We start from the raw sequence: 115,320 nt of genomic DNA, 5'->3' as shown, positions 1-115,320 counted from the left end.
TTGGATAACGGCTTTATTGGGACAGAAAGACATCGTAAATCGAAGCTGGAATGGATATTTTTTGTTTTTACATGTGTGTAATACTTCCGTGGTTGTCTTTTATACCTACATGTGCATAACACTTATTCCCAAATAATGGGTTTCCGAGTATGCAGGAATACATTCCCAAAGTGTATACGTGTTCCCTAAGTATATACGTGTCCCCAGAGTATATATTTGTTCCCAGAATATATATATGTTCCCAGAGTATATACATGTCCCAGATTATATACGTGTTTCCTGATAAACTTCAGTTTATGGCTATCAAACTTCGGTCTCTTGCACAAATTTTGAATTAATCTAAAACACCTGCACCTTTAACTTCATATTCTAAAGGCCATAGGAACACAATTCCACATTTATGTTTGTATTTTAGGTATATTTATGGAATGTATGCCGATTTCCAGAATGTTGAATTCAGTATTTTAAAAGTATATTCGTGTGTAAACACCATAGTGTTGCTCATTTCACTATCATTTTAGGGGTTGCCTTAATTATCCTTTCGTATTCCATGTAGCCAAGTTTGCTTCAGTTAGGAAAAACTGTTAACATACATTTTTCTGTAGCTCCTGCATGTACACATGTAGGTTCTGGGGAATGTGGTAGCCGTCTCTACTGCATCTGCATGTTGTTTTCTAACTGTGATGACAGTTAAAATAAAAAAATACGATTGACATAAATGCATTTGTTTTACCTAATTCTGATGCCATGGTGCAGGGGATCGTATCAGTTGCTGCTATTTAAACATTTACTGATGAACACGTAGCAACGGTTACATGTACGACCATTACATGTAAGACCATTTGTCAACCGTAACAAACAACCATAACATAAATCTGGTTGTATTCCTCACTTCGTATGTCCTAAAGGATTAGACTTCCGTGTGTTCTAACGGATGAGACTTCCGTGTGTTCTAACGGATGAGACTTCCGTATGTACTAACGGATAAGGCTTCCGTATGCTTTAACGGATAAAACTTTCGCATGGTCAAACAGATGACACTCCCGTATGTTAAAACTGATAAGGCTTTCGTATTTTAATGGATTAGACTTCCTTGTGTTCTAACGGATGAGACTTCCGTGTGTTCTAACGGATGAGACTTCCGTGTGTTCTAATGGATGAGACTTCCGTGTGTTCTAACGGATTAGACTTCCGTGTGTTCTAACGGATGAGACTTCCGTGTGTTCTAACGGATTAGACTTCCGTGTGTTCTAACGCATGAGACTTCCGTGTGTTCTAATGGATGAGACTTCCGTGTGTTCTAACGGATGAGACTTCCGTGTGTTCTAATGGATGAGATTTCCATTTGTTCTAACGCATGAGACTTCCGTGTGTTCTAATGGATGAGACTTCCGTGTGTTCTAACGGATTAGACTTCCGTGTGTTCTAACGCATGAGACTTCCGTGTGTTCTAATGGATAAGACTTCCGTGTGTTCTAACGGATTAGACTTCCGTGTGTTCTAACGCATGAGACTTCCGTGTGTTCTAATGGATGAGACTTCCATTTGTTCTAACGCATGAGACTTCCGTGTGTTCTAACGGATGAGACTTCCGTGTGTTCTAACGGATGAGACTTCCGTGTGTTCTAGCGGATGAGACTTCCGTATGCTCTAACGGATAAGGCTTCCGTATGCTTTAACGGATAAGTCTTTCGCATGGTCAAACAGATGACACTCCCGTATGTTCCAACTGCTTAGGCTTTCGTATTTTAATGGATTAGACTTCCTTATGTTCTAGCGGATTAGATTTTCGTATGTTGAAACGGATGAGACTCCCGTATATTCAAATATTGACTAATCTGGATGACACTTAATACCTTATATTTAAAATTTGCCTATTAACTGGTCAGCTCCTCGTGCTGCGGTACCTGAGCCAAATTCCTCGTATAACTTTTATCGTAAATGACTTTGGCGAGGATTTAGCCCCATAAATCAACATGATTTCTCAGGAAACTTTCTTAAAACGGTTTGTGAAAATGCAGCATGATAATGAGTTGGCTGGGTTTCCAGACAGTCCAGCACTTTATGAGTTTTAACACCTGCTCTTTGTCCACACCTTTTCCAAATATTCCCCTACCACGTGTTTGCTTTACCTAATAGTACGGCCAATAATAAGCCAGTCCATGGTCTTCCTGATAAGACTGATGTCCATATCACAACATCCTTGTTGTTTACAGCTGTCACGTTTATACATATGCTGTAGTTTTAAATATATCTCTTCATTCACACATCACATATATGAGAAATTTACATAATTTGGGGAAATACTGTGCTTTATGTTCTATGTTTATGTAGAGTTATATGTAAAACGTTGCATACGCATGGCCACCATGAATTGCTGATGACGAATTGCACCGGACAGTGGACAGGGCACCACAGTTGTATCTGGATGACACTGGACAGGACATCACAGCTGTATCTGGATGACACCGGACAGGACACCACAGTTGTATCTGGATGACATCGGACAGGACATCACAGCTGTATCTGGATGACACTGGAGGGGACACCACAGCTGTTTCTGGATGAAAGGTTTATTAACAGAACAAACCGCCCACGTGTGATCTCGGACACATGTGTTTTGGTTACAGTCAAAACAGTCACTCACTTTAGCTACTGGAGTACATCATAGTTACTCAAAAATATATATATACTTCATCTCATGATATTAGTTCGGAAGTTATATATAGATGAAAAACATCTGGAACTTTTGTAATTACATGTATAAATACTGCCAGAAGTTACGGATCTTAAATACAAAGATCCTAGTGCATTCGATGTCACTAAACAGTGAAGAGTATGTATATCACAAACAACACGCTGTGATGGCAGTGGGTTTGGAAACACGGACTGACCATTAGACAAAAAGACCTTGACTTGCAGTAGTAAGATCTTACATGCCTATGTGGATTTTTGTTACCTGCCTGTACATGTAAGTGGACTCTAACAAACAAGCCATTCCTATTTGGCTTGATAGCTCAGATGTGAGCCCCGAAATCTACCTTTTCCTTCCTCAGTCCCATGAAGCGGGTGTGACGTTTGTCAAATGTTAAAACGTTCACTGCATATGTGACAGCCGATTACAGGTTCTCACGTCATAGCATAGGAAGGTACAGAGACACCATGAAGTTTCCTGATCCAGCTCTGTATTATGGCAGACATACAGTTAAAGTATATGCAAGGTTTCTCACATCTATGTGCATCCAGCTAACCCCAAGTCTCCCGCTGGACTGACTACTTCATGTCACTGCGCAAGTCTCTTACTATTGTACGAGTGAATACGCGGACACATATAGTTCCGTATTTAATACATGGAACAAGATGGATCACGCTTATCACAGTATACAACATTCTCTGTGCGTAATTTCAAAATGCCTTAGCCATTTGACTTTGCTCCTGTGTCAAATGTATGGTGATCTGGAGGATATCTCAAGCGTAGGCCTATATGCAGTTGTTATCGAGAAGGAGACTTGTACGTGTTGTCTTCGCCCAGCTATAATAAAAAAATGGAAACATGTGTTAATTCAGAACTAAAAGTACGGCGCCACAGTGACCTAATGTGTCGGGTGGCCAACATGGGGAAGTGTGGCGGGCAACCAACATGGGGAAGTGTGGCGGGTGACCAACATGGAGAAGTGTGGCGGGTGACCAACATGGAGGAGTGTGGCGGGTGACCAACATGGGGAAGTGTGGCGGGTGCCCAACATTGAGAAGCGTGGCGGGTGATCAACATGGAGAAGTGTGGCGGGTGACCAACATGGAGAAGTGTGGCGGGCAACCAACATGGGGAAGTGTGGCGGGTGACCAACATGGGGAAGTGTGGCGGGTGACCAACATGGAGAAGTGTGGCGGGTGACCTACATGGAGAAGCGTGGTGGGTGACCTACATGGAGAAGTGTGGCGGGTGACCAGCATGAGGAAGTGTGGTGGGTGACCTACATGGAGAAGTGTGGCGGGTGACCAGCATGGAAAAGTGTTGCGGGTGACCAACATGGGGACGTGTGGCGGGTGATCAACAAGGCCTTGCATGCTTATAGCAAACATAATAATCCCAGAGGTTGATCGCCGTCGTTTACTCTTGATCATGACTCAAACACCTAAACAAATAAATAGACAAATAAATATAAACACTTTTTTAGAATATGTTGCAACCATACATAAACAACACATTACATATATTTTCTAATAATACATGCATCAGGGTCATGTATGCTCAGATAAAATACAAATCTGTCTGCATCGATTCATTCATTTTTTTATACATTCCCTTGACAAACAAATATAGCATATTTTACTCCTGTCTAACCATATTATACATCGCAATTATTTAGTGAGTATTTTAAGACACACGAGCGTCAAATTCTGCGTCTTGATATAATAGTTGTCAAGAAAACAAATAAATGACATCAGGGGAGATCACTCTCCACCGTAAGAATAGTTGTATTGCCTGGCAAAGAATCGTACTCGTAACGTTTAAGACAGGCATATGCCCATGCCAATATGACAGCACAATATTCACTTCTGCGACCAGTTGCTTGCAACCTACGTTCTGTCTATATCTCCTCGTTATATAAGCTTAATACTTCTATTTCTCGGTCCCCTGTTTTACAATTTGCTGTAAGTACGACGAGAGTTCAGTTAGTAATTTTCGTTCCACGTCTTTCGCTGCATTCATTTCCTTACTACTTTCACTGACAGTCAAATGGACTGGATTGAGTCCTTTTTCTTTTTTACACATACCGTTTTCATCCTTAAGCTTTCCTGAGCCTGTATAGTTAGATATCACCCATTTCCCGTACCGCAGTACATCGACCTTGTGATGGGAATGCTTCCTCGATTTTCTTACCTCCTTCATTTCTCCATTCGTCTTTTTCTTAAGAAATCTCATTTTAATCGGGTGTTGATGAACGCCATCTTCTCTTCTTTTGACCGAGCTTTCCTTAAAAGCCGTTACTGACTCCATTCTCTGCCTGCAGGTAACTAGGCCGGATAACACAGTAGGAACTTTAACGGGGAACTCGGTGTAGGCCTGTTACCCCTACAACCTGAAGCCCAAATAAGCTATACCGGTACTCACTTATAGTCACAGATCGCGGCTCAGTTATTTGTCCATAAATTCCGCAATAACAAAATCAGCGGCCGGCACACGAGTGGGGCGACTTCAGGTAACCGATACTGAATGAAAACTGACGAGAGATCTAGGTCTGTTATATAGGCTAGGTCTCTGTGGTCATCGACAGAACGTAGGCCAGGCATGAAGGCGTACCACGTACGTTATTCTACGCAAGGCCTACATATTTCACGTGCAGGCTACAGACTGAGGACGTGGGAGTCACGTACAGCCCACGTTAGTCTATGTGATAAGGTGGCTATATACTGTGCACCAGAAATATATCATAGGCTATAGACAACAGTTGGATTATTAATTAGGTCTACAGTTGTTGACGTGAATAGGCGCCCGTCAAAGAACCTTTGGAAAATATTATATATGTAGCCCTTTGGTCATCAAAAATGTATTTCTCTTTATTCACTAGCATGAAACTATCTTTAATTTCGATCTTAATGCGTAAACAACTCCTCCCGTTTATTTGTATATTATCCTGCACTTCCACACGCCCTTCGCGTTTTCTTTGGTGTTTACACGTACACCTGTATTTAGGCCTATATAGAACAGACGGACATTTTCTAATTTAACGACATGCAGCTAAAGTTCTCTTTTAAATAATATTTGTATAAATTCGAAACATGTTTGTATCATCCACATAAAATACCCAAAACACACCGAAGCTCTGTGTGGAGATATCATGACATTCACCTTATGAAGCTCTTAGCTTGATCTAAACTTACCGGCACTGACCGCGCAGTATATACATGTATGTAGGTTCGTGCATGTAGGTTGATGCATTTTTAAGCCTTATATGGCGGAGGGGTGGGGAATCTTCTTATATTTGGCTCACTTTCGCATACATGGATGTTTTTTTAAATATCTAGATTGTCAAAAAGGTAAGATCATTTGATGATGAAATTCTCGAGGGCGATATTCTAGCTCTGGTGTACAGGTAGCCTATGGTTAGTACAACGGCATTGAGTGTCTGATGGTATGCGAGTTATTTGCCCTTGAATTAGATACCGTCATCCGTACGTTTATAGTACGTACATACATGAAGGTCCACCGTATACACAGAATGAGTGGTCAACAATAGTCACGTGAAAATTGTGTAAATTATCCCGTTTATATTGTCAGCAGAGGTGCAACGACTCTTGTACGTTTTATTTCTGCCTATATATAACGAGGAAAACATGCACAGCCTATCTTGGAGCCCTAACATAATGTTACAGGATCGGGGTAGGCCTATATGACCTACACATAGTAGTACGTGCGTAATCTTCCGCTTTCAGGAACTTGTGCACCTAGCATTACACGTTAGGCTCTAGAGAGATGGGATTTACACCAAATGATGAAGACAATAACGCTGACCAAACATACAGGTGTTATTCTAAAAGTCCTCTTAAATTGAAAACGAGCGTAAAGACGAGAAAGCGCGATGGTCATCGGAAGAAATGTAAAGGGATACCAGATGAGGCCTTACACTGGATTCTTCCCGTGGAGATGCCACGAAGTCTCGTGTAATGACAAAAGCCGAGAGTGATTTTGAACAAATGAGAAGCCAGAGAGAGCTGGTCAGGGCTATGAGCGTTGCTAAAGTTGGGTACAATCAGAGAATACGGAATTTCAACAAATTAATGGCCACGATGACGGAGCATCATGACATGCCTAAAAGCAGCTCTCGATGAATAAATAAGAAGAGCCGCAGATCTGTCCCATATGTTACAAGACAGTATGTGATCCACCGTGGAATGATAACTTACCAGTAACTCTATACTACAGTGCCTCGAGTCATTCATTGCTTAACACTGTGTAACTCCTATACGGTTACTCAAGTTGTGAGAGACTATTTACTCCAGTCAATACTTGTAACTTACACGTGTATATCTTAAAATGAAATTCGGACATACAAACAGTTCTGCCAAAATATTTGACGTCCCACGAACAATATGGCTAGGGTAGATGCTGTTTGTAGGCTGTGAACGTTCTTCACACGCTGAAATCCTCGACACATAGGTGCATGCCAATGCTGGCGGATGTTATAAGATACCCAAATGAGCGTAAGCTGACAATCATTTCAAAGATTGACTAGGATATGCATGCTCTTTATTTAAAACACATGTGCTTTAAATATTTGATGTAGCATTACAGTTTTTTAAAATTTGTTCATCTTCTGTTAAAATAAATTGTCTCATCTTTTCTGATCTTTTTGTGTATTTTATATGGTCGGATGTATTAACGTCATCATGCTAATCCATTTACTTGGTTTCAGTACGCACACGTTAGAATTTGTAAAAACATTTACATATATGTATGTTGTGCAATAAACCTAATTTGTTTATTTTTTTATCAAGTGTTTTTTTATTTTGTAGTGTTTTAATATATTCAGTCCGGTTTCCATATGTTTTGTGTATGGATGGGTTCACCTGTTCATGCGCGATGCTGTTATATTATTTAACTATAAAGCAATACAATTACTTTCGGTTAATGTTGGGATACATGTATAAACGATAGCAAATGACATAAGAAGTAGCGTCTCTGTTACAAGCATGTTCTTGCATAGATCTCTATCCGAAGAGGTTCAGAGCATGGATGTTCACAAGCTCTGTCCAAACCCTTGTCCGCTGTTATTATTTATTGCGGAGTGAAAAACAAACAGAATATTCAGTTATAAACCAGTCTTGGTGGTCGGTAACGACTGTCAAGTATTGATAGAGGGAGTTTCTCCAGTTAGACTGAGCAAACGGCCACACGAGCGTCGCCGACAGTCACACGAGCGTCGTCGACCGCCACAAGAGCGTCGCCGACACCCACACAAGCGTCGCCGATAACCACACGAGCGTCTCCGACCGCTTACTGCAGCCAAGACCCAGACATAATTATTTCGGGAAAATCTACTATTGGTACAAATATGTTTTAAAGTCAGAGTGTCTCAACCTATTCCGAAGTAGGCCTACAACGCAGGTTTACGCAGTCAATATTCTTATCCATCCAAGAGATTGAAATATTTGCTACGGTCACATGCTATCCATACACCATAATATCTCATTAATTTAAATTCTCTGACCACCGTAGCCTAGAGGTGCATAACATGTGTGGAGCTCAACATAGCGGCAAGCACGGATGATACAGTACATATACTTCCTACTCTAGGTAGTCCAAAATATGCACGTTGTGACGATTGTAACGATTTTCATGAGAGTTACTGCGGAGAAGTGACGTGATCATCGCGCCCACAAAAGTGAATGAATGGCTGTGGCTTAAAACCACCTCGGCACTACCACAGCCGTATCCTGGCGATAGCCCAACAGAGGTATATGAACGACAAGTTTAAACAAAATTATGCCGAGTTTAATCCTGTGTATATGTTATATAGTGTCTATAATTTACATATTCAACTAGCTTTACGAAAAGTTTTGAAAGTAGCTAAAATCTGTGGAGGGCGGATGATCTCATCATCGTACCATCGTTGCATCTCCCGGCGATGACACGAAGTGATGGCACCATGTCACGAAGCGATGACACGGTGGCACGAAGCGATGAACCGATGTCACGATGACACGATGTTTGCATAGTGCCATCACTTCGTGACATCGTGTCATCGCTTCATGCCATCGTACCATCGCTTCATGCCATCATGTCGTCACTTCGTGACATGGTGCCATCACTTCGTGCCATCGTGTCATCGCTTCATGCCATCGTACCATCGCTTCATGCCATCATGTCGTCACTTCCTGACATGGTGCCATCACTTCGTGCCATCGTGTCATCGCTTCGTGACACTTCGTGCCCTCTCCCTCTCAAGAGTACTCACGCGACCAGAGTTGTGCATTGTGGTCTTTATTTTCCGCTACTGATACTTGGCCAAAATGTTTTATCATTTGCTCAGCGTCGGGCGTTCATCCTTAAGCGTGTACACACAAAAGCGGAACTAATTATGACGTCACGCGAGGAAATGAGTTCTTGGTGTTGAAATCAAGCTTAAGGAGTTTAACATAATGAATAATAAAAAATATTCTCACAGCATTTTCCTTAGAATATTATTAAGGTTCAACATATTGCGCAGAGCTTGTGGTGTTACGTGTCACTAACGACAGGCAATTTTGGTGGAGAGTATGACTGATTTTACAAATTAAGTCCGATGTCACGATGATGTGAAGCGATGGCACGATGGCACCAAGTGATATACTTGTCAGTCAAGAATAGCTGTTGTTACCAGCATTACGGGACTGCATATAGTATACGGTGGCTTTTCAGTGCCAGGCAAAATCATTTAAATTATTTTTACCTATATACTGTACAGTTTATGGGCAAAGTTAGTTTATGAAAATGTATTTTCACACAATATATTTTTTGACAAAGAAAATGATTTTCAGTCTCAGAGAAAATTTCCTCTTGGTGAAATATTTTTCCAGTAAAAAGTAATTCCTTAAGTAGGAAAAAAATTCTTTATAGATGAGTTATTTTCTGTCATACACAGCATTTTCTTTCGTAAACCTCATGACTAATTTTGCTGACAAAACCATTTGAGAAGTGACCATATTAGCACGTATATTAACATATTAATATACAGCTCATATTGGCTTCCTCTCCGGCTGTACGTGGGAAGGTCTGCAGCAACTTGAGGATGGTCGTGCATTTCTCCCGGGCTCTGCGCGGTCGCCTCTCGCCGTAATGCTGGCCGCTGTCACATTTATGTGAAATATTCTTGAGTACAGTGTAAAATACCAATCAAATAAATAAACAGATTAGTGTATAGGCTTATGGAGAAAACACAAGAAGTTCAAATGAAGTTTAGTATAAGGTCTACACATGTAGGAGTGCCTATTTATACTTTTAATCCGAAGTTATATATCACTGTTTTTCGTTTGTTTTTTTTGTTTTTTGGGGGGGGGCGGGGGGGGGGGCGGGTCTGTAGGCCTGAGTCGTTATGAAAAGTCGGGTGAGCAGTCACATACCACGAACAGGAGGTTCAGGGATCACGAAATGATCTTAGACTTAAGTAAAAAATCCAATCATTGAACTTGGTATGTTCCTTACCGTTGTTTCAGCTGAAATTTGTCTTACTCTAACTTACCCAGGATTAATGTTGCCAAGCAATACTTTAACCTCCTTACGTAAGAAATAAAAATTTTAAAGTGACTAGAAATTTTGACTTACGTCTTAAGAACGCTTCGTGATCCCTGGGCCTGATCATGATATGGCTCAATCTCCTCACGCGATTGCTCTTAAATGGGAATTCCCCTACGCTCACAGGCCGGGGGAATCCCTGTGGCTATGTACTTGGTTTACCGAGGTCGGTCGCCTGAGCGATAAATAGCATGGCACCACTCGCCTGAGGTTATCGCTTTCCACCAATCAGGAAATGGCTTGACGTCTAACCCTTGAAGTTAATTCCACATGAATCATGGCGGCAGACAGTAGCTCTTCGTCTGAGGTCTTCCAACCTCCTCGAAACATCCAAGATGTGGCGCATGTTTCCAGCATGGAGCAGTACCGGAAGATGTACAAACAATCGGTGGAGGACCCATCTTCATTTTGGGGAGAAATCGCCAAGCAGTTTTACTGGAAAACACCGCCGGCATCGGACGGGCGAAAGTTCTTCGACTTCAACTTCGACCACACAAAAGGTCCAATTTTCGTCAAATGGATGGAAGGGGCCACAACCAACATCTGTTACAACGCTTTAGATCGGCACATTGAAAATGGTTTAGGCGATAAAATAGCATTCTATTGGTGAGTGTTTAGTTTGAAATGCGACTGGCCATGTCATGTATTAACCAGTGAATGCATAATCCATTAAGCACTGGCGCGCTACTTAGTGAGGAGGTGTGCAACAACAACACCAGGTAACATGTCATTAGTCCATAGCACCATGAGATTAGCCCACCGTATTAAGTTTACCTCAGTTTAGTAAGTATCTTAAGTCCATACAGTGTTTAGCTATACCCCCCCCCCTCCCCCTTCCTCACCTCCCTGGTATTAACAGGTGAGCTGTGATACATAGCATTGTTTTTGCAATAAGAGGTCATAATGACATTGTAGAGTAAACCAGAGTAGAGTGATCAATAGCTGACCGGTACCTCCGTCAGTAGAGGTGTAGTCTACATAAAGCCAGGCCACACCTGTTCCCTGAATGCTAAAAAGCTGTTTTAATTTACTCCCTCTGTACTTTGATACAGCACTGCAGCTCTCCTTTTGTATATACACTATGCTTTCTGATTAGTAGAGAGCTACTGAGTAAATGTTAAACTCAGTAACATGGCTGTTTAGACATGGATAAATGGCTAAACATAAGGGCCGAGGTGGTTAGGGTGCCAGCAAGTGTAGTGACCCAGCAGCCTCGCACTAATGCTGTCACTGGGTTTCTCTCCAGGCATAGGTGGGAAGGTCTGTTAGAAACCTGCGGATGGTTGTTGGTTTCCCTCAGGCTGTGCAAGGTTTCATCCCACCATAATGATTGTGTAAATAAAATACACTTGAGTACGGCGTAAAACAAAAATGAAATAACGTTAAATAAATTGGCTTATCTTTACAGATACAAGGTAACTAAGGGCCTTCTAATCAATAAAATCACCTGTTTTCAATAAAGCTATATCTTTCACCACCTTTCAGGGTCTAGCTATCATACACTACTAATATTTATGCTCCGTGCATAAATGCTGTCTTAGACTGAATCACGCCATATCGTCTTGTTCTAGATTGTACTTGATCTGCCCAATGTCTGCTCAATTTCATCAGCGTATAAAATAGCAGAACAGCTGCTCTGCTATTTCTTGTATGTACTTAGTCTTTACCTTTTACCTTTACCTTTGTTCAGTTTTTCTTTGATGTCTACTGTTTTGTTTGTCATAAAATTCTGAGGTAGGAATATATATTTACTCGTCCTATCCACCTGGAAAAGTAAGACCATAGCTTATAAACCTGTAAGATCTCCTCAACCTCAGTCACTCAGTGTTTATAGACATCTCCTGCAGAGTACCTGACTGTCCAATTGTTTTAACTGTACTTGAGCAGAGTACTGTTTTTGTGGTGCCGAATAATGTGCCATAGTATAGTCAGAATACATATATATGTACCCAGTAAATCAAGACATTTGATGGAGCTCAGTGACCTGTGAATTAAGCCACATCCAGACTATCCAACATCACCCTACTTTTGTTGACTCAACAAGAATCAGCTGGAAGTTGACTCAACAAATTGTGCCATGTTGAGTAGTCTGGACGAGTTCAACTTTGTTCAACAACACTCAACACCATCCAACATTGCTGAATCAGAAATGTGCATGTGTATGTTTTGTCAGCAAATTGAGTGAAAGTAGCCAATCAGCAGGTGTATAGAAAGACTGTCTCAAAGAACATGACATGGGCAAAAAGGTGGCACCAAAGAAGAAAGAGAGAAACTGGTCACACAATGAGACAGTTTTGTTGACAAAGGAGTATGAAAAATACACTTGCCTTTACAACACTGTCTCTAAAGATTACAAAGACAGGGACAAAAGAAAATCATTGTGTCTCATGCAATGGAGAGAAACATGACACTATCTGAAATAATGGGATCTGTATTTAGGTAAGTGCTTCTTTTTCACTATGAGTGATGAAAAACATAGTAAAACAGGAAGTGAAAAATAAACAAACTTGTGTTAAATTCCAACTAAAGCTTTAGTAGGGCCCTAGATTTGAGTGTTGGTTGGGTTTCATTCAACGAACGTATATTTAATGATGGCCTGGGATAAGTTTGACTGAGAGATAACAGTGTAGTGTACATGTAGTCTAATCATGTCACTCAGATTATGCCATTGATACCTACATGTATAGTCTGTGTCATGAGAAATAACAGTGTAGTGTACATGTAGTCTAATCATGTCACTCAGATTATGCCATTGATACCTACATGTATAGTCTGTGTCATGAGAAATAACAGTGTAGTGTACATGTAGTCTAATCATGTCACTCAGATTATGCCATTGATACCTACATGTATAGTCTGTGTCATGAGACATAACAGTGTAGTGTACATGTAGTCTAATCATGTCACTCAGATTATGCCATTGATACCTACATGTATAGTCTGTGTCATGAGAAATAACAATGTAGTGTACATGTAGTCTAATCATGTCACTCAGATTATGCCATTGATACCTACATGTATAGTCTGTGTCATGAGAAATAACAGTGTAGTGTACATGTAGTCTAATCATGTCACTCAGATTATGCCATTGATACCTACATATATAGTCTGTGTCATGAGACATAACAGTGTAGTGTACATGTAGTCTAATCATGTCACTCAGATTATGCCATTGATACCTACATGTATAGTCTGTGTCATGAGAAATAACAGTGTAGTGTACATGTAGTCTAATCATGTCACTCAGATTATGCCATTGGTACCTACATGTATAGTCTGTGTCATGAGAAATAACAGTGTAGTGTACATGTAGTCTAATCATGTCACTCAGATTATGCCATTGATACCTACATGTATAGTCTGTGTCATGAGAAATAACAGTGTAGTGTACATGTAGTCTAATCATGTCACTCAGATTATACCATTGATACCTACATGTATAGTCTGTGTCATGAGAAATAACAGTGTAGTGTACATGTAGTCTAATCATGTCACTCAGATTATGCCATTGATACCTACATGTATAGTCTGTGTCATGAGAAATAACAGTGTAGTGTACGTGTAGTCTAATCATGTCACTCAGATTATGCCATTGATACCTACATGTATAGTCTGTCACAATGACCTGTGTTGTACAGAGTAAGTCAACCGTGGAGGTACACTGCTGGTAGTTTGGTACTTAAACTGTACTTTTACAGGATTAAATCTACATAGATATGTATTGATACAGACTGTTGTACTGAGCCACAACTGTACAGGGCTATACACAGAAACATGTTACACTCAGCAGTAATCCTGTTGCACTCAGCAACAATCATGTTACACTCAGCAACAATTCTGTTACACACAGCAACAAACATGTTACACTCAGTGACAAACGTGTACATACAATTTGTAGATTAGATAATTATTGGCTTAACGTCTGTTGCCTAAGTTTAAATTTAAAAGAGAACAAAAAAATGGAATAAAGGACAGCCCAAAACAGACAGTTCTTTCTGGAGAATTTGAAAACTTGACTGGAAATGTGATGGATTGCATAGAGTTAGCTTGACATAGCACGTTGTCTTATTCTCCACGTATGAAGGAACATATAGTTAATTACCCTGACATAGCTAAGTGTTTGGGGTGTGTACACAGAGAGGGCACTACCCAGAGTAGAGATGTGAGGCACTGGCTCCAGCTGACACCTGTTGTTTGCTCAACAAATATCCACAAATATTTCCAATTTGCTGGGCAAGCGTTTGTGGCGACTTGTAACATGAGAAACATAGATCATACTGACTCCTGTAATGCATAAACGTTTGCACAGTCTGCCATGGGCGTAATGTTGTATAGTTGCATAGCTATTTTGTTCTTCATGTTCTGACAAATGCCAGCATTCATCTTAACCCCATGCCAGCTGGTCAGTTTATGTGCAGTCAGCTGGTCAGTTTACGTGCGGCCAGCTGGTCAGTTTACGTGCGGCCAGCTGGTCAGTTTACGTGCGGCCAGCTGGTCAGTTTATGTGTGGCCAGCTGGTCAGTTTACGTGCGGCCAGCAGGCCAGTTTACGTGCGGCCAGCTGGTCAGTTTACGTGCGACCAGCTGGTCAGTTTACGTGCGACCAGCTGGTCAGTTTACGGGCGGCCAGCTGGTCAGTTTACGTGCGACCAGGGTACGTGGCGGGATTGGGATTACACTGCGACATCTCGCAGTCAGTCGTCATCAAGCCATGCTCACATAATCTTTCTATTTATGTATTATCAGGTCATGCAGACTCCCCTAAAGGCAGTTGGCTGGTTAATACATTATATATGATTGACAGCTTTTGCCTTAACCGTCATTTCTCCTGGAGCATAGTTCAGAAAACAAGTACATTAAAGATAAACCTCTGAAGTGCTTAGGCTTTGTTGGGCAAATGACCATGTAACTAAATGATATTTAACATGTAACAAAGATCTTCTATATATTTGATCAAGACATTCCACAAGAAATAAGCGTTTTGAGACTATGAAAAATAAATGGTGCATAGTGTTTCTGAAAAAAAACAACTCTTAGAATTTGGAACTATAACTTTGCAGACCTTCCTCATATATGCTAAGGTATCAAATGCTGGCTGGAATGACGTGGAATGACCAAGCTGTTTTAGACACGATAAGTGTCTGAGCTGCAAAGGGACTGGCGGTATTCTAGGAAAAGTACATTGTAAATGACAGGTTGTATGACTCATCCAAGAAGATTATGAAGTATGGAAGCGTAGGTGGATCCATACGGGACGAGGTGTACACAAGTTTGGTATTTCAAGCTTTTAAGAGTGATGACCTCGTCAAATTTCATTTTAGGCCGTATAAAACAACATGGAAGTGGATAACAAACATCAAGCATCCGTTCATGTGTGTGTGTGCTGTATGCAACGTCATCTCTGTGATGACCTGGCTTCAGTGGAAATGATCTTTTTACAGTATTAGGAGCCTAAAAACAAGTGAATTCACCTAACATTTTGACCCCTGCGTGTATGTCTGTGTGTTTTATAGTCATTGAAATGTTGAAATAATTGATGGTATGTGTTCATGGTGTGTTTGCAGGGAAGGCAATGACCCCGAGGATGTTGGGAAGATCACCTACAGCCAGCTGAGGGAGGAAGTCTGCAAGTTTGCCAATGTTCTCAAGGGCTTGGGTCAGTGTGGCTCTATACAATTGTCTAAATCTCTGATACAAAATGTCTAATCAAGTTGTTAGTCTGAATGTAAATGTAGTGTTAATCTGGTCTGTATACCTGTTAGCAGGTGATCATGCAGCGGCATAAATAAATTCAGTGCTAATCCTTTGAACTTTGTCTTTAGTGGTTGAGAAGTATGAGTGAAAACTTTTTGAGTACAACTGTATGACTCCAAGCATGCCGTAGTGGTTGGCATAGAAGGTTGAGTAAATTCCTCACAAAGTTTTTAGCTCCCCTGTATAAAGTAGGTGTGTAGCTTATGTTGTACCCTCAGTGTTGGCGTCGGCATCCAGTAATGTAAAGGGCAACTTAAACCGAATGTTAGGGAGGGTATGTTAGAAAGTGCTGCGGGTATTGAGCTCAGGGTTTGCACATATGCAGAGCACATTAGCACGAGGGCGATATTCCATTGTTGATTGGGTGTGTGCATATTAAATACCATAAATTACTGAATTCCTACTTAGTGTATCGTGTATAAGAATTAATGTTAAACAAAATGTTAGGGGTGGTATCTGAAAAGTACTGCATTTACTGAGCTCAGAGTTTGCACACATAAAGAGCAGATAGCATGAGGGGTATTTTCCTTCTTTGATTGGGTGTGTGCATATTAAATACCATAAATTACTGAATTCCTACTTAGTGTATCGTGTATAAGAATTAATGTTAAACAAAATGTTAGGGGTGGTATCTGAAAAGTACTGCATTTACTGAGCTCAAAGTTTGCACACATGAAGAGCAGATAGCATGAGGGGCATATTCCATCGTCGATTTGGTGTGTACATAGTGAGGACCGTATAGTACTGAATTCCTGACGATCGCTTGCTGATTGTGGGGCCTGGAGTTTAAATCTCCCTTAGACTCTTACCGAGCACACACTTTACTGCAGGCATCTGCGTCATCACCTGGAGTTTTAGTATCCCTTGGTCTCACACTGAGCACAGACCATTGATGTCTACGTCATCACCTGGAGTTTTAGTTTCCCATGATCTGTGACTGAGAATGCATTTTTGCTTTCTGCTTCATCACATGGAGGTTTAGTCTCTCTTGGTTTCTGACTCAGCACACACTTTCGGCTTCATCACTTGGAACTCTGATCTGTCCTGTCTGACTCCCTGGGTCTCTGACTGAGAACGCACTTTTGGCTTCCATCACATGGAGCTCTGATGTCTCTTGATGTCTGACTCATAACACACTTTTGTCTTCATCATCTCTGATCTCTCTTGGTGTCTGACTCAGCACACACTTTTGTCTTTATCACTCGGAGGCCAAATGTCTCTTGGTGTCTGACTCCGCACACACTTTTGGCTTCATCATCTCTGATCTCTCTTGGTGTCTGACTCGGCACACACTTGTTGGCTTCATCATCTCTGATCTCTCTTGGTGTCTGACTCGGCACACGCTGTTGGCTTCATTGCCTGGAGTTTTAATCTCTCTTGGTCTCAGCACTACCTTTGATTAGTCATCATTCACCCATAAAGCACATTAGCATGAGGTAAATGTAAATAAAATGGTGTTCCCTTTTTGTTTTCAGGTCTCAAGAAGGGGGATAGAGTGGCCATTTACATGCCCATGATCATAGAATTGACGGTGGCCATGCTAGCATGTGCTCGCATTGGGATTATCCACTCCATTGTGGTAAGAAATTATCTAGCATGTGCTTACATAGGGATTATCCACTCCATTGTGGTAAGAGATTATCTGGCATGTGCTCACATAGGGATTATCCACTCCATTGTGGTAAGAGATTATCTAGCATGTGCTTACATAGGGATTATCCACTCCATTGTGGTAAGAGATAATCTGGCATGTGCTTACATAGGGATTATCCACTCCATTGTGATAAAAAAGAATCTGTTTAAATAATGAAGTGATATGAATAGTTTTGTTGTTGCTGTGTATATGTCTGTTTTCTTGTTATATCCATATCCTTACAGATATATATGAACATGTATGCGTGTTGACACATAGACTTGCACTTGCTCCTCTTATCTGTAATTTATGTCTAGTTATTTAGATAAATTCATATCACCGGACATGTACGTGTGTATTTAGGTATATATTTATCTGCCTTTTGCATGGTTATATGATGTACTTTATCCATGTGTTAAGTTCCTCCGTGTTGAGCTTCAGCAGAATAACTGAGGTATTTCACATAGAGTTTAGCCAATTATTCTGCATAGCCTATGCCATGATTTGTGTCTGGTTGTGATTCATGGTGATTGGGAACAGCCGCGTGGCACTGGGGTAGGGGGAGTTTGTTCACAGGGTTGTGCATATAAGTGACAAAACAAATAAACACGTTCACGCTTCACTGAGCAATGAGTAACATCTCTACATCTACTACAAGAATGGGTAGTTCAAGTATGGTCTGCAAGAGCAAGTTGTACCAAAACACACGGACTGAGCTTTGATGACGGAGGGGTAACAAACAGTCCTACCTTGACAACCATGCAGGTTTATCTTTTAGTCTAAAGTAACGAAATTCCTCATATGCGTTTTAGAAGCTAATTTACAATTATAAATACAACACTTCCCTGCAACATCCAACCTTTCGCACAGTTCTGGGTATACTGTTTGAAGTTTCAACATAGCTGAGGAGACCCACCAATCACATCAGCTGCTCGATCTGCCCACCTGATGTTTGGCAAGCGTTTCTAATTCTTCCCATTGAAATGGATTACATGTGTTTTGTAAACCACTGAAATACCTGACTTCATGACTTTACTATGGCAGTACTGAAATGATTTAGTAGCAACGTCAAAAGCAGTCTCAGGAAAATGTACGTGCATTTCACTGTGTGTAAATGCATGGACCTCGGTCTGCTAGTCTACATTTGGCAGATTTCACCTTCGTGACGACTATTCCAAGGGGCAGGTCAATGAAAATAAATTCACCTAATTGGTCAGTGTTGAAATCAGTAAGCTGTCAGTTTCCTGTAGATACTGTCAATCTGGTCCAGTGCATGGCAATCTGCCGTCACCAGAATAGGAGAATGATGTTTGAACACATGGAAACTTTGCCGTAGTGTGTTTTACTGAAGGTACCCAATTTGATAAGGCAGGAAAATAGAATTTTTCTGAAATGGATGGAGAGTTTTAATAGTAACAAAATAACACGTGCATGAGACGCTGCAGACTCCACTGCTGTTTTACGAGAGCTTGATGACTGATGCTTACCAATCAGACCTGTATTGCTGAAATACAGTTGTATGCTGATTTATTAAATTTATTCATGGAGTAACACTGTTCCCAGGATAACGCTATCTTTGGGCAACCTCCACATAACCTGAACAATTATGCATTCACCTATTTAATGGAGGCTGGCAAGTGTAGCCCGCAAATTCAGACTTTCAACCTGACAAATACTATTTTGGTTTGCCAGTTAACATGGACATGCTTTGAAACATTTTTGGAATTTACAGGTTTGTTGCCATTTTCGCCTGATACTTTCTTCATTTTAAGTGATGAGTAAAAATAAAGGTGTGACTGATGGGCAAGTCTTCAGGTCTCTCTGTCAAGCAGTTGACCTTATGTGATGCAGATCAGCAACCTAAGCCTTTAATGAAGTTTAAATGGGGGTGGGTGTTGGCTAATCATCTCATATGCCATGCTGCCCCAACTCAGAATGTGCAAAACTGATGTGACTGATGGGAAACATCTTAAATCTTAAATGGGTTCTTACAGGCAACAAACTCTATAAACACCCTTCTCTCAGTCCATGCCTGGGGTGTTCACCCTTGAGGCAAGGGCCAGCAGCCAGACCGTCACTGAGGATTACTGTACAGCTGGGGCCTGATCACTCTCCCCTGTCATCTCCACCGGCAACTCAAGTCAGCTAAACTTTGCAGCTAGAAATTTTCAGCTAAACTCTATGTGAAAGAGAGTACATGTAATAAGCATCTTGTTTCACGATACTTGTACTAGTTTGTCTTGGAACTTTGACATCACACAGGACTGACAGGTGCTCAACCGTTGGACTGATACACTACCAGTACTTGTACATGTCATTTATAGGGGATCCCACATATAATGTCTGTTTTATAAACTAGGCCCAGTTCATTTTCATCAGGCACCTGTGTCATTTATGGATGCCACACATACATGTATTGTTTATCACCCTGATCATTTGAACAGCTAGTCATGCTTTAAGTCCATTACTTATTTAGAAACATGCAAGCCACCAGCTCGTGTTTTCCCGTGATTGTGTCAGCCACAGGCTTTAATACTCATACCAGCACCTTGCATGAATTCAACTACTACTCGCAGATTTCCCACTAAGTCCTTGATATGGTAGATGTTGAGTCTAGTTGGGGCAGGAGGGGGGGGGGGGGGGGCGTCGGGGGTGGCAGATCGAGTCTTCTAATGACTTATGAGATGATTAAGTCTCATGTTCTGATGGAGTTCCTGCGCTCTCTGCTGTGGCATTTTGTCAGGACACTGTTCAGGCGGCTGGTCAGGTGTGTGGGACTTTCTCTGCACTCGACCAGGTGTTCTGTGGGTACATACATGTATATATGACCATGAAGTAACATCATATGAGTCAGAGTAAAATATTCCAGATTACATCACGAAAACATCAATCAAACAAATAAATAACAAGAAAATCCAGTGTGTTACCTGTCGCAGTGCCACTCATTGATCAGGTTGACACATTCTGCCACTGGCTCAGGCGTATGTAATACTGGCTTAGTCAGGAGGTTTTGTCTAACGGACGGTCAGTCAGATCGATGACACCTTGTCCTTTAACATGGGCCAGTGACATAACAAGAAGCCTGAGCAATAGATAAAAAGTGCTGTAAACTGCTATAACTAAGTTACACTTATGATATCTGCAGGCTTATCTCTTCATACTTTATTGTCCCGGCATACCTGCTGATTGTTGGTTTCTCTCTGCCCGATTTCCTCCCACCATAATGTTGGCGGGCGCCTTGTAAGTGAAATATTCTTGAGTACGGCGTAAAAGACCAATTAAATAAATAAATAAATACTTTATTGTCAATGTGTTTTCAAGTGCTCATGATATTGACTCAAACTCAAGACAGCAACAAGAATTGCAGATGAGCGAGTTTGTGTACTGTCCAAGTAAACACCCTCTTCCCAACAGCCGGTGTGTAGCTGCGTTTCATTGGTTGATGCAGCTTGTAAATAGTTTTGGTGTAGGGATTCCCCAAGTAGGCCTGTGACTGAACACTGCGTACATGTATATCGGCAGGCAAACTGAATAAATATGACGATGTACATGTACATGTACATGTATACCCACTGATGTGATGATGTATTTGCACATGTGCATGTATACCCACTGATGTGATGATATACATGTACATGTATATGTATAGCCGCTGATATGATGATGTATGTGTACATGTACATGTATACCCACTGATGTGATGATATACGTGTACATGTACATCAGCTGATGTGATGATATATGTGTACATGTACATGTATACCCACTGATATGATGATATATGTGTACATGTATACCCACTGATATGATGATATACGTGTACATGTACATGTATACCCACTGATATGACGATATACGTGTACATGTATACCCACTGATATGATGATATACATGTACATGTATACCCACTGATATGATGATATACGTGTACATGTATACCCACTGATATGATGATATACGTGTACATGTACATGTATACCCACTGATATTATGAGGACATAACAAATATATTGCCTTTCATTTGTGTGTGAACACTTTAATACATGTAGCATATGTGCTGATCCCTGAAGTGGATTGTTTGTTCTTAATTTATGCTTTACTTCATTCTTCTTAGTAGTTGCTGTGTTTATGATCGTGTCCCATTTCTGATGTTTTTTCCACCCAGGCTTACATCTCTTTGATAGTGGACATCTTCTAATCAGATATCGGACTGTGTACCGTGTGATCATGTGTTGCCCTGACTAACCCTATATTCTTCCCTCCGTAGTTTGGTGGCTACTCTCAGAGTTCTCTGGCAGACTGTGTACTGTGTGGTGGTGTGTTGCCCTGACTAACCCTGTCCTCTTCCCACCCTGGTTTGGTGGTTTGGTGGTTACCTTCAGAGTTCTCTGACAGACTGTGTACTGTGTGGTGATATGTTGCCCTGTACTCTTCCTCCCTAGTTTGGTGACTACTCCCAGAGTTCTCTGGCAGACCATGTACTGTGTAGTGATATGTTGCCCTGACTAACCCTGTACTCTTCCTCCCTAGTTTGGGGCAACACGCAGAGTTCTCTGACAGACTGTGTACTGTATGATAATGTGTTGCCCTGACTAACCCTGTACTCTTCCTCCCTAGTTTGGTGGCTACTCCCAGAGTTCTCTGGCAGACCATGTACTGTGTGGTGATATGTTGCCCTGACTAACCCTGTACTCTTCCTCCCTAGTTTGTGGCTACTCTCAGAGTTCTCTGACAGACTGTGTACTGTATGATGTGTTGCCCTGACTAACCATGTACTCTTCCTCCCTAGTTTGGTGGCTACTCCCAGAGTTCTCTGGCAGACCGTGTACTGTGTGGTGATATGTTGCCCTGACTAACCCTGTACTCTTCCTCCCTAGTTTGTGGCTACTCTCAGAGTTCTCTGACAGACTGTGTACTGTATGATGTGTTGCCCTGACTAACCCTGTACTCTTCCTCCCTAGTTTGGTGGCTACTCCCAGAGTTCTCTGGCAGACCGTGTACTGGGGGCTGAGGCCCTGTGCCTGGTGCTGGCAGGTTAGGCTCAATCTACTATTATTTCTCATTGCAACTTTCACTTTCATTTCAGTCGTGCGGATAGTTAGCTCTGTTTGCCTTGGCTCTGTACAAAGTTAAAGTATAAGTAGTTTTTGTCCTAGCCTTTTCAGTGGCTATTCCTCAGTGTCACAGTGTTGGACATCATTTAGGACGTGTGCTTGTACAAGTAGACTAGTACATGTACGTGCTTGTTTACATTGAGCATGTACAAGTAGACTAGTACGTGTACATCCATGAAAAACCTATATTAGTAAATTATTAGTAGTACACATAGATTTAGCTTTCAATACTTTTTGTTTCCCAGGCAGACTTTATATATGCATGTGGTTTCTAATCCATCCCCTGTTTGTGACGGTGGTGTGTGTTCCCTTAGGGTGCTGTCAATGGTGTGTGAAACGCGCATATAAATGAACTCACATATTTTCATACAACCTGTAAATGATTGAACAGATCGCATAAACCAGGTACATACGTATGTATGTGTAGATATGTCCATGTAATCTCACAGGGCAGATAAACAGGCACCTAAGCTGGGAGGCTGCAGGGACTGCATGTGAGAAGCATGTTTTGTGCATGTGTACAGTGTATGTACAGGTGTACAGCATGACTTTGATAAGATTTATTCTGATATTAACTAGCATTAATCCTCTGTACAGGGCATTGTGCCTGTAGTCATTACTTGTTTATTTTGGTTTATGTGATTAGTTTTGTAGGCAAAAGGATTTTACCAAGATTCCTGCAGAAATTGTCCGATGTGAATGGCAGTTTGTTGTTCTTAAGAGTTTTGTTGACTTTGACACCTGGTCAGATGTTTCACTTACTTTGATCTGAAAGTTGGTCAACAGAATGGTATGTTGTACATGTACATAGTAAATCATCTGTGAGTGAAGTGACATGAAGTGGATTCAAAGCTTCAATTCAGCATGAAATACAAAATAGTGTAGAAGAATTTTATGTCTTTTTTTTCTATTGTGTGTTAGTATATGTATGTATTCTGTTTTGCTTATCTTCGTAATTCCCCATGTACATGTATGCTGACCTCGTTAGGGATTGCAGGTTTCAGGTGTTCCCCACGTACATGTATGCTGACCTCATTAGGGATTGCAGGTTTCAGGTGTTCCCCACATACATGTATGCTGACCTTGTTAGAGATTGCAGGTTTCAGGCATTCCCCACATACATGTATGCTGAGGGATTGCAGGTTTCAGTTGTTCCCCACGTACATGTATGCTGACCTCCTTAGGGATTGCAGGTTTCAGGTGTTCCCCACGTACATGTATGCTGACCTCGTTAGGGATTGCAGGTTTCAGGTGTTCCCCACGTACATGTATGCTGACTTCGTTAGGGATTGCAGGTTTCAGGTGTTCCCCACGTACATGTATGCTGACCTTGTTAGGGATTGCAGGTTTCAGGCATTCCCCACATACATGTATGCTGACCTTGTTAGGGATTGCAGGTTTCAGTCATTCCCCACATACATGGATGCTGACCTTGTTAGGGATTGCAGGTTTCAGGCATTCCCCACATACATGTATGCTGACCTTGTTAGAGATTGCAGGTTTCAGTTGTTCCCCATGTACATGTATGCTAACTTCGTTAGGGATTGCAGGTTTCAGGTGTTCCCCTTGTACATGTATGCTGACCTCGTTAGGGATTGCAGGTTTCAGTTGTTCCCCATGTACATGTATGCTGACCTCGTTAGGGATTGCAGGTTTCAGGCATTCCCCACATACATGTATGCTGACTTCGTTAGGGATTTCAGGTTTCAGGTATTTCCCACATACATGTATGCTGACCTTGTTAGGGATTGCAGGTTTCAGGCATTCCCCACATACATGTATGCTGACCTTGTTAGAGATTGCAGGTTTCAGGTGTTCCCCATGCACATGTATGCTGACTTCGTTAGGGATTGCAGGTTTCAGGTGTTCCCCTTGTACATGTATGCTGACTTCGTTAGGGATTGCAGGTTTCAGGTGTTCCCTATGTACATGTATGCTGACCTTGTTAGGAATTGCAGGTTTCAGGCATTCCCCACGTACATGTATGCTGACCTCGTTAGGAATTGCAGGTTTCAGGTGTTCCCCACGTACATGTATGCTGACTTCGTTAGGGATTGCAGGTTTCAGGTGTTCCCCACGTACATGTATGCTGACCTCGTTAGGGATTGCAGGTTTCAGTCATTCCCCACGTACATGTATGCTGACCTTGTTAGGGATTGCAGGTTTCAGGTGTTCCCCACGTACATGTATGCTGACTTCGTTAGGGATTGCAGGTTTCAGGTGTTCCCCACATACATGTATGCTGACCTTGTTAGGGATTGCAGGTTTCAGGCATTCCCCACGTACATGTATGCTGACCTCGTTAGAGATTGCAGGTTTCACTTGTTCCCCACGTACATGTATGCTGACTTCGTTAGGGATTGCAGGTTTCAGGCATTCCCCATGTACATGTATGCTGACCTTGTTAGGGATTGCAGGTTTCATTTGTTCCCCACGTACATGTATGTTGACTTCGTTAGGGATTGCAGGTTTCAGGTGTTCCCCACATACATGTATTCTGAGGGATTGCAGGTTTCAGGTGTTCCCCTTGTACATGTATGCTGACCTCGTTAGGGATTGCAGGTTTCAGTTGTTCCCCATGTACATGTATGCTGACCTCGTTAGGGATTGCAGGTTTCAGGTGTTCCCCTTGTACATGTATGCTGACCTCGTTAGGGATTGCAGGTTTCAGGCATTCCCCATGTACATGTATGCTGACCTTGTTAGGGATTGCAGGTTTCAGTTGTTCCCCACGTACATGTATGCTGACCTTGTTAGGGATTGCAGATTTCAGGTGTTCCCCACATACATGTATGCTGAGGGATTGAAGGTTTCAGGCATTCCCCACATACATGTATGCTGACCTCATTAGAGATTGCAGGTTTCAGGTGTTCCCCACATACATGTATGCTGAGGGATTGAAGGTTTCAGGCATTCCCCACATACATGTATGCTGACCTCATTAGGGATTGCAGGTTTCAGTTGTTCCCCACGTACATGTATGCTGACCTCGTTAGGGATTGCAGGTTTCAGTTGTTCCCCACATACATGTATGCTGACCTGGTTAGGGATTGCAGGTTTCAGTTGTTCCCCACATACATGTATGCTGAGGGATTGAAGGTTTCAGTTGTTCCCCACATACATGTATGCTGACCTCGTTAGGGATTGCAGGTTTCAGTTGTTCCCCACATACATGTATGCTGACCTCGTTAGGGATTGCAGGTTTTAGGTGTTCCCCACATAAATGTATGCTGACCTTGTTAGGGATTGCAGGTTTCAGGCATTCCCCACATACATGTATGCTGACTTCGTTAGGGATTTCAGGTTTCAGGTATTTCCCACATACATGTATGCTGACCTTGTTAGGGATTGCAGGTTTCAGGCATTCCCCACATACATGTATGCTGACCTTGTTAGAGATTGCAGGTTTCAGGTGTTCCCCATGCACAAGTATGCTGACTTCGTTAGGGATTGCAGGTTTCAGGGGTTCCCCTTGTACATGTATGCTGACTTCGTTAGGGATTGTAGGTTTCAGGTGTTCCCCATGTACATGTATGCTGACCTTGTTAGGAATTGCAGGTTTCAGGCATTCCCCACGTACATGTATGCTGACCTTGTTAGGGATTGCAGGTTTCAGGTGTTCCCCACGTACATGTATGCTGACTTCGTTAGGGATTGCAGGTTTCAGGTGTTCCCCACATACATGTATGCTGACCTTGTTAGGGATTGCAGGTTTCAGGCATTCCCCACGTACATGTATGCTGACCTCGTTAGGGATTGCAGGTTTCACTTGTTCCCCACGTACATGTATGCTGACTTCGTTAGGGATTGCAGGTTTCAGGCATTCCCCATGTACATGTATGCTGACCTCGTTAGGGATTGCAGGTTTCATTTGTTCCCCACGTACATGTATGCTGACTTCGTTAGGGATTGCAGGTTTCAGGTGTTCCCCACATACATGTATTATGAGGGATTGCAGGTTTCAGGTGTTCCCCTTGTACATGTATGCTGACCTCGTTAGGGATTGCAGGTTTCAGTTGTTCCCCATGTACATGTATGCTGACCTCGTTAGAGATTGCAGGTTTCAGGTGTTCCCCTTGTACATGTATGCTGACCTCGTTAGGGATTGCAGGTTTCAGGTGTTCCCCATGTACATGTATGCTGACCTTGTTAGGGATTGCAGGTTTCAGGCATTCCCCACGTACATGTATGCTGACCTTGTTAGGGATTGCAGGTTTCAGGTGTTCCCCACATACATGTATGCTGAGGGATTGAAGGTTTCAGGCATTCCCCACATACATGTATGCTGACCTCATTAGGGATTGCAGGTTTCAGTTGTTCCCCACGTACATGTATGCTGACCTTGTTAGGGATTGCACGTTTCAGTTGTTCCCCACATACATGTATGCTGACCTGGTTAGGGATTGCAGGTTTCAGTTGTTCCCCACATACATGTATGCTGACCTCGTTAGGGATTGAAGGTTTCAGTTGTTCCCCACATACATGTATGCTGACCTCGTTAGGGATTGCAGGTTTCAGTTGTTCCCCATGTACATGTATGCTGACCTTGTTAGGGATTGCAGGTTTTAGGTGTTCCCCACATACATGTATGCTGACCTTGTTAGGGATTGCACGTTTCAGTTGTTCCCCATGTACATGTATGCTGACCTTGTTAGGGATTGCAGGTTTCAGGCATTCCCCACGTACATGTATGCTGACCTCGTTAGGGATTGCAGGTTTCAGGCATTCCCCACATACATGTATGCTGACCTTGTTAGGGATTGCAGGTTTCAGGTGTTCCCCACATACATGTATGCTGAGGGATTGCAGGTTTCAGTTGTTCCCCACATACATGTATGCTGACCTCATTAGGGATTGCAGGTTTCAGGTGTTCAGAATTGTATTAAGAGTTAGACCTGATCCTACCTCTAGGATCGACTGAAATTCCATTGTTCGTTACATGTAACATGTTCAGTCTCACTGATATAAACAATTGTGACTTACCCTAATCCCTTAACCTTTTCACACATGAAAGATCAACTTTCAGTGCAGTTTATGCACATTTTTAATTTGATTTTGGAGACAAATTGGCTAGTTTCAGGGATTTATAAAACATATAATTTATCAGTTAACACAGAATAATGACTAGAAGAACAGGTTTGCAAACATCCGAAAGGGTTGAAGAACTGCAGAAACTTTGCATGCACTTTTGGACACCTGGCTGCAGAAGAGTTCATGCTGTGATGCACCTAAGTATAAAAGTGTATAAAGGCATGATCTGGCGGCATGGTTGTATGATCAACAAGAAATTTTGACAACTTGCGAGCACATGGCAGCGGGAGAATTTCTTCCGTACAGCTGTTGCATGTAAAGGTGTAATATTTTGTGTTCTGCCTGCATGGTTGTATTATCAACAAGAAAATTGTACAACTTGTGAACTCCTGGCTGCAGGAGAGTGGTTGTGGTGCAGCTGTTGTATGTGAATGTGTATTGTTTTGTGTTCTATGTGCATGGTTGTATGACAAATGGTAAAAATCCTGTACATGTACCGGTCTGTATGTTAGGGGCATGTAGCTCCCTGTCACTATATAAACACCTCCCCAATGTTTTCTTTGTTTTCTAGTTTGGTGGTTATTCCTCGGAAGCTCTGGCAGACCGTATTTTAGACGCTAAATGTTGCTGTACAATCACCACAGGTCTGTTGCTGTGTTGATAGTTTGGTTTTAAGTCTGATTTCAGTTTCACTGTTTATGTGTACCATAAGCTTAAATTTGAGACTAAATTCTTTGTTCATACTCTGTCAGATTTGTTCTTGTTTGATCATATTATACATGTAGGTAGAATGCAAAACTTAAAATGTCAGATGACAGAATTTTAAAGTGAATGTATTTTAGTACTGCAGGTGTTTCTTTCATGTGCCTTTAGCATCAGTCGTACTTATTTGATGTTTCCTTGTATTGGCTGAAATTTTATTTATTTATTTGATTGTGTTTAAAGATACCGATGACTTTTCACTTTATACATGATGGCAGTAGGTTTTATTGGTCAAGGTAAACCCTTTGGCAAGTGTGCCACATGTGGTACACAGATATGCACAGAATCTTGGCGGAAGACATGTCATCTTCAACAAACATATCATCTTCAGCAAACCGCTGATTGTCACTAAAGTCTCGCATACGATGAGAGAAGGAGGTTTTGGATTCACTGTTACTGTTAAGCAGTAATGTAGACAAGGTTTATACAAGGGATATGTATGTAACTCTATAGATCATCTGTGAACACAGGTAGAATCCAGCCAACATGAAGTTCAGATTTACATGTGATTTATGTATCTGTTTATTTGATTGGTGTTTTACTCTGTACATCAAGAATATGATTCACTTGTAACAGTAAATGTACATCATACATCGACACGCCACAGAAAGTATGAAACATTGGCAACAGTGGTTAATCAGTTAACCTGGGCACACGGGTACAGGTATGTGTTCCATCAGTGTACAGCTGTGCATGTCCAGATGTATCTACCCTGGCTTATTCATCTACATGTGTATTATACTGGGTTGCCTCCCCTTGGTGGAAACGGTAGCTTGACTCCCATCCCTGGCGCTGCCTACTTAAGGTGATAAAACAGTAACTGCTATCCTGTTTTTTGTTATGGCTTATGGTCCACTCTGCCAATAATGTTCAAATCACATGAGGAATTGTTTATTAGCAATAACAGATAGAGAATCATTTATAAGACAGACTTGTGAGAGGAGGATAGTGTGCAGTTATCTGATACATGTAAATTTGTAACCAGAGAGGAATAAGCATTTATCCTTGGGAGAGTTTTGCAAACATTCTTACACAGTGTAATCCTTTTCATGTAGTTAAATGTATTAATTACAAGAGTTAGTTTCCTGTGGTAGCAGCAGAATTGTTTCTCCCTACTCTGTAGACAGATATACATGGACACGAGTTTCAGCTTCAGTTTACAGATTTATTCAGCATATTCCACAAACAGTATTTCCCAACAATTTGTTTACTCAGTGAATTGTACTGTGAACTTCAGTTTGATCAGAGCTAACATACTGTGTGACTTTTCCTTTAGATGGAGTCTGGAGGGGGACAAAGCTGTTAAACCTGAAGGCAATTGCTGATGGAGCCTTGGCTATTTGTGAGAAAAAGTAACTTCAGATTTTATTTCATTTTTTCAATCTCTCATCAAACACTTAGCATCAATTACATCCTCAAGCATCATTTACATCCTCAAGCATCATTTACATTCTCAAGCATCATTTACATCCTCAAGCATCATTTACATCCTCAAGCATCATTTAAATTCTCAAGCATCATTTACATCCTCAAGCATCATTTACATTTTCAAGCATCATTTACATCCTCAAGCATCGATTACATCCTCAAGCATCATTTTTGACATAACATTTCACCACTATACAGCTCAAGGTTGATAAATTCTGAATGGATAACTCCAGCAATAAAGCTAAACAGTTTAATGCAGGTATTTTACAGTAAAGTTTTTTTAAAAAATGGAATAAAAAAACAATTAATGCATACATGTGATTACTGATAAAATATAAATCAAAAAGTAAATTCACATAGGAAAGATCTGAAATGCGCTGATGCATGAATGTGCCAGCAGAGTTGTGTATGTTGTGTTTGTATTGTACTTCATCATGACTGCCAGTCTCTCTTGTTCTGTGTCAGTGGTCATCATGTGGAGACCTGTATTGTGGTGCGTCATCTAAGTCCTGCAGATGAGCAGATTATTGATGGCAGTAATGGAGACAGCTCTGACGAACCGCCTGCAAAACGTCCATACAGGAAACTGCAAGTACGTGCCATCTACATGCATATAGACCTACATTCTTCACAGGCTCCAAATTAGCAGCTAATTTGACACATATGCAACTGAAATGTTGGTTTGTGTGACCTATAAATTAAACCCATTCACATGTGTGGGATCATTTGGGCTACCTGATGCATATACGAAGACATTAGTCATCTGAATTTTTCAGTGGGCCAGTTGTCTGTCAAAATGGTCCAGAATTAGCATAATCCAGATCGGTAGCTAATCTAGACGTGATGTTTTGAGGGGTGATAACTGGTGCTGCTGTCAGAAGTCGTAACCCATGCAGAGCACATGGTGGTTTGTTTGTGGAGCGAAACTGTCATAACGGAGGAAAGCGTTGAGTGTTGGAATGTACGTTTGTGGAGCGAAACTGTCATAACGGAGGAAAGCATTGAGTGTTGGAATGTACATTACATGATTGTTTGATTTATGTTTTTATTTGATTGGTGTTTTACACTGTACTCGAGAATGTTTTACTTATACGATGGTGGCCAGCACTATGGGGGGAGGAAACCAGGCAGAGCATGACTGTGTGACAAATGGAGCGAAGTGTTATTACTGCTAGCTGAGAGGGAAGGAGGACGTAGTCCAGTAAGGCACATGACTCTGAACCAGAGGAACACAAGCCGTGGCAGGGAATTTGTACATTGTCCTGCTCTCACTGTTGGTGATGACAATAAGCAGTGAGCAGGATTCATGGTACTGTGGTATTACACAGCCTGACGTTCAGCAAAGACCACTCATCTTCCTCCAATATGATCTGCTATTCTGTACATGCATGTCACACAGTGAGACAGTGGATTGTGAAAGTGCGACCCTCATGTCAGTGGTTTACCCCAGGTACAGTGCTAGCCAGGTTTTCTACACTGATACGAGTTGCATGTATTACATACACATGTAGCTGGAACAATCAGGAGTATGGTGTTAAACAGCTATGAAAAAAAAAACCTAATGAAAGAGATTAATAAAAAATATCAGCTTCAGAATCATTGTTTTGTCTTCTTATAAACAAAGTTTCCAAATTTAAAAACTTGGAAGACTGGAGAAAGTTGATTCTTACATTTACCTAGATAGTCCCTAAAAATCATTCTCAGGAGCCTTTCTTCTGGTTCAGGAGCCTTTCTTCAGGTTCAGGAGCCTTTCTTCAGGTTCAGGAGCCTTTCTTCTGGTTCAGGAGCCTTTCTTCAGGTTCAGGAGCCAATGGTCAATCTCTGTGTACATGTGAAACACATTTAAAGACAGCACATTTGAAGAGGGAGGTGGTTGTTTTCAGATCAAGTGGAAAGATGGCAGGGACAAATGGTGGCACACCCTCATGGACGGACAGAAGGGGACATGTGAGCCGGAGTGGATGGAGGCTGAGGACCCACTGTTCATGCTGTATACCAGGTCAGTCAATCACTCACTTACTCAGTCATGTAATTGGTTATTGTAATTTGTGGCATGTTGTAAACTGGAGTTGGATCTGTAAAGTAGACCTACTATAAACTATAAAAATGTGTTGTACAAACCTGCAGCATTCCAGTGTGTTTTGATATGGCCAAATTGACAACTAAGAAATTATGAAGTGTCTGTATATGGAAGTACATGTATACCCATGTGGAAATCTGTTCATTTATAGTAAAACAAAGATATTGTACATGCACAGTGTGAATGTCTAAAAATTGTAAGTTCACAAGTCTGCAATTTTGTTCAGAATTCCTGGGTTGGTATTTTGTGATCTTAAAAACATGTCAGGTTAAACTTAAAATTAAACAAATTTAAAAGGATCCAGATAACTGGTACAACTCACTGCTTGTAAGAACAAAGGTCACTGAAATACTTCCCCCTTTATAGCCCTATTCATACAGCCTAACACCTGCTTTGGGTTACAGTGGATCCACAGGTAAACCAAAAGGTGTCCTGCATACAGTAGGAGGCTACATGCTTTACTCGGCTACCACCTTCAAGTACACCTTTGATTATCATCCTGATGATGTGTACTGGTGTACAGCTGATGTGGGCTGGATTACTGGACATACGTATGTCTGCTACGGACCACTGGCCAACGCTGCTACTGGCATCATTGTAAGTCACTTCTCTCTTTGGCCCGTGCTGCTACTGGTATTATTGTAAGTCACTTCTCTCTTTGGCCCATGCTGCTACTGGCATCATTGTAAGTCACTTCTCTCTTTGGCCCGTGCTGCTACTGGTATTATTGTAAGTCACTTCTCTCTTTGGCCCGTGCTGCTACTGGTATTATTGTAAGTCACTTCTCTCTTTGGCCCGTGCTGCTACTGGCATCATTGTAAGTCACTTCTCTCTTTGGCCCGTGCTGCTACTGGCATCATTGTAAGTCACTTCTCTCTTTGGCCCGTGCTGCTACTGGCATCATTGTAAGTCACTTCTCTCTTTGGCTCGTGCTGCTACTGGCATCATTGTAAGTCACTTCTCTCTTTGGCCCATGCTGCTACTGGCATCATTGTAAGTTACTTCTCTCTTTGGCCCGTGCTGCTACTGGTATTATTGTAAGTCACTTCTCTCTTTGGCCCGTGCTGCTACTGGCATCATTGTAAGTCACTTCTCTCTTTGGCCCGTGCTGCTACTGGTATTATTGTAAGTCACTTTTCTCTTTGGCCCGTGCTGCTACTGGCATCATTGTAAGTCACTTCTCTCTTTGGCCCGTGCTGCTACTGGTATCATTGTAAGTCACTTCTCTCTTTGGCCCGTGCTGCTACTGGTATTATTGTAAGTCACTTCTCTCTTTGGCCCGTGCTGCTACTGGTATCATTGTAAGTCACTTGTCTCTTTGGCTCGTGCTGCTACTGGTATCATTGTAAGTCACTTCTCTCTTTGGCCCGTGCTGCTACTGGCATCATTGTAAGTCACTTCTCTCTTTGGCCCGTGCTGCTACTGGTATCATTGTAAGTCACTTCTCTCTTTGGCCCGTGCTGCTACTGGTATTATTGTAAGTCACTTGTCTCTTTGGCCTGTGCTGCTACTGGCATCATTGTAAGTCACTTGTCTCTTTGGCTCGTGCTGCTACTGGTATCATTGTAAGTCACTTCTCTCTTTGGCCCGTGCTGCTACTGGCATCATTGTAAGTCACTTCTCTCTTTGGCCCGTGCTGCTACTGGTATCATTGTAAGTCACTTCTCTCTTTGGCCCGTGCTGCTACTGGTATTATTGTAAGTCACTTCTCTCTTTGGCCCGTGCTGCTACTGGCATCATTGTAAGTCACTTCTCTCTTTGGCCCGTGCTTCTACTGGTATCATTGTAAGTCACTTCTCTCTTTGGCTCGTGCTGCTACTGGTATCATTGTAAGTCACTTCTCTCTTTGGCCCGTGCTGCTTCTGGCATCATTGTAAGTCACTTCTCTCTTTGGCCCGTGCTGCTACTGGCATCATTGTAAGTTACTTCTCTCTTTGGCCCGTGCTGCTACTGGTATCATTGTAAGTCACTTCTCTCTTTGGCCCGTGCTGCTACTGGTATTATTGTAAGTCACTTCTCTCTTTGGCCCGTGCTGCTACTGGTATTATTGTAAGTCACTTCTCTCTTTGGCCCGTGCTGCTACTGGTATTATTGTAAGTCACTTCTCTCTTTGGCCCGTGCTGCTACTGGTATTATTGTAAGTCACTTCTCTCTTTGGCTCGTGCTGCTACTGGTATCATTGTAAGTCACTTCTCTCTTTGGCCCGTGCTGCTTCTGGCATCATTGTAAGTCACTTCTCTCTTTGGCCCGTGCTGCTACTGGCATCATTGTAAGTTACTTCTCTCTTTGGCCCGTGCTGCTACTGGTATCATTGTAAGTCACTTCTCTCTTTGGCTCGTGCTGCTACTGGTATCATTGTAAGTCACTTCTCTCTTTGGCTCGTGCTGCTACTGGTATCATTGTAAGTCACTTCTCTCTTTGGCCCGTGCTGCTACTGGTATTATTGTAAGTCACTTCTCTCTTTGGCCCGTGCTGCTACTGGTATTATTGTAAGTCACTTCTCTCTTTGGCCCGTGCTGCTACTGGCATCATTGTAAGTCACTTCTCTCTTTGGCCCGTGCTGCTACTGGTATTATTGTAAGTTACTTCTCTCTTTGGCCCGTGCTGCTACTGGTATTATTGTAAGTCACTTCTCTCTTTGGCCCGTGCTGCTACTGGTATTATTGTAAGTCACTTGTCTCTTTGGCCCGTGCTGCTACTGGCATCATTGTAAGTCACTTCTCTCTTTGGCCCGTGCTGCTACTGGTATCATTGTAAGTCACTTCTCTCTTTGGCCCGTGCTGCTACTGGTATTATTGTAAGTCACTTCTCTCTTTGGCCCGTGCTGCTACTGGTATTATTGTAAGTCACTTCTCTCTTTGGCCCGTGCTGCTACTGGCATCATTGTAAGTCACTTCTCTCTTTGGCCCGTGCTGCTACTGGCATCATTGTAAGTCACTTCTCTCTTTGGCCCGTGCTGCTACTGGTATTATTGTAAGTCACTTCTCTCTTTGGCCCGTGCTGCTACTGGTATTATTGTAAGTCACTTCTCTCTTTGGCCCGTGCTGCTACTGGCATCATTGTAAGTCACTTCTCTCTTTGGCCCGTGCTGCTACTGGTATCATTGTAAGTCACTTCTCTCTTTGGCCCGTGCTGCTACTGGTATTATTGTAAGTCACTTCTCTCTTTGGCCCATGCTGCTACTGGCATCATTGTAAGTCACTTCTCTCTTTGGCCCGTGCTGCTACTGGTATTATTGTAAGTCACTTCTCTCTTTGGCCCGTGCTGCTTCTGGTATCATTGTAAGTCACTTCTCTCTTTGGCCCGTGCTGCTACTGGTATTATTGTAAGTCACTTCTCTCTTTGGCCCGTGCTGCTACTGGTATCATTGTAAGTCACTTCTCTCTTTGGCCCGTGCTGCTACTGGTATTATTGTAAGTCACTTGTCTCTTTGGCCCGTGCTGCTACTGGTATCATTGTAAGTCACTTCTCTCTTTGGCCCGTGCTGCTACTGGTATTATTGTAAGTCACTTCTCTCTTTGGCCCGTGCTGCTACTGGTATTATTGTAAGTCACTTCTCTCTTTGGCCCGTGCTGCTACTGGCATCATTGTAAGTCACTTCTCTCTTTGGCCCATGCTGCTACTGGCATCATTGTAAGTCACTTCTCTCTTTGGCCCGTGCTGCTACTGGTATCATTGTAAGTCACTTCTCTCTTTGGCCCGTGCTGCTACTGGTATTATTGTAAGTCACTTGTCTCTTTGGCCCGTGCTGCTACTGGTATCATTGTAAGTCACTTCTCTCTTTGGCCCGTGCTGCTACTGGTATTATTGTAAGTCACTTCTCTCTTTGGCCCGTGCTGCTACTGGTATCATTGTGAGTCACTTTAGTTACGACTTCCCATTGGCCTATACTGCTAAGGGCATCACTTTAAGTCATTTAGACCATTTCCTCTTCTCTATAGGGTTCTACGTGTACATGTATATTTTTAAAGAAAACCTTCAAATTTAAGCCATAAGTATGCCATCTGTCACTAGAGCTGATGATTGTACTTTGGTATAATAGTCAATGCACTGTGGTGGAGACCTGTAGTACATTTGGGGTCATCCTTTATAGGCACAGTGCTCAGCATCAGCAGATGTACATCTGTAAATGGGCATCATGTCTGGTGTCTTCTGTACAGTGTGTTTCTGAGTGTCATATGTGGTGTCTTCTATACATATGTGTCTGAGTGGCATGTCTGATGTTGTCTGTACGATGTGTTTGTGAGTGGCACGTCTGATGTTGTCTGTACCATGGGTTTGTGAGTGGCATGTCTAATGTTGTCTGTACGGTGTGTTTGTGAGAGGCATGTCTGATATTGTCTGTACGGTGTATTTGTGAGTGGCATGTCTGATGTTGTCTGTACGGTGTGTTTGTGAGTGGCATGTCTGATGTTGTCTTTACGATGGGTTTGTGAGTGGCATGTCTAATGTTGTCTGTACGGTGTGTTTGTGAGTGGCATGTCTGATGTTGTTTGTACGGTGTGTTTGTGAGTGGCATGTCTGATGTCTGTACGTTGTGTTTGTGAGTGGCATGTCTGATGTTGTCTGTACGGTGTGTTTGTGAGAGGCATGTCTGATGTTGTTTGTATGGTGTGTTTGTGAGTGGCATGTCTGATGTTGTTTGTACGGTGTGTTTGTGAGTGGCATGTCTGATGTTGTCTGTACGGTGTGTTTGTGAGTGGCACGTCTGATGTTGTCTGTACAGTGTGTTTGTGAGTGGCATGTCTGATGTTGTCTGTATGGTGTGTTTGTGAGAGGCATGTCTGATGTTGTTTGTACGGTGTGTTTGTGAGTGGCATGTCTGATGTTGTCTGTACAGTGTGTTTGTGAGTGGCATGTCTGATGTTGTCTGTATGGTGTGTTTGTGAGAGGCATGTCTGATGTTGTTTGTACGGTGTGTTTGTGAGAGGCATGTCTGATGTTGTCTGTACGGTGTGTTTGTGAGTGGCATGTCTGATGTTGTCTGTACGGTGTGTTTGTGAGTGGCATGTCTGATGTTGTCTGTATGGTGTGTTTGTGAGTGGCATGTCTGATGTTGTTTGTACGGTGTGTTTGTGAGTGGCATGTCTGATGTTGTTTGTACGGTGTGTTTGTGAGTGGCATGTCTGGTGTCTTCTGTACAGTGTGTTTGTGAGTGTCATGTCTGGTGTCTTCTGTACAGTATGTCTCTCAGAGAGAGTACTATAAACATCTCCACATTGACACTAACCTGCTACAGTAGTACAAGGAGACACCATGATGAAATAACCACTTGTTTCTATTTTAGTTTGAAGGAGTACCCTTCCATCCTGATGCTAGTAGGTTCTGGCAGATTGTTGACAAGTATAAAGTGTCCAAGTTTTACACGGCTCCCACAGCAATTCGAGCTCTCATGAAGTTTGGAGACGAGTTTGTTAAGAAGTGAGTAATACTTATCAGCCTTTGTACACATAGTTGAAATGTGACCATTTTGCATAATTTGTTCATTTTTATATTTTCACTGCATGTTTATTTATTTGATTTGGAGTTTTACGTCGTACTCAAGAATATCTCACTTTTACGACGGCAGGCAGCATTATAGTGGGAGGAACCTTGTGGATTCAGGAGGAATCAGACGACCATCAGCAGGTTGCTGGCAGACCTGACCTTGCGTACATACAGCATGAACTAGAATTGAACTCACAGTTATCGCATTGGTGAGAAGCTCTTGGGTTGTGCTGCTCTAGCACACTAACCACTAGGCCATGAAGGCCTCCGTCACTGCATGTACGTGTATGCTGCTCCAGGGTGATGCTGCTCTAGCACACTAACCACTAGGCCATGGAGGCCACCATCACTGCATGTACGTGTACATTGCTCCTGGGTGGTGCTGCTCTAGCACACTAACCACTAGGCCATGGAGGCCCCCGTCACTGCATGTACGTGTACATTGCTCCTGGGTGGTGCTGCTCTAGCACACTAACCACTAGGCCATGGAGGCCCCCATCACTTCATATACGTGTACATTGCTCCTGGGTGGTGCTGCTCTAGCACACTAACCACTAGGCCATGGAGGCCTCCATCACTGCATGTACGTGTACATTGCTCCTGGGTGGTGCTGCTCTAGCACACTAACTACTAGGCCATGGAGGCCCCCATCACTGCATATACGTATACATTGCTCCTGGGTGGTGCTGCTCTAGCACACTAACCACTAGGCCATGGAGGCCCCCATCACTGCATGTACGTGTACATTGCTCTTGGGTGGTGCTGCTCTAGCACACTAACCACTAGGCCATGGAGGCCCCCATCACTGCATGTACGTGTACATTGCTCCTGGGTGGTGCTGCTCTAGCACACCAACCACTAGGCCATGGAGGCCTCCGTCACTGCATGTACGTGTACATTGCTCCTGGGTGTTGCTGCTCTAGCACACTAACCACTAGGCCATGGAGGCCTCCATCACTGCATGTACGTGTACATTGCTCCTGGGTGGTGCTGCTCTAACACACTAACCACTAGGCCATGGAGGCCTCCATCACTGCATGTATGTGTACGCTGCTCCTGGGTGGTGCTGCTCTAGCACACTAACCACTAGGCCATGGAGGCCTCCGTCACTGCATGTACGTGTACGCTGCTCCTGGGTGGTGCTGCTCTAGCACACTAACCACTAGGCCATGGAGGCCTCCGTCACTGCTTGTATGTGTACATTGCTCCTGGGTGGTGCTGCTCTAGCACACTAACCACTAGGCCATGGAGGCCCCCGTCACTGCATGTATGTGTACATTGCTCCTGGGTGGTGCTGCTCTAGCACACTAACCACTAGGCCATGGAGGCCCCCGTCACTGCATGTATGTGTGCATTGCTCCTGGGTGGTGCTGCTCTAGCACACTAACCGCTAGGCCATGGAGGCCTCCATCACTGCATGTACGTGTACATTGCTCCTGGGTGGTGCTGCTCTAGCACACTAACCGCTAGGCCATGGAGTCCCCCATCACTGCATGTACGTGTACGCTGCTCCTGGGTGGTGCTGCTCTAGCACACTAACCACTAGGCCATGGAGGCCTCCATCACTGCATGTGCGTGTACATTGCTCCTGGGTGGTGCTGCTCTAGCACACCAACCACTAGGCCATGGAGGACTCCGTCACTGCATGTATGTGTACGCTGCTCCTGGGTGGTGCTGCTCTAGCACACTAACCACTAGGCCATGGAGGCCTCCATCACTGCATGTACGTGTACATTGCTCCTGGGTGGTGCTGCTCTAGCACACTAACCACAACGCCATGGAGGCCTCCGTCACTGCATGTACGTGTACATTGCTCCTGGGTGGTGCTGCTCTAGCACACTAACCACTAGGCCATGGAGGCCCCCGTCACTGCATGTACGTGTAAGGTGCTCCTGGGTGATGCTGCTCTAGCACACTAACCTCTAGGCCATGGAGGCCTCCGTCACTGCATGTACGTGTACATTGCTCCTGGGTGGTTCTGCTCTAGTACACTAACCGCTAGGCCATGGAGGCCCCCATCACTGCATGTACGTGTACATTGCTCCTGGGTGGTGCTGCTCTAGCACACTAACAGCTAGGCCATGGAGGCCCCCATCACTGCATGTACGTGTACATTGCTCCTGGGTGGTGCTGCTCTAGCGCACTAACCGCTAGGCCATGGAGGTCCCCGTCACTGCATGTACATGTACATTGCTCCTGGGTGATGCTGCTCTAGCACACTAACCGCTAGGCCATGGAGGCCTCCGTCACTGCATGTACGTGTACATTGCTCCTGGGTGATGCTGCTCTAGCACACTTACCACTAGGCCATGGAGGCCTCCGTCACTGCATGTACGTGTACGCTGCTCCTGGGTGGTGCTGCTCTAACACACTAACCACTAGGCCATGGAGGCCCCCGTCACTGCATGTACGTGTACATTGCTCCTGGGTGGTGCTGCCCTAGCACACTAACCGCTAGGCCATGGAGGCCTCCGTCACTGCTTGTATGTGTACATTGCTCCTGGGTGGTGCTGCTCTAACACACTAACCGCTAGGCCATGGAGGCCTCCGTCACTGCATGTACGTGTGCATTGCTCCTGGGTGGTGCTGCTCTAGCACACTAACAGCTAGGCCATGGAGGCCCCCGTGACTGCATGTACGTGTACATTGCTCCTGGGTGATGCTGCTCTAGCACACTAACCACTAGGCCATGGAGGCCTCCATCACTGCATGTACGTGTACATTGCTCCTGGGTGGTGCTGCTCTAGCACACTAACCACTAGGCCATGGAGGCCACCAACAATGCATGTAGGCGTCAAAAGATGGTGTGCCAAGGGACTTGTTGATTATTGTGTTTCTTAAGATCATGAAAGTTTATATATCAAGATCATAAGAAGTTCTAAAGCAGTGTTTATGATGTATGTCTGCAAAACTACAAAAGCTGAAAATCCACTCTGTCCAGCATTTCTGTGATACTTCAGTAGAAATGTTGAGTGGGTGGTGTTCATTTACACATACATATAATTCATTTAGACCGTGTGAACATTGGACATAAAAATTACAGAAATTTAAAAGCTAGTTTTATCAAGACACATGTTGATACATGTAAGGTGTGAGTCGCTGTTTGTTTTTGGCACTGTGGGAGAGCCCATCATGGGAGTCTCTGGCTGTGTTAGGTACTGTGGGAGAGCCCATCATGGGAGTCTCTGGCTGTGTATATACATGTACTCTGGGATAGCCCATCAATCTGGAGGCTTGGATGTTAGGTTAAAAATGTGTAGTGTACTTGTTGGGTGATGTTGATTCTGGTGTACTGTCATACACAGGTGTTCCCGTCAGTCTCTGGCTGTGTTAGGTACTGTGGGAGAGCCTATCAACCCCGAGGCTTGGATATGGTACTACAATGTTGTGGGGGAGGGACGCTGTGCCATTGTAGACACATTCTGGCAGACTGAAACGGTAAGTTTTGGTAGTGTCTGTTGGCCTAACACAGGATTATAATAGTTAAATGGTTCAGATTATTAGTTAAAAGGATACAGAAATATGTGATGTCAGTGACTCTGATATTTGGCAGTGACTGATATTTGGCAGTGACTCTGATATTTGTTATCAGCTGACACCGTATATTTCCGTATCTTCTTCACAGAGTATCAGTGTAACAAATTTATGCTGCAAAAGACCCATCAATTCAACACTGACTGTCCATGCACCTGCAAATTGCATCAACAAAGTCAGTGTTTTCACTAGTCCATATGCATGACCTGATCGACATGTAGGGTCAAGCACATATCACAGCCAGTGTTCACTTGTGAACTAATATTTGTCCTTAAAACGAAACATATCTGCTGTGCAGTAACAAAGTAAGAAACCATGAGGTCAATTTCTTTCAACATGGGAAATGTTTGAAGGTGTGTAGATAACATTGTTGTATCTACGAACGGGATGCAGAAAATCTCTCATATTTGAAATTATTTCCTACGTGAAGAAGGAAAAACGACCTTGATTGCATTGTGTGAGGTGGTCATAGTTGTGTTGCCCTTCATGTTCACGTCGGCCTGTATATCCCTCACATGTATCAAGCCTGGAAGTGATGCCTCCCCTACCTAAATGATGCGCACTCTCAGAGCATAGATTTTAGCATAGAACACCAATTTTTCTGACAGGAGAATTCTCAAGTGATTGCGCTCTCCCTAGCAGCTTAAACTTTGAATTCAGCCAATGAAACATTGACAAGAGCAATGGTGGTGGTCAGTACTGGACCTTGTGTTGTTAGAACAGGGGACTTACATGTACAGCCATAAGTGGGAAGGTATGTCAGCAACCTGCGGATGGTCGTGGGTTTCCTCTGGGCTGGCCGGTTTCCACCCACCATAATGCTGACCGCCATTGTATAAGTGAAATATTCTTGAGTACGGCATAAAATACCATCAAATAAATAAATAAATAAATTACATGTACAGGAACAAGGTACAGGTACACTGGACTATGATTTCACAGTGAAATAAGGGAGATAACCTAGCCAACAGACGTATATGTTATTTACTGGAGGATACTATTTTATACATAGCTTGAGGGAAGTATACAGGGCTTGTCAAGCAAGTTAGAGCTATATTGTGAACTATGTTGTAAATACCAACCTAGGCTCACGTGCATATGATACTTATGTAGTCTTGAAGGTCATTCAATAGGGAGTTTTCTGAATTCATTCTCATTGATGTGTAAATTTGTTGCATGTTTGAATTTTTATTTCGCCTGTATGAAGTACAGTGGGAGCTATTGTTACACTCCAAGTGTTATCATCAGCATCCAAAATGACTTAGTGGAATGTGAAGGTGAATGTAAATGTATCTGAAAACATCTAGCATATATTGAGCTGGGGTTTTGCATGGTTTCACTGGTGCTGTTTGACATACGTTCCTCCACGGACATTACTTACATTAGGAGACAGCTACTTACACCTGCTGTTTGTATGTTTGTTAGGGTGGACATGTGATCACACCATTGCCAGGTGCCACACCCACCAAACCAGGCTCTGCGGTAAGTCTACAAGCCTTCACCCCACATACCCATGTTTATGTGAGCCTTGGAAGCAGTGTAGAAACATATATAATGCACAACACTTTGAATTAAACATATTTTATTGTACATTTTTTCATGTAACCATGGGATTCGGAACAAGCTTTAGCAACTTCCTAGTCATAACTATTTGTGATGTTGAGAAATTGAGACAAGAAAACTTTACATAGAGTAATGTAAATATATTAACCGTCATTACTGTTCTTGTTTTAATCAGAAAAGATGATTACATTTATTTGTCACTGACAAATGGTTAATCATGTCTCTGGTGGTTAACTGTTCATCAGACATTCCCATTCTTTGGCATTGTGCCAGCCATTCTGAAGGATGATGGTACTGAGATTGAAGGGCCTGGAGAGGGATACCTGGTGAGTAGGTCAGTCAGCTAGAGGGGATACCTGGTGAGTAGATCAGTCAGCTAGAGGGGATACCTGGTGAGTAGATCAGTCAACTAAAGGGGTCACCTTCTGAGTAGATCAGTCATGAAGAGAGGATACCGAGTGAGTAGATAAGTCAGCTAGAGGGGATGCCTGGTGAGTAGATTGGTCAGTGAAAGGGGATACCTGGTGAGTAGATCAGTCAGCTAAAGGGTATGCCTGGTGAGTAGATCATTCAGCTAAAGGGGACACCTGGTGAGTAGATCAGTCAGCTATGGCAGATACCTGGTGTAGATTAGTCATGGAGGGGATATACCTGATGAGTAGATCAGTCAGCTAGAGGGGATGCCTGGTGAGTAGATCAGTCAGCTAGAGGGGATGCCTGGTTAGTAGATTGGTGAGCTAGAGGGGACGCCTGGTGAGTAGATCAGTCAGCTAAAGGGGATGCCTGGTGAGTAGATCAGTCAGCTAGAGGGGATTCCTGGTAAGTAGATCAGTCAGCTAGAGGGGATACCTGGTGAGTAGATTGGTCAGCTAAAGGGGATGCCTGGTGAGTAGATCAGTCAGCTAGAGGGGATTCCTGGTAAGTAGATCAGTCAGCTAGAGGGGATACCTGGTGAGTAGATTGGTCAGCTAGAGGGGACGCCTGGTGAGTAGATCAGTCAGCTAGAGGGGATGCCTGGTGAGTAGATTGATCAGCTAGAGGGAACGCCTGGTGAGTAGATCAGTCAGCTAGAGGGGATGCCTGGTTAGTAGATTGGTGAGCTAGAGGGGACGCCTGGTGAGTAGATCAGTCAGCTAAAGGGGATGCCTGGGGAGTAGATCAGTCAGCTAGAGGGGATACCTGGTAAGTAGATCAGTCAGCTAGAGGGGATACCTGGTGAGTAGATTGGTCAGCTAGAGGGGACGCCTGGTGAGTAGATCAGTCAGCTAGAGGGGATGCCTGGTGAGTAGATTGATCAGCTAGAGGGAACGCCTGGTGAGTAGATCAGTTAGCTAGAGGGGATGCCTGGTGAGTAGATCAGTCAGCTAGAGGGGATGCCTGGTGAGTAGATCAGTCAGCTAAAGGGGACGCCTGATGAGTAGATCAGTCAGCTAGAGGGGATGCCTGGTGAGTAGATCAGTCAGCTAGAGGGGATGTCTGGTGAGTAGATTGGTCAGTTAGAGGGGATGCCTGGTGAGTAGATTGGTCAGCTAGAGGGGACGCCTGGTGAGTAGATCAGTCAGCTAGAGCGGATACTTGGGGTAGATTAGTCATGGAGGGGATATACCTGATGAGTAGGTTAGTCAGCTAGAGGGGATGCCTGGTGAGTAGATTAGTCAGTTAGAGGGGACGCCTGATGAGTAGATCAGTCAGCTAGAGGGGACGCCTGGTGAGTAGATCAGTCAGCTAGGGGGGATGTCTGGTGAGTAGATTGGTCAGTTAGAGGGGATGCCTGGTGAGTAGATCAGTCAGCTAGAGGGGGACGCCTGGTGAGTAGATCAGTCAGCTAGAGCGGATACTTGGGGTAGATTGGTCATGGAGGGGATATACCTGATGAGTAGGTTAGTCAGCTAGAGGGGATGCCTGGTGAGTAGATTGGTCAGCTAGAGGGAACGCCTGGTGAGTAGATCAGTCAGCTAGAGGAGATGCCTGGTGAGTAGATCAGTCAGCTAGAGGGGACGCCTGGTGAGTAGATTAGTCAGCTAGAGGGGGCGCCTGGTGAGTAGATCAGTCAGGCAGGTAGCTGCATGGGGAGTATATAGGTATGTGTAGGCTGGTCAAATTGTACAGAAAGCACTGACTTCCAGATGTTTATTCTCCCTCTTTCAGGTGTTCAAGCAGCCCTGGCCTGGTATCATGAGAACTGTGTATGGAAACCATGAACGCTTTGAAACCACCTACTTCAAAAAGTTTGCAGGCTATTACACTACCGGAGACGGTATGTACATATTTGGCCATGTTTGCAAATCTCACAGTGACTGTCTTTGCAGTAGTAGGTAGTGCCACAAGTTGGTTGAGCATACATGTACGTTACATATGTACCAGTAAAGCACTGTAACAGTGAAATGAATGTACACACTGCTTCAGATAATCATCAACCATTTTGAATATGAAAACAAAAACTTTCAGTGTCATTTATGCAACTTTTCAGTTTGATTTTGGAGATATAAATACAATGATTGGGTCAGCCAATTTCAGGGGTTAACAACAAATACAGTTTTATCTGCAAAGAACATCTTGTGTAAAAGGTCATGAAAAATTACACACTGCTACATATGAAGTGTTCTCCACCATGTGATTTTGAGACACTGTAGGCTACTGCAAAAGCTCCCGTGCCACCACTCCCAGTCTTGGAGAATGCCTACTGTGATATTTGTCTTTTGTGACATTCTCAGGCGTTTGCCATGAAGAATATGTAGCAGAGGATTAAAAATGGTCATTTGAATTCCTGTGCTGCTACTGTAATCACAAAATTATCCTAATGTCGCTCCCAAATGTCTGATCTCAGTTGCTCACAAATCATCGGCAAAGTCAGCTATGTTGTATCATCGAGGGCCCAGTTTCGGACACATACATGTACTTATAATTCTGTGAATAGAACGATCATGAGAACAGCTGGGAACATATGCACAGAAAGGCTTCAGGTTTATACTATATACTCCCAGTAGGTAAAGCACAATATCCTTGTCTTCTAATGTACATTTAAAATAAGCCCATTTCAACAAGAGTTTATCAGGTTTTGACTCCAAAATGGCAGCTGCTATCAAAGCACAACAAATTGAAAATGCCATATAAAGTTGTCAGTGAGTAATTCAAATAAACCCCACACAGTAGTTTTGTAGTTTCTCTCTTGGAAAGTCTGGAGTACTGTTCTCTTTCTGAAAAGAAATTATATGTAGCACTGTTTCAGTACTGTAATTACAAAAACACTGTTTCAGTACCCTAATTACAAAAACACTGTTTCAGTGCTGTAATTACAAAAACACTGTTTCAGTACTGTAATTACAAAAACACTGTTTCAGCACTGTAATTACAAAAATATGAGATAACTGAGAAATTCTTTTGTCTGTGATCTTCAGGAGCTAAGAGAGATGAGGATGGTTACATCTGGATTACCGGACGTATTGATGACATGGTGAATGTGTCTGGTCACTTACTGAGCACAGCAGAGATTGAGTCTGCTCTGATAGAGCATGAAGCCGTGGCAGAGGCTGCTGTGGTCTCTCACCCCCATACCGTCAAGGGCGAGTGTACCTATGCATTTGTCACCCTAATACAGGTGAGTGTGAAGCACCAAACTCTCCTCATGCAGAGGTTTTTAACCTTAGGTTAACCTCTGCCAGTGCTGGATAAGTCTGCAAATTTTAATACATTGTCTTAAAGCTTATTTTATGTAATACCAACTGACCAATGAAAACAGCTTTACTATGGTAAGCCATAACAGATTGTTGTTGGTTTAAAGCTACTGCGATTGTGACTCGGAGCTCAAGGGTTTCCCTGCTTCAGTTTTTGGTATACAGCAGACACAGGTGTGAAGAAAACCTTCTAGACACCATCTGATATGCGCTGTGCTTTCATCACGAAAAACACTCAGCTTTCCCACACATTTTTTGTTGTTGTTGTGTGTTTAGCTGCGTGATGTGCTGTATCAGTGCCATGGAGAATAGCACTGAGCTCAGGGCCTTGTTCCATTTTAGCTCTTAGACAATTTGTATGTGTCGGTAACTAGTATAGCATGTCTGTGGTGATAACACGTACGTGACTTCATGAAACTAATCAAGTGGTAGTCAGCTAAATAATACTTGATCCTGTATCTTATGGTTTTTGTCGTGTAGGGGGAGACATTCACCAATGACCTGATTTCTGAACTGAAGTGTAAAGGTGAGTGAGACTGTATATGATTTCTGAACTGAATGTAGAGGTGAGTGAGACTGTACATGTAGAGGTGAGTGAGACTGTAGAGGTGAGTGAGACTGTACATGTAGAGGTGAGTGAGACTGTACATGTAGAGGTGAGTGAAACCGTACATTTAGAGGTGAGTGAGACTGTGTATGTAGAGGTGAGTGAGACTGTACATGTAAAGGTGAGTGAGACTGTGTATGTAGATGTGAGCGAGATTGTACATGTAGAGGTGAGTGAGACTGTACATTTAGAGGTGAGTGAGACTGTGTATGTAGAGGTGAGTAAGACTGTACATGTAGAGGTGAGTGATACTGTGCATGTAGAGGTGAGACTGTACATGTAGATGTGCGTGAGACTGTGCATGTAGAGTTGAGTGAGACTACATGTAAAGATGAGTGAGACAAGATGTGGAGGTGAGCGAGACTGTACCTTTAGAGGTGAGCGAGATTGTACATGTAGAGGTGAGAGAAACTGTACATGTAGAGGTGAGCGAGACTGTACATGTAGAGGTGAGTGAGCAAGACTGTACCTTTAGAGGTAAGCGAGACTGTACATGTAGAGGTGAGCTAGACGGTACATGTAGAGGTGACCGAGACTGTACATGTAGAGGTGAGTGAGACTGTACATGTAGAGGTGAGTGAGACTACATGTAGAGGTGAGTGAGACTGTACATGTAGAAGTGAGTGAGACTGTGTATGTAGAGGTGAGTGAGACTACATATAGAGGTGAGTGAGACTGTGCATGTAGAGTTGAGTGAGACCGTACATGTAGAGTTGAGTGAGACTACATGTAGAGGTGAGTGAGACTGTGCATATAGAGGTGAGTGAGATTATGTATAGAGGTGAGTGAGACTGTGCATGTAGAGTTGAGTGAGACTGTACATGTAGAGTTGAGTGAGACTACATGTAGAGGTGAGTGAGACTGTGCATGTAGAGGTGAGTGAGACTGTACATGTAGAGGTGAGTGAGACTGTGCATGTAGAGTTGAGTGAGACCGTACATGTAGAGTTGAGTGAGACTACATGTAGAGTTGAGTGAGACTGTACATGTAGAGTTGAGTGAGACTGTACATGTAAAGGTGAGCGAGACTACATGTAGAGGTGAGTGAGACTACATGTAGAGGTGAGTGAGACTGTACATGTAGAGGTGAGTGAGATTGTACATGTAGAGGTGAGTGAGACTGTACATGTAGAGGTGAGTGAGACTGTGTATGTAGAGGTGAGTGAGACTGTACATGTAGAGGTGAGCGAGACTACATATAGAGTTGAGTGAGACTACATGTTGAGTTGAGTGAGACTGTGCATGTAGAGGTGAGTGAGACTACATATAGAGGTGAGTGAGACTGTGCATGTAGAGTTGAGTGAGACAGTACATGTAGAGTTGAGTGAGACTACATGTAGAGGTGAGTGAGACTGTGCATGTAGAGGTGAGTTAGACTACATATAGAGGTGAGTGAGACTGTGCATGTAGGGTTGAGTGAGACCGTACATGTAGAGTTGAGACTGTACATGTATATGTGCGTGAGACTGCATGTAGAGGCGAGTGAGACTACATGTAAAGATGAGTGAGACAAGATATGAAGGTGAGCGAGACTGTACCTTTAGAGGTGAGCGAGATTGTACATGTAGAGGTGAGCGAGACTGTACATGTAGAGGTGAGCGAGACTGTACATGTAGAGGTGAGTGAGCAAGACTGTACCTTTAGAGGTAAGCGAGACTGTACATGTAGAGGTGAGCGAGACGGTACATGTAGAGGTGAGTGAGACTGTGTATGTAGAGGTGAGCGAGATTGTACATGTAGAGGTGATTGAGACTGTACATTTAGAGGTGAGTGAGACTGTACATGTAGAGGTGAGTGAGACAACATGTAGAGGTGAGTGAGACTGTACATGTAGAGGTGAGTGAGACTGTGTATGTAGAGGTGAGTGATACTGTGCATGTAGAGGTGAGTGAGACTGCATGTAAAGGTGAGTGAGACAAGATATGGAGGTGAGCAAGACTGTACCTTTAGAGGTGAGCGAGATTGTGCATGTAGAGGTGAGCGAGACTACATGTAGAGGTGAGCGAGACTATACATGTAGAGGTGAGTGAGCAAGACTGTACTTTTAGAGGTGAGCGAGACTGTACATGTAGAGGTGAGTGAGACTGTACATGTAGGGGTGAGCGAGACTACATGTAGAGGTGAGCGAGACTACATGTAGAGGTGAGTGAGATCGTACATGTAGAGGTGAGTGAGACCGTACATGTAGAGGTGAGCGAGACTACATGTAGAGGTTAGTGAGACTGTACATGTAGAGGTGAGTGAGACTGTACATGTAGAGGTGAGTGAGACTGTGCATGTAGAGTTGAGTGAGAGCGTACATGTAGAGTTGAGTGAGACTACATGTAGAGTTGAATGAGACTGTACATGTAGAGTTGAGTGAGACTGTACATGTAGAGTTGAGTGAGACTGTACATGTAGAGGTGAGCGAGACTGTACATGTAGAGGTGAGTGAGACTACATGTAGAGGTGAGTGAGACTGTACATGTAGAGCAAGACTGTACCTTTAGAAGTGAGCGAGACTGTACATGTAGAGGTGAGCGAGACGGTACATGTAGAGGTGAGTTAGACTGTACATGTAGAGGTGAGTGAGACTGTACATGTAGAGGTGAGTGAGACTGTGCATGTAGAGGTGAGTGAGACTGTGCATGTAGAGGTGAGTGAGACTGTGTATGTAGAGGTGAGTGAGACTGTACATGTAGAGGTGAGAGACTGTGCATGTAGAGGTGAGTGAGACTCTACATGGATACATTGCGAGTGCAAAGGTGATTGAAGCTGTACAGTATGTATTTATTTTGTGTGAAGTCCAAGTATTAACTATTGTATTCTGTAGTCTCTTTGTGTGACAGTCAGAGTTCTTACATGTGACGCAATCTTAATGTAGGCAGCAACCACAAAGACAAATCTTCTGATAGGGGGAGCCTTGTCTTTTGCCATGAATTGTGTTTACTGTAAATTATTTCATTCAACAACAATTAAATAAATAAACCTACTGTAAATTAAGAGTTTTGGCCTTGAAATGAAGGTCTAAGCAAACAGAATTTAATAATGAGTAATACTGTACGCTTTTTTTCCTTCTAAATGTTCTGCTTTCTGTTCCTTACAGTCAGAACAAAGATTGGACCGTTCGCTCAGCCGGATTTCATCCAGAATGCACCAGGATTGCCAAAAACTCGATCAGGTAAAATCATGCGGAGAATCCTCCGGAAGATCGCCGTAGATAACAAAGAGCTAGGGGACATTTCAACTTTAGCTGATGAAACAGTTATTGAAACGTTGTTTAAGCTTCGCCCAAGTTCCTTGTCCTGAGTTCACACCGCTGTCGCCACTCAGCTGATAGTAGCATTCATCACACCTCCAGCAGGTCATGTCAGCTCAAATCTTCTCTGGGATGCAAACTCACACGTAGCATCTAGCTAATGGTTTGATTTTTTTGTGGGGTTTTTTTCTTTCTAGGTTTGCCATGTTTTATACACGCACAGTACTTCTCTGGTACACAGTTGTATCAGGCAGCTAGCAGTTAATATCAAACAGCATTATTCAACGTCTGTGAAATTTCAGCATTGATTACCATATAAAACTCTGTGTTATCTATGCAGAAAAAAACATTATGACACCATTTGGGAGCACAGATAATTTAACAAATTCATGTTTTGCCGTGACAGGTCAGTATATGCAAACATTACAACATACTACATGCAGTATGACAGTTCTGGGTTTGACCATGTTCTCTCCACAGTATACATATAACTATCATGTGACTGATGTGACCCACAGCAATCAAATTTCCTTCATTCACTGAGTACAGTTTATACAAGTCTGTGTTAGAGGTTCTCACATTCATGAGAATAACTTCCCCCAGCGTGGTCATGTTAATGTTGACGGCTTTAAGTTTCCTTGTTTGTTTTTTCCATGCCATATGATGTACATGTAAATTATTACATTTTATTTTCCTTTTTATAGATCGTACTATTAATAAGAACGTCAAAAAACTGTCTGACACCAGTACATGCAAATATTATTTTTCTGTGCAAGTCAGGGTTAGAGGCTATTCGTTTACTAGACTGTCTAGTCCAAGCCTTGAGTGACGAAGTTGGCTTGTTTTTTTCTTTGTGCGGTCTTAAGCCACTCCTCCTTGTAGTGCCATGTGAGTCGGCTAGTCTAGCATCCGCAGCTTTGATTGTAGTGCCATGTGGGTCGGCTAGTCTACCAGCAGCTTTGAATATGTGTGTGTCAGTGTGTTAAATATGCTTTGCACTTCAGTAGTTGAAATGCCCATGTAGTTACATGGAATGCCCCTGTAGCTACATGGAATGCTCCTTTAGTTACATGGAATGCTCCTGTAGTCACATGGAATGCTCCTGTAGAATGCTGCTGTAGCAAACTGGAATGCTCACATGATGAAATAAAATGTCCTGATGGATGTAATGAGGCAGAATTCTTATAGATGTAATGAGGTAGAATTCTTATAGATGTAATGAGATAGAATTCTTATAGATGTAATGAGGCAGAATTCTTATAGATGTAATGAGGTAGAATTCTTATAGATATAATGAGGTAGAATTCTTATAGATGTAATGAGTAGAATTCTTATAGATGTAATGAGGTAGAATTCTTATAGATGTAATGAGATAGAATTCTTATAGATGTAATGAGGTAGAATTCTTATAGATGTAATGAGGCAGAATTCTTTTAGATGTAAGGAGGTACAATTCTTATAGATGTAATGAGGCAGAATTCTTATAGATGTAATGAGGTAAAATACTTGTATGTTGAACTTGAAATATTCCTGTAATTATTAGTGAAAAGCTTGACTTTGTCAAGTGAAATCCTCATTATCATTTAGTGTCCACTATCATAGTTTGACAATAAGTGAAATCCTCATTATCATTTAGTGTCCACTATCATAGTTTGACAATAAGTGAAATCCTCATTATCATTTAGTGTCCACTATAATAGTTTGACAATAAGTGAAATCCTCATTATCATTTAGTGTCCACTATAATAGTTTGACAATAAGTGAAATCCTCATTATCATTTAGTGTCCACTATAATAGTTTGACAATAAGTGAAATCCTCATTATCACTTAGTGTCCACTATCATAGTTTGACAATAAGTGAAATCCTCATTATCATTTAGTGTCCACTATCATAGTTTGACAATAAGTGAAATCCTCATTATCATTTAGTGTCCACTATCATAGTTTGACAATAAGTGAAATCCTCATTATCATTTAGTGTCCACTATAATAGTTTGACAATAAGTGAAATCCTCATTACCATTTAGTGTCCACTATAATAGTTTGACAGTAAGATGTCAATAGGGCTAGTTGGGCAGTTTTGGCAGGTTTACCATCCTTCCACACCACAACAACTGACAATATGGGATTGCCTGGCAGTAGCCGGTGAAAGATTGGTCGTCAACCCAAGATGCTCAGATGTCCTCAGCCCATGAAACTGACTACTATTTTGGCAGTGGTGAACTCTGAGTTATGGTGCGCTACAGTGAAGCCAAAAAATATGTGGAATGCTGTTACTGATTGCTAAAATGCTCCTGTATTTGGCTAGAATTCTCCTATATAGTTAAATAGAATGCTCTTGTGGTTAAATAGAATGCTCTTATTTAGTTAAATAGAATGCTCTTATTTAGTTAAATAGAATGCTCTTATTTAGTTAAATAGAATGCTCTTATTTAGTTAAATAGAATGCTCCTGTGGTCAAATAGAATGCTCCTATTTAGTTAAATAGAATGCTCCTGTGGTTAAATAGAATGCTCCTGTTTAGTTAAATAGAATGCTCCTGTGGTTAAATAGAATGCACCTATATAGTTAAATAGAATGCTCCTGTAGTTAAAGGAAATGGTGTAGTTGAGTAGAATACCTATAGTTAAGTAGAATGGTCCTGTGTTTAAGTAGAATATGCCTATAGTTAAGTAGAATGATCCTGTATTTAAGTAGAATATGCCTATAGTTAAGTAGAATGGTCCTGTATTCCTGTATATCTATGCTTTTTGTTAATGCTCGCCCTGTATAGCTGAGTGTAGAGATCGTGGAGTTCCCTGATGTAGACTTAAGGGGTTTTCACCATGCATGAGGGCTTGGCTGGATATATGTTCATGTCTGACCAGGTACATGGGTAATGTGATTCATAGCAACTTCTACTTTAATACATACAATACATGTGTGTTTGAAAAGTAATATTCCTGCTATGTTCAAACCTACGAACTCCATCGTAGTCTACAATACTGCTCTGTATACTGTCGTGTATTATTAGTTTGAAGGTTCATCTCATTTTATGGTAACCTTTTCAAGTAAAGGTAGTGTAAATGATATACTTGGATGTGAACTGAGTTTGTCAGACAGATATATCTACTTGTTGACCTTTACATGTGGACTGCATCATGGTTAAACTTATACTAGTATATGGTAATGATAAAACATACATCTGATAGTAAATCATTTATGGGATGTATATTCCAGAGACATAGCATATAGTAAGTACGTGTGTGGGTAAGTTCTTGTGTAGGTATAGTCATAATCATAAGTTGTCATTCAGACTACAGGTTGTAGATGAGGATTCATAGTCGTCTCGATGTTCATGAATTGTTTAATATTCCATATTACTTCGGTGAAATACAGATTTGAAGTGAACTCTGAAATTGTGTATAGATATACCAGTCGTATCTACAGCATTACTACTGATGATGAAATAAACTGATGTAGCGGGCCATGGCTTCTTTGTGGTGTTTTGAGGAAAGTGTGGGGGACTGGACCCCCATGCAGGTATCTGGGTGTGGTAATTAAAGCAATCAGCTTAATTCTTAAGTCGCATAAACATCGCCATTTTGCATGATATTTTTGCTTCAGAAACGTATGACATGTAGGAGAGTTGCGGGTGAGCGACTGAAATATGCATGTACCACTACCACAATAGGCCTGCCACAATAGGCCTACCCTAGCGGTTACCTTCCAGACATGCAAATACACTTAGAAATAAAGAAATAATATAGGGCCCCATGTACGTGACCACTGTCAGTGAAAAGAGGAATACAAGTTAGGCGTTTAGTTCAACCAGGAGGCGTGAGTTTCATCGCCCGGCCGTGGACAGGACACTTCTAGATCCCCTTGCTCTCATTGTGCAGCCCTTTATGACAACAAAGTGAACACCACGGGTGTTCTTGTTTGATAGGGGTTTTAATCGCTTTAAATTACTTTTTCGGCAATATCACGACCGTATATGTCCTTGTATCAGGCCAGATCCATTGCCTCACTGGAACGCCATGTCCAAGACATGACGTCCCACCCTGTCACATACCATACGGACACTGTGCTGGTCAGTACTCGGTCTGTTCTTTTATGTTTAACGTAAAATAAAGGCACTCTGCTAGTTTCCTCTCCGGCCATACGTGGAAGATCTTCAGCAGCCTGCAGATGGTCGTGGGTTTCACACGGGCTCTACCTGGTTTTCTCCTACCATAATGCTGGCCGCCGTCGTATAAATGAAATATTCTTGAGTACGGCGTAAAACACCAATCAACTATACAAATAAGTCATATAAGGCAGTGCCAAGGTCACCTGTGTTAGGGTCTGAGGTATGACTCGATTTGGGACTGAACAACAATAGTTTTACGTTTGTTCAGACCACTTTGTCTTCCACGAAAAAGGCGTACATCCTAAAGTTACTCGAAAGAAATTCCGTTGTGAACTTCCCAAAGGTCAGTGGTTTATATCCATTCCTTACATTGACGCCCCCGCCTCCCCTCCCATGGCACTTTACTAGTATATACTATTCTTGAGTATATCATTAAACAACAAGAAAATAAATGACCGTATAATTCAAATTAAATCAAAATACATGTAGTTATAGATCTATGCATGTATTAATATTTAAGAAAATGGAATTACATGCATCCGTATTGTCACAATATTCTACTAAGCCCCATGTATGTTAGATGTTATACCTTTAAGGCAAAGAAAACACCAAAACGAAGTGTACATCAGATGAAAGACCAATTAAAAGTGTACAAGAAAATATTCTGATTTCTTTTTTTCAGAATGTTTCCAATCGAGTAAAATGGATTTAATCAGATTTTACAGTGGTCTGTGGTGAAACGAAGGGTATCAGTGATGTTACAGCCATATTTGTGGGCTTGAAATAGCTCGTGTCAAGATCCATGCGACGAGCGTATTCACACATCTCTATATTTGTGGGCTTGAAATAGCTCGTGTCAAGATCCATGCGGCGAGCGTATTCACACATCTCTATATTTGTGGGCTTGAATTAGCTCGTGTCAAGATCCATGCGGCGAGCGTATTCACACATCTCTATATTTGTGGGCTTGAATTAGCTCGTGTCAAGATCCATGCGGCGAGCGTATTCACACATCTCTATATCTGTGCATTTTCAATAATGAAATGTCCGTGTGTTTTGTGGCAAAAATCTGATGTGACATCACCTGGCCCAACACTGTCAGAAAAGGCCACCGTAGAATCCAAAATTTCAAATGCATTTTATCAGTTTGAGAAAATTCTAAAACACTAAATCGAACTATTTTTGTGGACAGTGTTTAATGATCTTTCATTTGGCACATACTTCATATTAGTGTTTTCTTTGCCTTTAATCTTAATACCAGTCTTATGTTAAATGCCAGACTAAGGGACCTTTGTTCTGGTAAAGGTTAATTCCAGGTTTAAGTTGAAATATACCAAGAAACCTCAACATAACTTACTCGTCATTTATTCACGCCCATTCGCGAGAGTAAATAGTAATCTATTATAATGAAGTACTAATCTAAGGAAAGTGTTACAGGGAAGCCATTATCCATTCCAGACGAGAAAAAGTTTCATTGTAGTCCTCGATTAGTTTGCACGATGCGCGCCCTCTACTGGTTTATAAATGGGTCATGAGCTTATCTCTCACGGCTTTTATCTCACGTAACTGTAGTTCCTCTGGGAAGATCGTGAGATCGCTGCTCTGTGCAACCTTATCTTTGGACCTTGAGGCCATCCTCCACGGCTTTCATCACACGTAACACCAGTTCCTCCTGGAAGGGCAGGCCCACACATTGAACCCCGACCGGCATCCCTTCGGACCCCTGCATGGCCTGAGGGTCAGAAGATGGTTGGTTACTGAGAAGAATTCAGATTATGGATTTACTCGGTGGTGGGTTATTTTAAAAACAAAACAAGATGAAACATCGATTTACCACCAAAATGATGTAACAAATACAGACTGAAGCAAAGAAATCCACGGCAGCTGGATCAGGGATTAAACCGGATTGCGGCACAACTTAGGACTACAGCCACAACGTTACAAGCTCACTTTGTTAGTGCTAAAATCCGGGCTGTACAGTCATTATCCAACCCATATTAAGTCTATTATCTCCTGAATTTCCAGACTCAGCTGCAGTGGATAACTGAAGAAATTAGACAACATCAGAAACATACACATTTGCGTCAGTCCTTAGCCCCTAGCCTCGAGATGCAGACCAAGGAGAGTGACCTAATACAGACTTGACATCCAGGCTGGGCTCACGCAGGCTTAGTGTTCTATAGTGTTACTCTCTTGGTCCCTGGCCAGTACGGTCGTGGGACTGAATAAAGCTCTCTCTGATTCGACTGTACCTTTGAATGACGAGCTTTGCCAGGTGGCGAAGGACGGTGTTTTATCATCTGATTTCCATCACCTGACCAGCCATGTTTGAACAGAATACGTCCATCAGCATCAATGAAATGAATATATCAATAAATGAGATGCAAACGGCTGTACTGACCCGTTTCATCACCCTCTGCCCGTCACAGTCCGCAGGGTACTCTTGCAATCTTGTAATGTCCTCACGGTTCACAGTGGTGACGGGCACCACACCCGCCGGGAAATTCAGCACGTTGTACAAGAACGTGTAACTGTAAATCACTGTGAAATCCAACGATAAAGGAACAAATGAAGTGGTCGGAGATACCATGCTTTTGTTATAATGTCGTATATCCCTCTACCATGTATCTGGAGTAAATGGTGTAAATTACAGATATGATAAATATACAGTGCAACAAAAGTAAGTTTCCCCCAAAACGTTGGAGGGTGGGGATCTTACTTTTGTTGCACTGTTTAAAAAATCATGTAGAAATGTAAAAAGACAACTTAGGCCTATGCAGTAATCACTCAGCAGGTCTCTCAAAAGTAAAGTCTACTCACCGGGAAATTAATTAAAGGGGCTACTACGTGTATACACTGAGTGACAAAACTACAGAACTGGAAGAATTGATTGCATAAATAATGTCTTGTGCCTAAGATATTACCATGTGCTCACGTCATATTACGATGGCGTCACCTACGTGACATCCTGCCAAAGATACCGTACATGTAACTGTATGTGCTTGGGATTTCGCCTCGTACTTGAAGACGAGAAGTCATTAGATATATGTACATATACTGTGTCTTCCTGCGGCAGAGACCATACCGCCAAAGCGTTGCCGCCTCTGAAGTATTTATTATTTATTTATTTGATTGATGTTATACGCCACACTTAAGAATATTTCACGCATATATAACGGTGGACTAAGTTATGGTGGGAGGAAACCGAGCAAAGCCCAGGGGGAAATTCACGACCATGCGCAGGTTGTCGACAGACCTTCCCACGAGCGAACGGATAGGAAGGCAGCGTGAGCAGGACTTCATAGGTCATAGCTCCAGGTTCATTGCACCGGGCTGGCCTGCTGGCCACGGAGGATGCGCCACTGAACTAAGCCATTATGCCGAAGACACCAGACATGAGATCCTATCCAGTCACATTATACAGACATTGCGCCAACCTGTCCAGTTTGCTTCCACTAACCTCTCGGTGCTGAGTGCAAAACCAGACAGCCACGAATGCCATTCTTAAAGTCTTTAGTATAACCCAACCCGGGTTTGTTCCCGGTTCTCCCGACTTTGAGGGGGACACTCTATCCATTAGGCCACCGAAGTGGTCAACATAAATGACACTTTGAGCATAAGAAGCCCGCCTGAAAACTAACAAACCATGCTTGGTGGGACTGGCACGTATACGCATTTCTATCAATGATTCTATTCAAATCTCTGGAATGAAACCCAACAAAATTTTGACCAGCCTACCTCCCAACCTGGTGGCTAAACCATCAGGCATTGCCACGCATGCGCACGGCGGACAGATCACTGCATCAAGGTTTTCTTCCTTCCACTCTTTTATAACCCGAAGTCGATATGTCTGGAGCAGAAAGGGAAATCTGAAAAGCTTTTATAAAGACCTTTACTTACGACATTCCACAAAGGATAGGGCTGTGTATCACCTTTAAATCCCAAGTTATCATTATTTTGTGCCACAGACTCAGATAACCGAAAACTTTAATGATGTCAAGTCTCTTCTGCGAAACAGACATCACTTACCTGCATTAGATAACCGCATGGTCATATGATGGCGTCTTCATCAAATTATACGACAAATTATTACATATACATGTATATGTCCCCTGCAACACTTCTTGTGATGTAGGCCTAAAGCCGCGGTTACACGGTGTTCTTACCGATTCGATATGTCAAATTCGACTAGTCCATTTCAAATAGAAAATTTCGCGCCATTGTATAGTGCTTGGTAAATCGCGTTGTCTGAACGCGGTCATTACAAGGTGCGCTTGTTGAGTCGATCCGTCAATGCGACTGTACAGCGCTTGGCAAACCGCATGGTCTGAACACGGCGGTTACACGGTGCGGTTACACGGTGCGCTTGCTGAGCAGATCCGTCAATACCATTGTACAGGCGCTTGGCAAATCACATGGTCTGAACACGGCGGTTACACGGTGCGGTTACACGGTGCGCTTGCCGAGCAGATCCGTCAATACCATTGTACAGGCGCTTGGTAAATCACGTGGTCTGAACACGGCGGTTACACGGTGCGGTTACACGGTGCGCTTGCCGAGCAGATCCGTCAATACCATTGTACAGGCGCTTGGTAAATCACATGGTCTGAACACGGCGGTTACACGGTGCGGTTACACGGTGCGCTTGCCGAGCAGATCCGTCAATACCATTGTACAGGCGCTTGGTAAATCACATGGTCTGAACACGGCGGTTACACGGTGCGGTTACACGGTGCGCTTGCCGAGCAGATCCGTCAATACCATTGTACAGGCGCTTGGTAAATCACATGGTCTGAACACGGCGGTTACACGGTGCGGTTACACGGTGCGGTTACACGGTGCGCTTGCCGAGCAGATCCGTCAATACCATTGTACAGGCGCTTGGTAAATCACATGGTCTGAACACGGCGGTTACACGGTGCGGTTACATGGTGCGCTTGCCGAGCAGATCCGTCAATACCATTGTACAGGCGCTTGGTAAATCACATGGTCTGAACACGGCGGTTACACGGTGCGGTTACACGGTGCGCTTGCCGAGCAGATCCGTCAATACCATTGTACAGGCGCTTGGTAAATCACATGGTCTGAACACGGCGGTTACACGGTGCGGTTACACGGTCCGCTTGCCGAGCAGATCCGTCAATACCATTGTACAGGCGCTTGGTAAATCACATGGTCTGAACGCGGCTTGTCCCATTCTCATCCCATTTGTCGAACTGAATTCGACTAGTCCATAGGACAAATCGTGTCATATCGAGTGAGCGGCGCTTGATGAGGACTCATTCAGCACTTCTCATTAAGGAAATGATAGGAACTATAGCCTGTCTGCATCAATTCACGCCATTCTTGCCATCTTGATATATAAGTCATGTATACTGAGCTGACAGAAGAACATACCCGCGCCTGGCCTGTAAGAGTGCACCAGTCGGAGACAGAGCTGTGGAGAGACGAAAACACATTAGTAAAGTGAAAAGGGCGTGTAGAAAAAGTGTCAATCTATTTGTAATGACAACCTCGAGTCAACTCAAAAGGCTTACTGTGTACTGAACATTGCCCTAAACATTTTTAAAACGCCATAAAGAAAGTTACCGACATCAAAGCACCGGTGAGATTAAAACTCTTCATAATCTACACCTGTACCTACAGCAGCCAAACTGGGAAGTAAACCTGTTCAAACAGTTGCGGACGGCTAAACATTTAAACCCTTTCGCACGCAGAGTGTCATTACCATACACAACTATATTACAGCAATACAGATGAGAGATAATGAAGACAACAGCCGTAAAACTGTTATTTCACGTGACCTGCAAATATGCGGGAAATTGCGCTTTTCGATTTCGTGATCACGATGTTAGACTACGTCAGGTAACAAGTTTAGAATTTTTTAAATAAAACAAAGAGTTTCACTCATCATCACTTCCGCTGTTTCAACTAAAACTCATTTGCTCACTCATTGTATATCCGTACATCTGAATGTTTAGATTAAACCTAAGTTTCACCATGCCGTTTTAGCTGCAGAAATTTTTCAGATTAGGAAAGTGCGATTTTTTAGTTATATTTCCGGTTTGATGTCATACTTCCGGTTTTGCAAAAATTGCATGTTCGGAATCACTGTCCAAAACTGCATCATATGTACTATTTCCCACAGTAAAGAAGGTTTTGCCGTTTTCTTGACCGTTTGTTACATTTACCTAGTTTTGCACTATTTTCAAATTTCAGCGAAAGACTAATTTACATAAAAATCGAAAAACTACAAAATGTTGGAAAAGGCCATGGAGAAAACACATGCAGTATTTTGATGTCAGTAGATTCATTACCCTCGGATAGTTTTCGTTGAACTCCAAATATGGCCACCAATTTAAGAGACCGAATCAGCTCAAAAGTTACAGGGCACGTAACCCTTACCTTAAAACATACTGAAGTTTCATGAATTTCTGGCTGATCGTTTTCTCCAAAAACGTGACACAGTTTCGTCGAGAAAAATAATAATAATCCTAAAAACTCCTATAGGATTTCAAACCGAAAGGCTTGAAAACCTAATGAATATATAGATTTGCTGCCAGTTTACTGGTATTTATTTAACATTTCATGTGAGAACTTTTCAAATGGATCATCATAAAATGGGAAGCATTATTTTATTACGATTGTCTTACTTGTAAGCACATGTCGCCTGAAGAACTTTGCTCCTCCGCTTATCCTATAAAAAAGATTTAAAAATTTAAACAAATAAAAAGACAGTCTTATTTCCACACTGTGCAATTTTCAACGAAAAACCAAGGCATGTGCCATCACGTGTTTTGGACGCATATGGGATATACACTCTCTGCAATTTACAAAGTCCACCCCCCAAGGTCTCAATGCAGATGCCGTATCACCAAAGCTACATGACCAGCAAAAAGCCACTTACACTTATACTTTGAACAACAAAGCAATAACAATAAGCAACGTTTTGACTGAATGGCCTTTTCTTTTAGTTCATTACATAACGTTCGTATGTTTAACCATGATTAGATACATATACTCACACTAAAGCTTTCGAAAAAGCAGGCGATCCGTCTAAGCCATTTAGGCATCCACAGTTTCCAGACGGGAAACAGAAGGTCACGGCTCACCTCATCCCCTGTTCTGGCAATTAGAAATCGTAATGATTTCTGTGAAGTTCTCAATGGTTTACCAAGCCGTCTTTTTCACACAGGCTTACGTAAAACGTATTTAGCACACAATTAATAGCGGATAATAATATCTGTTATAACAATAACTGTCAATCGGTAATTGGTGGCCAATGTTGCAAAATTTATCAATATATAAGTCTGGAATTTTACAACTGTTCGCAAAGACTACTGTATCCTCATATTAAACTCACAATATAAGCTTCATAAATTCCGCTCCATCCCCTAAAATAGCACGTAGTCCCACGTCTTCTATGGCATACTTCACATCCGGCACTTGGAAGGGCACCAGCTGAAGCATGGAGATGTACAAGTCCATGAGGAAAACCAATCAGGGAACAGGGAAATCGGGGAACAGGGAAATCGGGGGAGGGTTATAGTGGGGAGGGTTATAGGACGGAAGGCGATAGAGCGGAGAGGGCGGGCAGAGCGCTTGGGGAGTGAGTTCTGGTTTGGCGGTGGATATGGTGATCAGGTGGAGATGGCGATTTGGTGGAGAGGGCGATCAAGTGGAGAGGACGATCAGGTTGAGATGGCCAACGGGTGAAGGCCATCAGGTGGAAAGGGCGATCAGGTGTAGAGGGCGAGGAGGTGGAGACGGCGATTGAGCGGAGAGAGCGATCAAGTGGAGAGAGTGATCAGGTAGAGAGGGCAATCAGGTGGACAGGGCGATCAGGTGGAGGGGGCAACCAGGTGAAGAGGATTATCAGGTGGAGAGGGCCATCAGGTCGAGCGGGCCATCAGGTGGTGAAGGCGATCGGTTTTTACAGGTCGATCAGGCGGAAGTGGCGATGAGGTGGAGAGGGCGAGCAGGTAGAGAGGGCGATCAGGTGTTTTGGGGGGCAGAAGGTGGTCGGGAGGTGATCGGGGGACAAGGTAACCGTGGACAGGGAGATCGGGGCACAAGATGATCGGGGGACATGGTGATTGAGAAGATGTTGATCGGGGAAAAGGCTGTTCGAGGGACAGGGGAGACGGGGAATGAGGGCGATCAGGGGGATGAGGGCGATCAGGGGAATGAGGGCGATCAGAGGAATAAGGGCGATCAAGGGAATGAGGGCGATCAGGGGGATGAGGGCGATCAGGGGGATGAGGGCGATCAGGGGAACGAGGGCGATCAGGGGAATGAGGGCGATCAGGGGAATGAGGGCGATCAGGAGAATGAGGGCGATCAGGGGTATGAGGGCGATCAGGGGAATGAGGGCGATCAGGGGAATGAGGGCGATCAGGAGAACGAGGGCGATCAGGAGAGAGGCTGATCTGAGAAGATCGGCAAATTTGATTTGTCATTAATATGCTTCAGACTTGAGATCAGGACTTACATTTGGACGCCATGCCATACATGTACACTTACATCTGGACGCCATGCCATACATGTACACTTACATCTGGACGCCATGCCATACATGTACACTTACATCTGGACGACATGCAATACATGTACACTTACATTTGGACACCATGCCATACATGTGCACTTACATCTGGACGGCATGCCATACATGTACACATACATCTGGACGACATGCCATACATGTACACTTACAACTGGACGCCATGTCATACATGTACACTTACATCTGGACGCCATGCCATACATGTACACTTACATCTGGACGACATGCCATACATGTACACTTACATCTGGACGCCATGCCATACATGTACACTTACATCTGGACGCCATGCCATACATGTATACTTACATCTGGACGCCATGCCATACATGTACACTTTCATCTGGACGCCACACCATGCATGTACACATACATCTGGACGCCATGCCATACATGTACACTTACATCTGGACGCCATACCATACACGTACACTTACATCTGGACGCCATGCCATACATGTACACTTACATCTGGACGACATGCCATACATGTACATGTACATACCGTGTGACCTTGTTTCTCCAGGACCTCTCTGACCAGATCGATTGCCCGATGATACGCTGGAATACACGGCACATAACCATCGTCTTTATAATACCCAATTCGTAATGGCTTGTGTGTGGTGTAAATCTGGGACAAATGTACAAAAGTTTTCTAGTTTCATACAATCTGAGAAACATGGCTTTATTTATTTATTTATTTATTTATTTATTTGATTGGAGTTTGACCCCGTACTCAAGAATATTTCACTTATACCACGGTGACCAGCATTATGGTGGGAGGAAACCGGGCAGAACCCACGATGATCCGCAGTTTCCTGCAAAAAAACCTTCCCACTTACGCCGGAAAGTAAGCCAGCATGAACTGGACTTGAACTCACAGCGATCACATTGGTAAGAGGCTCCTGGGTCATTACTCTGCGCTGGCGTGCTAACACCTTGGCTTCAATCACTGACGGTACAACATTATGAATGTATACATCATATACAAAACAGTGGGACAAAATGGTTGTATGTGTTATATACAAATAACTGTACCACAATAGGGGTGAATATGTTATATACAACACAACAGTACAACAATATGGGTGAATATTTTATATACAACACAACTGTAAAACAATAAAGTTCGTTGATGGTCATATGTCTTCAGCCAGTATGGTGCGTATATCTGCGCCACATATATATGTGGTAAGGTTCATCAGTAACTTGTTGAAGGTCGATGGTTTATGTTCCTATGCACATAAATGAACATTCTTGAGTATAGGGTTGCACAACCATCATACAAACATGAGTTATGTCATCGCAGATACACAACCCCGATAACAACACCGTGTGTCTCCGCACCGTGTCACTAAAACTAACCGGATCACAACACCGTGTCTCGGCACCGTATCACTAAAATTAACCGGATCACAACACCGTGTCTTGGCACCGTATCCTTAAAGCTAACCGGATGACAGCATCGTGTCTCGGCACCGTATCCACTAAAACTAACCGGATTACACCACCATGTCTCGGCACCTTGTCACTAAAACTAACCGGATCACACCACCGTATCTCGGCACCGTGTCACTAAAACTAACCGGATCAAGGAAATTTCATTTCGGCGGTTTATCCAATCTAAATTACGTCACTATTTTGACAGTGTCTGGCATCATCTTAACTGAAGAAAGCAAGGCCTAATCTAAGTGTTTTGTTTTTGTTTAAAGGGACAATTTGGAAGGTTGAGAGGCCTGCTTGTGGGTGAACAAGGAAAAAGGCAAATACCTGTCAACACTAGGAAAGACCTCATGTAATCAAACTGGATATTTTGTAACCGCGGGTAAATACTTTCGGTTGTGACTTTCCGCTCACCTCTTCTCTGAACGGCATGGGTGGGGTAGTAGGGTCTATTGTCCACAAGTCTGGGACAAGGACGGCCCTCATAAAGGCAACCAGTGAGGTGACATCTCGAGCCATCGGGCCCGTGGTCGGGGCAACTACAAGGTTGAAAATTATAACAAGTTAACGGTTTTGTGCAGCATAGAACAGCTCTACACAAGTAATGAACACTGGAAGTGAGATTCGAACAGAATAAATGGACTACCGGTTTTGTTGCTTAGTCAGTTTGTACAACTTAACATAAACAGCCAACAATGCCGTAACAGAACACAAAATTGTCGAAATACTCCAAAGCGTTCAAGCTCTTACCTATTGTTTGCATGATAGGAAAGTATCCCAAATAGCTGAAAGAGAAAAACAACACGCATAACAAGTACAGGACGTGAAATTCAAAAAGTGAGTGTACAAAGATACTTACTAGCGTGCTTTCAAGATTCAGATGTCTATTTCAATTCCTTCTCAAACACTACAAATAGTTTGCTGTAACATTTGTGCATCGGGCTGATTATAACCGCACATATACGTATGTTACACCATCCATACCTAAAGCGCTCATGCGTGGGTTTCAGAGCACAGGTGCCACAGAAAGCCGCCGGTACCCGGACACTTCCTCCCATGTCAGTACCTATACCAAGAATAGATCCGTGGCCTCCAATCAAAGCTCCTTCTCCACCGGATGAACCCCCGGGGGTCCTAGCGGGGTTATGGGGATTACCCGTGTATCCGAAGAGGGGATTAACGCAGGCAAACCTGAAAAGATGAAAATAAGATATGTGTTGAGGGCCGAGGGGAAGGTGTATTACGGTAACTGATATGGTGCACTACTGTAACTGATACGATGTACTAATGTAACTAATACGTTGTACTCCTGTAACTGATACGATGCACTACTTTAACTGATACGGTGTGCTACTGTAACTGATACAATGCACTACTGTCATTGATACAGTGTACTAATGTAACTGATACGTTGTACTACTGTAAGTGATACGTTGTATTACTGTAACTGATACAGTGTACTACTGTAACTGATACAGTGTACTAATGTAACTGATACGTTGTACTACTGTAACTGATACGATGTACTACTTTAACTGATACGGTGTGCTACTGTAACTGATACAATGCACTACTGTCATTGATACAGTGTACTAATGTAACTGATATGGTGTACTACTGTAAACGATATAGACTAGCCAAATCCCAAATTAACTCACTGATTGTTTGATACAATGGCCGAATGCTTGTCAGAAAATGAAATAAGAGCCCTGCACTTCTGACTCAGGTAAGGACATGTTAATTGTCTGTTCCATCTGTGCCAAATGTGTGGTTTTCTAAGACCACTGCACTGATTTTGGTTCCTCAACCTCACTTCCCGTACTAACGACATTTGACTGTGAAGCGTTAACAATGACAAACTTAAAGCTTCTTTGGTTATGACCACAGTCTCATTAGGTACAACAGGTGACTTGGTGGACTTAGTGATGAAAAACGGAACACTCGTTTTAGTTCTGACCACGGTTCGTTTCCTTGCGGCAGACGTGTCTTCGGAACGTTAGTAATAACAAACGGGTCTCTCATGTTGGTTATCACCACAATCCCTTTACTTACGACAGATGTGTCAGGGGAGCGTTAGTAATGACAAACGGGTCTCTCGTGTTGGTTATCACCACATTCCCTTCACTTACGACAGATGTGTCAGGGGAGCGTTAGTAATGACAAACGGGTCTCTCGTGTTGGTTATCACCACATTCCCTTCACTTACGACAGATGTGTCAGGGGAGCGTTAGTAATGACAAACGGGTCTCTCGTGTTGGTTATCACCACATTCCCTTTACTTACGACAGATGTGTCAGGGGAGCGTTAGTAATGACAAACGGGTCTCTCGTGTTGGTTATCACCACATTCCCTTCACTTACGACAGATGTGTCAGGGGAGCGTTAGTAATGACAAACGGGTCTCTCGTGTTGGTTATCACCACATTCCCTTTACTTACGACAGATGTGTCAGGGGAGCGTTAGTAATGACAAACGGGTCTCTCGTGTTGGTTATCACTACATTCTCTTTACTGACGACAGATGTGTCAGAGGAGCGTTAGTAATGACAAACGGGTCTCTCGTGTTGGTTATCACTACATTCTCTTTACTGACGACAGATGTGTCAGAGGAGCGTTAGTAATGACAAACGGGTCTCTCGTGTTGGTTATCACTACATTCTCTTTACTTACGACAGATGTGTCAGACAAGCGTTAGTAATAACAAAGGGGTCTGTCGTGATGGTTATGACCACATTTCCTTTACTTACGACAAACGTGTCAGAGAAGCGTTAGTAATCATCAACAGGTTTCTCGTGTTGGTTATCACCACATTCCCTTTACTTACGACAGATGTGTCAGAGAAGCGTTAGTAATGACAAACGGATCTCTCATGTTGGTTATCACCACATTCCCTTTACTTACGACAGATGTGTCAGAGAAGCGTTAGTAATGACAAACGGATCTCTCATGTTGGTTATCACCACATTCCCTTTACTTACGACAGATGTGTCAGAGATTCGTTAGTAATGACAAACGGGTCTCTCGTGATGGTTATGACCACATTCCCTTTACTTACGACAAATGTGTCAGACAAGCGTTAGTAATGACAAACGGGTCTCTCGTGTTGGTTATCACCACATTCCCTTTACTTACGACAAATGTGTCAGACAAGCGTTAGTAATGACAAATGGATCTCTCGTGTTGGTTATCACCACATTCCCTTTACTTACGACAAATGTGTCAGACAAGCGTTAGTAATGACAAACGGGTCTCTCGTGTTGGTTATCACCACTTTCCCTTTACTTACGACAGATGTGTCAGGGGAGCGTTAGTAATGACAAATGGATCTCTCGTGTTGGTTATCACCACATTCCCTTTACTTACGACAAATGTTTCAGGGGAGCGTTAGTAATGACAAACGGGTCTCTCGTGTTGGTTATCACCACATTCCCTTTACTTACGACAGATGTTTCAGGGGAGCGTTAGTAATGACAAACGGGTCTCTCGTGTTGGTTATCACCACATTCCCTTTACTTACGACAAATGTTTCAGGGGAGCGTTAGTAATGACAAACGGGTCTCTCGTGTTGGTTATCACCACATTCCCTTTACTTACGACAGATGTGTCAGGGGAGCATTAGTAATGACAAACTTGTCTCTCGTGTTGGTTATCACCACATTCCCTTTACTTACGACAAATGTTTCAGAGAAGCGTTAGTAATCACAAACGGATCTCTCGTGTTGGTTATGATCACATCCCCTTTACTTACGACAGATGCATCTGTGGGGCGTTAGTAATCACAAACGGAACTGCTCCCTGTTTCTTCAAAACCTGTAACAGACGTGTTCTACATTGTCTGACAAAGTTCCCTGCCGTGCCTTACCTGTTTTACATTGTCTATGGAGACCTCGAAATATCAAGAAAAAGTACTTGGAGTGCCAAGTTTAGATAAATAGTTTTGAACAAGCTGTTACTGAAACTTTTACATTGAGATAAATGAATAAATAAGAATATAATAAATAGAATCTTCTAAAGACTGATAATCGTAAGTTAATGACTTGTCCCAAGGCGCAGGTATGCCTTATAAAAGAGAAATATTACAAATATGTTCCTCGCGTATGTGCAGTACCTGAATGAAGGAGGCATCCATCGGGTGAGCCATTCCCAGCAAATTGGCACAGCCACCTAAGGTGAAGTCGTACCCCTGAAGTAAACAAGCAATTACAACATTAGAACAGCTGAGTGGATAGTTTCCCAAGCACTGCAACCAGGACCATACTATACTAACTCAACAAAGACACAGTCCACTAATATAAACCTATGCCTTCGTACATTTATGTGCATCTATCGCAATTTTTTCTGTTTTACGTATTTTGAATCAATCGACCACAAACGATTGTTGAGAGAGTGTGTGACGTAGAGTCAAGCTGAGTCAGGGTGAGTCAAGCTGAGTCAGGGTGAGTCAAGCTGAGTCAGGGTGATTTGAAAAGTTCGCAAGCCTCATACCCTGTCTGTCCACATTCCTCTGTCAAGTAACCACCACCCCCCCTCCCTCCCCCAAAGATCACCGTTAGGTTATCCGTGACTGGTCGCTCTATCAAGTAATCCACCAAAGACCACTGCCAATGTAAACGTGACTGATTGCTCTATCAAGTAACCCACCACAGACCACTGCCAATGTACACGTGACTGATCGCTGTATAAAGTAACCCACCACAGACCACTGCCAATGTACACGTGACTGATCGCTCTATCAAGTAACCCACCACAGACCACTGTCAATGTACACATGACTGATCGCTCTATCACGTAACCCTCCAAAGACCACTGGCAATGTATCCGTGACTGACTGCTCTATCACGTAACCCTCCAAAGACCAATGGCAATGTATCCGTGACTGATTGCTCTATCAAGTAACCAGTCAAGTACTTTTTGATCACTGCCAATGTATCCGTGACTGATCGCTTAATCATGTGACCCAAAAAAGACCACTGTATTCGTGGCTCCATCAATTAACACACCAATGCACAATGACGGCAATAATGTTTTCAAAAACTGCCAAAGTTACTTAAAACTGTGACCGATAACGTTTACTCAACAGAAGTTTTTCTACCAAAATGAGAACAATTAGTTACCTTTATGGGTGTGTAGTCCTTTAGGCTGATTGGTATGCCGTGCAGAGGTCCCTGGTTAGAATTTCTTGCCCAGTCCTGTGCAATACACAAGTCAATATTACTGGCGAGGAACCATGAGTTTAACACTTGTCCATGTATGCTTATGGAAAAAAAAAACAAAAGAAACCAATTTCTCAGAATATTATACAGTTGACCATTAGTGCCGTTACCAATAGGCGACAAACGCAATATTTTACATTTTACTGAAACGCCTGACAAACTCACGCTGCCAAGCTTATGCGTAACTCACACTGCCAAACTTATACGTAACTCACGCTGCCAAACTTACACACAACTCACGCTGCCAAACTTACACATAAACCACGCTGCCAAACTTACACATAATTCACGCTGCAAAAATTACACATAACCAACGCTGCCACACTTATACGTAACTCACGATGCCAAACTTACACATAACTTACGCTGCCAAACTTAAACCTAACTCACGCTGCCAAGCTTATACGTAACTCACGCTGCCAAACTTACACATAACTCACGCTGCCAAACTTACACATAACTCACGCTGCCAAACTTATACGTAACTCACGCTGCCAAACTGATATGTAACTCACACTGCCAAACTTATACGTAATTCACGCTGCCAAACTTACACATAACTCACGCTGCCAAACTTAAACGTAACTCAAGCTGTCAAACTTAAACGTAACTCACGCTGCCAAACTTACACATAACTCACGCTGCCAAACTTACACGTAACTCATGCTGCCAAACTTATACGTAACTCAAGCTGTCAAACTTATAGTAACCCACGCTGCTAAACTTACACATAACCCACGCTGCCAAACTTACACATAACTCACGATGCCAAACTTACACATAGCTCACGCTGCCAAACTTACACATAACTCACGCTGCCAAACTTACACTGTCCTGTACATTGTTCAATCGATACAGTAGAGATATATTTGACTATAGGCCTACAAACAGGCTAGTGATCATTTTGTTATACTTACCTCTGCCTCAGCTATAGGCTCTATGATACAGTTCAGCTCTCTGTCGACTCTCAAAGCCTGTGTTACAAAACATTATTTCTATAACAGGACTTATGGGCAATTTAAAAAAATACGGATATAGTCCATTTAATTGTTGGTTAAGCAACACTCATGGTTAAAACAAAAAACTAAGAAAGTTTCGTAAAATCGGATTCAGGGCTAAGTTTCACGAAATCTTCTTTGCGTTATGTTCACGGAACTACCGCATCATTCCGTCATGATCTCGTTGGTTATCACCTTGTACCTACCGGAAAGAAGTTCGAGCCACGCAAAGCCAAGCCAAGCAAATTATTTATTCATTTGATTGGTGTTTTATGGAGCTGACAGCAAGATTGAAACCCTTAAACGAAAAAAGGTATAAACCACAAAAGAATTTTTTTCGATTTGTTTAAAATAGCGTTGATTAAACTTACTAAGTGGAGCTTGACATTATGACTTCATACCATATAATGGCTTCAGGGAAGATCTGCCAGCAGCCTGCGGATGGTCATGTGTTTCCCCCGGGCTCTGTCCGGTGTCCTCCCACCATAATGCTGGCCGCCGTCGTATATGTGAAATATTCTTGAGTACGGCGTAAATAAACAAATAAATAAATAAAGGCTTCAATGAGTAGACAATGTTCTTCTAACATACACAGCAGCTGCGCCATAAACCTATGGCATCAACACAATCATTTTTGTTGTTACTTTCAGAACGTTAATGTGGAAGTGGAAGCGCTCATCTTGAGAGCATTGATGATCAGCCAGGTGTCAGCATAATGTCCCTGCTTGCGGCACCGTATCTGGTCATGACGTCCCTGTGGAGAGGTAGTACTGACACCGGCCTGCTATAAGGGGACAAGTGCCGCCATGGTAGGTCGTAATAAGGTCGAATTCCATTTAAAGCTGCAAATAAACTGTGTAAAAAAACACGGCCCTTCACGTCACCCAGAATTCAACATTGGTTCCTTTGAACTGCCTTACTGTGTCTGTATATTAAATGTTATGACAATACAGAATTTAGAGTAATCAGTAATTCTAGATCAGTGACATATATTATATATTGCAATCAACATCGCTGCATATTTTTTACCTAATTTTGCTTAAGCCATGGAGCCACTATTTTAACATTTAGAATAAAACCCTAACTGAGGTAAATTGACAAGAGGCCGTATTTCACCGGTTACTTGTGACCATTTGCCAGTTATCACACTGTCCTCGCTGGTCTGTTTTTAATCTCTATCCTGTTACCTGCGAACAATTTGTAAACTACCACACTCACCGGTGCTCTGGTTTTTAGTCTTTTATTTTAAGTAGTAAATGTATTTGTGTCTGTGTGTAAGTTCGCTGTGTAACACATGCCAGCCTCGGATTTATTGTACTGTTATGGTTTACCTATTTTGTGTATTATTTGACAATATCGTAATTACCCTCTTCTTCAAAACGCAAATTTGCTTTCTTCTACATGTATATACCTTTTGCTGATAGGCACGAAGCACAGTTACTGCGTCCAAAGCTCCATCCTGGAGTCGTTGTTGAAGGTCGGTGAAGTCCAGCTCGGTGATGTTTTCATCTATTCCCTCAGATCTCTGGAAAATGTTTCATGTATATTACTGTACATGTTTATTTTACCGACTAACATAAAATGTTTAACACAACGTTCTGATGTGAACGTATGACTTAAATCTTGCCTTGTGCCATAAATCACGGCGGACAGTTTGGTTGATGGACAAATGCGGAGTGCCTGGGGGAAATGATTGGCCTTGCGTAAGTAACTAGAGCATATTCTCATCTGTGACGTACTTTATATTGATAGATGGAAAGTACTGTCCACCAGACTTGATGCTAAACCCGAGACAGTCCCATCGACCGCTTCTTACCCCAAGACCCCGAGAACAAGGTGAACCAGGGGGAGGTTGCATCCGTCCAAGAATGGAATTGAACTCACGTCTCGGAGGTCGAAGATATTGAAAGGTAAGGAACTTAACCATTCAGCCGCGACCGTCTCCCTGATTTATACATTGACAAATTGCAGACTATTGCATTCATTGGATTGTTCTTTCGCGTCATTTTGCGGCCAGATGTTCATGAGTGCAGCAGACATGAGCACCCCGAGCATACCGTCGCCCTCGGACAGGGAGGCAACCTGACAAAACCTCCTAACTTAACGCCGCAGTCAAATCGGGGCTGGAGGTAAGCGGCAGCAAAAGTACAAATTTAAGAGGCATCCGAAAAGTTCCCGGATTAGCCTGTACCAATACAAACCTCTATTATGGTAAGTTACTTAACACTAATTAGTATGGGCTAGGAAATTATCATTCAACTTAATACAGCTGACTGTCAACTCACTGGTCTTACCTCAACACCCTGACTACCTACCTACCTGTCAACTCACTGGTCTTACCTCGACACCCTGATTACCTGCCTACTTGTCAACTCACTGGTCTTACCTCGACACCCTGATTACCTGCCTACTTGTCAACTCACTGGTCTTACCTCAACACCCTGACTACCTACCTACCTGTCAACTCACTGGTCTTACCTCGACACCCTGATTACCTGCCTACTTGTCAACTCACTGGTCTTACCTCGACACCCTGATTACCTGCCTACTTGTCAACTCACTGGTCTTACCTCAACACCCTGACTACCTACCTACCTGTCAACTCACTGGTCTTACCTCGACACCCTGATTACCTGCCTACTTGTCAACTCACTGGTCTTACCCCAGCACCCTGATTACCTACCTACTTGTCAACTCACTGGCCTTACCCCAACACCCTGATTACCTACCTACCTGTCAACTCACTGGTCTTACCTCGACACCCTGATTACCTACCTACTGGTCAACTCACTGGTCATACCTCAACATCCTGATTACCTACCTACTTGTCAACTCACTGGTCTTACCTCGACACCCTGATTACCTACCTACTTACTGGCCTTACCTCAATATCTTCAAGGTGAAGCTGCAGACGTTTCTTTGAAGCAGAACAATCTTTCCTCTTTTTGTTGACTTTTATCAATCGGTTTCGTTGTCGTATGATGACATAAACTCCGTATGTTGTTGCCAAGGTAACAGACAACACTGCTGCTGCGTTTGCTAACCTTTTAAGTGACAGTGTCATCGACGGACATTCCGAGCTGACAATATATGGTCTCATTTCGCCTGAAAAAAAAAAGATATCTCTGAATCAGTCATGCAGTCATCTAACTGGTGTTCAAGGACACAGAAGTAAATGTACTGTATGAATACTCTTTAAATGGAGAAAAGAAGGATAGGTCAAAGTCAATCTCCCTAACATTACATCTAACATACCCTTTCCTACACTGACCTAATACTGCTGTATACAAAGATCTAGAGAAAGCCCCATATGCGTTCTCAGAACCGCTCTTTTGTCCAATACAATTGCTTCCTTGTTTTCATTCGGCTATCCCACTGATTTATGAACTGAAACAACTTTTCAAATATGGACTTTCATTATTTTAAACATATCGTGTTGGGGATTGGCTGGTGTCAGAATATTGTGACTGGGTGTATGGGATGTCGTGTCTGGTGTCAGAATATTGTGACTGGGTGTATGGGATGTCGTGCCTGGTGCTAGAATACTGTGACTGGGTGTTTGATACGTAGTGTCTGGTGTCAGAATATTGTGACTGGGTGTTTGATACGTCGTGTCTGGTGTCAGAATATTGTGACTGGGCGTATGCGATGATTTGTCTGTTGTCGGACTATTGTGACTAGGTCTATCGGATGTCGTGTCATATATTCGAACAAGCAAACACTGGTGTATGTATAAAGACACAGGTGTGTGGAGATTACGCTGCCCAGGATTGTGTACGCTTGTGACATGTACAAGTATGCCAGGCTATCACATATATGCCAGCCGGGCGTGGAGCAGGCCTATCAACACCCCTTGGGGCAGTAAAGATTCGCTACGGTGACATAACGGGCCTACGCATGTGGCCACAGACCCCCATGGGTTTTCCATAAGCGACAATGTTAGCGTTTAGCGCTGTATCTCAGTGCCGGCAGCTCAGAGGGGTGCCTAGCAACGCCAAGGGGACGTCACTCCTAAAACGTACACCAAAAACGGCAGGCTGGCTGCAAAAAAAGACTTTACACCCTAAAATACACAGAGTTACATTCGTCCCTACCGAAAAACGGAAGATGTAATGGGGGTCTGTGTCCATGTATGTACGTACATGTAGCCGAGCTAAAGTGGGTCACTGCCATGTTCAAGACTGCCTACCAGGGAGCGCTGCATACATGTACATAGCACGTGTTCCTGCCTAATGCCCGATCTTGTCCTTCGTTTGGCCGTATCGTACTACTTACATGTACGGTACCACAAGGCAGCCAGCGACGTGGATAAACTTCTTATGTTGGCTTACGTCGGTAGAGCAGGTTGTTAATAAGAGCATATGCCGCACGTGTGTTACGTGTACGGCTCAATCCACGCTCAACACAGCTGGGGTCCGGATATCGGCTGTGAGCGCAAGGTCGGTGCAGCCAAGTAGGGAGACACCGTTACTGTCAGCTTTCTGTTTGTGCATACCTGTGTACTGTGCAATGTGCACTCGGTAGGTACACGGTCGGCGTTTTATCCTGATTCCTATACAATGTACATGGAGGCCTACTACCCCTGAGGCTGTCAGTATATATATACAGGTCTCAGCTTCATTATTTTTTTTCAGAAATTATGTCATCGTTGACCTTGCTCGGAACTCGGTGAATGGTGAGTTAGGGGAATATAAACATTATCAACAGGATTTAACCGAGCTAATCTCAATAGTCACAGACGAGTTGGATCGGAATAACGCACATGTATTGTACATTTCTCTAACCTCTCAGATTACAGAGTTCCCCTATAGGATTGCTCTTGTACAAATGTCAAGACACTACATCCCTCCTTGTTTTCAAAATAAAATCAAAAATTAATATATCAGCTGTGTTACTCTGTTACACTTCTATAGCATGATAATCAAATGACAAAATTATGTCTGTTTTAGAACTTTAAAATGAATACTGACATTTGCAAAACTTATGTCAATAATATGACCAGTTATTTGCGAACATTTAACCTAAAATTTATGTTTATATGTGCTTTGCACATGACCTACAGTCGTCATGTCAGTTTCTTAAAATTATTAATCAACACATAAATTTCTGGCGCGCACAGGTTTACAGCTTGGCTGTGACAGTTGAGTATCTGATTCAAGCTCTCCAACGGATTCGTTATTAGATAAAACCGCTTCTGATTTGCTGACTTATGGCGGGTTACAAATATGTGGTGCGCACAGGTCTACAGCTTAGCTGTGATAGTTGAGCATCTGATTCAGGCTCTCCATCTGATGTGTTATCAGATAAAACTGCTTCTAGTATGCTGACTTATGGCGGGTTACAAATATCTGGTGCGCACAGGTCTACAGATTAACTGTGACAGTAGAACATCTGATTCAGGCTCTCCATCGGATGCGTTGTCAGATATAAATGCTTCTGGTTTGCTGACTGAAGGAGGATTGCCATGATACTTCCTCACAAAACTGGAATTTCAACAAAAAGTCGCGCCTTCTGTTCACTGAAAAATCAACTGGTTTCCGTCCTTCCTTTTTACAGTGTACGGGACATCCTCATACTGTGTCGAAGGGTTGTTCTGGCGCTGCTTTCGTAACAGCACTGTGTCTCCCACCTGTATTACGTCTGTTATCAAGGTAATCTTTACCACTCGCTGTCAACATCTCGTACACCAAAATCAGTTACTAGTTCGTCATTTCTCAATTCTGGTAGCTTAGTTCTCAGCTCGCGACCAAAAAGTAACTTGGACGGACCAACATCTGTTGTCGAATGTGGTGTTGTATGGCAGGCGAAAAGAAATTTCTTAAGTTGCTTTCGCCAGTTTCCACCTTCGGCTTGAGCGATTCTTAATGCTTTTAGCAATGTTCGGTTCTGGTGCTCATTCTCTCCATTTAGCCTGAGGCCATAGGGGCGTGATTTTACGATGAACTATTCCGTTTACCCTTAAAAGTTTTCATATTTCTCAGACACAAACTACGGTTCATTGTCACTGGATATGGTTGCATGAACTCCACATATGACAAACATCTTCTCTGAATGGTCTATCACATTTGCTGAAGAAGTCAATTTCAATATGGCTATGTCATAGTAACGTGTGTGTAATAATCTACCAGTACCAAGATATGGTCACCTGATGGTAACGGGTCCATCAAATCAACAGCTAAATCTTCCCGCGGAGCAGATGGTAAAATGGTTCTCTGCATTGGTTCTGGCGGTGGTGCCTGGCTCACAAGTTGACATGAGTGACACTGTTTACAAAATGTCCCTGCAACTCTATCCATACCGGGCCACCATACTTAAATACTCAGGAGGATTTTTGTCTTGAAAATGCCTTGATGGTCAATGACGAATCACCGGACGTCTTAACTTACGAGGAATAACTAGTCGTATTCCCCTTACAACAAGTTTTCCTAACACGGTCAGTTCATGTTCAGTATGATCGCTTTATACTTGCTGACATCCAATCCCATGTCAGCACTTACTGTCGCAACTCACATATCTCGGTGTATCTCGCTGATTCACGTTCGACATCAGGGGCGTTCGGTGCAACAGAAACTTCTCCAACAAATCGTAGTACTACTCAGCCACATTCCTGCCAATGTCAGCTTACCAATCGGCGGTAACCTAGACATCGCGTCTGCTATCGTTCCAGGTCGGTATTTTACGGTGAACGAGTATTGCTGAAGACGTAGAAGCCAGCATTCTACTCTGGCTGATGGTTTGGATTGCTCCGAATATATCACTTCCTGGTCGTGTGGTTTGTGATTAAGTCAAAATCAGACACGTATATACACAAGTGAAACCTCTCACAGGCCCATACCAGCAGAGATAACGCTTCTTTCTCAGTCTGAGAATACCGCTTCTCCACGTCAGTTAAACTACGGCTGGCATCACAACTGCATAACACTGGGCTAGCATCCGCGACCACCGTGCTTTTCGTTTTCGCACCTTGGTCAAAATACGCTAGTTTCAGCTTGACACAGTCTCTGTTTCAATTTTTCGAACGACCCTTTATGCTCTCGTCCCCAAACGAACGAAGCGTTCTTTGTTTTCGTCAGTCGGCGTAACGGCTTCGAAAGTGAGGCTAGGTCCGGGATAAATCTAGCATTATGTTCACCAGACCCTGGAAACTCCTTACCTCAGTTGCTGTCCGTGGAGACCTCGCATGTACTACAGTTTACACCTTGGATTTGTTCGGGCTAATGCCTTAGTCAGAGAAGTCTATTCCCATAAATATCAGTTTGTTCATTCTAAGCCGGCATTTCTCAACATTTAATGTCGTACCTCTCTCTGATAATGTCTCAAAAATTCCGCGCAATATGTTGTCCTAATCTTGAACATCTTTCCCGGGCACAGTTATGTCGTCACATAGATTCTGCGCACCATCACAGCCCTATATGCATTGTTGAAACGGATGCCTATAAATTAGTGGAGCTGTGCTTCGGCCAAACATCAGACGCTTGTGCCTGTACAGTCCGTTGTGAGTCGCAAACGTTGTAATATGGCGCGACTCCTCTGCAAGGGCTATCTGATGATACCCCCATCTGAAATCGAGTTTGCTGAACACAGTACTACCATTCATGTCATGAAGGATTTCGTCAACGGTCAGCATTGGGTGACATTCTCGTAACAGAGCTTCATTTGCTCGTCGCATGTAATAGTACCGACGGTTTCGGTACTATTACAACGGGACAGACCCACGGCGTAGGGCCACTTATTTTGTCAATTATGTCCAACTTTTCGAGTTCAATCAACTTTTCGAGTTCAACCAGTTTTTCTTCCACTTTTGATTGCAAATGGAACGGAATTCTCCTGGTGGTTTGCGCGACCGCTTTTACCTCTGGATTTAGATGAATTTTCACCTCATAGTTTTTCATTTTTCCAACTCCTTGAAAGCACGATTTGACCTGACTTAAGAAACCAATGTCTGTTTGCAGATTGTTGATTTCTGGTCCAACTTCAACACACCAAGGTGCACAACAGATTGCACATTACATTTGCTCATTCCTGTACACCGTACTTTTTGGCGTTTCATGCTTTCCCATGTAGGTAGATCTATAACATTACAACTAGCCCCTGAATCAATTAACATGTGTATGTTGACTGACCCAATGTTAATTGGAATTGTTCCTTCCCTTGTTGTATTGTCACGCACACGAAACATGAATTCCTCACTGTCACTGTCCTGCATGTAGTTAACTTTGCCTTTACCCCCTTGTTTTGAGTTGCGTTTATTCTGTTCCTTGTTGTCGTTGTACTGTCGAATGTGTTTTAGTTTTGTACATTACATTTCCCGCACGTTTTTCCTTTAGCAGGACAGTTTTTATCTCTTTGTTTGTGACCTGAATAACCACATCTGAAACACTTGGGGCCTTTTGTGTTTCTTTCTGGTTGATTGTGTTCATGGTCAGACACTTTTTGATACAAATCGTTCACAGTGTTAGGATTCGATTCACTTTCCATTTCAGAAGCTTGGGATAAAGCAAACCCAAATGCTCTAGCAATGTCAGTTAATTTTGTTAGGGTTAAGTCTTACCCTCTCTCCAGGAATTTCTTAGCTGTGATGAATGTCATTTATCAATTACCTGATCACGGATTTGCTCCTCACCAATTACCACACAAATTATCACCAATCGCACAGCGTTCTGTTTTAAACGAGTCACATACTGGTCCACGGATTCATCTTCGTTTTGAGATGTTTCCAGACTAGTGTCTTCCGTAGGGAGTGTTGGTTTCTCGACAGTGATAAGTCCGGTATCACTCACGGTGGAAAATACATTCTGTACAACCCGGCACAGTGTAGCAGCAGACAACGTTTCTGATCGTCGTTTTTAATTCGATTGCCGGTGACATACAGTTCAAACGCACGGATATCAAGGTGATACAAAAGTGGTTGGGGCAGCCTTAGGGTCAAAATTAGGCACCCCAATGTTCGTTGCCATGATTTACAGAATTATCACATTTAAAGTCAATTGCCCCACAGACTCTCAGTTAAAGTTTCCTCGTAGACAATGTTGAGGTGAGTCTCCGAAGTTAAGGGAATTCCAATATCAACAACAGGGTTTAACCGAGCTAAATTCAATAATCACAGTCAAATTGAATCGGGATAACACACATGTATTGTATATTTCTCCAACCTCTATACATTAGAGAGTTCCCCAATAACATTACTGTTGTGCAAATGTCACGACATTATAAACATTCATTGAAGAATACTCAGACTGCAAGCATAACGTAAAGTGTACGTATCTACCTCAAATTGGGTAGAGCTAGCAATTGCCTATATATATATATATATATATATACTGATGCGAGGTACGCGTATTAATTATCAGATAGTTTTAGGTTGAATCTGGGATTAAGATATTCGACCCGTTCATCTTAATCCCAGGTTGTATTACAAACAATCACCGGACAAGACAACCTCGTATATGTGTACGCAGCTTTCAAGTTAATCATACCAAGAACAGATTATCTGGGAAACAAAGTGGGACAGTACTGTCATAAATTAATGTGGATGCCACATACAAGTATGCATACATAACACCTACACGTATATTCTAGCCCCAGATACAACTGAGACATGGGTCTACGTGGCCTAGCGGTTATAGGCACAATGAGCCTCTCACCAACGCGGTCGCTGTGAACTCCAGCCCATGCTTTCTTCTCCAGTCATAACCTACGTGGTAAAGTGTGTCACTAACATGCGGGTGGTTGTGGGTTTCCCTGAGGTACTGCCCAGTTTTTCTCCCACCATAATGCTGGTCGCCGTCGAATGAATGAAATATTCTTGAGTACATGGTAAAACACCAACCAAAGAAATTAATACAACTGAGAGGTCCAAAGCGATGTAACTAGTTGCTGGCTCAATCCCTTGCACAGGAGATTTGTGGATTGGCGGGCTACTTTTGTCCAGCACGACCTTGGTGACAGTAAGCGCTCATGGGGACGATTAATATCTGTTTACAGAAGGCAATATCTGTTTGCGTCGCTGACTTAAGATGATTTAAGTGCTGTCTAGCAGGGAATAGGCTATCGTGCAGTCCCTGACTAATGTTTAAATCCAGCTTATGTTGTTCCGGCTGCGACTGGCACAACAGGGCAGTGGTTTATTCCGCAGACTCTCCAGCTTTCTCCATCCATAAACCTTGCCGACGTTATGTAAATGATTTCGTGCCATGATGTAAATGATTTCGTGCCATCTTGCATCCATGCAAATGTGAGCTTCATGTTACATATAGGTTGTCAAAAAATTGAACGATCGACCTGTAGAGCTTTAAAAGTCAAAGGTAATATTATTGAGCCCAGTGCTATTTAACCTTGTAATGCGCAGTAATAGCTGAAAAAGGTGAGTTTCGAGTTAGAACTCTTTTATCGGTAAAGGTAAACTCTATCATGTAAAGTCCTACTGTAACATGTGACCCAAACTGAGCAGCTAAACATTTGTGAACTTGAATTTTTAGATGAAAACGGTGTCATTTGTGCCTCTGGAACACGGTGAGATTAGTGATCGCTATAGAAATGTCAACAAAGGTTGCCTAACTTTCTTCACAAGTCACCTGATACTGCATGTCTGTTTTTACCTTTAAGAGAAGAGAGCTCGAACATGAAACACCCCTAGTAAAATGGAAAGAGCTGACAAAGTCGATATATGACGACACCAGGCTTTTAAACATCTGGAATGTCTGCAAGAGACACCACTATGGAGATGCTTGAGTGAGTGAGTGCTTGGGGTTTAACGTCGTACTTAATTTTTCAGTCAAATGACGACGAAGGAATCCTCAGAACGCATGTAATGTGCCTCCTTAATGCAGGAAGCATTTCCACCGCTATTTTATCTAGTGCTGCTTCACCCAGACGCCTTACCGAAGGCAAGTAAGCCGCCCGCCCGAGCCATTACACTATCCCCTTCGTGCCGAACGTCAAGCGAAAAACTTACAACTTCCTCTTTTAAATTCTTAGGTGTGACTGGACCCAGGATTGACCCTGAATCTACCACTCCCGAAGCGGACGCTCGACCAACTGTGCTATCGGGGCCGGTTGGAGATGACTGAAGCGCATGTACATCAGAGGCACAGGTTTACACGCATGCTAGTTCATATTCAGTCACTATAGGACAATATCAACACCAGACACAATTAAGGTGGTATAAATGACAATGTATTTCATGTTTTATCACATTTGTAGACATACAGGTCATATAAAATTAGTGGACATAAGTTACTGGTTGGTCCACATGCTTAACACGCAACCTTCTTCAAGTATATGTACACCGACATGTACACCGGAACTTTGATCTGAGATCAGTTTCATTAGATTTTTCGATTTCCAAAACGCTATGTGTTAATGTTTATTTATTTGATTGGTGTTTTAAGCCCTACTCAAGAATATTTCACTTATAGGCCTACGACAGTGACTTGCGTTATGGTAACCCACGACCATGTGCAGGTTGCTGTAAGGATTCAGCTAGGAAGCCAGCATGAGCTGGGCTGGAACTCACATCAGCCACATTGCTGAGAGGCTCCTAGTTCACTGCGCGCGCATACACGCTAACCACCGCCATGGAGGCACCCTATATGCGTTGTGTGGAAGCAACGCTGGGAAAATGCACACTACACTTAACATTGACAAGCTGGTAACCGGGACTTTGAACATCTGGTGCTGCACATCACACGTGACACTGACAAGCCGCTAACACTACAGGGCTAACCTATAAGTGACAAATATACATACTACCCAAACACAAGATCTACTTCTGAGGTGTACCTATTATTTGGAAGATAACATAAGACTGGTGTCTACTACATGCCTAAATAATGAGGATAAGAAATAATCTCATATCAGCAAGAAAACAAACAATTTACACTCAAAAGTGTACAGTCTAACAATGACAGTCATCTTTTCATTTGTTTCTTTTTCTGTTCCTTTACGGTGATTATTTTTTGTTGAAAATACATGTGGTCTTTCTACAAAACCCAAGACAGCGGAAAGTATCTCAACATACAATAATTTTCTTCAAGATAATAACTAAATAATAACTAATTTACTAAAAGCCAGAAGTACATGTATCTCACCATTTACAATGTTTGAGGACTATCAGTTTTCTTTACCCAGGTTACTGGGTACTGAAAATCAATGGAAATTCATGTACGTGTACAGAGGGATCATTTAACAAGAAAACAAACCATCTAAAAACCAGCGGTCCCTTAAAGCATGCAGTAAAGTGATGATATATGTTGTGATTATCAAGTATATATTTTTAAAGTCTTAAACATGATTTTAAAAGTGGTAAAATCCTATTCAGAACATTAAAACATTATGTTACATTAAAAACAAAAAATAAGTTATCCCTAACAAACAGAACGCACCTTTACCTGTAGATGTCTATTTACAGGACTATAAGTGGTAATCTGTTACACAACAGTTTACACTTTGGTATTTGGCAGGAATATTCAATATTTCTTGAGCTACAAGTTCAAATTATAGTTCATGTATGGCAAATATTAAAGGGTAAAACAACATACCTAGGTTTGAAAAGTCAAATCTACCTTTCATACATTTATAATATCTACCATTTTCTCCTACAACACAAGTGACGGTTCAAAATTAGAGTAACTTTACTCAAACTACTTACAGTACTCTATCTTTATAAAAGTATCAGGTCAAGGTTTGTCAACATGTCACCTAGAAAAAAAAGATAAAACTTTCACCATAATTTTACAATTATAAACAAGGATATACGTATCTGACACTAACACTTTCCATCAGCTAACAAGGATATCAATATGACACCTGTTAGTTTAGATACCTGGATAAAAGGAATTAGCAGGTAAAACTGACAAAACAGGGTAAACACTAAAAACTTTCTAAAGCCCATTAAAGCTCTGTGAAAACAATTTCAATACGAGTACATAAGTTTATGCACATTTATACATCAACTACAGCATAGAGCAAACTACTTGAAGATAACATCACACGAGTAAAATTCAACTGAGCATAATGCAAAATACTGACATCTTTTATAAAATACATGTAAATTGGTAAGACTAATTTTGATCACCGCAAAAGCAATGTTTTAACTTCTGACCAGATAAGGGGGAATATTACACTACAGGCTTGTTTGAAGACCATGAAGGATTTGTAGACAACTCTGTGAACAGCCCACCATGGTTCAGACTTAAACAGGATGTATATCGCATACAACGCCACCGCGAAGAAATGACCCACGAGCTTGTGAGGTTTGGGACTGAGGCTACAAAGACACAAGAACAACGAACATTATATTTAAGTCAATCATACAGTTCATTTTAGTATTTTATTGATTTTTTTTGAATGAATGATTTTGGTTTGACGCCACATCGGCAATATTTCAGCCATATCGTGGCGAGATTTTATTTGACTTGTTTAAGACCACACTCAAGAATTTTTCACTTATAATATGGAAGTCAGCATTACGGGTGGAAGACACCTGAGTGTCTGGGGAAACCACCAACATTTGCCATGTTACTGAGAAACTTCCACACATGTGAAGTACAGGTGTACACACCAAATGGGTGGAAGACACCTGAGTGTCTGGGGAAACCACAAACATTTGCCATGTTACTTAGAAACTTCCACACATGTGAAGTGCAGGTGTACACACCAAATGGGTGGAAGACATGTTAGATCACGTGCACAAGCTGTCATACAAGCAATGTGACCTCTTACTATTGCCAAAGCCTCACAACCAATGAATGGGGGAAAGCCACAAGTCGGCTGTCCATGGTAGAGTTTGAACCCATGCCTCATGTGTCCTAACTACTGACAGGAGAGCACCTTTAACCACTTGGCCACAGCCCACTCCCTCAATCGTATTATAGATCGGTTTCAATTCTAAATAAAAACCTACATTCCTTCGATAATGTTTTTAATAAATGTTTACCATAATAGTGGAAGAAGGTAAACATCACTTCAGACAATAAATGTTTTGAGAAAATGGCTTCTCTTCCATCAATAAGACACAAACTTTCCTTAGATTGAACAAAACTACATGTAGAGAGGTAAAATAGAAAACATAACATTAAAACAGCATTCCAGGAAGCAACCACTTTGAAATACGAACAAAACAGACTGAGCTTCAGAAGAAGAAAATAGCTTGAGAACTGCTCAGTGTTAGAGGAAGCATCAGCTGTGGTGTACTCACACAGAGAGGAGCCCTACTGGTCCTGACACGCACTCTCCCACCCAGCTGAAAGTAGCTGAAACACGCTCTTCTCAGGCACCGTAAATACTCTGTCAACATCAAGGACATTGTTATTTCAAAAGACCACATTAAATGAATGATTTATTTTATTTGCTTGATTGTTGCTTAACTTTCATAACTCCAGGGAAATTTTACGCCTGGGATTAGCAGGAGATTAAGGATTATACATACATAATGAATATTACCATGCAGTAACTGATTATGAATTCTCAGAAAAAATTAGCAAATTAAAAACTTAGAAATGGTAGGAAGGCTACCAAAGAGCTCAGTTGTATGAGACACAGGCATGCAAACCTCAGCTCAGTGCATAACTGAAATCGTGAATTCAGTAATTTACATGCTCACAGAGCATTAGCACTGGAACATCCCCCTTGTGCCATGTTGCTTTATATGCATGTAAAACTTCAGGTCATTACATACAATACTTTTTAAGATACCAACCCTAACATTTTGTTTGAGAGTGATTCTAATACACCATCCTCTAAGTCAGGAATTTACAGTACTTAACATGCACACACCGAATCAATGATGGAATATCCCTCTTGTGCTATTGTGCTCTACATGTGTACAAACCCTGAGCTCAATACAAGCAGTATTTCTTCAGAAATCACTAACACTTTGTTTAACATTGATTCATATACACAATACACAAAGTCAGGAATTCAACAATTTACGGTACTTAATATACCCACATCTAATCAACGAAGGGGCCTCCGTGGCTCAGTTGGTTAGGGCGCTAGTGCAGCGTAATGACCCAGGAGTCTCTCACTAATGCGGTTGCTGTGAGTTCAAGTCCAGCTCATGCTGGCTTCCTATCCGGCCGTACATGGGAAGGTCTGCAGCAACCTGCGGATGGTCGTGGGTTTCCCCCGGGCTGTGCCTGGTTTCCACCCACAATAATGCTGGCCGCCGTCGTATAAGTGAAATATTCTTGAGTACGGCGTAAAACACCAATCAAATAGATAAATAAATAAATATATAAATCTAATCAACGATGGAATATCCCCCTCATGCTATTCTGCTCTACACCCCCAACATTTTGTTTAACATTGCTTTCTCTGTCATTGGACGCTGACGCTCAGGGTACGACATAAGCTACCTCTACTTTATGCAGCCCAGCTAAAAGTGAATGATGAACTTTGGCAGTGAAAAGAAATTTAACACAACAACCAAGTAAACAATTAGGTGTATTTCTGAAACTTTTTTTTTCTTCAAAGACCTATTGTAATCATTAACATTCAGGAAATTTTGTTGGTGAGGTGTGTATGGTGCTTTTAGCTTGACAATTAACATTTTCAAATTTTACCTGCTGGATGCAAATTTACCTTATCTTGGGGCAATGGGTTCTTTCCAACTCTACCCAGTTTCTTAAAGGATTACTCTCCAGATTCATCATTTATGCATAATTAGCTACCCTTGTATATACTGTTAAATTGAGTGCCAAAAAATATTGAAAAAGGGCATAATAATATGAGTAACATGGCATTTGAAACCATCAGATAATGAGGCTGGTTTTTACGCCAACACTCTCTAGTCTCTGCTGAATTATGCCATACAAAAACCCAACCTTTACCCGCGAAGTCTGAGCTTCGCTATTTAGTTCAGTGTTAAAAACCGCAGCAAGAGTGACAGCGAACATATTGAATTTTATGATTTTATGATTTTCTGTTTGGCATACAGTTGTAAAAACAGGTCGTCGAAGAGCCTTAGAGTTAGTTCTTTCAAGTTTCCAGACAATTTGGCCCTCAGGAAGGCATGGATTTATAGCAAAAGAAAAAAGGGTTTTGGACCCACCAAAAGCAACCATACCTGCTCTAGCCATTATACAGCTGAAAGCCATGAGACGAATACAGCAGAACTCAAAAGATTTCCACAACAGCACCTGCACACACAGCGGTTATAAAATACTAATGGCCGCACTGAAAACTGATAGATAGCAAATCCCTGTACACTGACGCGACGTCCACGTTATAAATGTATTTATATTGTACACGACTATAAATCCCTGTATGCATGGGCTGTTCGGAATGCCGACAATAAAAGGTACAGATAGTTGCCATCGTAAATGGGTATGAACTTAGAATCCCTGGCGGAATAGAATGATATTTATTGTGAGGCGGATAGAAGGAAAAAACAGCAAATTCAGATAAAACTTCAAGAGAAACACGACACGTACAGTATAAGAGGATAGAGCTCTATGTAGCTTCCCTGTCCGTATTGTCAGTGCGGTTGGAAATGCCTGGACAAAGATCAAATTCAACGTCTGAAAACTCTGAATCTGATGTCTGATCAGAGATCTCAGGGTCATAAATCGGAATCCACTATGGATTGAAATTGATATGGCAGTATATTTCCTTCTGTGTGACATCTTGAAAATGACATCATTTTGATACGAATTCCCAGGTTATATAGGCCAGCTTGACTCCGGTTGGCCATCTATGACGTCACCCAATGAGCCATGCCAGCTGCCCGCAGATCGGCTAGGACAGTAGACCTATTGTTTTTGGTGCATTTTAAGTCATTATTACGTTTCTCAAAAGCCCTCACAGTAATAAATTGTTTTAAACAGATTATAATCTTTTTAAGTATTGTGCATGCCATTGTTCTAGAGAAATACTCTTGTGCATGGCATAAAATCAGGACTAACAAATACCTAACATTACTGGGATACTGAATGTTGTCACTAACCCATCATTAGCTGCAAACAGTTCATACAGGGCCTGGGCCAGCACATTCACCACAAACGAATGGTTGCTCTTTCTCTTAATCTGGAAGACCCTGGATGCTTTGATGAGAGCCTCGTAGTCTGTGAGGGAGGGGATTTGCTTCAGGAGCTCTCTCCAGATGATGATGTCACTCAGGGCCACGCTCATCCCCCCACCTGTCAGAGGGTGCCGCATGTTGAAGGCATCACCCAGGATCAGGGTGCCAGGCTGCTCCAAGGCATCAGCAGGCAGAAAGCTGCTGGGCATGGATCGCACACAGCCCATTGGTCACACTGTCAATGAATGGCTCTCTGATGTGGTCTGCAATGTATAACACATCATAGTGATGTGCCGATGTACTTAGTGCTACCAAACAAATTACATGAGAAGACAGTCAGTTTGAGCATTTATAAACGTGAGTCGAATCACCACACAACTATCAGCTGGTTGAAAAGGAACAGGTAATTTGCACGTATAATACTGTTTCACTCCCTAGTTAAATTACCCTGTTATATGTCATCTGCAGAGGGAGGGAAGCAGAGCAGCTGGCCCTCTGTCTTTAACATCTTCTCACTCACCAGGCAACTGCGGGGCAATGTGTTCCACAAAGTACTCCTTGATGTTGGGGGGCATGGATCCCCTCACGTCCACGAGCACTCGTGTAGAGTCTGATGAGATCTGATAGACGAGTATGGGGCAGGGGTCAGCTAGCACTAGCTCTGCATGATTAGCTTGCCTCTGGGGGCAGTTCTTCATCAGTGTGCCCACAAAGTGCGAGGACACTCTCACCGTCTCCTTTACCAGGTACTTGCGGAACTTTGAGAAGCAGCCATCAGCGACCACGGTCAATGGAGCGTAGACTTCCTGCCAAAAAGCACATTGTATAAGTCATGGGAAGGTTTTAGAGATGGATACTTTTAATGTTACCTAAATGATACACAAAACACATGTGTTTTATTTCTTAACATGCACTTTAAAATGTGTCTTAAAGAGTGAAAGTGACAACCTTGTTCTTGGGAGTTAAAACTGGCTTTACACAACACTTTAATTTCTAATATCTATTAAGTTACCTACTGCCATTACATCAACCAGGACAGGTATCAAAACAACTGTGTGTGTGTGTGGGGGGGGGGGGGGGGGGGGGGGACGTGTATGTGTCTGTGTGTGTGGGGGGGAGGGAGCAAATGAAGACGAAGGGTGGGAAGATGCCACTGACCAAAAATATGCGCAAAATAACTAGAATAATTCTATGAAGTATGCCCTAAAAATTTCCTACATAACCACAGTCTTTAGTGATTTAGAGCTACTTATCATAAAACCTTTGAGCCATCCAGAAGAACAAGTGACAAGATCTGTAAACAATGTGAATCTGGAGGGACTGGAGAGACTGGGGAGCTGGAGAGACTGGAGAGACCCTGACTATCTGGGAGGACAAAGAAGGGGTGCTGCGTGTCCAGCTACCTTTTTCTTATCCGTGACTTTGTCTTTGTATTCTACACCAACAACCACTCCATTGTCCTCTATTAACTTGGTAGCCGCACCCTCAATGTATGTTATACTGAAACAGAGCACATGTCATAAATAATCATGCAATATTCACATAGTACAGTTACTGACAAACTTATTTTAATATTACAGTCTTCAATAAAAGCGCTTGGAATCTAAATGTAAAAGCGTGTGCATTAATCATGTTTTGGAAAACAGCCCTTTGAAACAAGTAAGACTGAGATTGTTCTGTTACATAGTATTAAACCAAGGTCACTGGAAACTAATACTGTATAGGTTTAACATGAACTATCTGCCATTACCGCTTTTTTCCACAGTGACATTTTTAAAAATGTCAAACCTGTATTCCCAGGCTTAAAAGGTGAATACTGTCGGTACTTGGTAAATATTCTAAAAGATAACGACAGTCAAAAACTGCTTCCACAAGTATTATTAACACAAAAAGGATACTTCTTAACTGTTTCTGCATCGATTTTGTACTCATCATCGTATAAGAGTTTTGAATAAGATATGATATACCTTTTCTGCTCACTTCTATCAGCAGATTGAAGGGTTTCACGTGTTCCTGATCACGTACAAGGTGTGTGACTGCACACAGTATTCTTTATTATTGGAATCCATTGACATACAAGAGAATTTCTGAGAATTTCAGTGTTATTCTTAAGTCTAATCTTTCATATATCCAGTTCATGGATGGCTGAACCATTTTTGTGAGCCACACCAGGTACTCAGCTGACCGATATCACATGTAAATTCCGGGTGAACTCTCAACAAAACATGTTTTATAACACCAAGTGATATTCTACTGGCTTCTGGTATGCACAGGAAACACCAGCAGAGAGGGATTGGCTAGAACACCTGACAGCCAGCTCACATTGTGTAAGAGCATTATTAAATAACTTGTGATTTTGGTGAAACAGCTGGCAGGCGTGAAGTGTCTCCCCCTTATCTCCCCCCCCCCCCCCCCCCCCACACACACACCTCGTGGGCATGGTGTGTGTGGGTGGGGGCCAGATGCTACCTGACTCCTCTCAGGTCAAAGTCTTTATATAAGGTACTGGTACATGCTCACCTAGCTGCTGACTGGGTGGGAAAATAAACAATGAATATTTACTTTTGGATTTTGTAATGGCTCCATGACTGAGCTGGAACGCTCGGGGGAATAAAGTGCGACCTGCATAAATGTTCAGAGGATGTTTTCTGTAGGGGTGGGTGGGGGTTACTTGCCATTATTCATTTTCTGACACAGAACTTATACATACAGCATGCAGGTTAATCAGCATTATACCTATGTTCAGGGAGCAATCCTTAATTACATCTCACAATGTAGAACATTATTCACACAAGGAATCAAACTACTCACTGGAACATACATGGGGAGTAATGATTTTATCTACCATAAAAGTCATCTCTCAGATATACGGATGGATCCAACACATCCAATGCTCCCACTACCTCTTCACGTGGCCACATTGCTTTTCATTCCCTTCCCTGTGAAGCAACTGTGACATCATAGCATCACAGAAAGATCAAACATTTGTAACCATGTGTGGCACATCCTGTTGATCTATTTGCAACAATACTGCCTATGATGGGTCAGCTGCATGTTCCTGATGGACAGTTTGGAAAGGTCTATTGCCTGTAATATTAGAAATTTGCAATGCCTACCCCCAACAAGTACATACACATGTACCTGACCATTACTGACGTGATGTGCCACAAATTACACCACTACCAAATGTCCCACAGTTTTTCCAGGTAAAAGGCAAATTCTGCATAAAACAAACTACAATTTTTAGAATCGTATTTATATTTTGTGCGATGGGTGGGGGGGGAGGGGGTTGGGGCAGGTGGTGGTGAGTCTTAATGGAAAGTCTTATGGAGATCCATATCCCATGAATCTCTCACACTTACATGTGTGACATCTTGCACCTGTATAAGAAAGCAATCAGATATAAGTTCTCGTATTCGCCATAGTTTCATTATCAACTGCTCATGAAGTTTAAATCCCATGATTATACACAGTGCCTAAAGCTTAAGCCAAGGGTGATGTATTGCGCAATCTATTGCTTGAGGAGCCTCTTAGAAGAATGCAGGGGGTCCTGCCAGTGTCCTTACTTTTCTCTGCTTTGAGCAGCTTTTCTCAGGGCCATGACAAACCTGCCGTGATGGAAAGACCTGCCCGTGACCGGTGTGGTTAGTGTTGGTGTCCACAGGGTAGGGGATCTGCACTTCTGCGCTGGAGTCAAGATCATGGATGACATAACCCTTGACACAGTGAGCAATCAAAGCCATCCACACAATCTACACACAAAAGAACAAGTCTACCTTAATTACATAAAGATAACAGGAGTTCTGGTTTGAATATGACTAAGTGAACAGTACACTGTCACGGCATAAATCAATGGCATTTTGAGTTACTGGGTAAAGCAAATAATTTGTCAGATTCAAAAGATTATTATTCCTCAGATGATGTTTAATTTTAACTCTTGAACAAAGGCCCAGAGAACAGTGAAAGCAGAGCATTCAAAAATTCAAGTAAAATGATAATTGTTGCACCTTCCAGTCCAAGCTGCTGCAGTGCCCTGAATCCACCAGGCTGTAACAGCTCTCCCACTATACGGTCTGGTTCCTTCATGTCACGCTCGATAAACGGTCACCCTCCGACCATCCCGAGCCAGGACCGTCGCCATGGCAGGACCCTAAGATTCCTGAGCCGATAATAACCACTTCTGGGTCAGCTGAGCTCTCGGTGAAGACATGTTCAGGACGAGTTACCTTAGACTTTCTCTGAAAATAAAAATTTATTAATAATCAAAAATAGACATGCTTAAACAATAAAAAGGGGATATATATACCTAATACTTCAATACAGTGCAGAAGTGTATTTACTATACATACAAATAAATTTCCCTTGTACAGTAAATGGAGGTTTCTAAACGGGAAATTTTGGAAGCGTATATAATACAAGTGTATATAAGTTATAACCAATCAGTTTACATGTACTTAACATTCCATGTCATCTGAGAATAGTTTCAACACTTTCGTGCCTTTCTAGACAAAAGCAGATAGTGAAATCGTTGGTAAAGGTGCTCATGGGCATGAGAATGTCATGGAACAGCCTTGTGAAGGTGGATGCAAGTACATGCATATGCTATAGTTAACAGGTCATACGCCTTCTTACACTACTACACATATGATGTGTGAGTGTGAAAAAATTTTAATACATAAAACCTTGTGAAAGGCAAAGAATTAACCCTGGAGAAAAAAGCCAGATGACAAAGTAATCAAACTTTTGTGAAGCTCATGTAATAATGGAGTGGTCTGGTGAAACTGGTTTCCCTGTGAGAGAAAACACAATTAGCATGTCAACAGGTGCAGAACAGGCTTCAGCCACTGTGTTTCAGCATACAGATAATGTGTATGCAGTCAACGAGGAGAAATAACGGTTTGATCTGAGCTGGCTTAAGGAAAATAACTTCACTTAGCAGCTTGATCAGAAGTACATCATGAACAGGTATCTGTATGCCCTTATTATACATGTACCAGCATTGTAACACCCAGATGTGCTGGGCAGGTGAAAACCCCGCCAGATGTCCACCACTGCCAAGGTGTCACCCAGTCTCACATCACAACCACTGGTGTGGGCACAATTCACAAATTCTAGTCACATGTACAGAGTCCATATGAACAGTGAAAGTCCTGAAAAGCACATATGTGTATCTGTGCAAGATTGGTTCTCACGATACACAGTGCATGTATACATTTGAACTGGTATCAAAACCACTTCATCCTCTACCTATATATCAGCACAAATCTCTACTGATTTCAACCTGGACAACCTGATCAATACCTTGCTTGTTCATGCATGTATTTGTTATACACTTTTTAAATACCAGCTAGTACTATATTTATTAGATATTTACAGCTCACAAGATTTATTTCTTATACAGACGTTTTCTTTTCCCTGAGGATATTCAGCACAAACAAACATCACAAAAGTGATCAATTTGGCCATTTATTGGACAGCCCATGAATTATCAGGTGACAATGATACAGCCTTGACACATCTTTAGCTAGCTGTGGATATGTTTAAGTTGTTCTCACCTGTAGATAAAAGCTTTTCATACCATGTAGCAGTGGCCAGGCTGATACAAGATGTTGTCCAATTACAAGTCAGGCTAGAAGGGTTAACAGTTCAACAAAACTGTTGAAACATATTCTCCACGTGTGGAGGTGTGAACAGCTTTACGGGGAAAACTCAAGTACAGCACAATGTTGCTCATACAGTGCTAAACAGCGATATGGACCAAATCCCATCTGGCAATATGTTACCTGCAAGGTATTTAATCCATATATTCCTGTAATGATTTACAAAGGTAAAGGCATTAGAACCGACTGTATTAGTGTAGAGTGGAATTCAAAATTTGTACAAACTTCTTAGCCACATCGGTTTTATTCACAGGCTGGTGTAAGCAGAGTATTAAGAGTGTGACCGTCACCCACTAGCTTGTGTCCACAACCAGGAATCTGATAGTGTTAAACTGCTCGGGCCAGTTCTTCTAAAGTGTATTAAAGTCAAGCCAGGCTTAAATCTTAATACCAGTCTCATCCTAATGCAAAGTTAAACCCAGTGTGGACTACAGTCAATACTGGGCTTAACTTCTGATATGCTTTTGAGCAACTGGGCCCTGGAGCATAACCATCACGTAAAAGAGAGATTGTATCAACCTGCTGTTTCTGTAAATAATACCTGATGCTAATCAACATTATGTTCACAACTTCTTAGTGATATTTTAAAGAATATTCAAAGCTATATCATGGAGTTTGATACTACAATTACGTTTATACATAAACATTTACGTCAATATTTTAAAAGTTCAAGGGCACCTTACATGAAAATTTGTGCATGACAAGAGATATTTATCCATGGACACTGTACAGGAAAAATATTTTTAAGTGTTAAATTTTGTGACCATAATCTTTTGTCTTAACATCTATAGCATCTGTCCATAAATGTACATTGCTCCCTGTGTTAAAAGCCAGGTACCATGTACAGCCTAGGATGGGCTGGCAATTCTTCAGCTCTGTCTCAATATTTGACTGGACAGTTACTATCATTTTTTGGAGGGTGGGGTGGAGGGGGGGGGGGGGGGCACAGATTCAGAATATAAATGTACATTGCTCCCTGTGTTAAAAGCCAGGTACCATGTAAAGTCTAGGATGGGCTGGCAATTCTTCAGCCCTGTCTCAATATTTGACTGGACAGTTACTATTATTTTTTGGAGGGTGGGGTGGAGGGGGGGGGGGGGCACAGATTCAGAATATAAATGTACATTGCTCCCTGTGTTAAAAGCCAGGTACCATGTATAGCCTAGGATGGGCTGGCAATTCTTCAGCCCTGTCTCAATATTTGACTGGACAGTTACTATCATTTTTTTTGGGGGGGGGGGGGGGTTGGAGGGGAAGGTCGGTGCACAGATCCAGAATATAAATGTACATTGCTACCTGTGTTAAAAGCCAGGTACCATGTACAGCCTAGGATGGGCTGGCAATTCTTCAGCCCTGTCTCAATATTTGACTGGACAGTTACTATCATTTTTTGGAGGGTGGGGTGGAGGGGGGGGGGGCACAGATTCAGAATATAAATGTACATTGCTCCCTGTGTTAAAAGCCAGGTACCATGTACAGCCTAGGATGGGCTGGCAATTCTTCAGCCCTGTCTCAATATTTGACTGGACAGTTACTATCATTTTTTAGGGGGGGGGGGGTCGGGGCACAGATCCAGAATATAAATGTACATTGCTCCCTGTGTTAAAAGCCAGGTACCATGTATAGCCTAGGATGGGCTGGCAATTCTTCAGCCCTGTCTCAATATTTGACTGGACAGTTACTATCATTTTTGGGGGGGGGGGGGGGGGGCACAGATCCAGAATATAAATTTACATTGTCACTGTACTGAACTGATATTGGCCATGTTGTCAACCAAAAGTGAAAACCAAACGAAGTCACCTCAAAGACAGTAAGACCATGCAAACATTGGTTATCCTCCCTACTTACATGTATGTATCCAACATGTAAGAGCTTTTTTCCTACCCACATGAGTAGTTCTCAGAATATTATCCAGTGTGTGCTTGAATCCCTTACCTCCCCATCTTATCTTTCACCTCACTGTCTGGCAGTCACTGTCACGTGAGGTGCCCGGATGTGCATATTCTATAAAACCTTAAAGCCTGGAAAACCATTCCGCTACACTTGCATTGTTTATTATACCACTATTTATAGTATACGTGTTCAAATTTGCTTTTAGCAGACTTGCTTAATAGAAGGAAAATACTTTCTTCTGCGACCTTTCAGGCCGAGTGGCCGGTCTATATGTCTCTGATGCACCAAGCAGGAGCTTGATCCTATATTATGTTAGGCGAATCACAACTGTTCCTCACTCAGTACCAACTTACTTGTAGTTAGCGTTGAAGCTGCCACATGGTTTGTGGAGCTATGCTGTCAAACGTTACACTGCCCACCTATGGACACTAACCAGCAGAGGATTGTTTGACTTGGTGAACTAGCTTTAAAATATGCTCTTTTGCGCTTGTTTGCATTGACAAGATGGCGTAAGACAGCAATCCTTAATGTCCAATTTCATTCTCTTTAAACACATACTTATTACTGTAAAAAAATAATGTACATAAAAGCGTGTCACAGGAAATTCAGTATCTTTATGCACGGCTAAAGGCTCCCAACTTTGAATTTGGGATTGGCCGGAAGTGCCATAAGCGTTCATTCCGACTTTCGTCTATGCACAGTAAGGATCTGTAATGCCTACTCTCAGATGCTGTCTCTATACCAGTCCAATGTATCATTTCATTCTTTAGGCCAGCTGTGAAAAGCCTGCTGAAAAGCCTGCTGAAAAGTCTGCTGAAAAGCCTGCTGAAAAGTCTGCTGAAAAGCCTGCTGAAAAGTCTGCTTTTCACAAAGAACAATTGAGAACAATGGACAGTAACCTCAACTTTACAACTCCCTTATCTGCCTTAACATGTGATCTCTCACTGATAATTTCCCTGCATAATGGTGTGTAGTTTCCATGTGGATGGCCCTAGCCTATCAAGCAGGGCTCTAAAGCAGAGTGTAGGTCAATTTGCGACCATAAGCAACTGGGTACAACTTGATACAATCAACCTATGCGTAGCGCTTATGTCAAAAAGTTTGGCAAAACTTAACGATTGTGAGCAACTGGCAGCATCAGATCAGATTTAGTTTCGGTGTGCGTAGGTTGACTAAGACTGGCAACAACTATGAGAAGTTACTTAGCAACGTGACTGTCGTATGGCCTGTTCATGAAGACGGGGCCCTTCTACACGATGTGTGGATGTAATTGATATAATGTCTAATATACCTTTATGCTGTGATTTCTTTCAAAATTTAAGGTATCTTGGAAAATTTTCTTGCCCTTTTATTCACACTTTTCACTTTATAGACAAATTTAATAATTTATTCTAATTATAGCCATCTCACTTGTTACACTCCCCATGTACATCATCTGTTCTGTCTGTGCCTTGTAAGAGGAGTCATACAAGCACAGATTAAGCCCCGACATATATCGATGAGCTTATTTTCCGGCTCATTGGTCTACTTTGTGGTCGCCATCACAGTGTATCTGATACATATGATGCACCACGTGATGTATCCCTTGGAGCAACTGAACATAAGCACGCGGACATCAATGAAAATGGGTACAACTGGATGGTTCGAGTCGCTGAAAAGTAAAACATGTCCAACTCCAACTCACAGTCGCAAGCTCGATCTACGTCTGGCTTAATTACATAAGTTGAGTCCTGCTCCATGGGGGGTACTCACATACATTGAGTTCTGCTCCATAGGTTACTTAAATCAGCTGAGTCCTGCTCCATAGGGGTACTTACTAATGTGGAGTGGAGCTCTGCTCCATAGGGGTGCTTACATAAGCCGAGTCCTGCTCGATGCGGTGCTTACATAAGCCGAGTCCTCGATGAGGTACTTACGTAAGTTGAGTCCTGCTCCATGGCCGTACGAAAACGCAGTCCTGCGTCGAAACTTTAAAACTTTGCACGCTAAACAGTTAATGAATATGTGAACTTATCGCGTGCCAAACAAAAAACAACAAATATGACTTTCACTTACCACTCGGTATCCAAAGTAAAGCACAAAAGCCGAAAGTCCGAGGACGGTTAAAGTGACGAGCATGGTGATTAACTGTAAGGTCAGACTAGACGACACAACCTCGGTTCCCACTCTGAGAAAGTACGTCAGGATGGCCATAGTGACTGTCCCTACCAAATGCAAGCTCACAGAAACTAGATTAAGAATTTGTAATGACCATCAAAGACAATGGGCAGTGAAAACTGGGACCACTGAACTCAACAGTCATAGGGTGTTCGAACTTCGACACCATGCAGCTGATCTCAGATAAAGGGTTGCACTTGAAGCCAGTCTCACATTGGTTGCGTTTCCATTGCAATTTCTTTTCGTCACTCACTGAATTCGTCTAACACGGTTGGGGAAACTATCGAGTTTTGTGCGCCTGTAAACCTCGTCTGCCTCTTACCATACCACTCGGACTACAGCTATCTGCCGATCACATTGACCAATCAGCGAATCTGTTGTATCAGCTGTTACTCTCCAGTATACGGGTTCTGTTGTCAGGTGTGTTTACGTGGGTTACCTCCCCCTGTATTACAAACAATCATCAAACCACGCACTCCACGCGTGATCAAACAGTTTTGTTGACACAATCTGTTTACATGTCTTTGGACATAAAATCTCGTATAACTAGCATTAAATGTTGCCACTGTGTCTTTCACAGAATAGATAGCATTTTAATGTATATGTTATTTTAGTAAAAGTTTAACTTGAGTATAACGATGATGTAGGCCACAGGTATATGTATTAAAAATCCAATCTCATTAACATGGACATACTGATTGCATGTAAATATAAACATAGTTATAAAACCAAAAATGCCTTTTCGTAGCCAGGAATTTGATTATCTTTCGTAACATTCTATTTGTTTATAACACTTTTACATAGATTTGTTAATGTTATGATATCACATGTTTTTGATTTTTTTTTCATTTGGGAATATTGTGCGGGGTGATGGCGGCCGGGTGGGTGATGAAAGTGGGGTGCATTTTGCCCTGTGCCATATCTACCACCTGCGAGGTTTACATAATACACAAATTCGTATAGGTCTTTATACAAAAACAGCATGAGACAGCTTCAGTGTGTAAAGTCTTTCTGCAGAATACATTTTCTGTACACAGAGCAGTAAAACGGACATACTGAATTAAAAATATGTATCCACAGAACATCTGAGATCCGATATTATCTTAGCCACTTTTGTATCTCTGGGTCCCAGAAAATTTCCTAAATATAGGAGGAAATTATGGAGGAAAAATGATATTTATCTGTTTAAAGGAAAGGACGTCTAAAAGTCGAAGTAGGCATCATTTAATAGACCACTTCAAACTATTCTTAAAGAAACTTTCATTTTTATTATTTTTTTTAGATTTTTGTAAAGAGAGCTAAAGCCATTCAAATGTTTGAATCCTAAGGTGGGCTTTATAGACCATACTGCCAGTGTTTGACTCTGACGTCAGAGGAAGTTTATTCAACTCTGATCAGGACACTGGATGTTGGAATAACTCTTTTCCCCCTTGAGTAAAAGATTACTAAAATAATGTTCTCAAAAATCCCTTCCTTCTGGTGAAATCGGGGAAAAAAGGTGATGTGACGTCGGTATGGCTCATAAAACCCATCTTGGAATTGAAATATCTGAATGCCTTTCAACACACTTGAAAAAATCTAAAACAAATAAATGAAAGTATTTTTATGCGCTGTTTTCAGTTGTCTTTCTGACGAACCTTACTTCATTTTTGAGCTTTCTTTCACTTTAAGTTTATAATTGTTTTCATTCAAATGTCCCTATTTACGCCTACTGTACGGTACTGTTATGTAGGGCTTTATATAACAAGTACCGGTACTTCAAGTTTTACAGTTTTTATGTTTTAGCAATATGCTCCGATGGCAATGATACAGCACATATATGTTTACAGTTTACAGGTGTATCGAATGCATACTCCCACGCATGTCGTTTGTGTTGGCTTTGTTTTACAAATCCATCTGTTACAGTGTTAGCTGTATAGATCATTCCAGTGGGTGTGGCAGGCCTAGGGACACTGTAAGCTGCAATTCTGACTGTTCTTGTCTGTCGTGTGGTGAAAGTGTAGGATGACCGTCTGATTAATACATGACTTTATATCTGGGACAATTATATAGCAGATCTGTCATACTGGTCCCAGGTATTATACAATGTAAGGATATAGTAGGCCTGCACCAGTCATATATATACATATTAAATATAGGCCTTTGTACTGAGCAACAACCTGCATGTGGCGATAAGTGCGTGTCTTTTTTTTTATATACAACTTATGGTTTGTGCTTGATTGGTTGATTGATTGTAATAAAATTACGGCAGTTGATAGAAAACAATGTTGCGTAATCGGATTTACCCACAGGGGTCTCCTAAGCCCCACATAAACATTCTGGTGGTCTTGATAAAAAAATTTTGAGTAGGACGTAATTAAAGAGTAATCAAGTAGACCTAAAATATTACGATAACGATACATGCATGTGCATTGAGTGTAATAAAGATATTTTACATGTCGCGCTCCTGCACACTTCTACAGACGTAGATTCAGTGATTATTTTCTCGCGTTACTTTTTACAAACTATATGTAAAATAAGTCAACCGGCCCTGGGTCATACTGGAATTAAACTTGAAAACATTTAAATATGGACATATACTACCCATCACAAATAATATAGATGAACCTTTATAATCCTATTTAAAAACTGAAATAGGTAACAATAAATGTATATTGATATACGGTAGGCCTATTAATTTGCCTCGGAAGGTAGAACAATTTTTCTTTTTCGGTATAATTCTTTCGTCTAGTTTTTCTGATAATTTCACATTTTGTGACAATTCCTGGCCGCGACAGTTAACAAAGTACGTCTGTCGAGTGTTTCTAGCGCTATGCCCTGATGTGAAATGTAAGCGTGTAGATATAGTCCTTTGAATGCCTTGCGCTCTACGTCTGCAAGACCTGGTTTGAAACTGCACAACTGCGCATGTCCTGCTACTTGCACATATGAAATCACTGCTATGACTAGATCAGGATTGACCTTTCGACCCCAAAAGCCATACTCGTATCTGAATGTCTTTATGAGGACTCGCATCGATAACAAATGCTTTCGTGTCCATTACAACCGCACTGCACGCAGATGGTAAATCAGTACTCAGGTGACTGCAGAAAAATGAGGATAAAAGGTTCAAGGGTGTGTCTATTTTGTTTCGGACATCATTTTCCGCCTCATCACCTGTCGTAGTTTTCTCAGTGAAGGCAGTGATGTAAAGCGGAACGGAGCATGCGCTGTGGGGAGTGTGCAAACCCAATGCCCATGTTAAAAATGGCGCAACCGCAGCCGCAGCAAACTGCGTTTAAGTTTGATCCCCCAAGCTCGGCTTCATCGGACAGGTATTTTAGTGCCTTAAGTTTCCACTCATGTTCTTAAATTTAGAAGAGACGTAGCTGTCCTAACGTTGATCGTAAACTCGTTCATGGTTTATTGACACCACAGCGCCATTGTTTTTTTCCCTTCCTTCAGGCAGTTCTGCTTAATCAAAACACCTCCACGTGGAAAAGAAGAACAGCAATAAATGTACGGCAGTTAGGTTTTGATATTTGTGGACAATAAGGCATGTTTATAATGGAATGAAAAATAAGAATATAAAATCGCACAGAGTGAGAATCAAAATACGGACAGTAGACAAAGCCACAGAATGTACATCTTGTTCCATGCAAACAACATGGTGCTTTTTCCCGTGTTACGCCATTAACTATGGGCAGAACATCGAAAATGGACTAAAACACTTATAATACAGACAAGTATTACTGAGTAACAGAGAGCACTGATAAGGTGATATTTATATAATCACCCTGAAGTAGGAGGCCTTTAAAGTCTGAAAGGCAATGTTCTCTGCAACGATGACAGCCTTCAGCCATAGGCTGCACTGAGCCATTGTCGTCGCGGTATTAGATCATTGGATCATGAGTGGTTCACAGCTTTCTTATTGATATCTTATGATATGTGCCATCAGTGACCCTCTACTCAGTTGTGATATCATGAAATCCGAGAATGCATTATTTGTGATACAACAGGAGTTGGGCACTCTGTATTTAGTTCCGCTGTTGGCATGTAATAGTTACAGGTGGGTCCCAAGGGGTAAGCACTGGGCAGATTGGGAACACCTGGGCATGCCTCACATAAACCCATATAACAGGCTAATTGAACTATTTATCTGAAGTTGATTGTCGCTCTCGCCACAGCCCATTGCAGTGATTAGCTATTGTACATTGATATGGTGTCCTTGTACACAGCTCTGGATGGCTCCATATTTCAAAAGTCAGCAGAGTTGCCAGGTACCATTTCTTGATTAAAGTAGGACCGTATATGATTTAAAATGTAGAGAGATAAGCCATCCATTTATGTGTATAAATATATCCTATTTGAATGTACCCTTGGCTTCGGTCAGCATCAACTTCAAACTTTACTGTCTTGTTAAAATGATACAAAATTAATACTGATGCATGGATAAGGAGCAACTCCAGTGTGAAGACCGGTATTTCTCAAAAGCAAGGTTAAGTAACAAGGATCGACCTAGTCTGAATTGCTTTCCTAAATTGAAAAAAAAAAAATAGTTTCAAAGGATATTATGGAAACAAAAGTTTTCAGTCCTTTTAAATTTTGCCTGGTATGATGTCCTGCAAGAACATTTGACGTCACCCATGGCTGACGTATAGCCACAAATGATGCCATATTTTCAGACGAGCCTGACATCATTTCAGCATAAATGCCTTGCTCGAGTCACATCTGCCTGATTCAGCGTCACAAAAGGAATATTATCACGCTACATCAGGAAAAGTTTACGGAATCTGCCAAAGACTTCGAATTTGTGGAGTCTTCATTTATAGGGGTTAAATATTGTTATTTGTCAAAAATCTTGCAGAACTGTGGTGTTAACTGTGTTCTTCATATTATTTTAATATTTCTGCCTAGCTTCTCTGAGGACTGATGTAGCACTTTAACTGATTTATAGATAATATTTCTCGGGTTACATGTAAATCGTACAGCTTTATGTGTACATGGGAAGGTCTGTCAGCAACCTGTGGATGGTGGTGGGTTTCCCAGGTTTCTGCCCAGTTTCCTCCCACTATTATGCTGGCCGCTGTCATTTTATTTATAAGTGAAATAAGTTGAGTACGGTGAAAACACCAATGAAATAAATGAATAAATAAATACAGCTTTATGCTGGAATAATTGTTTTACACTGTGCCTTAGTTACATTCGGCTCAGCTTGGATATGCTTACAAACTTCTCTTTCACCAGCTTATCAGGAACAATTATGTATCCCTTTAAAATGAACTATTCTTACAAACCACAGAGAATAGTATTATTTCTGTGATCTCAAAAATTTAACATTTAATGGTTGATATGCACTGAAAAAAAATTCCACCATGCAGGATGTAGTGTTATTAGAAGGTGGCTTCCAGCTGTTTGCAGCCCTCAATTTTTGAGCTATACTGGAATCACCCTGTCTGTCCGTCCGTCTCTTTGTAAACATTTTTTTTTTATCATGCATATTCTCCCAAATTACTGTGCCTATTTTGATTAAATTTACCCTACATCTTGCCTATCATCTGAACTTCTGCATGCTTAAGTTTAATCGCAATCAGGTAATTATTTTCATAATTATTTATGCATTATGTAATTATTTTCATAATTACCGTCATTTTGAACTTTGCCTAGTAGTGCCTTTCCATGTGTTCTGAGTTTGTCCATGCATCTCCTCCTCAAGGACTGAAGCTATTTCTATGAAACTTAGCATACATCTTCCCTTTCCTGTAAACTTGGGAATGCTTAAGTTCAATTATAATCAGGTGATAATGTTCATAATTACTCCTGATTGCTACATTTCTCTGTTGGAACTGAATGTACCAGTAGTGCAGTCAAAATGCACACCACAAATGACCCATGACACAATCTGTATGAAGCCAAACTAAGCAACAGGATGTCTTGTCATTTATTTAAAGGTTTTCTTTCTTTTATTTTTGGAAATGTAGGAGAATACCAGGACATGCGGATTCTCATTGTAAATAGAATAAGTAGGTACATGTAGGCTTTTGCTTCTATTTTACACCATTTAATCCTCTCTTTCAGGTAGCTGGCTGCTTTTCCTGAGTATTGAAAGCCCTTTCATGTGGAACTTGTTTTTGTTTTACAGCAGTGGTGATGATCCAGAAGTGGACCCTGATGCCTTCTTGCTCCACAATAGACCGTCCTCACCCGATATCAAACAAAAACTGCCTGTGCCCCCAAAAAGTCCCACGAAAGGGGCACTGCAGAAGAAACGGGGTCGCTCAGCTAGCAGTACCTCCAAAGGCAATAGGGTGGTACATTCTGGCATTCGTACCCTGTACACGGCGGGCCGCCCCCCGTGGTATGACAGCCATGGTCAGCTGACAGATGCCTATGTCATAGGTGAGGCACAACTAACATGCATCTATATCTAATCTTTTCTACACGTGAAAAGTGAAGACAACTTGAAACTGATGCCAAAATCTCATGAGAGAGCATGAAAACTTGTCTGCAAGTATGGTATTTTATGTTTTTATCAGTTTGTTTGTTGTTTATGTGCAAATACATCCGTTAAATCTGAATTATGATAATGTCTGTGAACATATTAAAAATATAAATATGATTTATATTAAGGGTCAACACATTTGTTAGCTGAAAAGACAAAATTCTAGTGCAAATATATTTTTGAAACATGTATTACAGCCTCATATATGACATTATTACACAAAGACATTAGTTACCAAGAAGTGGTCCCAAATCCCACCCAAAAATTATTTTCAAGTATTTTTTTTTAAAAATAAAAATTGAAAAAAATATTGATTCATTTAATTTGATGCAATTTGTGCTCTATCAAAAAGGTGGCTGACAACTCGTTTGGCTGTCTTAATTTTCATCTTGTTTTAATAATAATAGAAGGAACTATAAGCAGCTAATTAGAACAAAGAAGATGATCTTAATTTTGAGGATAGTTGCTGCGTCTACCTTGATCGCTTGGGTGGCCTAATGTTTAGAGCGTCTGCCTCGAAGTCAGGACACCTGGGTTCAAATCAAGATTGTAAAAATGGTACTTGTTGCTGCCTGGCATGATGCGCAACACTGAGAGGTTAGAGCAAGGAGACAGGACTGGTTGGCTCGGTGTCAGCATAATGTGAGTGGGTTGGGCGTCATGCTTGATGCTTTCCGCATGTTACTTGGGTGGAGGCCGCACCTTGATAACATGAACTCACCATACTACAAGAAGACACAGGATATGTACGCACACCTAATGACTCCTTGAAAACTGAAAAATTGCTATATACGATGTGAAACTCGAGCATACATACATCAGACTTATGTCATTTTAAGATGACTGTTTGCGAGTTCCGATGCTGTCTGAGTGGATGTGCTTGTCTGTAAGGCCTGGTGTGTTCTGTGTTGTGTAGGTTTGTTTGACGGTAGTGCTTCAGACCCGTGTGTGCTTGTCTGTAAGGCCTGGTGTGTTCTGTGTTGTGCAGGTTTGTGTGGCGGTAGTGCTTCAGACCCGTGTGTGCTTGTCTGTAAGGCCTGGTGTGTTCTGTGTTCTATAGATTTGTGTGGAGGTAGTGCTTCAGTCCCTGTCTGTGTGCTTGTCTGTGAGGCCTGGTATGTTCTGTGTTCGGTAGGTTTGTGTGGAGGTAGTGCTTTAGTCCCTGTCTCTCTACTTGTCTGTGAGGCCTGGCGTGTTTTGTGTTGTATAAGTTTGTGTGGAGGTAGTGCTTTAGCCCCTGTCTCTCTACTTGTCTGTGAGGCCTGGTGTGTTCTATGTTCTGTAGGTTTGTGTGGAGGTAGTGCTTCAGTCCCTGTGTGTGTACTTGCCTGTGAGGCCTGGTATGTTCTGTGTGGTGTAGGTTTTTGTGGAGGTAGTGCTTCAGTCCCTGTCTCTGTACTTGTCTGTAAGACCTGGTGTGTTTTGTGTTGTGTAGATTTGTGTGGAGGTAGTGCTTCAGTCCCTGTCTGTGTGCTTGTCTGTAAGACCTGGTGTGTTTCGTGTTGTGTAGGTTTGTGTGGAGGTAGTGCTTCAGTCCCTGTCTCTGTACTTGTCTGTAAGACCTGGTGTGTTCTATGTTCTGTAGGTTTGTGTGGAGGTAGTGCTTCAGCCCCTGTGTGTGTGCTTGCCTGTGAGGCCTGGTATGTTCTGTGTTGTGTAGGTTTGTGTGGAGGTAGTGCTTCAGTCCCTGTGTGTGTGCTTGCCTGTGAGGCCTGGTATGTTCTGTGTTGTGTAGGTTTGTGTGGAGGTAGTGCTTCAGTCCCTGTCTCTGTACTTGTCTGTAAGACCTGGTGTGTTCTATGTTCTGTAGGTTTGTGTGGAGGTAGTGCTTCAGTCCCTGTCTCTCTACTTGTCTGTGAGGCCTGGTGTGTTTCGTGTTGTGTAGGTTTGTGTGGAGGTAGTGCTTTAGTCCCTGTCTGTGTGCTTGTCTGTGAGGCCTGGTATGTTCTGTGTTCGGTAGGTTTGTGTGGAGGTAGTGCTTTAGTCCCTGTCTCTCTACTTGTCTGTGAGGCCTGGCGTGTTTTGTGTTGTATAAGTTTGTGTGGAGGTAGTGCTTTAGCCCCTGTCTCTCTACTTGTCTGTGAGGCCTGGTGTGTTCTATGTTCTGTAGGTTTGTGTGGAGGTAGTGCTTCAGTCCCTGTGTGTGTACTTGCCTGTGAGGCCTGGTATGTTCTGTGTGGTGTAGGTTTTTGTGGAGGTAGTGCTTCAGTCCCTGTCTCTGTACTTGTCTGTAAGACCTGGTGTGTTTTGTGTTGTGTAGATTTGTGTGGAGGTAGTGCTTCAGTCCCTGTCTGTGTGCTTGTCTGTAAGACCTGGTGTGTTTCGTGTTGTGTAGGTTTGTGTGGAGGTAGTGCTTCAGTCCCTGTCTCTGTACTTGTCTGTAAGACCTGGTGTGTTCTATGTTCTGTAGGTTTGTGTGGAGGTAGTGCTTCAGCCCCTGTGTGTGTGCTTGCCTGTGAGGCCTGGTATGTTCTGTGTTGTGTAGGTTTGTGTGGAGGTAGTGCTTCAGTCCCTGTGTGTGTGCTTGCCTGTGAGGCCTGGTATGTTCTGTGTTGTGTAGGTTTGTGTGGAGGTAGTGCTTCAGTCCCTGTCTCTGTACTTGTCTGTAAGACCTGGTGTGTTCTATGTTCTGTAGGTTTGTGTGGAGGTAGTGCTTCAGTCCCTGTCTCTCTACTTGTCTGTGAGGCCTGGTGTGTTTCGTGTTGTGTAGGTTTGTGTGGAGGTAGTGCTTCAGTCCCTGTGTGTGTGCTTGCCTGTGAGGCCTGGTGTGTTTTGTGTTGTGTAGGTTTGTGTGGAGGTAGTGCTTTAGTCCCTGTCTCTGTACTTGCCTGTGAGGCCTGGTGTGTTTCGTGTTGTGTAGGTTTGTGTGGAGGTAGTGCTTCAGTCCCTGTCTCTGTACTTGTCTGTAAGGCCTGGTGTGTTTTATGTTCTGTAGGTTTGTGTGGAGGTAGTGCTTCAGTCCCTGTCTCTGTACTTGTCTGTAAGACCTGGTGTGTTCTATGTTCTGTAGGTTTGTGTGGAGGTAGTGCTTCAGTCCCTGTCTCTGTACTTGCCTGTGAGGCCTGGTGTGTTTTATGTTCTGTAGGTTTGTGTGGAGGTAGTGCTTCAGTCCCTGTCTCTGTACTTGTCTGTAAGACCTGGTGTGTTCTATGTTCTGTAGGTTTGTGTGGAGGTAGTGCTTCAGTCCCTGTCTCTGTACTTGTCTGTAAGACCTGGTGTGTTTCGTGTTGTGTAGGTTTGTGTGGAGGTAGTACTTCAGTCCCTGTCTCTGTACTTGTCTGTAAGACCTGGTGTGTTCTATGTTCTGTAGGTTTGTGTGGAGGTAGTGCTTCAGTCCCTGTCTCTGTACTTGTCTGTAAGACCTGGTGTGTTTCGTGTTGTGTAGGTTTGTGTGGAGGTAGTGCTTCAGTCCTAGTGTGTGTGCTTGTCTGTGAGGCCTGGTATGTTCTGTGTTCGGTAGGTTTGTGTGGAGGTAGTGCTTTAGTCCCTGTCTCTGTACTTGTCTGTAAGACCTGGTGTGTTCTATGTTCTGTAGGTTTGTGTGGAGGTAGTGCTTTAGTCCCTGTCTCTGTACTTGTCTGTGAGGCCTGGTGTGTTCTATGTTCTGTAGGTTTGTGTGGAGGTAGTGCTTCAATCCCTGTCTCTGTACTTGTCTGTAAGACCTGGTGTGTTCTATGTTCTGTAGGATTGTGTGGAGGTAGTGCTTCTGGGAAGACCACAGTAGCCAGGAAGATCATCGAGGACCTGGATGTGCCCTGGGTCAGTGTCCTCAGTATGGACTCTTTTTACAAGGTAAGTCACACAATGTCATCAAATGTAAATGTGGGTAACATATTTGACATATCCTTGCTGAAAAAAATGGTGCTGTAAAAGTGTCCTAGAGAGAGTATGTCCTGGGCTTTGCCCGGATTACACCAACCATTATTTTGGCTGTTTTCATGTGAAATGTTCTTGAAAATGACATATAGGCCAGTTGGATATATGGGGGAAGAGGTAGGTTTTTGTGACCTGGAGAGAGGTGAGGGATGGAGGGAAGGTTTTGTGACCTGGAGAGAGGAAAGGATGGAGGTAGGTTTTTGTGACCTGGAGAGAAGACAGGATGGATGGAGGGTTTTGTGACATGGAGAGAGGAGAGGATGGAAGGGGGCGGGGTGACATGGAGAGAGGAAAGGATGGAGGAAGTTTTTGTGACCTGAGGAGATAGGTTTTTGTGACCTGGAGAGAGGAGGGGAGGGAGGTTTTTGTAAAGATGGAGGAAGTTTTTTGTGACCTAGAGAGAGGAAAGGAGAGGGGTTAGGGGTGTGTAATCTGGAGGGAGGAAAGGATGGAGGGCTTGGGTGTGTGCGATCTGGAGGGAGGAAAGTAGACAGGTATTGCTGACCTGGAGAGGAGAGAGGTGAAGTTTTCATCACTTGGAGAGAAGAGGGAGATGCATTCATTCAGTACATCTGTACATACTAATTGATGTGATGTTTGACAAGGTTGAAATGATTGGACTTTTTTTGATCCCAGATGCTGTTAAGCCGAATAGTTGTGCGATGAAGCATATATTCATATTTGCAGCTGTCCTATAAAACACTGCTGATTTCAGTGAAGTGGTGTTGGTATGTTACCAGGTGCTCACTCCAGAACAGCATAATCTAGCTGCTAAGAATGAGTACAACTTCGACCATCCCGATGCGTTTGATTTTGACCTGATGCTACACACACTGAAGAGGTTGAAGGAAGGAAAGAAAGTCGAGGTGCCGGTGTACAATTTCACAACACACAAACGAGACAAAGAGAAGGTAACCATTCATGTTAAGTCTTCGGGACTAAGTTTTTGTAATGTGCATTTTCTGGTGTTTGCACCTGCAAAATTTTGACCTGTACTACATAAAGTTGAAAACAGTAAATGTTGCATTGACTCAACGACTAAGCCAAACTTAGTGTTGATTCTCTGTATTTCTTATATGCATGGAACTTCCATTGTTAACGACTAGACCAAACTTAGTGTTGATTCTCTGTATTTCTTATATGCATGGAACTTCCATTGTTAACGACTAGACCAAACTTAATGTTGATTCTCTATATTTCTATTTCTCTTGAAGAAAATCATCTATGGTGCTAATGTTGTGATCTTTGAAGGAATCATGGCCTTTGTGAACAAGGAGCTGCTGTCTGTGAGTACTTGGGAATGAACCGCCGAAATTATTGCACTATGTACTCTCATGTACTTTCTGTGGCAACTCCAGCAAATGATGCAAAGCAATACATGGTTCAGTATTTCATTCTATTAAAACCACATGTTTCAAGATTAGCAAACTTATGTTTATCTATTGCTTAACTCATTCTAGATCTCTTAGATGTAATAATGCATATATGTCTTCTTGGTAGTTTTGTTAGCCCTTTCAGCTGGACCTCAGATGTATACAGTTTAGCAATAAATGGTCAAATAATGCAAGAAATGGCCCATTTCAACAATGAAAGGCCAAATTCACACTCTGACAGCACAAGCTAGTCATCTGAGTAAATCATTTCAATATTATTGAAATATTGATGTGGTTTTCAGTATTTTGTGTAGTACCAAATGAAACAGGGAATCACCTTTAGTCTGTGGGAAATGCCTATCCGAATATTGCTTTCATGTCCACAGCTGATGGATACAAAGATATTCGTAGACACAGACTCTGACATCCGATTGGCTCGCCGATTAAAGCGTGACATCTCAGAGAGAGGCCGCGGTCTGGAAGGTGTCCTCAAACAGTACCAAACCTTCGTCAAGCCCGCCTTTGAACATTACATCGCCCCAACCATGTGTCATGCTGATATCATTGTGCCTAGAGGTAAGGGGAGACTACGCTCACAGTGACGCGTGCACTACAGTCTTATGTATGTATTTATGCTGGGTTTTACGTGGTACTTAGCAATTTTTCAGTCCTCTGACAGTGGAGTCATTAGGTGTGTGTACGTTTACTGTGTCGTCTTGTGGCAGGAGAGTCCATGTCACCAAGTGCTGCTGCCACTGAGGCATCATACTGAAGACACCACCCATGACACCCCACCCATGACACCCCACCCATTCACATTATATGGACACCGGCCAACAAATCATGTTTCCTTGCTTTATTCTCTCATTGCTGGGTGCCAAGCGAGGTTGCAACAAGTACCATTATTAAATCCAGCACTTCAGTATTATTATTATTATGCAGCCAAAGGATGGTTAGTTTGTGTTGAATCTATCATTCAGCGCATAGAAAGCTTTTAAAATAACAACAATTGCTCAACTTTTGACCTGACATGAAGGCTGATTATATGCTTATTAGTTCTCCACAAAATTATGTTTCCACCCACCCATAATGAAGAAGCTAAGCTGTATACGTACTGTAGTTCTATAATTGATAGCTCATTATTACCTGTTTAGTTTTGGCTGTTCAGAATTACCTGTTCATTGTTGGCTGTTCAGTATTAGTGGTGGCTACTCAGTATTACCTTCTCAGTGTTGGCTGTTCAGTATTACCTGTTCAGTGTTGGCTGCTCAGTGTTACCTGCTCAGTGTTGGCTATTCAGTATTACCAGTTCAGTGTTGGCTTCTCAGTGTTACCTGCTCAGTGTTGGCTGTTCAGTATTACCTGTTCATTGTTGGCTGTTCAGTATTACCTGCTCAGTGTTAGCTATTCAGTATTACCTGTTCAGTGTTGGCTGCTCAGTGTTACCTGCTCAGTGTTGGCTATTCAGTATTACCAGTTCAGTGTTGGCTTCTCAGTGTTACCTGCTCAGTGTTGGCTGTTCAGTATTACCTGTTCATTGTTGGCTGTTCAGTATTACCTGTTCAGGTTTGGCTGTTCAGTATTACCTGTTCAGTGTTGGCTGCTAAGTATTACCTGTTCCGTTTTGACTGTTCAGTATTACCTGTTCACTGTTGGCTGTTCAGTATTACCTGTTCAGTTTTGGCTGTTCAGTATTACCTGTTCAGTGCTGGCTGCTAAGTATTACCTGTTCCGTTTTGACTGTTCGGTATTACCTGTTCCGTTTCGACTGTTCATTATTACCTGTTCAGTGTTGGCTGCTCAGTATTACCTGTTCAGTGTTGGCTGCTCAGTATTACCTGTTCAGTGTTGGCTGCTCAGTATTACCTGTTCAGGTTTGGCTGTTCAGTATTACCTGTTCAGTGCTGGCTGCTCAGTATTACCTGTTCAGGTTTGGCTGTTCAGTATTACCTGTTCATTGTTGGCTGTTCAGTATTACCTGTTCAGGTTTGGCTGTTCAGTATTACCTGTTCAGTGTTGGCTGTTCAGTATTACCTGTTCAGTGTTGGCTGTTCAGTATTACCTGTTCAGGTTTGGCTGTTCAGTATTACCTGTTCAGGTTTGGCTGTTCAGTATTACCTGTTCACTGTTGGCTGTTCAGTATTACCTGTTCAGGTTTGGCTGTTCAATATTACCTGTTCAGTGTTGGCTGCTGAGTATTACCTGTTCAGGTTTGGCTGTTCAGTATTACCTGTTCATTGTTGGCTGTTCAGTATTACCTGTTCAGTGCTGGCTGCTAAGCATTACCTGTTCAGTGCTGGCTGCTAAGTATTACCTGTTCAGTGTTGGCTGCTCAGTATTACCTGTTCATTGTTGGCTGCTCAGTATTACCTGTTCAGTGTTGGCTGCTCAGTATTACCTGTTCAGTGTTGGCTGCTCAGTGTTGGCTGCTCATTGTTGCCTGTTCTGTATTATCTGTTCTTACCTGAATGACATCTCTTTCTGATTTACAGGTGGTGAAAATGAAATTGCCCTCAATGTGATTGTACTGCATATCCATACACAGCTGCAGAAGGTTAGTAAACTGTCAGTAAAGACTTAGAAAAGGGACATAGTACTGCTGAATGACCAAATCTGAGATGGTCAATCTCACTCAGGACAGAGGTAGTATCCAGTACTACATTGACTTGTCCTTAACCGGATCTGAAGTAAGAGATGCTCTTCTAAGATGTCAAACCCGAGTACCAGTCAAGGTCATTTCAGCTCACAAATGAGTGAAAGAGCTGATTTCTAAATACAGAGAGAAGAGCTTGATTAGGCAAAAAAAAACGAAAAACAGATGCACTTATACTCTGTGTAGGGAGTGGCTGTTAAATCTGACTTGGTTTTGTTAACATAATGTTGTTGGGGTATAAAATAGCACATTTCAAAATCAACAATGTAGCAAACTTTTTTAGAACAACATTGGCTGGTATTACTGGATAGGAAAGCTAAATTACAATATTTTTGCCGTCTATACCTTTGTTGTATAAGGTAAATTTTCAGAAGAAATATGTGGTATAGTCCTGTGAGGACAAACTGTGTTCTGTTCTCACACATTTCTGATCAGAGTGAGGGTTTATTTTCAGCGAGGTTTCAAACTGCGCTCCAAACTGGCCTCCTCTCACAATGGCCACCCAATGCCCAACACGCTGTACGTGCTGGAGAAATCTAAACAGGTACAGGGGCTACATACATTAATCAGGTAAGCTCCAGTGAAGTCTCACCTTTGTACAAAAAATGGCCCAAAATTATCTTCATTAATTGAACAATTTTGAATAATATATCAGTTATTTTATTTATTTACATGTATTTCCATCTTGCTTAACTGTGTACTCAGTAAGAATTCGTCACACTTATACAGTCACTATCAGTTTTATGGGCGGAGAAGCCCTTTGATAGGCACTAAACAATAATACAATCACTGTCAGTTTTATGGGTGGAGAGTGTGATAGGCCCTAAACAATTACACAGTCACTGTCAGTTCTATGGGTGGAGAGAGTGATAGGCCCTAAACAGTTGTAATGGTTTCCTTTTATCCTTTTATAAAGTCATTATCAACCAATGAAGTAGATATTCATTCATTTACACAGTGAACCAGTAACCATGCCTAACTGCCTCTCAGTCAGTATTGTATATTGATTATTCAATTCTTGGCGTGTGTCATAGACGTGATTGTCATACTAGTGGCATGCTAATCTCTATATATAGCCAAGAAAGTGGAATAATGCAAACAGTAAGAAGTCCTGGGTCGTTTTGAGACAGGGAAACAAGAACTGAGATCTTCACTGAACTCTATCGTGTATGGATATAGCAGATTTGAGGTCATAGTACCACTCTGTGCTGGATGGGGGAAGGTCTGCCAGCAACCTGCGAATGGTTGTGGGTTTGCCCTGGGCTCTTCATGGTTTCCTCTCACTATAATGCTGGTCGCTGTCGTTTAAGTGAAATATTCTTAAGTGCAGCGTAGAACATCAATTAGATAAATAAATAAATTTGATAATATGAAAAGAGATGATGAGTGAGTTACAGGTGTTCATGTATGTGCCTGACTTTGTTTATGAACAAGTGCACAGATTCTCAGTGGAAACTCCAGCTGGAACATTTTTGCCTCCTTTGACCGGAAATCTTTTCACCATTGAATCTGTTCTATTTAGAATTTGTGATTAAACACCAATCTGTCTATCAATGGGTCAATTTTCTCTCCACTTCACAGGAATAAAGATACGTCTCGAGATGAGTTTGTCTTCTACTCCAAGCGGCTGATGAGACTGCTGATAGAGAGAGCTTTATCCATGCTACCTCACAAGGTGCATCACTTTCATTTATTTGTCCCCCTAATGAGATTCTCAGTGGTCTGGTCTCGGGGCTGTTGAGTTCACAGTGGTGTCGCCATATAGATTTTGTCTTTACAGTCTGCCAAGTTATAAATATTTATTCCAAATTAAAACTGGTAGAATGTGATACTGTAACATTATTGTTTTATACTTTGTTTAGGTGAAATTTTCACAACTTTAAACAAAAAAACAATTATTCCAGGTAATTCATATTTTACATTATTTCCATCTTTGCAAACCTTGTGCATCATCTTTACATGTCATGGATAAACATCTTATTCTTAGCTTCCATGGCAACCATATTTAATAATGAAAAATAATATTTAATGACAGATGGAATTGTCAACCCTCCTGATAAGATGTACACCGTATGGTGCCTTATTATACTTTTGTAGTATCTTCCATTTTTTCCTGGAAATCACTGTGATGTCATAGTATATGTACTTCATTTCCTATAATATTTCGACCACTTCAGTGGCCTAGTGGTTAGAGTGTCCCCTTCGAAGTCGGGAGATGTGCAATCAAACTCAGGTCATGTCATACTTAAGACTTTAAAAATGGTACTTGTTGCGGCCTTGCTTGGCGCTTAGCACTCATAGGTTAGAGCAAGTAAATAGGACTGGTTGGACCAGTGTCAGTGTAATGTGATTGAGTGGGGTGTCATGTCTGGTGTCTTGACATGATACTTTAGTGGCAGCCGCACTTTGGCGGCATGGACTCTCCCTGCCACCAGAAGGCACAGTATATAGACACACTCTCAGTGACTACTCGTCGTCATATGACTGAAAAGTTGTGAAATACGATGTTAAACCCCAAGCATTCAATCATTCATGTAATTTTTGACTTTGAGAAGAACAAGTGTAGTCAAGGTCTAATATCTCAAGAACAAGCACATCACATTTACAACCTGCTAACTGTATCAAATTGATGAAAGTTACACACCTCAGATTCATGTGGGAAGTATGAATTTTGTCTTTAAAGGAGAAGAAAATTTGAATATCAATTAAATACCATTGAAAAGAGTATGCATTTCCTCGCAGGTGCATGCCATAAAAGAAATTCTAATATGTTTCTCAAGTTGATAAATTATAAATAAAGTCAGCGCCAAAATCCGCTGTCGGTGACTCCATTTTGCCTAAGAACTAGTCCTGACGTCTTGACGGCAGTTTAAAGACTCTCATTGGCCCCAGCATAAATTACAGGGTGTTAAAGATGGAGGATGTGATGGACTCAGCAATATATGCCAGCTTTGCCGTTTTCAGGCTTTACGTGAATGGCGAAGAAAAATCGTCAAATTATGCAACAGACACCACCAGATAGAAACAGATGTGCTCTTTTCAACCTATAGTGTCATTTTTTTTAGGTTTTCTTCTCCTTTAAGCATTCAATTTGTCAGATTTATGACCTTTTCTGTGTAATAGCTGTTTATAGTGTCATCTACAAGTTACAAAGAGGAAGTGTATCAAAACTGGTAATGTTTTGTTTAGTATGATGTACAATATGTATGTTTGCCAAACTGAATGTAATATGTGTATTCCAGAATCATGGCTTTACTTTCTTTTCAGAGTCATGTTATTGTGACTTTGATTTGACGTAAACAGTGTTTGTTTCTGTTTGTAGACAGTGGTGGTAGAAACACCACAAGGTGTTCCATATGAAGGCAGGAGACTGGATGTCAAAAAGGTTGGGCAATAGTTAGAGCACATTGTCATACCTCACACCTGAACAGGTGAAGCAGCGATCATTACCAAAGTGATGAATTACCTAGAGCAATTATTATTTATTTAGTTTTTTAACATTGCACTCAAAGAGTTTTTCACTGATACAACATGTATTTTGTGTACGGGTGTAGTAAACTTGAGTCAACCATGAACTAACTTTCTGCCTCAATATACATATACCAGTATGCTGGATTTAAAGCTTGCTGACCTCCGTGTTATCTGTGTGTGTCAGATATGTGACTCACAGATTGTCTGTTTGTGTCAGAAGTGTGATC

General features: G+C 42.3%; 4 protein-coding genes across 5 annotated transcripts in view; 2 read left to right on the top strand and 2 right to left on the bottom strand.

Moving 5' to 3' along the window:
• Nucleotides 1-10,554: 10,554 nt before the first annotated feature.
• Nucleotides 10,555-53,647, top strand: LOC135481333 (acetyl-coenzyme A synthetase, cytoplasmic-like). Its single transcript, XM_064761171.1, has 16 exons — nt 10,555-10,882; nt 15,840-15,931; nt 17,505-17,608; nt 28,379-28,451; nt 29,846-29,921; nt 30,463-30,589; nt 31,881-31,996; nt 32,482-32,674; nt 37,365-37,498; nt 40,870-41,002; nt 42,524-42,580; nt 42,907-42,987; nt 44,810-44,918; nt 46,060-46,259; nt 46,816-46,861; nt 50,027-53,647. Exons 1-16 carry the CDS (start codon nt 10,632-10,634, stop codon nt 50,227-50,229), a joined length of 1,995 nt encoding a protein of 664 aa, XP_064617241.1. The 5' UTR covers nt 10,555-10,631; the 3' UTR covers nt 50,230-53,647.
• A 1,189-nt stretch (nt 53,648-54,836) lies between these two features.
• Nucleotides 54,837-75,692, bottom strand: LOC135481332 (fatty-acid amide hydrolase 1-like). Of its 2 annotated transcripts, XM_064761169.1 has the most exons (18): nt 74,785-75,692; nt 73,394-73,614; nt 71,921-72,034; nt 70,429-70,485; nt 69,413-69,487; nt 68,407-68,481; nt 68,047-68,108; nt 65,285-65,491; nt 65,051-65,085; nt 64,715-64,839; nt 63,363-63,488; nt 61,655-61,752; nt 61,317-61,416; nt 60,945-60,988; nt 59,689-59,728; nt 58,030-58,141; nt 56,693-56,832; nt 54,837-56,023 (listed from the first exon to the last, which is right to left on the bottom strand). In XM_064761169.1, exons 2-18 carry the CDS (start codon nt 73,607-73,609, stop codon nt 55,904-55,906), a joined length of 1,746 nt encoding a protein of 581 aa, XP_064617239.1. In that variant the 5' UTR covers nt 73,610-73,614; nt 74,785-75,692; the 3' UTR covers nt 54,837-55,903. The 2 variants fall into 2 exon arrangements, with proteins under 2 accessions (XP_064617239.1, XP_064617240.1); XM_064761170.1 differs by lacking the exon at nt 74,785-75,692 and having other exon boundaries at nt 73,394-73,675.
• Nucleotides 75,693-81,670: 5,978 nt separating this feature from the next.
• LOC135481337 (squalene monooxygenase-like) lies at nt 81,671-97,275 on the bottom strand. The gene is given in 14 exon segments (XM_064761175.1): nt 81,671-83,776; nt 84,707-84,744; nt 84,746-84,793; nt 87,451-87,747; nt 87,749-87,792; nt 88,050-88,335; nt 88,933-89,029; nt 91,096-91,176; nt 91,178-91,260; nt 91,262-91,281; nt 91,537-91,627; nt 91,629-91,673; nt 91,675-91,767; nt 97,138-97,275. Coding segments are annotated over 14 exon segments (1,557 nt in total). The 3' UTR covers nt 81,671-83,580.
• A 3,195-nt stretch (nt 97,276-100,470) lies between these two features.
• Nucleotides 100,471-115,320, top strand: part of LOC135481328 (uridine-cytidine kinase-like 1) — a 19,812-nt gene continuing 4,962 nt past the window's right edge. Inside the window, exons 1-10 of the mRNA XM_064761165.1 lie at nt 100,471-100,553; nt 103,361-103,617; nt 107,406-107,512; nt 108,337-108,507; nt 108,811-108,882; nt 109,356-109,545; nt 111,462-111,523; nt 112,077-112,192; nt 113,204-113,297; nt 114,945-115,007. Coding sequence (XP_064617235.1) covers nt 100,471-100,553; nt 103,361-103,617; nt 107,406-107,512; nt 108,337-108,507; nt 108,811-108,882; nt 109,356-109,545; nt 111,462-111,523; nt 112,077-112,192; nt 113,204-113,297; nt 114,945-115,007 — 1,215 coding nt within the window. The remainder of the gene's footprint in view (nt 100,554-103,360; nt 103,618-107,405; nt 107,513-108,336; nt 108,508-108,810; nt 108,883-109,355; nt 109,546-111,461; nt 111,524-112,076; nt 112,193-113,203; nt 113,298-114,944; nt 115,008-115,320) is intronic.

The sequence above is a fragment of the Liolophura sinensis genome, unplaced genomic scaffold (genome assembly GCF_032854445.1).
Source record: "Liolophura sinensis isolate JHLJ2023 unplaced genomic scaffold, CUHK_Ljap_v2 scaffold_23, whole genome shotgun sequence".
NCBI lineage: Eukaryota > Metazoa > Mollusca > Polyplacophora > Chitonida > Chitonidae > Liolophura > Liolophura sinensis.
This window is presented reverse-complemented; position numbering and strand designations above follow the sequence as displayed.

Bases quoted from the DNA above. Each gene is read 5' to 3' on its own strand.
- LOC135481333 (XM_064761171.1), top strand. From the start codon at position 10,632: ATGGAGCAGTACCGGAAGATGTACAAACAATCGGTGGAGGACCCATCT. The intron at 37,499-40,869 runs GTGAGTAATACT...TGTCATACACAG, and splicing joins GGAGACGAGTTTGTTAAGAA to GTGTTCCCGTCAGTCTCTGG. The intron at 46,260-46,815 runs GTGAGTGTGAAG...TTTGTCGTGTAG, and splicing joins CATTTGTCACCCTAATACAG to GGGGAGACATTCACCAATGA.
- LOC135481332 (XM_064761169.1), bottom strand. From the start codon at position 73,609: ATGAGACCATATATTGTCAGCTCGGAATGTCCGTCGATGACACTGTCA. The intron at 59,729-60,944 runs GTAAGACAATCG...GTCTCTCCACAG, and splicing joins CAGGCGACATGTGCTTACAA to CTCTGTCTCCGACTGGTGCA. The intron at 56,833-58,029 runs GTAGGCTGGTCA...TGGATTTCACAG, and splicing joins TTTAGCCACCAGGTTGGGAG to TGATTTACAGTTACACGTTC.